The 114,064-nt window shown below is 40.2% G+C and overlaps 2 protein-coding genes across 4 annotated transcripts; one reads left to right on the top strand and one right to left on the bottom strand.

Moving 5' to 3' along the window:
• Positions 1-17,391: 17,391 nt before the first annotated feature.
• On the top strand, positions 17,392-89,748 carry UBE2O (ubiquitin conjugating enzyme E2 O). Its single transcript, XM_072645797.1, has 18 exons — positions 17,392-17,748; positions 76,169-76,228; positions 76,475-76,585; positions 77,045-77,142; positions 78,011-78,074; positions 78,390-78,533; positions 79,417-79,526; positions 79,684-79,834; positions 80,094-80,572; positions 81,033-81,187; positions 81,494-81,606; positions 81,731-81,862; positions 83,395-83,484; positions 84,748-85,450; positions 85,850-85,986; positions 86,691-86,894; positions 86,984-87,041; positions 87,472-89,748. The coding sequence occupies exons 1-18, from the start codon at positions 17,413-17,415 to the stop codon at positions 88,143-88,145; spliced, it is 3,819 nt and encodes a 1,272-aa protein (XP_072501898.1). The 5' UTR covers positions 17,392-17,412; the 3' UTR covers positions 88,146-89,748.
• Positions 89,749-90,791: 1,043 nt separating this feature from the next.
• On the bottom strand, positions 90,792-100,540 carry SPHK1 (sphingosine kinase 1). Of its 3 annotated transcripts, none has more exons than XM_072645800.1 (5): positions 100,083-100,540; positions 92,971-93,120; positions 92,732-92,826; positions 92,491-92,606; positions 90,792-92,160 (listed from the first exon to the last, which is right to left on the bottom strand). In XM_072645800.1, exons 2-5 carry the CDS (start codon positions 93,011-93,013, stop codon positions 91,359-91,361), a joined length of 1,056 nt encoding a protein of 351 aa, XP_072501901.1. In that variant the 5' UTR covers positions 93,014-93,120; positions 100,083-100,540; the 3' UTR covers positions 90,792-91,358. The 3 variants fall into 3 exon arrangements, with proteins under 3 accessions (XP_072501901.1, XP_072501900.1, XP_072501899.1); XM_072645799.1 differs by lacking the exon at positions 100,083-100,540 and adding an exon at positions 95,148-98,571; XM_072645798.1 differs by lacking the exon at positions 100,083-100,540 and adding an exon at positions 93,541-95,141.
• Between the last annotated feature and the right edge of the window lie 13,524 nt (positions 100,541-114,064).

Below are 114,064 nucleotides of genomic sequence, written 5' to 3'. Positions count from 1 at the left end.
GAATCTTCAATAGCTAAAGAAAAACAGGAAGAAAAGAAAATGTATGATACATGGTCTCTGTATGCAAGGATGTAGGAAAGCCAATGGCTCCAAAGCATTCAGGGCTTTTGGAAAAGGCTTGCTTGCTTACTTTGGGTATCAACATCCTTTATTTTTCATAATTTTTCTCTCCATTTTCCTAGGACAGAGATGGGAAACCTGCTTCCTTGAGGCCACATGTGATCTATGACTCTAGGTCCTCAAGGGCGGCCTATTGACTGAATCCAAACTTCACAGAACAATTCTCCTTAATAAAAGCGTTTGTTCTATAAAACTTGGACTCAGTCAAAAGACAGCATGCAAGGGCCTAGAAGGCTACATTTGGCCTTGAGGCCAAAGGTTCCCCACCCTTGGCCTAGGACCTATGAATTAGATGTACAAGAGTTAGACTGTATTTAATCCCAATCCCAGAAAAGATATTGTGCACAAAAATGACTAGCCAGCCAGACCTTTGGATTTCACCAAATATAGAAATATAAAACACTTAATAGCTCATTAGATGTCCCACCCTTCACCTCCAAAAGGTAAAGAAATTTTGGTATAATACTGAACCAATACTTCCCACTTAGCTTCCACCTGAGCTGTCTGAACAACTCATAGCAAGGTCTGGATCCCCTCTCCTCTTATGGAATGACTTTAGTCCTTTAGCTGTGTGGCAGTACTCTTGGCAATCCTTTTTTTCCTTCAAAAATCAAGTTCATATGGAAATCTCCTTCTAGACTATTTCCCAACTCCCAACTCAGGAACTCTCAAATCTCTTGGGGGCTCTAGAACTCAGGATTACTTATGAAGGAACTCTAAGGCTAGCAATATCAGTTCTCAGTATTGCTGCTTTATGACCTATGCTCAGAAAAAGAGACAGAAAGACAGAAGGCAGGCAGGAATAGAGGTCCAGAAACTCCTTTCTGGGTAAATACATACATATCACCCACCATGTGCACCTCCTGCAAGTCTCTATTGGGAGGGGGGGTAAGGAAAATTCCCCTCATCACTGCTTTATTGCACTTTTGTCTGGAAGTCCAAGGAAGAGAAAGGGAGAAAAAGATAAGGGAAAAGGAATGAGTCATTTCATAGCTGACTCTTGTGGCATACCGATAAAGAGGAGGGTTCCTCTGACATGAAGGAGCGACCATGAGCTACCAGGCAACCAGTAATTACAGTGGTTAGCCCCAGTCCACCTCTGTAGAAAGTGCCCTTCAGATGTAAGGTCTATACCATGTAATCTCATCAAGATGATTGGAGGAAACTTCAAATTGATCAGGCTCTCCTAATTGATCCTCATTATAAAGAAATCATTGGTAACTATAGAGTAGTCCACTTGAGAGATGAGGCCAGATGACTATAAGAAGTTAATGAGAGGAAAGAAAAACAAGTATAGACAGCTTTTTCTAAGAGTTTGGCTTTGAAAAGGAAAAGAAATATGGGATGACAGCTTGAGGGAGTGGTAGGGTAAAGTGAAGCGTTTTTTTAAGGATAGTGTATACTTGGGTATATGTCTGTAGGCATCATGGAGAGATGGAGGAATTGAGAGAACCCACTCAGCTTGGAAGCCCCAAAACTGATGCAGAGAGAACACTACCCAAAAGCCTACCCCTAGACCATGTGACACTGTGGTCATGTAACTGTCAGCCTCCACAGAGTTAGTTCTAAGGAAAGAAACAAACGAAATTAGGTTGTGTCTATGTCTTTCTCTCAAGCTGGCTACATCCATGCATTGCTTGGGAGTTACAGTTCAGAACTGGCTCAATTTGGAGGTTGGGGTGCCTATATACCTTTTCAGCAGGGGTTGATATCACCCCACTATCATTTTGCCTCCTGACAGAGGAACAAACCAAAAAACCCCAAAAAAACTGATGTGGTCTCTTGCCATAATCACCTGTGGTTCTCTCTTCCAATGCCATTTCTCCTTATGATTAATCCCACCTAAATCTATTATATAGAGTATCTGGGTGATACAGTGGATACCGTTCTGAACCTAGAGTCAGGAAGACTCATCTTCCTGAGCTCAAATCTGGCCTCAGAGGCTTACTGTGTGGTCCTGGGCAAGTCACTTAACTCTGAAAAAACAAACAAACAAAACTCTGGGCCCAGGTGATTTTACAAATGAATTCCATCAAACTTTCAAAGAACATTAATTTCTTTTTTTAATTGAATTATTTTATTTGTTTTCAGTATTTGACAATCACTTCCATATATCTTAGATTTTTTTTCACTCCCTCTTATTCCCCGACTCCCTCCCTGAGACGGCATATAATCTTAGATAGGTTCTACACATACATTCTTATTAAATGCATGTTGCACAGAAGAATAAAATGAATGGGGGAAATCATAAAACAAAACAAAACATGACATTACAAAAGAAAATGGTCTGTTTCTGTCTGTGATCCAATTTCATAATTCTTTCTCTGAATGTGGAAGGTGTTTTGCCTCAAGAGTCCATGGGAAATTTTTTAAGTCCATGCATTTCAATGAAGTACTAAGTCTATTAGAAAAATTCCTTGCACACTGTGGTTGTTGCTGTGTACAAAGTTCTCCTGGTTCTGCTCCTTTCACTCACTATCAGTTCATATAAGTCTTTCCAGGCTTCTCTGATGTCTTCCTATTCATTGTTTCTCATAGCACAATAGTATTCCATTACATTCATAAACCACAACTTGTTCAGCCATTCCCCAATTAATGGGCATCCTCTTGATTTCCAGTTTTTGGCCACCACAAAGAGAACTGCTAGAAATATTTTTGTACATATGGGTCCCTTTCCCATTTTTATGATCTCTTGGGGATACAGTCCTAGAAGCGATATTGCTCAGTGAAAGAGTATACACATTTTTGTAGCCCTTTGGCCATAGTTCCAAATTACTCTCCAGAATGGTTGGATCAGCTCACAGCTCCACCAACAATGAATTAGTGTTCCAACTCTCTGACATCTTCTCCAACATTTATCATCTTCCTGTTTTGTCATGTTAGCCAATCTGATAGGTGTGATGTGGTACCTCAGAGTTGTTTTGATTTACATCTCTCTAATCACTAGTGATTTAGAGCATTTTTTCACATAATTATAGATAGCTTTAATTTCTACCTCTGAAAACTACCTGTTCATCTCCTTTGACCATTTATCAGTTGGAGAATGGCTCATATTCTTGTATATTTGACTCAGTTCTCTATATATTTTAGAAATATATAGGCCTTTATCACAGATCCTAGTTGCAAAAATTCTTTCCCAGTTTTCTGCTTCCTTCCTAATCTTGATTGCATTAGATTTGTCTGTGCAAAAACTTTTCAATTTAATGTAATCAAAATTATCCATTTTGCCTTCATAATGTTCTCTTATCTCTTGTTTGGTCAAAAATTTCTCCACTCTTCATAAATCTGACAAGTACACTATTCCTTGTTCCCCTAATTTGTTTATAGTATCAATCTTTATACCTAGATCATGTATCCATTTGGACTTTATTCTTGTGTATGGTGTCAGGAATTGGTCTATGCCCAGTTTCTGCCACACCGTTATCCAGTTTTCCCAGCAATTTCTGTCAGACAGTGAGTTCTTATCCCAGAAACTGGGGTCCTTGGGTTTACCAAACCCTAGATTGCTATATTCATTCACTATTGTGTCTTGAGTACCTAACCTACTCCACTGGTCTACCCCTCTATTGCTTAGCCAGTACTAAGTGATTTTGATGATTGCTGCTTTATGATACAATTTGAGATCTTGTAGGGCTAGGCCACCTTCCCTAGCATTTCTTTTCATTAGTTCCCTTGATATTCTGGACCTTTTGTTCTTCCAGATAAATTCTGGTATTATTTTTTCTAGCTCTAGAAAATAATTATCTGGTAGTTTGATTAGTATTGCACTGAATAAGTAAATTAATTTAGGTAGAATTGTCATTTTTATTATATATATATATATATATATATATATATATATATATATATATATATATATATGTATTATATTGACTCAGCCTACCCACAAGCAATTGATGTTTTTCCACTTACTTAGATCTGACTTTATTTGTGCGAACAGTGTTTTAAAATTGTGTTAATATAGTCCCTGGGTTTGTTTTGGCAGGTAGTCTCCCAGATATTTTACAGTGTCTACCATAGCTTTAAATGGAATTTCTCTTTCTATTTCTTGCTGTTGGGCTTTGTTAATAATATATAGAAATGCAGATGATTTATGTTGGTTTATTTTGTAACCTGCAACTTTGCTGAAGTTGCTTATTATTTCAAGAAGTTTTTTACTTGATTCTCTGGGATTCTCTAAGAATATCATCCTATCATCTGCAAAGAATGATAACTTAGTTTCTTCTTCGCTTATTCTAATTCCTTCAATTTCTTTCCTTCTCTTATTGCTATAGCTAACATTTTTAGTACCATACTGAATAAAAGTGGTGATAGTGGACATCCTTGTTTCACACCTGTAAATGCATCTAGCTTATCACCATTGTATATAATGCTTGCTGATGGTTTTAGGTAGATACTGCTTATTATTTTATGGAAAGTTCCATACAAGATCAATTTCTATTAAAGACAACAAAAATAGAGGAATAAATGAACCTGTCCTTAATATGGCAAAAAAGGTATCTAAAACAATGAGCTAGCCTTACATGTAATGGAGGCAAATTAGAGGTCTTTCCAGTAAAACAGGGATGTCCAGTAAGGATGCTATTATTTGACATAGTTCTAGCTATACTAATAAAGCAAGAAAAAGAAATTGGTGGAACAGCATAAGCAAAGAGGAAGCAAGATTACTGCTTTTTGTAGATAATATGAAGTTCTATAAAGAGAACCTAAGAACATCAACTAAAAATTAATTGAAACAATAAGCAATTGTCTAGCAATCAGCAATGTAGTAGGATATGAAATAAGCCCACACAAATTATCATTGAGTATTTTATCAACAAATCCCAGCAGGGAGCAAGGAAGATAAAAATTCTATTCAAAATAATTATAGAATGTATAAAATATTTAGGAGTTCACCTACCAAAACACACACAGGAACTATATGAATACAATTACAAAATACTTTTTATAGAAATAAAGACATTCAAATAACTGGGTTGCTCATGGTTGGGATATGGCAATATCATAAAAATGACAATACTAGCTAAATGTATTTATTTATTCATCAGTACCATATCAATCTACCAAAAGATTAAAGGGCTAGAAAAAATAATTAAATTCAGCTGAAGGAATTAAAACTTCATGAGCCTCATGGGAAATAATGAAGGAGAAAAAAGGGAAGAAAGGGTACCTGGCAGTATCAGATCTGAAACTATACTATGAAACGGTTCATCAAAACTAAATGGTACTGACTGAAAAGTTAATAAATGGAACAAACCAGGTATGAAACATACAGAAGCAAATGAACATAATAATATAGTATGCAATACACACAGAGACTCAAATTGGTGCTTCGCCCCTCCCATCTCTCCCACAATAAATTCCAAATGGATACAGCCATTCTGGACAGCAACTTGGCACTATGCTACCCCCACTCCACCAAATTACTAAATCGTACGTACGCTTTTGATCTAGCAATACCACTACTGGACCTATGCCCCTAAAAAGATCAAAGAGGAAAAAGACCCATATGTACAAAAACAATGACAAGAATTTTGTAGCAAAGAACTTGAAACTAAGGGGGTGCCCATCGTTTGGGGAAAGGCTGAAGACATTATGGCATATTAATATAATAGAATATTATTGCAGTGTAAGAAATTTTAAAAGAGACAGTTTCAGAGAAACCTGAAAAGAGCTGCAAGAACTGATGCTGAGTGAAAAGACACAAAAGAAAAACAATTTATACATCAACATCTCAAAGAAAAATAACTTTGAAAGACTTAAGAACTCTGACTAAGAACAATGACTAATTGTGATTCCAGAGACAGTTAAGGAAGAAACATATTGCTGCCTCCTAACAAAGAGGTGATGGACTCAAGGTGCAGAAAGACACATAATATTTTTGGACATGGCAAATGGGAGGATTTGTTTTGCTTCACCATGTTTATTACAACGATTATGTTTTGTTTTGTTTTGTTTTGTTTTGTTTTGTTTTAGGGGGGGAAATGGGCAGGAGAAAGGTGCTAGCAATAGGGCTGCTAAAAAAAAAAGGAAGAAAAGAGAATTATTGAAGCATTTTTTAAAATGCACAGAAGAGAATACAAGGAATTTCAGAAGGAAACAAAGACAAGCAGGACTACTTTAAATATAATGTGCTAAATTTATTTTTTTTTAAATCGAACTATACAAAATACAGATTTGTGGTTTGATATATATTCTCCATTCCACTTTATATACTTAAATGTTCTCTTTATGTTTGTTAAATTCAGAATTTAAAAAAAGAAAAAAATTTTAAAGTTCACTAGACTTTATCAACCCCTCCAATTATAATTGATATCTCTCTTACCTTTCACAACCAAAGTCCTAAAAAGCTGTCTATACTTGATTCTACCTCCTCTCTCATTCAAGTTTTTGTAATCTGGCTTTCAACCTCATTCAATTGATATGTAATCTATAAAATCACTAATGAAGTCTTAAATGTCAGATTTTATGGTCTTTTCTCAATTCTCATCCTTCTTGACTTCTCCACAGCTTGATACTGTGTTCATCACCCTCTCCTCCTGTACTCTCTTCTCTCTGGGCTTTTCTGATGCTAATGTCTTTTATTTTTTCCTTTTATTTTTTAAAATTGTTTTTGGTAATTTTTTTAATTTTAAACTTAAATACAAAATGAGAAAAGAAAAAAAATTTCCATGTACACAGCAAACCATGAGAGGATTCAATATAAAACAATAAATTTCCATTTCAAGAAAACCTATATAATAAATACTATACATTGTTTTCAAAGCCGCCCAGCTTTTCTTTGCCTCCTTGTAGGTTTTCTTTCGTTCTCTATTGTGCACTTTTTGCTCTATTTTTTTCCTTTCCCTCCTCCCTCTTTATCCTAAAGAAGGCTACAATTAAGCTTGGAGATAGATAGACAGATAGATATACACACATACATAAATTAAATATACACATATACACTCCTACAGATATATGTAAGACCATACTACGCTTATTTCTTCTCATCATCTGCTTCTCTGAAGGTGAAGAGCATCTTCCTTCATACGTCCAAGTCTTTCCATATTTTTCTAAATCAACCAGCTCATCACTTCCTAGATCGCAGCAATATTACAACCCAATCACACCCTGTGTGAGAGGTTGTCTATGAAAGTCCCCCCCCCTCCCCAATTATCTGCATTCTTCTAGTTTTGGGCTACATAGGTTTTATTTATACAAAAAAATTGTAATTGAAAATAATTGAAATTATCCTTTTTTATATTTCAACAATTCTCTCATCTTACAATATAGTTTATGGTCTGATATGGCTGAATCTCCTTTCTTCACATCTTTTTTCCCCTGGTTTCTTTGACATTCTTGACCTTTTGTTTTTCCAAATGGACTCATTTTTTTCTAACTCAGTTAAATAATTTTTTAGTTATGTAATTGAGATGACATTGAATAAATAGGTAAAATTGTCATTTTAAAAATTGTATTGTCTTTTTCTACCCATGAACAATAAATATTACCTCAATTATTTAGATCTGAGTTTATTTGAATAAAAAGTGTTTAATGTTAATGATCATATAGTTCCTATGTCTGTACGGGAAGACCTATGCTCAGGTATTTATATATTTACATACATCTGTAGGAGTATCTGGTATCATAATTGGTCTAAAATAAGAGTGGATAATATTGCTGACATATGATATAGTTTCTCTATTTTTCACTTTCACTTTTGATTAAATCTGTTTTAACTTTAACTTTGTCTGAGATCATTACTGTCCTTGCTTTTTTATATGCTAAATTCTACTCCTGACATTTATTTTATCTTTGTATCTCATTTTTATAATGTTTCCTGAAAAAAACATATTGTTGAATCCAAACTTTTAATCTGCTATCCATTTCAGTTTTATGGGTAATTTTGTCCCATTCACATTCTACGTTACGTATTTTCTTTGTTTATTTTCCTCCTTCCTATTGTTCCTCACTATCCTTCTCACCCTATTTACCCTATCCCTCCTCACTCGGTTTTTCTTCTACCTGCTACCTTGCCCTCCTATTCCTTAACCTGCTTACTCCTCTAAGCATCCCTCCCTTGTCCTCTCCCCCCACCCTATCCCCTTTCCTCTAATTTCTTTCTGAATTTAGAAGACGTTTATACCCTTGTAGATATATATGTTGTTCCCTCTTTAAACCACTCCCAATGAAAGTAAGGTTCCAGTATTGCCTACCATCCCCCCACTAGCTTCTTTTGTATCAATTTTTCCTTTTATCCCTCATTTGTATGAGATAATTACTCCTTTTTATCTCTCCCTAGAGTTTTATTTTTTTAGTATCGCCTCATCATACTCAGCTTACTCAGACCAAGCCTTTCTTTCAAACTACCCAAATAATGATGACAATCATAAGAGTACTGCTAATACTTTCACATATATGAAGTAAACTGTTTGATCTTATTGATCCCCTGTAACTTAGTCATTGTTTATATTTCTCCTGTCTGCTATAACTTAAATTTTTCCTTAAATTCTGGGGGTTTTGTCACAAAAACCTGAAAGTTTTGAGTTTGTTATATGTCCTTTTTTTTACATTCAGGATTATACTTAACTTTGCTGGGTAAGTTATCCTTGGTGGTAACCCCCAGCTATTTGCTCTATGGAATACAGTATTCCAAGACCTTCAGTCCTTCAATATGGTAGCTGATAGGTCTTTTGTAATCCTTATTATAGCTTCATGACATTTAAATGTTTTTTTTCTTGTTGCTTCTAATATTTCTCCTTAACCTGGGAGTTTTGAAATTTGGATATGATATTCCCATAAGTGTTCCTCCTGAGATTTCTTTCAAGTGGTGATTGGTGGATTTTTTCTATTTCTATTTTGCCTTCTTGTTCTAGAACTTCAGGGCAATTTTCCACAATAATTTCTTGTAATGTGGTATCAAGATACTTTTTTTTAATCATAATTTTCAGATAGTCTGAGTATTCTTACATCATTTCTCCTTGATCTGTTCTCCAGATTGGTTGTTTTTCTAACAAGATGTTTCACTTTCTCTTCCATTTTTTCATCCTTTTGGTTTTGTTTTATGATTTCTTGGCGTCTTAGAATATCATTAGCTTTCCTTTTCCCAATTCTAACTTTTAAGGAATTATTTTTCTTCCTTAAATTTCTGATTCTCTATTTACAGCTGGTTGACTTTCTTTTCATAATTTTCTTGGATTGCTTTTTTTTTCTTCTAATTTTTACTCAATCTCTCTTATTTGATTTTTAAAGTCCTTTTTAAGTTCTTTCAAGAACTCTTTTTGTGCTTGGGACCATTTGACATTTCTCATTGAAAAAGAAGTGGCTTTTTTAGTTCCATTATCTTCCTCTGAATATGAGCCCAGATCTTCTCCTACTAATTTTTATTTTTTGTTTTATTTTGTTTTTTAGCAGCTGTTAGTGTAATTAAGTTCTGGTCCTGAGGTATGGGAAATGATGCCTCAAGCCTCAGGTCCTTTTTACTGTTATTTTCTGACATCTATTTTGGGGCCCAACCTTGGGCTCTTCTTTCTCCACTCCTAACCCACAGTCATGGCCCCTAGACCCTCTGTCCTACAAATGGTCTTGCTCTCTGTGGTCCCTCTGGTGGCTGCAGACCACAGCTGATTTTTCTGCTGTGGAACTGAAACCAGAGACTCTGTTCTCCTGCAAATGCCCACAGTCAACAGGGTCCCTGCCCCTTGCTACTGCATTCACCAGCTGCATGTGAGCTTCTTCTCCCTGCAGCCACAGACTAGGAGGAGTTTGGTCAGCACAGCTGTGCTTAGCATCCCTCAACTGTGGAAAGTCCCTCAATCTTTTCCTATTCAGCCTTCAGACCTCCACACTGTCTGTGAGATGCAAGTTTCTAAGGTTGAAGTGTTGGCCTGGAGGTGTTTGCACTTTACTCAGGCAGAACCTCCACCCCTGGAGGTTGGGATTTTCCTGGGGTCTTCTCAAATTATCTTAAGAAGACAACTGCTTTAGCCCATGTTTATTTCTGCTGCTCTGAGGTGATATTCTGTCTTTTTTGTGGAGGAAATTTGGAGAGCTGAAAGTTTTCTGACCTACTCTACCATCTTCCCAGAATCCTCTCCCTGTGCTAACTTCTGATTCTTCTACCTGTCTGATCACTCTTTCTCAGTCTCCATTGTTGGCTCATCATCTATATCATTTCCTTTAACTGTGGGCACTCCTCAAGATTCTGTTCTTCTCCTTTCTCTATACTTTTTCTTTTGATGACCTCATCAGTTCCCAAAGGTTTAATTATCATCTCTGTGCAGAAAATTCTGAGATCTATATATTTTCCATGCTGTCTCCTAATACTCAGTCCTATATCACCAACGATTTTTTAGAAATTTCAAACTGGATGTTCCAGAGATATCTCAAACCCAAATAAAACTCATTATCTTCCCCCTCCCTCAAACATGCCGCTCTTTCTATGCTTTCCTATCACTATCAAAGGCACTACCTTTCTTCCAATATCCTATGATTTCTGCCTCTCCACCCAACATATCCAATCAATTGTCAAACCTTAAGTCCGCCTTCACAGCATCTCTTACATCAGATCCCTTTCCCTTTTTTTGACATTACCTTAGTTCAGACTCTTATCATCTCTTGTCTATATTACTTTGATGGCCTCCTAATTAGTCTTCCTTCCTCATGTCTCTCCCTACTCCAATTCATCCTCTATTTATCTTGCCAAAGCGATTTTTCCTTAATTATACCTCTGACCATATTATTCTCCTACTCAATAAAATCCAGTGGTTTCCTATTGCCTATGGGATAAAATAGAAACTCCTCTGTTCAGCTTATCAATTCTTTTACAACCTGGACTTAACCTATCCTTCCAATTTCATTATGTATTACTCTCATTCCCATTCTTTATAATCCAGGAAAACTGTTGCAAAGTTTGACCTGACTGCCATGCTTCCTTTCCAAATGGAAGCAGAATGGATTATCTTTTGGCTTCTCTCTCTTAGAATCCTCAAGAAACTGTCCCAGGAAGTCAAGTTCAAAGATGTCACCAAACTATTTGAGTCTTGCATCTCCATAGCAGCATTTGCACACAGTATTACATCTCTCTTTGGGGCCAGAAATGTTGAAGTGTTTTGCAAAAATTAATGGAGTATACTTGAAATCTACAATTATACAGAATAAGCATTAAAGGAAACATAAACACTTTAAAACAACAAGGGTAATTGTCTTAGCATCCCAGGTAATCATCCCATAGTACAAATCAAAACAAAAGCACATTAACATCATGGGCAAAAGACACAGACCGAAACAAAGTGTTATTTGACAGTGACCAAATGTCTAAATATGAACATCCTAAAACACATGCATATCCAGAGTAGCCAAGCAAATAATTAGAGAGCAAAAAAAAGCAAACATAAAGCTACCTTGCAATAATGTCAATAAGCCTATAAACAGAGATATAATCATTAGCTTATATGCACATAAATAATGAACAAAACTATGAAATCAACAAGCACACTTGCTATACTACAAGCATAGAGCACATAAACAAATAAACGTGATAGTCTAACACTAGTGGTGGCATAAGTTGTTTGGTTAAAGAGGAAAACTAACTACTGTACTACCTTTTCCTTACCTGGCCCACCTTCTTGTGGATGGAGTCATTCTTTCCAACTCCTTTCTGGCTTCCCATAGACATGACATTTTCATTAGTCATCACCCTCAACTCCACCATTCTGGAAAAGGAGAACCCAACTCTTTAGGTCTGGCCTGGAGAGGCAAAAGTAAAAGGTTTTTGCCCAAGGCCACTGCCTTAAAGGAGGGATTTCTTCTGACTTCTACTTACCAAACCTTCTTCTACCATACTGTTGTCTCCTTGGTACCCAGAGAAATCTTTTATGGTCTGGATTCATTTTGATCTCTGATATTTGGGTAGTATAATTATATATTATCAATAACAAAAAAGCTCTTTGGTTCATTCTAAAACCTCAGCTGGTAGAAATCCCAGAGACTAGAAAGAAAATTTCCTCTGTGTCTGTAAGGTCCCATAGCCTTCCTGTCAACCACTTTTGAACAAATGAATACATTGGATTAACCGAAGCTTTATCTTTATTTTGACTTTTAGAGACTAGATAGACGGAAATGCAATAGACTTTTAAAGAAACAGAGACAAATTTTGGAATAGATACATCCAGGGTAGGGAGAGAAGAAAAGAGGCCATTCCTGGCAAGCAAAATGAGCTAGTCTTTCTGCTGTAGCTTCCTGTTGGCCCAAATCCTTTCAGCTGCAGTTGTTTTCTCAGCACCTTACCCCCAAGTCACAGCAACAGTAGTAAGAGTAACTACATTGGGGTATACCTAGTTTGGTGCTTTCCCATTCTCTTCCACTGTTAGCCTATGGTTGCCCTGCAGTTGAAGTTACTAGGTATGGAGGCTATGGCATCATGGTTAAAGCCACTTGAGGCTATGGGCAGGGGCTGGTGACAAGCCCTCTGCCTCCACAACAATCACAGCACAATGGGCTCTTCCTGTTGCAGTAGCCTGGCTTCCCAGGGCTCATGATCAGGCCTCAGCTCATTTGCACTGTTTCTGACATCATAGCCTCATGAAAGACATCTTTGGCACTTCCCCTGTTCCTTGGGGAAAGCAGAGACTGAGATTTCAGTCATAGTTTCAGCTCAAGGTTCTCCAAGACTCAAGGAGAAAAGCACTGGTGAACCTCTGGTGACAACAGCAAAATAATAAAACAGAACCCTAACAAATTTGCTGTAATTGGCATGCATTAATAAGAACCAAAGTATATTTTATATGGGCAGTCTCTAATATTGTCACCTACTCTATATCTTGTTCACTTGTATTATCATGTTAGTCTGGTTATACAATGAATGGGTCTAACAGCAGAGGTGGGGAACCTGTGGCCTTGAGGCCACATGTGGCCTTCTAGGTCCTTGGATGTATCCTTTTGACTGAGTTCAAGTTTTACAGAACAATCCTTTTATTAAGGACTACATCTGAGGACCTAGCAGGTTCCCCACCCCTGGAGCTCTTATGTGACCTGCTGACATCTTTGCCCCGATACTTTAGTTGGTTGATGTTATGGGCTATTCAATAGTACTGAACCTATAGAATCTGAACTTGAGCTGTCAATACTTCTATACTGAGTAGGTTTTCTTTATACCCTAAGAATCTCTATGATTGAAATACTAGGCAAAAAATGAACTGCCACTGTCTGAACTGGGGTTCCTCTCAGTTCAAGACAAGATTTTTGGGAAATAGTACAGTATGCCACCTTTACTAGAAATTCCACTTTCAGAGCTGGTAAATGGTTCAGATTAGTCTTTACATAATTGGTAGGCAGTCTCTTTTGCAAAGTCAGCTGAGGTCCATCAATTCTCTCCACCTGCTTATCAGAAAATCTCACTAACTTTTTTATGGTAAAAAAATGTTGGTGGTGGATTGTCTTTATGAGGCTCTCCCTACTCCCTGGGGCTTTTCTGTAAAATAGGCAAGTTGCCCAGTTTCTCAATAACTTTATATGGGTTAGCTTTCCATCAGTCTGGTAACTTGTGTGCCTCTTATCCACCAAAGTTTACTTTTAAAAATATATTTTTTAAAAGTTTAAAGTAAAATTGACACCTTTTGTTTTTACATCACCCATATTTCCCACTGTATTCCCTCCCCATTCCCTCTAAAAGGACCATCCCCTGTAACTAAGAAAAAGGTTCAGCAAAACTAAACAACACATCAAACAAGTGTATGCAGTATCCCACAACTATGATCTCCATTGCAAAAAAAAAAAAAGTAGGAAGCAAACATTTCAAATTTTATAAAAGAATTTTGCCTCCTAGTTTGAGGACTTGAAAATTTATGCATCATTTTGGTCAGCTCTTCTGAAGTGAAGTCATGGCTAATTGGTAGACTTATTTCAGCTCCTTTTTTTAGCTAAGAGATGTATTTGCATTATCTCTATCCTCAGAAAACCTAAAGGACAAGTCAATAGATTAGCACAGCTCTTGACCACACATAAGCAATACAGGATAAAACCTGGGACATCACTCCTAAGGTAGTTATATCTGCACTAGAAATGTCACATGCTACCATCACTGAAATTTCTTGTTTTAGTCTTAAAAGTTTTTAATATGTTAAAAAGCACAAAGTGGTAGGGTTGAGGCCACGGGTCTCCTTGTGGATTGTGATATATAGCTCTAGACTTCCTGATATTTGACAATGCTACATTTCCTTGAAAGCTTGTTTTGGTCATAATGGATCCTGGCAGAAAATCGCATCAGTCAGTCAACAAACATTTATTAAGTGCTTACTACATACCAGGTACCATACTTACTAATCACTGGAGATACAATGGTAAAAACATTGCTCCTACCTTCAATGGCTTAGCATCTGTGAATACTTTCTGGTTCCTGGTTGGGTACACTTGTGTATACTTGGCAAAATGATTAGTCATCATTAAGATATGATTCATCTTTAATCTTCACTATTACCTATGCTTGGGGTCTTAGTTGGACAGGTGGGGTAATAATAGCACCTACTACACAGGATTATGAAGATCAAATGAGATTATATATAAAGTGCATTGCAAACCTTAAAGCAGTATATTTTGGTTATTATTTTTATTATTGGTTTACATGTTGCCTTAAAATTAGTCTCTGCCTGTTTTGGCAGGTTGTTTATCTGACATATGTGTATATGTTAATTTCCTCTTTAGAATATGTTTCTTCAAAGCAGGGAATGTTTCAATTTTATCTTTCTACCCACAATACCTAGCTAAGTGTCTGGCACACAGTAAGCACTTAATAAATGTTTGTTGATTAAATGACTGATTCTACTCTAAGATCCCTTCTAGCTCTAAGTTTATGATTTTATAATAATAATAGTTACCATTTCTATAGTGCTTTAAGGTTTGCAAAGCGTTGTATAGTCAAAGCTAGGATTTTTCCAGTAGTAATGTGTGGCTCTGAGAGTTGGACTGTAAGAAAAGCTGAGCACCGAAAAATCAATGCTTTCAAATTATGGTGCTAGAGAAGGCTTCTGAGAGTCTCTTGGACAACAAAGAGATCAAATTAGCCAATACTTAAAGAAATTAATTCAGAGTACTCAATGGAAGGACAAATACTGAAGATGAAGCTTAAATACTTTGATCATATAACGTGAAGACCGGACTTTTTGGAAAAGACCCTGATGTCAGGAGAGAATGAAGGCAAAAGGAGAAGGGAATGGCAGAGGATAACATAGATGGACAGTGTCATGGAAGTAATGAACATGAGCTAAGATAGACTTTGGAAGACAGCAGAGTTTAGAAGGCCCTGGAGTGCGATCCATGGGGTCACATAGAGTTGGACACGACTGAACAATAACGATTACATACATTATCTCATTTGATTCTCACAACAAACCCTGTGCTATTCCTGTTCTCATTTTACAGACGAGGAAATGGAAGCTGAGAGAAATGAAAGGATTTGCCTTATGGTCACATGGTTAGTATCTGAGGTAGTAATTTAAATTCAGGGGTTCTAGACTCCATGTCCAGCACTCTAATAATAACAGCTAGCAATTCTATGCTACATTTGGATTTGCTAATACATACATACACACCCCTCATCTGAGATTTGAACCTCATCACAAACTGTGTGAACTAAGTGCTTTTTTTGACTCTATTTGAACCTCAAAACAAATCCTGTGAATGTCATTACTCCTGTTTTTACATATGAGGAAACTGAGGTGGAGAGAGGTTAAGAGACTTGCCCCAAGGTTACCCAGCTAGCTGGATTTATACTAGGTCTTCTTGACTCCAACTCCAAAACTTTAATAATAATAGTAATAGATAGCAATTTATAGCACTTTAGGATTTGTAAATATATATGATACATATATACATACCTACATGCATACATATACACACACACATATATACACACAGAGACACATATATACATACACACATATACACATATACACACACACACATATATACACACACACATATACATATACACACATATACATACATACATACATATACACACATATACATACACACATACATATACACACATACACACATACACACACACACATACACGCACACATATACATGCACACATATACATGCACACATATACATGCACACATACACATATATACACACATATACATACACACATACACATACACACATACATATACACACATACACACATATATACACACATATACATACACACATACACACATATACACACATATACATACACACATACACACATATATACACACATATACATACACACATATATACACACATATACATACACACACATACATACACATATATACACACATATATACACACATATACATACACACATACACACATATATACACACATATACATACACACATATATACACACATATACATACACACATACACATATATACACACATATATACACACATATACATACACACATACACATACACACATATACACACATATACATACACACATACACATATATACACACATATACATACACACATATATACACACATATATACACATATACATACACACATATATACACACATATACATACACACATACATACACACACATATATACACACATACACACATATATACACACACATACATATACACACATACACACATACATACACACACATATATACCTCCTCATTTGAACCTCACAACAAGCCCCGCCAGGTAAGCGCTGGGACAGTCACTCCCATGTTACACATGAGCAGGCTGAGGCCGAGGCGGTTACCCGACCTGTCCCAGGCCCACCCAGGCGGGCAGCACCTGAGGCCGGCTCCGTACTGGGACCTTCCCGACTCCCACCAGCACACCAGTAAGACCGCGGGCATTCCCAGAGCGCACAAAGGTTCGCCAAGCGCCTCGCCCACGTAAACTGCGCTCTCGGGAACACCTGCTCTCCTTCCGGACCTCACCTTTGCCCCACCCCTTCTTCTATCCGGCCCCCAAGTCCATTTCTTCCTTTCCCGAGTCTGAGCCCCGCCTCTTCCCTCGTGGATTCTTTCCCTTCTTCCGCGTCCATCCTCTCGGCTACCCCTAGCGAGAGCCGGCCTCGGCTCCTAGCAACCGCATCCTCCGTTCCCTGACAACGGCGGGCGGCGCGTCTTACGTCATCACGCCTCAGCCCCGCCCCGTAGCCTTACTCCCGCCCTCTAGCTCCGCCCCCTCCCCCGCGGTACTCCCCCCCCTGCTCCGCACCCCCTCCCCCCCAGTTTCCCTTAGTCCGGGCTGCCTGCGCCGCCTGAGACTCTTGCTGAGCAGTCATGGCGGATCCCGCAGCCCCCGCGCCCGTCGCTCCGGCCCCGGCGGGTGGGCCGCCGGTGTGCGGCCCCGGGCCGGTGGCCGCCGGCTCGCAGCGCCTTCTCTTCTCTCACGACCTGGTGTCGGGCCGTTACCGCGGCTCGGTGCGCTTCGGGCTGGTGCGCCTCATCCACGGCGAGGACTCGGACTCGGAGGGCGAGGAGGGCCGCGGCAGCTCCGGGGGCTCCGAGTCCGGCGGCCCGGGCAACGAGGAGAGCCGCGCCAGCCCCCTGCGCCGCGGCTACGTGCGCGTCCAGTGGTACCCGGAGGGCGTCAAGCAGCACGTGAAGGAGACCAAGGTGAGTGAGGGCCCCCAGCGGGCGGCGGGGGGAGAGGGCGGGAGGACGGAGGTAGCGGGGAGCCGGGGCCCCGGGGCCCGCGTGGTGGCCGAGCCTGCGAGGGAGCCCGGGGGCGGAGGCGGGAAGGGGGCCCCAGGGTGGGGACCGGCCGGGGCAGGTGCACTGGGCCCCGCGGCTCGACCCGGTGCTAAGTCATTGCAGCAGGGCTGAGGGCGAGCCCCGGGTGCGGAGCGCGGGGCAGGGCCCTCGGACTCCCGGACTCTCTGGGAGGTGGTTCTCCGGGCCTCCTCGCGCCTGCTCGGGCCCAGGGACTGAGGCGCCCGTCGGCACTTTGCAAGCTAGGGGCGGGGGTGGAGGGAGACATGGAGCCTGTTCCCGGAGTGCTGAACGCCGACCCCCCGGGGAGCGACACGGGCTGCATTGTGCGCGGCCCAGAAGCCATCCAGAAAGGAGAGGCCCTGCCTTGTCAGTGTAGGCGTCAGGGAGGCTTGGCTGGGAAGTTCCGTGGGGAAAATACGTATATTATATGTGAAATATGTGTGTATTTTTCTTTATTGCGAAGGAATTTGCTTTGCTCTTATTTTATCCCGAGTACCTTTACATAGTTGCTAATGGGGAACTTTGTGAAGGCAAGTCAGATGCTTTGCAGTCCTGAGTAATGGTATGTGTAGTACAGTATTCATGATAACCAAGGCTTGGGGGAGAAACGTTGAGAGCCGAAGAGGGGGTGGTGGTGCTCTTTATAGGAACTGAGGGAATGATGACATTTCAGCATTTGGAAGTGCCTTTGAAAAGGCTGAAATGGGAGCTATCTAGGGGGGAAAAGTTGCTTGTGCATGTTCAGATAGGCGGTGAAAATAAGTGATTACTCAAAAAAGTCAATCTTAAGCATATTTGGACTTCTTGGAAAAAACGCTTTAGGAACCAACCTACTGACTGCTGCAAATCCACTAATTTGGAGTGGGACTTAAAGGGATTTTCTTGCTCCCAGGTTGTAACGGAACATCACTCTTCCATATGGCTGTCTGCATTGGAGCTGGGGGAAATGGATTGATAAATGCTTTGGAAACAAAGGGTTTGGCAGCCTGTAAACTAGGACCAAACATATTTTGTTAGTTTGTGGCTGTTTCCCAAAACGTGGATTGATATCGGTGACACACAAGCACACCCTTGTTTACCGTCTGTGTCCTCTACCCTTCCCTGCCTCTTTCCCTCCCCCCACACCCCCACGATTTTCTTTGCTTGGATAAGGCCTGAAATGTTTCAGCCATCTGGGTCATTGCTATTGGAAGATCTGGTTTTTAGGGAGTGGGCACATGAGAAGTTAGTCCTTTGCTAGATTGGATGCCTCACATGGGGAGACAAAGGAGACTGAGAAATGGAACGTCTTGGCTCATTATGAAGGGGGGGTCTTTGGATGAAGATGTCACTCAGGGAGAGAGGCCCCATCACAGGAAGAGACTGTAATCCATTTTCTAGTGGCAGAAGTGATTGCAGATTCCAGCTGGGTCTTCTACATAAATGCTCACATACACATTTAACCTCTCTCTATTCCCCACCACCCCCAAATGAAACTTGAGTAGTAGCAGTTTCATTCTTAAAATTCATTTGATAATTTGGTTGGAAAATGCTGCTTTTTGCAGTAGGATGTTATGTTAATAAGCACTCATCGTTATTATTTATGTCCTCAGGAAGTGGATGTTTATTGTTCATTGCATATGTCTCAAGTGCGTGGGGATTCTGGTGCCTTTTTATGGGCTTTTGAAAAATGTATTTTTTTCCCCTACCTTCCCTTTTTGTATGTTATAACTTAAATTTTGACTCCTTGCAGCTAGGCTTCTTAATCTTGAGACAATAGAGGAGCTAGTTCCTGATTTCCAGGCTCAAACTCTCTCCTTGGCCTTTTCAGTTCCTGGCTATTGCCATGTTTAAAAGTTGTTTCTGTCTTGGCTTCAGGAGTTACCTTTGTTTACAATTTTGGTTTTATCTGCCTTTTCTGTTTCCCTCCACTCCAGTCCAGTGACTTATACTTTGAATTATCTACTAGTTTTGAAGTCATCATAAAAAAATTACCATATGGTTCCTGCATGGACAAATTCTGAATATAATTCTGAATTAGTTAAAATGTGGTTAGGCTAACTGATTAACCGTGTTAAAACAGCGCTTTTTTAATTTGCTATCATATTCTCGTTTTTGTGTTCCTATCCTTCCAATCAAGGCATATCAAAAGAATGCTTAGAATGTTGTGAATTGTAGCATGATGGACTCATGGAAATAGTTTTGATGAATTTTAGATTTTTGAACATGACAAACAGGGGGCCCATTAAAGATTAATTTTTATATTTAATCAACTTTAACTTATTAAAAATAAATATATCCAAACAGCAACTAAAAATTCTTTGTTACTTGTGCCTGGCATATATTACATACTGAATAAATATTTGTATTTCTGTCTATTCTGATCTTCATGATTGTACCAAATATGTTTTATGCAGATATAAGTAGTATATATGCAATATTTCAAGTAATGTGTTTTTTCTGTATATTTCTTCATATTGATCTTTTTTATATTTACTCATAATTCTTACATTTGCCATTTTTTTTTTCTGGCAACGTAATGGCCCTTTGCATTAATGCACCGCAGTTTGCTTACCCATTTCCCAACCCCATTGTGCATTTGGGTTTTTTCCAGTTGTTTTTTTATTATTATTATATATAGCACAACTGTAAGGGGAGTGGGAATGTAGAGATCAGAGGAATTTAAAATGGCTACTAAATCATGAATAGTATCAGTGGCTCCTTTTAAAATAATCGGGCTTAATGTTTGGTTTCCTAAGTGCTTTAAAGTTACTAATGAATAAATTCACAAAAAGGAGACTTGACTGGCAAATGCCTCCTTTGGCTGAAAACCAATGTGGAAAATTTACCAGCAGTCAGAAGCTTTCTTTTGAAATTACTGAGCCTTTGGCCCAGTCCTAAAGCCAGCCAGACCTAAGTTTCCTTGGGCCTTAAGAAGTAGGTTATTTGTTGTTTTGACCCCATATGCTCCATTTATTCCTTCCTTTTTCAGTCTCCTCACAGTCCTCCTGACTATGGTAGTCAGTACAGAATTTATTTATTCTTAAATTTTTGTAACTGGCCACATAATCTCTGTGAGGTACAACTTGTATTTTCAATTTAAGTCTTTCATTAAAGGCCTACTATAAGACATTATGCTTTCCTACATGGCCATCTCCTTACAATGTGGGGAAAACAGTGATTTCCTTTCAGAGGCCTCCTGAGCTTATGCCTTGTCCACCAAAAGGTATATGAAGTGTCACTTTTTAGTATTTTAAAATTCAATTTTACATTATTTATTCTGATCTAAGAATATCTAAATAGAGATTTTACAGATCACTCCCATCTGTACCTATGCCTATGTTTCTCATCAAACACAAGCATTCTCTTTTGGTTTAGATTCAAGAGCCTGTCTGTATGATTTGTCAACAAATCAAACACGTCTTAGAAGTAACTCTCAGAATCATACTGTTCTATGGGGCATCAGTACCTGTGTGTAGTGTTGAAACAACTCTGGTGACAAATTCCACAGGGATTGGCATCTGGGTTTATTTTAGGCTCCTAGCTGGACCAGTGTTTGCATAGCCATTTAAATGCAGCATCATAATAGCACATGAAATTTTGTTTCCTTTGCCCAGGTGCCTGGTCCATTAGCGACTCTTCTGAGTGACGTAATAGGAAGGAGTTATGTAAGGTTAACCAAGATGCAGGACTAAGTGCATCTAATTGCTTTATGTTCAGATATGATCAGAAGTTTTTTTTTTATAGTCTGTCTGTTCTGCAGTTGTATTCCCTTTCTTTTGGCTTCTCCTTTCTGCTTCTGGGATAGTGCTTGTGATGTGACTCTCCTTGGCTTGTGTCTGTCTCAAGAACAACTAACTTTTCACTAGATTAAAGGCTGCTAGTGAGTCTGACTAGGAGTCAAGACTCTTGACTCCTCTTCTTGGCTGTTACTCAATTTCCTCATCTGTAAAATGGAGATAATAATAGTACCCACCTCACAGGGTTGTTTGAGGATCAAATAAGATAATATATGTAAATTAGTTTGCAAACCTTAAAGCATGATAGAAATGTCAACTCTTGTTGATACTGACTCTGGGTAACCTTGGGAAAGGCATCAATCCTACTTCATTTCTCCCCACAGCAGAGTAAGGGAAGCACGCTGTTTCTTCTTAATCAAAAAACTATTTAAATCAATATAGTTTAGATATCTGGAAGGCTACCAAGTTAGTGGATGGGCTAGCAGCTTTGATATTAGTAACAGGTTTTTTCCATGCTAGATCATATCTTACCCCACCTCATTCCAGAAGAATTTTAATGCAGCATTATTTTAGATACATAGAATGTTTGTTGTTTACTGTGTGCTAGGCATTATGTCAGAAGTTTGGGAATACAAAAGTAAGAAACCAAGATAGTCCTCTAAGAACTTACATTCTTCTATAGCACATGGAAGGAGCGGGAAAGATGAGGAAGTAGAGGGATGGTCTTGATGGGGTATGGTGAATAGAAGGCCCAGAAATGTGCAAGAGGCCCAGAATAAGATAAAAACTTACTTACCAGAATCAGAAACCCCAGGAATAGAATCCAAGGTTCTGTTGCAATTTTATGTCAGTGTGCCATCTCTGGAAACAAATTGTGTAGAGGAGTCTGTTTCAGTGGAATACAGAAATAATTAGCTGATCCAAGTGAGTTTTTCATCCCTTGTTTCTATATTAAGATCTTTCATTAAGAATTCATGAACTTCAGCCTTCCATTGTGTTTAAGGAGTTCACTGATATGAATTTAACATGAACACACACACACACATACACACACACAGCAGGAAATGAGAATATGAAGTATTATCTTAGTATTTTAAGATTAGTTTATGTGAATGCATTGCTTATTCTGGTCTGAGACTAAATACCCAAGTAGACTCTACAAATCCTTCTCATCTATATTTGAGGACCGATGAAAGAACAGTAATAACAACTGTAGCACTTTAAGGTTTGCAAAGCACTTTGTCATCTGTGGTATCTCTATTTGATCCTCATATTATCCATTTGAAATTTAGGTGCGGCGATTATCTCTATTTTACAGATGAGAAAACTGAGGCTGAGAGAAGGTAAATGACTTGATCAAGAGCACCCAGCTAATTCAAATACTGTCTAAAGTAGGGTTTGAACTCAGGTCTTCTCTCCAAGTCCAGTACTCTTATCTGTCATCCAGCTGCCTCCCGAAGACTAATAGAATAGCCAAGGAGATCAGGGAGCAGTCAGTGTTTCTGTTTTGTTCTGCCCCTGTTTATAACTTCAGCATTTAGCACAGTGCCTAACACCAAGGTACTTAATAAATGCTAGTTTTTATCTATATTTATTGGTTCTTGAACTGAAATAGCATTGAGATGGAATAGGAACAATAGGAAGTAGCCACAAGGCGGGTGGAATGAAGGCGATCTGGGAGAATTAGAAGTGGGCTCTAGGAGGAGCGTAACAGGAAGTCTGCCAGGGTAGAAAAATGTGTCTGTATTAATTTGTTCCTTAGCTATTTTCAAACTAGTTGTAAAGATACATTCTTATAAGTATAAAAAATTATAAATATGAAAATTTCAGAGAAACATAGAAAAACTTGCATGCATTGTTGTAGAAGAAAGAGTATTACCAAGAGAATAGTATATACGATGACTGCAGTAAGTAGAATGAAAACACTACGAAGGAATGAAAACAGGCAGCCAAACTCAGGTTAATTGCATTGATCAGTTTTAGGCCTGTAAAATACTTCTCTCTTCTCAGTAGCATTGGGGAACTAGAACAGGTATATGGTGGTGAATATGGTTTGCCTAACTTCTTTTTGTTGTTATTTCAAAAGGTAATTCAGTGGTGAGAGAGGTATATTGGAAAGAAAGGAAGGAAATGCATTTATTAAGTGCTTAGTATATATGTCAGCCACTCTGCTAGGTACTTTACAAATATTATCTCATTTGATCCTCACAACTGTTATGGGAGGCAGGTGTTGTTATGATCCTTACTCTACAGTTGAGGGAACTGTGGCAGACAGACTTTTCCAGAGTCACATAGCTAATAATCGTTGGAGGTGGGATTTGAATTTAGGTCTTCTTGACTCTAGGCCTAGTACTTTATCAACAGTATCATCCATGTGCTTAGAGGGAATGTAGTGGTAGTGTGTTTTGTTTTAAAGAATAAAAAAGGATACTAATTTGATATGATTCTGGGGAGAAAGAAGGCAGTGAAGACTTTTACTGAGGTCAGCCAGAATCAGCAAAAATGACAATAGCTGATATTTTGTCATACTGTAAAAGATTTGCAAAGTGCTTTTATCTCATCAGAGAACTTAAAACATTGATTGATTAAACTAGCTTTGGGGGGTCTAGTTCATTCTTTCATTCTATATTATAGATCCTTTCCTAGACCCTTTCCCTTTTCCAATTTAACCAGAAAGCAAAGTGTCTGCTAAATGCCTGGAAATATGAAGACAAAAAATAAAATAGCTTTTGTCCTCAAGGAACTTACAGAACTTACGTCCTACCTAAGGGGATGTACAACGTAGACAGGAAAAGATAAGATAATTTTAGAAGGGACAAGTTACTTGCAGAGAGGGAGGGCAAATGCCAATGTGATCTTAGACTACATTAATTGTAATGACCAAAACATTTACTTAGTCTAGTGATGCCTCATAGGGCATATCAATGAACACCACTAATTTAGCTTAGTGGTTTGGAGTTTAAATTTTTTTGTTTCCTTAAGTGATGTAACTTTACTTTCAGCTTATACAAACCTACTTTTGCCTGCTTCTATCGTTTTCTTGCTTAAAAATATTGAATCATGAAATACATTAAGAAAGCATTCATTGGAGAGATCAGAATACCACTTAATTTCTGATTTCCATTCTTTTCAGTTTTTATTTGTATTATGTCTTTTTGTGTGTTAAAAATGAAAAATTTTTGTCTTGCATCATTAAAAGTCTTTTTACCTTATCGTTAATTATTTTCTTTTTTTTCTCTTTCATTAAAAAAATGTCTCAACAGTTCTTTGCAGTCATGAAACATTTTGTTATGACTATTTTGGTGTCTATGAGGCTTTTCATTTTTTACCTTCTTAAGTGCTATACTGAGCAAGGAGATCAAAGAGTATGGGCATTTTAGTCACTTTTGGGGTGGGGGGGAGAGGCATAGTTACAAATTGCTTTCTGACGTGGTTGAACAGATTCACATTTCCACCAACAATATATCAGTGTGCCTGTCTTTGCACAGCCCTTCCAGCGATGACTATTTTTACTTTTTGTTATTTTTGCCAGTCAGGCAGAGGGAGTATAAAGTTAAAATTCTAAGTTGTTTTGATTTGCATTTTTCTTAAATTCTTATTTGGAGTAATCTTTTATATGGTTGTTAATAGTTTGAAATCATTTTCCAGTTAAGGTGGCAAAATGAATGCTTGTAGAGAAACCTCGATTTCCCACATAAATCCCAGTAAATATCTGAAAAAGGTCCCAGAAAGACCAGTGATGAAGAAAACCAGAAAAAAGCCCACACTAATAAACTCTGCCATCTAGTTCAGAAGTACACAAAAAGAGGCTTCTAGGCAGGGAGAGGAGCTGCACCAAGGAAGCTAGCGCAGGCTCAGGTAAAGGAGAAAGCCAGCTGAAAAGAAGCTCTGACAGGTAGCTCCTGCAAGCAAACTCAGACCTGACCAGTGTGAACTTTAGTAATTGGGCTCTTGTAACCAAATCCTGTTCCTAGCTTGTCAGACCAGAATTGGAAGACAGAACTAGCACCTAGAGGTTACTGCGTAGGGGACAAAGTTCAGCCAGGTAATCCTCAGAGCAGTGGGGGCCACAGCAGGAGATAAAGCTAACACAGTACCTGAATCCCAGCACAATATAGGGAAGAGTGGGGAATTTTGTGCAGAATGATTAAGAACAGTATGTTCTCCACCATCCATGGGGCCTTTCAGGACTGTAGCAGGAGAAAGAATCAACTACCAAGTGGAGATCATATAAGGAAGAGTCAGAGACTACCACAACCCACAGTGACCACCAGGAGACTGAAATAGAAGCCAGGGATTAAAGCAGAGGGTGGGACCTAATTTAAACTGCTCCATCCAGCAGCAGCAGCATTTATACTGAAGAGGAGACCAACCCAAATAAGGCCTAGGCAATCTATCTAAGAGTGCCAGAGGGGACTGATCTGAGCAAAAATCCCATTCCAAGAACTGAAACTAAAAAAAAACATAAGAAAACACCAAAAATTGTGAAGAAATACTGTAGTCTAAAAGAAGGGGAAGACATAAATCCAGAGGAAGATAGCTCCATGGCAAATTGGAAGCAGAACTTCAGAGAAAAAAATATTTGTTTGGCCACAGGACTATAAGTGGTTGAAAGAAATGAAGCAAGAAATAAAAAAACACAAAGTTCTGGAGGAATAACTTAGAACAGAAGGAGGGAAATTGTACAGAAGTAGTGGTGGACTCCCTCAGAGAGTGGAATAAGCAGAACTTAGTGACTGTGAGACAATAAAATACATTAGAAGAAAGTGAAAAGATAGAAAAAAATAGAAGAAAATGTAAGCAATTTACTACCAAAAACAACTAATCTGGAAAACAAGTAGAGATAATTTAAGGATCTTTAGATTACTTGAAAACAACCCCCCCCCCCAAAAAACACTCTTGCATGCCATATTTCAAGAAGTTATAAAGTGAAATTTATCAGCTGTATTTTAAGCAGAAATAAAGTGAATATAAAAATAATTCACTGATCGCTTCCTTAAAAGAAACCCCAAATTGTAAACACACAGGAATATCTTAGTCAAATCCAAAGCTTCCAAGTCAAAGAAAAAAATATGCAAGCATCTAGAGAAGAAAGAGTTCAAGGGCAAGGTAGAAAATATAGGATCCTTACCCACACGTTAACAGCAGCTGTAACAAAGGAGAGAAAATTTTGGAATACAATATTCCGAAAGACTTAAAGATAGAGGTTTGCAAATAAAACCTTACCATGCAAAACTGAGTATAATTTTATAGGAATGGAATAGAGGACTTTAAAAAATTCATAATGGAAAGACCAGGCCTCAGTGGAAATTTTGAATTGTTAACACATAGAAAGCTAGAAAAGAAAATTCATTTAAGCAGATAGAAAGGTCTAAACCTATGATAAAGTGCTTACCTTCTGACAGAGGGAGCAAGATGTGTTCCTTCAGAAGCCTTATCTCTTGTATGTCAAGAGACACAGAACCTGGTTGTGGATTTGTTGTGTTTTAAGGAATGGGGAGGGAAAAGGAAAATGCTAGGAAAGAAATTAGGGACGAAAAGGGAAGAATTTACCTATTTCACTTACATATGGTGTTTGTATGGGAAAGGGTATACAAACATAGAGGAGTGGGGAAAAGAAGTAAGTGTTCTTTACTTCAGTTATCTGAACCAAAAAAAGAGGGTGGCACAAGTAGCAAATACAGAAAGAAGTGCTATGAGAAGACATCTCCTCTTGATCCTTTGTGAAGTAAGGGACGCTTACAGTCTGGGATGCTCAAACTTCTTGGCATTTAATAAAATTTTTATTCTTCCATTCTTTGTACTTTATTATTAGGAATGGCTCTCTGGTGATGGATGGAATGAAGAATATAGAAACATAGGTGATATAAAAACAAAGGATATCAATACAAATATAACTGGATTTTAAAAAGGAAAAAATGAAAAGCACCATGAAAAAGCACATGTAGAAATTTTGAAAATCAAAGGAGATAAAATTTTAAAAAGGAAAACCATTAAAATCGCATGTAAAGCTAGGAATTTCCCAGCTCCCTCAAAAAATCATTAATAGACAAAAATGTCTGATAATCTGATTTCCAAAAATGAAAGGAAAATCAAATTGCCAATATTAAGGAAGATAAAGGAGAATTCACAAGTTAAGAAGAAATAAAAGGATATTATTAGAAAGTATTTTGCCTAATTATATACCAGCAAAATTGATAACTGGAAGTATATGACTATTTATCCAAATGTAAAATAGCCAGATTGCCAGAAACAGAAATAGAACATTTAAATTACTGAGTTTTGGAAAAAAGAAATTGAAGAAGCTATGAAGAAACTCCTATAAGTCAAAATGCCCAGGACCAGATGGATTTACCAATAAATTCTATTGGACATTCAAAGAAAATTCAGTTTCAGTATTAAATAAATTGCTTGCAAACGTTGGGAAAGAAAGGGTCCTACCATATTTCAATGATACAAATTGGTCATGATACCTAAGCCAACGGGAGACAAACAGGGAGGGGGAGGGGGGGAACCCATAGACCAATATCTTTAATGACTTTTGATACAAACTACCGAATGACATTAACAAAGAAGCTAAAACTATTTCAAGGAAGATTATACTGTGATCATATTAGATTTATAATAGGAATACAGATTTGGTTAAATATTAGGAAAATTATAAACTGATAGACTCATAATAAAAGAAGACAATAAGAGTTACTTATAACAATAGACACAGAAAAGGCCTTTGACAAAATGCAGCACCCTTTTACGTGAAAACAATTTGAAAATATATAGGAATAAATAGACTATCTCTTAATGTGGTAAATAGTGTAGGTAAAAGCAAGAGGTAGCATTATATATAATGGAAATACTAGAGGCATTTCCAGGGAGATTGAGAGTAAAGAAATGATGGCTATTGTCACCATTATTATTTGATATAGTTCTAGGAATACTAGTAGTAGTAATTAGAATACTACACTTCAAACTATATTGCAAAGTAATAATCAGCAAAAACTATTTGATAATGTTTAAAAAGTTCATCTATGAAACACATTTACTATACAAGACCTAGAAGTAAGTTAGCATAGTAGGAGAATGTTAAATAAAACCAAAGGTTTCTACTACTGAGGTGGATACTTTTCAGTAAAAACTGTTGAGAAAATTAGTAGGTTTAGACCAACATTTTATACCATAAGCTCCAATTTGAGACATGACTTAGACATAAAAGATTCTATCGTAAATAAGAGGAGCAAGAAATATGAAAACTTTTCAGAACAGTGAGTAAGGGAAGAGTTCTTGAATAATCACCTATATTTTGTTTCTTAATGTTATCATAGTTATCCCAAGTATCTTTCCCTCTCTCAGAGATCCAATCAATTTGACAAATAGTCCTTTTTAGAGAGGAAAAAATAGATCAATCAACTGAACAATGCATTGAAAAAGTCCATAAACATATGCAAGGTATAATACCTGTGACTCTCCCACTCCAAGTAGGGTTTGGTTGCAGGTATATTTTCATAACTTTTTATTTGAGTCCTGCTGGATATTTATAATTTTGTTGCATTTACTTTTGGTTTTTTGGTGCGTGGTTCTCTCTGATTACATGGTTGTAGTTGCTGTGTATATTGTTTTCTTGGCTCTGCTTACTTTACTCTGCATCACTTCATATAGATCTTTCTGTGCTTCTCTATGTTCATTACACACATCATTTCTTACTCCATAGTAATATCCCATTATGTTCATGTACCACAGTTTATTTATCCATTCCCCAATTGATGGGTGTCTACTTTGTTTACAATTCTTATCTATCACAAAAGGTGCTGCTATAAATATTTTGGAGCATATGGGCACTTTTTTCTTATCAATGACAGCTGGCTGAAAGGACTTTTTAAATCATTATATAATTCAGTGTAGCTTTCTAAATGTTTGTATCATTTCACAGTGTCACCAACAATTTATTAGTGTGCCTTATCTTTCTGCATCCTCTCCAACATTGACTGTTGCCATTTTTGGTCATTTTTGCCAATTTTCAGGGTGTGATGTAAAACCTCAGTGTTGTTTTGATTTGTATTTCTCTTAATAATTATTTTGGAGCGTTCTTTCATGTGGCTATGAATACTTTGCAATTGTTTTTTTGAGAACTGTTTATTCATATCCCTTGGCCACTTATCTGTTTGGCCCCCACAAGCTGTTTCAAATCGTCTCTTCTACCTTCAGATCATCCACAAATTCCCCTTCTGCATCTCTCTGCTAAGTACCTTGCTGTTGCCTCTTAACTGACTGAGAAAATTTAGGCCAAAGCACTCTTCTCCCTTTCTTTTCCTCTCAAAATGCCTACCTGTCATACTATTTTTTCTCTGTGACAATGAAATGATTTTTCTTTTTGTCATGGACCCTTTACATGGACTCTTAATCTCATACCTTGTCTTCTTCTTCAACAGATTGCAGTATCAGTCACCTCTGGAATCTTCAATCCCTACCTTTCTATCAGATCATTTTTTTTCTTTCTTCAAACATGCCTAAGTCTCCTCAGAGTTAACCTTCATTAGACCCTACCATCTCAAAAAGTTATCTCCTCCTTTTGTCATTGGAACTCCTTGAGAAACAGTCTATACAGACAGTTCTTACTTTACGTAATGCTATGCAAATTTGACTATGTAAAGGATTCTGAAAGAAATATTCCAAAAAAAAAAATACTGTTACCTTTACTGTACAGTACTATATGCCCTCTCTCCACTCCTGCCCCTCAACTTGGTGCTTCATAGCCTCCTACTCTCCCCCCCCCCCCAAAAAGGCAATCCTCCAAGTGAAAGCAGAACAAAGGTTAGGCCATCCCAACTGCTGCAGATTTGGGGCTTAGCTGGAGACCTCTAGCTCTTAGACCAGGGGTGGGGAACCTGCCACCTTTGCATGTAGCCCTTTAGGTCCTCAAGTATGACCCTTTGACTGAATCCAAACTTCAGTGAACAAATCCACTACACTTGAGAACCTAGAGGACCACATGAGCTCTTGAGGCTGCACCTTTGCCCTCTTCTATCTACTCACCCACATCTGTCTACTATTAGTCTGTTCCCACCTTGCTGCCCTCTTCCTGCCTCTCTCCCTCTCTTTCCCACATCTTCATTACATAAAAATCACTTTACACAGAGGTCTGCAGAACTGTCTTCAAGTCTTCATGAACTATACTTCCTGCCCCTGCTTCCTGGAATTTCTAAAAATAAGAAAGGTAGGCTACTAACAACCATAGGGGAAAAGTGTTCCACATCGCTAATAAAGAGAATTGCAAATTAAAATAAGTCTGAGGCTCTATCACATAACTCTCAGATTACAAAAACACAAAATGAAAATGACCATGGTTAGTGTAGCTGTGGTAGGACAAACATGCTAAAAGCGCTGTTAGTGGAACTATGAATTGGCTATTCTGAAAAGTAGTATGGAACTGAACCTACAAATCCATTACGTTATGTGTATCTTTGATCCAGTGGTACCACTGCTAGGTATATAATCTAGAAAGCGCTCAGGAAGAGGGAAAGGACATATATACGTATACACATACATACATACATACACACATGTGTATGTATAGATACACATATATACGTATATGCTCATATACGTATGTATGTGTATATATATAAAAATTACAAATAGTACTTTTTTAAATTGGGGAATGACTGAACAAATTATATAATTCACGATAAAAAATGATAAAAGTGATGGATTCAGAGAACCTGAGAGGACATGTATGTACTGATGCAGAGTGAGATAAGATGAATCAGAACTTTTTTTTTTTACAATGACTAGAGCATTGCAATGGCACACTAGTCTGTAAAGACTTGAGATCTCTTATGGACGTAATGACTAGTCATGATTCCAAAAGACTGGTATATGCTTCCCGCCTCTTGGCAAAGAGGTAGTATACTCGAGGTGTACAGAATGAGATACGTATTTTTAGGCACAGCCAATGTATGTATTTGTTTTGTGTGACTGTATTTATTTATTAAAAAGAAGGTCTTTTATTGGAAGGTGGCAGAAGTTTGGAGGAGTAGTACTAATAAAAACAAAGAGACTGAGGTAGGGAAATCATGAAAATAAACAGAAAAGAGCTGAGGAGATTCAGAAGGAAACAGACAATCAGGGCAATATTGGAGATACTTTGTTAAATTTGAAATGTGCCTTCCAAAAAAGTAGAGTGGAAATATGGCTTTATATAAAGTCTTTTTTTGTTCTTTGTATAGGGAAATAATCATTGATTGGTATTTGTCGAGTTCATGTTTTTAAGAAGGAAAAATTTTTAAATACTTCACAATTCCTCCTTTGAGAACTGTTTCTTCGTATCTTTGATACTTCTAGTTGTTATATCAATTCTCTATTTATCAGAGATATTTATTGCAATTTTTTTCACACTTAGTGGTTTTTCTGCGTATCCCAGCTACGTTTATTTTGTTCTTTAAATAATCTGTTTTGTCTTTTGTTATCTCCTCTATCACATTTTGTTAAGAATTCAACCCTTACATGAAAGCTACCTGTTTACTCAATCTTGTTTCCTCTAGTTTTTTTCCTGGTGGAACCTCCAATGTTTATGTCATATGGTCATTTTTCTCTTTATTTTTTATGTTGAAATAGCCTCTTGATGAGTCTTCCTACCTCTAATCTCTCACCTCTCCATTCCATCTTCTATGTAGCTGCCAAAGTCCTATAGTATAGATCTCTGCATGTAATTCCCCTATTCAAAAAAGTCCCAGTGATGACTTTCACTTGTTCTAGGATAAAACACAGATTTCTATGTTTGGCATTTAAAGCACTTCACAATTTGGCATCTGCTTATCTTTCTGGGCCTTCATTATGCCCCCTTTATGTACCCTATTTGTAAGCCAAGCTCACCTGCTTCTGTTCTTCACATAGGATAATACTTTTCTCATCTCTATGCCTTTGCACAGGCTATCTTTCCCTGGCCTGGGATGTACTTTCTCCTCTTTCTGTTTCTTAAGGCTTAAAGTTTTCCTGAAGCTTCTTACAAAGCTTCAGCTCAAGTGCCATTTTCTTTATGAACCCTTTCTTGATTCTCCAACTTCTAGTGGGCTATCTTTCAAATTATTTGGTATTTACTTTGTGTATATTCTACGTAAATGTTCACATGTATAATCAATTATCAAAATACCTGCCTTCTCAAGGAGGGGGTAGGGGCATGAAGGAAGGAGAGAATTTGGAATTAAGGATTTTTAAAAATGTTTTTAAAAATTTACATATAATTGGAAAATATTTGATGAAATAAATTTTTTTTAAAAAATCATATTCTAACAACTGGATTATAATTGTGCTTTTATCTTGATTAGTTTGTCATAGACACTGAACTACAAGAGAAAACAAAACCAGATCCTTTAATAAATTAATGAAACTTCTTTTTAAAAACTGCTAACTTCAAGGTTAAGCATCTGTCTAAAAGATTTTCTATTATGAATGTAGTTTCTCTGCATCCTGTCATACATTTTTTACCTTTATAGAGTGTGTACCTCATTTTTAATAACAATATTATTCCTGTAGTGTGGTATATGTTTGCATTTCCCTGAAGAATTGAAATTGAGAGTCACCCCACAGAGGTCCATGGAGAGACGCTCGTTGTTGGGAACAAGCAGTTTACAGTATGTTATGTAAAAGAAAGTAAGAAGGTTAAATGGATTAAAAGTATCGGTTAAATGTTTGAGTAAAAAAACAGACTAGTCATTTGATAAAAGTGAGGTATTACTGATTAACATCTTCATTGCATTATCTTCATTGCATATTGTGTTAGTCTTTTCAATGATAAGAAATTGAGGAGTGGCTCCCCCCCCCCCAAAAAAATAACCAAACAAAACAGTGGGATATATCAGACCTTTTGTGGTGAATTTATGGGAGGAAGGGGACAAGAGTTGAACATGTTAACATGTAAGTAGCAGTCTGCCATCAGTGAATCCTACATTAAAGGCACATAATCTTTTTAGAAGGAGCATGTGTTCTGTCTTAACTGGATGCGGCAAGGATAGAGAAGGTCTGGGTGATATTCTTCAAGTAATAATTTCTAGTATGGCTTCAGTACCAATGTAGCTGTAATTGGTTGATTGGACAGATGTAACAGAAGAAGCAGGTTGCCACAGACTCTGAAACGAACCTCCCTTTGTAGGAGAGAGTCTCCCTTTGTGAGGCTTGGCTTTTTGTGCCAGGAAGGCTTAAGATGACAGTATGCCAAGAAGAGCTGGAGTTGCTGGGACTATGGTGAAAGATCCAAAGATGGACAAGTACTAAGGTCATGCTCACTTGATAGTTGCACCTAAGAGAATCAGCGAAATTTATGCAGTATCTCCAAGCCCTGTGTTTCCTCCTTGCTGTGAATAACTGAGTTATTTCTTCCTCCAGCATGGGAGCATCAGGGGAATGTGCAGGAAGATTAGACTCGACCTTGGAAAGATAGAACATTTTCATCTTTGAGCATGGTGATGCCAGCTGAAATTTAAAATTATGTTTTTTATACTACTTTTGTCTGGTTTAAGCTGTAGTAATACTTTAATTTCAACATTGTGTCTGTTACAAAATGATGTTTAAGTGATCTGTTAACTATTGGATTTAAGAGATGAAAGACTCTTAATGGTGGGGCCAGAACAGACCAATCTCCTATCATGAATTTGTGTCCTAAGTAGAGATTTTAGTGGGGAATACCAGGAGGACAGAGCATAGGGAACTGGCTCCAAGATCCTGTCATTATCCTAAGTAACATTTAAGCTGTTCACATATCTTTTTAAGCTCATATACTTGTATTTGTTAAGAGTGGAAAGGAACCTTAGAGATTTTGACATTTCAGTCTAATTTTGGTATACCCACTTGTTTCAGAATTCATTAAACCTTCTGAGCTCTTCATCCCTCCCTTATCACCACTCTCATCCCTAGAAGAAAAAACTGGGCTACCAGCTACTTCCAGATGAATAGTTAATGTCTAACAAGTTAAAAATTAATAATCTTGGTAAATGTTATTCCTTCCTGGAACTATCATTGACCATTGGTGGTCATGTCCTCTGTAAGGTTAATTTGGACGCTTCATGCATATTTGCAACTCTGAACCATTAGCATCAGTTTTTATTGATCAGAATTACAGTATCTGAACCTCTTCTGTTTTTCTGATGTTTCAATCATTCTTCCAGATGCATTACAGACAAAGGAAGAACAAAATGCTTACTGGAATTTTTTGCAATTTTGCATTTCATTGCAAAATTGAATCACAATAATGGATGACATAGTATGACCTAATATTTGCTGCAAGGTTATTTGTTCTACCTTTTTACGACACTTTGCATTTGATGTTTTGTCTTCCTCTAACACAGGTAGACTAAATTAAGCATCAGCTCAGGTATTCAGATTACTTAGAATCCCAATTAAACATTGATATAAAATGTTCTTCAGAGATATTACAAAAAGCAAATACTACAATATTTACATATTTCAAAAAGTTAATAAAGGATTTAGAAATCTTGAATTTCATCTTGGAGATATTTTTCAGAACCTTTTTTTTTTTTTTTTTGCCTTGTATCTTGTGGTTTTAATAGAATATAAATTCTTTCACTTGGGGGTCTGTATCTCCAGCATCTAGCAGAGTGCCTGGTGCATAGAAGGTGTGTAAATGCTTGTGATTGATTTGTGTATTTTGACTTGGTAACATTGGGTATCTCATAGATAAATCAAAGAGATAGGGCATTTACCACAACACTTTGATGAAAATGACCATATGGCTATTGTCTATTAACTCTGCATGGAGCAATTTGAAGTATAAAGTATCAGAATAAGATACTTACACAATAATTCCTTTTATTAGTCAAAAGAATATATATATAGACCTAACACGGAAGTAGTTGCCTACAAGGAAGGGAATAATTCCAAAATATCTGTTACTAGTACTTTCTTCATTTGCATTCCACAAGTGAGAGCCTAGTCTTTTCAGGCAGTTCTGAGACTGCTTCCTTCCTCCTCATTTAATTTTGTTCCCTGTGGAAGAACAGACTAGCAGAGCGACTTTGATCGGCTTGCCCAGATCTTCTTTGCCCATTCTTAATATACAGAGAACACATGTATGTATATATGTGTGTCTAGATACACATAAACAGTGATGCTTTGGTGTTGCTGCTGGAAATTCTATAACTATTTCCATAATTCTATATTTTCAGTGTCAAAAAGCATGTCTATTTGCTTTTTTATTTAAAATTTTAATTTTATTGATATCTTTTGTTTTTATGTCACCTTCATTTCTGAAAATTTCCTTTCCTCTCTCCTACCCAGTGAGCCATCTTTGAAACAACAACAAAAAAAAAGAGATAAAAGCATCAACTCTAATTATTTGAGGACTTTTTGATGTTTTTTGAGGTCAGTAACATTTTTTTTATTTGGGAAGAAGAGATCATTTCTTTTACCTTCCTTTCCACGGCTAATTTTGTTTTTGCTTTGGACATACCAACAAATGCAAAAAAGTAATCTCTTCTCAGTGACTTCCTCATTACTAGTTCATATCTTAACCTCTCCCAGGATGGCTTCTACTCCTATCATTCTACTGAACTTAAACTCTCTGAACTATCACCAATTATCTTCTAGTCATCAAATTGAAAGACCTTTTCTTTGTTTTTTTAACCTCACAATTTTTGTTTTATTTACATTGCTTTTCAATAAACTCTCTACACATTTTACCTTCCTAAAATAAGTATACAGTACATTTCTTTTCAAAAAAGTAACTTATTTTCTCCCAAATTACATGTAAAAATCATTTGTTGCTTTTTTAAAAATTTGGATCTCAGAACTTTTTTTTAAAGCATGTTTTCTTTGTCTCTGTATTTATCTTTGTGATTTCTCTGTAGCATTTGACACTGTTGACCAATTTTCAAGGCTTCCCTCAGCTAGGAGGTACAGTGGATAGAGTACTGGGCCTGGAGTCAAGAAGACTCATCTTCTTGAGTTCAAATCCAGCTTCAGAAACTTACTGGCTGTGTGACCCTGGACAGTCACTTAACCCTGTTCACCTCAATTTCCTTATCTGTGGAATGCACTGGAGAAGGAAATGGCAAACCACTCCAGGATCTTTGCCAAGAAAACCCCAAATGGGATCATGAAGAGTTGGTCACGACTGAAACAAATGACTGAACAACAGCCACACTGTGATGTTTCTTTTCCTGCTAATCTGACCATTTCTTCTTTGTTTATTTTGTTGGCTCTTTTCTTTCTCCTGCCCTCTAAATATGGACATTTCCCAAAGTTTTTCTCTGACCTTCTTCTCCCTTGAAAATCTCACCTTATCTCTCATGATTTCAGTTCTCTCCTTGTATGAATCATTCCCAAATCTGTCTTCTGTCTGTTGTCTTCACCTCTCTCACTCCAGTTTAGACCAACATTCCCAGTCACATGCTAGATATCTTTGCCTGAATATCCCTTTAGCACCTCAGACTGGCAATAAATGAACCCAACTCATTATCTCCATATGCCTCTAAACTTTTGTTGTTATTTCCTTTTTTCTGTTATCAGTTCTTCCAAGTCAACCAGACTCAAAACCTTGGAGTTGTCTCCTTTTGCTAACACTATTCCAGTTAGTCATCGAGTTTCCTGTGTGGGTATTTTTCCTTTGCAACATCTCTCATATCCATCCAAACCTGGATATGGACATTGCTTCGTCCTCAGGAGCTTTGCATAATTATGTAAATGCTGCAGTGGTGTCATTGGGGTTCTAAAGCTCATTATATGTCTCTGTCTCATGGAGATCTGGTTATGCCAAGTCAAATCAACCAGCATTTATTAAGATCTGGGCCAGGCACTGTGCTAAATTTTAAGAATACGAATATAAGCCAAATGACAATCTCTGATTAAAGGGATCTGGAAAAGTCTAGGGTGGGGGACTGGAAGATTGGAGCACAGAAAGGAATCAAGTCAACCTGTTTGACCTGGGTTACTTTCCTTAAAATAGAAGTTACAGAAGGAAGTTGCTGGTCACACAATTTCAATGTACAACAAAAGGCAATTGAAGCAGAGCTCTGAGCATGATCAGTTTATCAGGGAGACTGGTGGTCCCTAAGCAGCTGGACCCAAGACCTTCCTCTTGGTCAAAATGGCCTCTGCTCATGGGCTTAAAGGTTTTATAGGTCTTGGGAATTCCTGGGGAGGTACCTTCAGGAGAGGGTTAACTCCTTTGATTGACTAATCTCCAGAAGTGGGGGAACTCTGATGATTGGCTAAGGACTATATCATCAACTGCCATCAGCCACAACTACTTCATTACCAGACTTTCCACAGGACGTCTTGGACCTTTTGCAGGTCATTTGGCCATCTCAGCAAGGGTTTGGTCAGCAACATTCTAGGGTTCAAGAGCACTGTGACAGGGACCCTTTGGAAGTTGTGGTCAAGCAAAGGTCACTTAGGAGTAGATGGAGGTAATGCTTATAGAGTAAATTCCTATCATCAGTTAATAAAAGTACTTATAACAAGTTTAACTTATGCATTGTGAAACAATTTTATAAATCAGTACAAATAATATAATCAGTACATTGATTGATTTTGACTCTTACAACATTGACTGGCTTAACTAAATCAAATTTAATTCTATCCTACTTAACTCACTGATCAATCACTGATATTTATTAAATCAATGAACTGAATACTGATTAAATTAAGTAGGTGGATCAAAATTTTATCTTCACAAAGTGATGAATCAGGAGGGACTGTAGGGTGAGGGTGATCTTTCAGGATGAGAGCACTGTTGGATCTTCATAGAGAGAAGATTTCTTTCCTATCTTCAGTTGGAGATAGGGGAATCTTCACATCTGCCTCTTGAGGTGGATCTCTGAAGCAACTGCCTATGCTATTATAGCAATCCTGAAGAGTGCAGCATCTCCCCCATTTATCCTTTGGTCCCTATGACACGGAACCAATAAGTGAATTAATTTGTCATCCCGAAGTTAAGTCCTTCAGCACTGATAGACATTGGCACTGAAAGGGTTCTGGGAGCTCAGCTTAATTACATGATGCTCCATGGAATGCCTGTTCCTTCCCTTCCTCAAGTCCATCTCTGCATGTTCCATGGGTTGTGCTCTAACAAAACAGATTAGTAGAGACTCCTCCTGATTATAATTTTTTTTCCCGATTACCATTTTTACAAGTGGAAGAAAATACACCAACTGGATCACAAAGCCCAGTTCAATTAATCTAGTAGATTAGCAGACACACAAATCATAGCCTGTCAGCACCCTGATCGAGAGACAGGTAAGTGAGGTTGACTCAAGAATTGGAAATCTCTTTGAGGAACATCAGGAGTTAATATACTTCAGAAAATTTCCATCGCAGCCTAAAACAGTGATTTAAGTTTAACATGATACCTAGGCAACGGAAACTAGTGTGTGGGAAATGTCAGGAAAGAATTTTGGTTGCAATCTTCTTTGATCACCTGTGATCCCTGAACATCTTGGCAGGAGTTCTGCCACAAGCCAGAATTTCTAATGTTTAGATACAATCTTTGCATTTAACCTTGATTTCTTCTCTTTTTGGCAGGGGGGGAGCTTGGGCTAGGGAGGAAGGGGTGGGTTCTTAAGTTGTTTTTTTATGGTGGGTTTAGTTTAGGCAAAAATAAAGTAGGAAATGAGAGATTTGTGGAAGACTTAGTTCTCCCTAACAGTTGCTAGATACTAATCATCTCAGACTTCTTAAGTTCAGGATTTTCCCTTCTTAATGTGAACAGAGTATTGAGTTTCATTTTATCTTTAGATTTAAAAATACTACATATCACACTGTTGCCATATAGAAATCAGTTTCAGGAAGTCACTGGGGCACTGTGATTCTTGGCTGTGATATTGGAGACTTAAATCAACTGAAATTTTCCTGAATGCTCTGACTTCTTTCCTGTCTAATAGGTTTGTCATTTGGTGGTGTCCAGAAAGGGTGAAACTTTAACATCTGCTTGAATTGTGATGAGATCCACATATGCACTGGTGATTTGTTCAGTCTCTGATCAATCAACCCATAAAACTTGCTGAGGGCACTCTTTTAGAGTTAAGATTTTGGTTAGATTTTGATAGGACAGGAGGATGGAGCAGCTTTCTCTGTCTCTGTTTTTGTCAGCTATCCCAGAATGGTGTGAAATGGCTATTTCTTTCCTTTTTTCAAATATGAACCAGTGAAAGTTTGAAAAGAGTTAACCTAACATCTTATAGTGCATGCAGTTTCTTTAGGAATTAAATATATGTTTTCTATGAAGCTTATGGACCCCTTCTGAGAATGTGACTAAAAGTATCAAATAAAATAAAATACATAGAATTGCTAAGGAAATGAATATATTGAAATATTTACCAAGATATTTTAAAAATAAGTTATAACACCAGGGCAGCACCCCCAGCAGCAGCTATGGATATGCATGCGTATTTCCTGGGTAAATTTGCAAAATATAAACTCTCTTCCTCAAAGAGAAATCAAGACTTTATTCAGACACCAGAAAGCTAAATCCGTTATAATAACCAAGAAATCTAAACACATTTTCAATGCAGGGAGCATGGCCATCCCCAAGCCTTCCCTCCATCTGCCTTCCCCACAAACAGGCTCCCTTAGGCAAAATCACTCCCTCTCTTACTCACGTGCTCAGCTCTGCCTTGCTCTCAGCTCTGCCCTTCCTGCTTTATCCATTTGGCAAACTCCTCCCACCATCAGCTCGTTTGACTCAAGCTGTGGGCTGGGTCAAAGCTCAAAGCAGGTCACATGGGCCTGTTAAGGGGCAGAGAAGATCTTCAGATTCCCTTACCATTACACAAATTCACAGTATAAGTTCATGGACTCTAGGCCAAGAACCCCAGCTCTAGGATAATTCCTTTGTTTTGCTTTTAAACCTCTTTATAACCTGTCTCCACCTATTTTTCCAGTTTCATTTTACACTTAGTCTTAGTACTGTACTCTGTGGTCCTGCCAAACTAGCCTTCTCTCTTTTTCTAATATATGGCATTCCATTTCCCATCTCTGTGTCTTTGCATGGTCTATCCCCATGCCTAGAATACACTTCCACCTTTCCACTACCCTGTAGAATCCTCTTCCTTCAAGATGCAGTTCAAGCACCACTTTGAAACTTTTCCTGATTACTTCCAATTGCTAGTGCCTGCTTTCCCTCTCTTGTATTTAGTTGGTATTTATATGATAATATACTGAATATACTTAGATATATACATGCTGTTTCACCAAATAGAATGTAAGCTCCTTCAGAGTAGGGATTGTTTTACTCTTTGTATTTGTTTATCTAGCACCTAACATGGTATCTGGCACATATTGGATATATAATAAATACTCATTGATGAATTGATTGAAACAGACACTTCCCCACAAGTAGCCAGATGACTCACCTAACTACATTCCCCTCCAAAATATTAATTGAACTTTTCTAATAGTGATTGAAACTCTTTGTATTTGTCACTTTCCACATTTGTAGTTTGCTACTTTTTTATAGAAAGGGGGCATATGTGCTTTTTATACTTTATACTTTTATACTTTCATTTGTTGTCAACATAGTCTGATTTATTACTTTTGAGTTTTATTATCTTTCAGCGTTGTCTTTATATACACTGTTATAATCATTGTGTGTACTGTCTTTTTGGCTCTGTTTTTTTTAGTTTGCTTCACTTTGTACAAGTCTTCCACTGGTTCTCTGAATGCTTCATATTCATGATTCTTTGCAGTTAAATAATATTCCATTGCGTTAATATACCACAGTTTGTTCAGCTCTTCCATAGTCGTCATGTAGATATTTTGTTTCTAGCTTTTTGTTATTACAAATAATGCTGGTATTTTTTTTTTTAACTTTTGGGTCCTTTTTTGTTATCATTGACTTCCTTGAGATATAAAACTAAATAAGTAGGATCTCTGGGTCAGAAAGATATGAAATATTATTTTCTTGCATAATTTCAAATTGTTTTCCGGAACAGTTGAACAGTTTTATTGCCTTTTCCCATAGCCTCTCCAACACTGAATTTTCCCATCTTTTCCAATTTGATAGGTGTGAGATCATTGTCTTTAATTTGCATATTTCTCTGATGATTAGTGATTTTGGACAGTTTTTCAGTTGGTTCTTGGTGGTTTGCATTTGTTCTGGTACTTAGCAACTAAGTTCAACAGAATCACAGTATCTACTTTGGAAAGAATATTGAGCAATCATTGTACCTGAAAGACAATTCGCTTTATAATGTGCAATATATACTTGATCTTAAAACAGAAGGTAAAAGTAAATCTGTCGACTCTCCCAAACATACTGAACATAGTATCTTAAAATTCAGAAAGATACTACTAATCCTCCCAAACCACTTTGATCCTAAAAACATGACTTTTTCAAAGACTCCTAACTTTACTTGTAAATAACCACATTTTTACTGGAAAAGGCTTAAATGTTTACATGCAAAATGGCAAAAAGCTGGATTTTCTAAGATTGCTGATGACAAAAGAATAATAAAAATGTAACCAGAGCTGAGCTCAAAATCCCAAAGCTTTGGAAATCTTAAGAAAACGGCTATCCATTTCCTTCTAAAATCAATTTCCACAAGTAAGAAGTTACTGTAACAGGGTAGAGTAGAAATTTTGAGTAGATAGCAACAGTTCTCAGAAGACATGCCAATCAATAAATGATTATTAAATGCTTTCTGTATGCTAGGCAAAAAAACAGTTCCTTCCCTCAAGAGGGTTACACTCCAGTGGAGGAAATAGCGCGCGCGCACACACACACACACACACACACACACACACAGAATAAGTAGAAGTTAGCTTTACACAGGAAGTCACTAGCAGGCAGAGAGGATCAGGAGAGGAATTGTGGAAGAGGTGGTGTTTGAGTAGGGTCTTAAAATAAGCCAGGGATTCTAAGAGGCAGAGATTAGGAGACAAAACATTTCAGGTTTGGGGGACAGATATTGCAAAAATAGGAAGAAAGGAGATGGATAGGGTATCACGTAGGGAGAAAATAATATTAGGTTAGTATAGTGAGCTGTAGATTTCATGAAGGAGAATAATGAGTTAAGAAACTGGAGAGGTAAGAAGAGACTGGATTGTGAAGTTTTAAATGACTAGAAAAATTTGTATTTGATGATGAACAGGAAGACTTCAGAGAGGCCTGGAAGAACTTATATGAACTGATGCTGAGTGAAAGGAGCAGAACCAGGAGAACTTTGTACATAGCAACAACCACAGTGTGCAAGGAATTTTTCTGGTAGACTTAACCCTTCACAGCAATGCATGGACCTAAAAAATTCCCAATGGATTCTTGAGGCAAAATGGCTTCCACATCCAGAAAAAGAACTATGAAATTGGATCACAAAATGAAGCAGACCATTTTCTCTTATGTTATGTTTTGTTTGTTTTCATGGTTTCTCCCATTCATTTTCATTCTGTGCAGCATGACTAAGGTGAAAATATATTTAATATGAATGTATGTGTAGAACCTATATAAGATTGCACACTGTCTGGGGGGGGCAATCTAAGATATATGGAAGTGACTGTAGAAAACTGAAAACAAATAAATTAATTTTTAAAAAATAAATATTTATATTTGATCCTCTAGGTAATAAGGAAGCACTGGAATTTATTGATTAGGGGATAACATGGTCAGACCTGCATTTATAAGATTAGTTCTGGTGGTCTTGAGACTACTATGACAGTTTCCCCTTAAGGAGTGCTATGGTGTGTAGACTCTAAACATTTTTAGAAGATTAGGCCTGATGGTTTCAATGCCATCATAACAGTCTTCCTTTAAGGGGGCTATAAGCTTACAGAACATATTCATGGAAAAATACTGACTATGTTTTGAAGGTTAGTACAGCTGTGTCCCCCAAATAATATTTTCTACCACCAGTTTTTTTTTTCCTCTCTTTGATAACTAATCCCCAAAATATTATTTTGTCCTACCTTCTCATAACCCAATTCTGCCAACTTCAGGGAGAACCTTCAGAACTTCATAGTATAGGAACCTCATTCTCAGAAGAGCACTTTGGCATACACCCTCCCCTATAGTGGTAGCACCCCATTTCTTCTGAATGGACCTCTGCTTCTGTGCTCCTCTATGTGAGTTATACTTTTATATTAGCATATATGTCTGAGTTATATGTTGGGTTCTCTTTTCTTCTCTCCCCATCCCCCTCTTCCCCATTGCTTCCAATAAAGCTTTGCATTGAACTGATTCCTTTTGTTTTGCATGTTATTCTCAGCATCCAAACTCATTAAGGTATTGTTTTCCTCAACATCTCTTGCTGGCCCACAGGCTTTTCTTTACACATGAACTGGGTACCCAGACAAGGATGTAACCTGTTGACAACCACACCTATATTGGGAGAGTGTGACACTGTGAACTCAATTCTAGAAAGCAAAGGACAATAGAGGAATCTTACATCCTCCCAGGAGAGACTTCTTTAGACCAGAGAAATGTCACAAAACACCTGCCCTTTAGGAATATACTTTGGCAACTGTGGAGGATATGTTAGAATAGGGAGAAACATGAATCAGCGACTACAGTCGTTATTACAATAGATCAGTCAAGGGGTGATAATGGTCTTAACTAGGATAATGGTTGTGAGAATGGAACCAGGGATGTTGTAGAGAAAGAAATTGTGTGTTCGTTTTAAGTTGCTGAAGAAGACCACGCCATCAGAGAAATAATGACATGACTTGCACTTGACTTTGTTTTGAGTGAGGGAGGGCTATGCAGGTCACCAGCCTCACTTCTCCTCCAGAGCCATCTGAATCCAGTGACCAGATATTCATCAGGATGACTGGAGATGACCCAGGATGAGGCAAATGGGGTTAAGTGACTTGCCCAAGGTCACATAGCTAGTGAGTGTCAAGTGTCTGAGGTGAGATTTGAACTCAGGTCCTCTTGACTCCTGCACTGGTGCTCTATCCACTGCACCACCTGGCTGCCCCAGAGAGAAAGAAATTACAAGATTAGGCAACTGATTACATATTTGAGGTGAGTGAGAAAGAAGAGTAGAAGGATGATACGAAGTTTGTAAACCCAAGTGACTGGAAGGATGATGTTTTCCTCAATAGTAATAGGGAAGGTTGGAAGGAATAGGAGAGACAATGAGTGCTGTTTTATGCTTGATGGGACATCCAATAGGCATTTAGTGATACAGTATGGAGGCTCATAAACATTTGCAAATAATCTCCTTAGACGTGACAATTGAACTCATGGGTTCAAGTGAAGATCACCGAGAGAGTATAAAAAGAAAAGAGAAAAAAGGCTAGGACAGAGCCTTAGAAGAAACCCACAGTTGGTGGGTGTGACATGCATGAGAATATAGCAAAATAACTAAAGGGAACAGTCAAAAAATCCATGGAGGAGAGAGTATCCAGGAGAAAGTGGTTAATAAAGTGTCAAAGGCTACAGAAAGGCAAGAAGGATAGGGATTGAGAAAAACCCTTTAGATCCGGTTGACTGGGAAAACACATGAGCATTCATTGTCCATTATCCAGAACCTGGGCAATCATGCTGTCATGAAATTGACATATGATGCTGATGAACTTCTCCATGCAACCAAATTTTGATATAATTTTTTGTAATCCCTCATGACTGAAAGTATCAAAGGCCTTGGTCAGACCTACAAATGTTGTGTACAGACCTCAGTTCTGCTCCTGGCATTTCTCCTGGAGTTGTCAGGCAGCAAACACCATGTTGACTGTTCCTCAGCCCTTTTTGAAGCCACACTGCTTTCAGGTAGATGGCCATGTTCCAGGTGAATGATCTGCATTAATGGCATGCTTGCCTGATTTCTGGATAAGGGACAAATGCTCTCATGCTTTACCAGTCACCAATGGAGTAAAACAAGGCTGTGTGCTTGCTTCATGCTTTTTAGCATGATGTTTTCAGCCATGTGGTCAAACTCCTTCAATGAGGACGAACTCAGCATCAAGGTTAGCTACCACACTAAGGGTAAATTCTTCCACTTGAAAAGGCTACAAGCTAAAACCAAAGTAGAAGGAGTGTTGGTGCATGACTTTCTGTCTACAGATTATTGGGCACTCATTGCAGCCTCTGAAGGTGAAATGCAACAAAGTATGGATCAGTTCTCTGCTGCTTGTGCTAATTTTCACCCAACAGTTAACATCAAGAAAACAAGGTGCTTCATCAGCCACCACTGCACCATTCATACATGGTAACCATCAGTTATAGCAAATGGAGAAATTTTCAATGCTATGGATAAGTTCACTTACCTTGGTAGTATGTTTTCCAAGGATGTTTCACATTGATAATGAGGTTGACTCATGCCTTGCCAGAGCTGACCTCCATGTTGTATGCCTACGAAACCTGGACATTCTACCAGCACCATGCCAGGAAACTGAATCGCTCACGTTTGAATTGTCTTAGGAAAATTTTGACAGTCACCTGGCAGGATAAGATACCAGGCACTGAGGTTCTTTCTTGAACTAAACTGCCAAGTATCAAACTCTATTGCAGAGAGTGCAACTACTGTGGGCTGGCCATGTTGTCTGAATGCAAAATGTATGCTTGCCAAAAAGACTATTTTTATGGAGAACTCACAAAGAGCAAGTGCTCACATGGTGATCAGAAGAAACAAAACAAGGAAACCCTCAAGGTCTCTCGTAAGAACTTTAGGATTGATTTTGTGACGCAGGAAACACTGGCATAGGAGCGTTCATCATGGTGAGCTCTCATGAGAGAAGGTGCTGTACTCTATGAGCAAAGTAGAATTGAAGCAGCTCAAAAGAAAGGTGAGATGCACAAATTTAGAGAATGCACCCCAAATGTTCACATAAAGTATGTGCCCAACCTGTGGTAGCACATTCCAAGCTTGTATTGATCTGATCAACCACAGTCAGGCACACAGTAATTTGACTGTTGCATAGTGATGTCATTTTGGTCCTCTTCAAGAATGAAGGACAACAACCAACCAACCATATCTGGTTATTAGAACGTCATTGGTCCCTTGGAAGATGGTAGTTTTAGTTGAATGAAGAGGTCAAAAGTACGTTTGCAGATGGTTTAGAGGAGAGTAAGAGGAGAGGAAGTTGAAGCATTGAGTGTATACAACTGGTGGGCATAGTAAGATCTAGTGAGTGATTTTTTTTGTTTTTAAGAAATGGAAGACCTGAGTATGTTTATAAGGCAGTAGGAAAGGAATCGTTAAATAGAGATAGAAGAGTAGAGAGAATGATGCGGGAGCAATCTTCTGGAAAAGATGAAAGAATGGGATTAAGGATGTGTATAGAGGAGTTGGTCTTGGCAAGAAGAAGCCCCATTAGATCATCAGAGCCTAGAGTGAAGGAGATTGTAGTGGGGCATATCAAAGAGACATGACATGAAGAAGAGATGAGAAGAATGAACTATCAGTGAATGGCTTCAATTTGGGGGTGGGTACATTATGTGTTTAGGTTTTCAACTGAGAAGGTATTATGGGAAAGTTTAGAGAAGAGGTTTGGAATAGCTGTGTGGTGGTGGAATAGCAAATCTAGGAGAAGGATGAGGGCCCACTTCAGATAACATAAATTTGTTGTGACCTTGTTCGTGTAGTTTGTTTATTTCCTCCTGTCCCTTCAGCAATATGCATATGGAGGCAGAGGAGACAGAAGTTAAGAGTTGTTCTGGATTGGGTTTCGGCAGGATGTGGTGGGGCAGATAGTAGTATCAGGGGATTCAAGAGTAGAGGACAGTGTAGAATTGAATCTGTTCATCAAAGGGTCAGGATTGGAGGGGAAGGAGAGTGTAACGGTGATGTTTAGAGGCAGAGGACTTGAGTTCATATCCCATATCTGATGTTTGCTACCTATGGCACCTTCAGAGGTCACTCCCTGGAACAAAGTTTCCTCATCTGTAAAATGAAGGGGTTTTTACTACATCAGTGGTTCTCAAACTTTTTCACCTCAGAACACCTTTATACTCTTAAAAATTATTGAGGACTTTCCTAAAGAGTTCTTGTTAATGAGGGTTATCTATCTATATTTATCTTATTAGAAATTAAAGTTTCTTAGTATTATTATGAAAATAGTTTTGGTATTGTGAATTTGTTGAACTGATCTAACTATTGTGAAGAGCAATTTGGAATTATGCCCAAAAGGCTTTTATAAAATAGTACGTACCCTTTGACCCAGCAATACCATTACTGGATCTGCATTCCAAAGAAAAAGGGAAAGAACTTATGTGCACAAAAATATTTATTTATAGCAGCTCTTTTTGTGGTGCCAAAGAATTGGAAGTTGGGGAGGCCTACCCATCAATTAGGGAATGATTGAACAAATTGTGATGGAATACTGTTGTGCTGAAAGAAAGGATGAACAGGATGGTTTCAGAAAAACGTGGGAAGACATATGAACTGATACAAAACAAAGTGAGCAGAACCAGGAAAATATTGGTCCTTGTGGATCTCCTGAAAGGGTCTTGGGAACTCCCAATCATCCCCAAACCATACTTTGAGAGCTACTGTACTAGATGATCACTGATGTCCGTTCCAGGACATGATTCTGTGATCGTGTATGTAACCCTGTATATAGGATGCACTTGATAAAAGCTTGTTGATTTTAATTAATTTCTGATGGTGTAAAAAGTGTTGATTATCTATCCCTAACTAAAAGATGACAGTGATTCTCCTCCACCCAATTTCAAAGCTGACACAACCAAGTTTAACTAATTAATTGACTGATTTAATTTTGAATGATTGATTGGTAACAATCCACAGATTGCCTTTACCTCTTCAGCATACCCTTATAAGAACCAGTAATTCCAAAGTGGAAAGAGAACCAATGAAGTATGGGGGTGAGGTGTGCCTCTGAAGAAATAGAGGAAAATCGCTAATAATGATGAGTAATTTCTCTTCCCCTTTCTACTATTCTAAGTCTCAGAAAAACAGTACTGGAAGAGACCTTGGGTCATCAACTGTTTTCTCACCCTACATACACCGTCAGAAATTAGTTGAATTTTAACATACCAAACTAAAAACAACCTACAAGAAATATTCAGAAAATATAAATAGCAGCACATGTGCCCCTCAGCAGATTGCAACACTATTTGGGGATGAGAGACTTGTGAAGTTAAACACAAAAAGCCTAGGAAGCTTCCATGAACATGTTCTACCATTTGTTGTACATGCAAAGCAATCCTACATAAGATATTTTTATATTTGCAGTCTATGAAATGACGTTGGAAATATTGTTTCAATATCAGAATATGTTTATGTCAAATAAGCCTTTATAGAGTGCCTGTGTGCAAAGTATTCCATGATGTATTTGTGTGTGTGTGTGTGTGTGTGTGTGTGTGTGTGTGTGTGTGTGTGTGTGTAATATGTAGACACTGTTGTTAAAATGCTGGAATGTTATATTTCCAAATCCCACTGGTCAGGTTAAGACCAATCTTAGCAACTTCCATACTCTACTTCCACTATCTAAATGCAAGCTGTCTCAACCTCCTTGTATAAAAATGATCCTAATACCCTAGGTTTTAAATATATGCCTTTGCTTTTGAAAGTTCTACTTTAAAGCCCTTCTCTATAGGGTCCTTAAAATCTTTGAGTTATTTAAATAGAAAAGGGGAGTTAAAAATTTAATGAAATAATGGATCTGTGCTATTTAATATTTTAACTATGACTTGACTGAGGACATAGTTGGTATACTCATTAAATTTGTAGATGTAAAGCTGGAAGGGATAGCCAACACACTTGATGTCAAGACTCTGATTCCAAAAGGATCTTGACAAGCTAGAGCATTGGGCTGAATCTAATGTGAAATTCACTGAGGGTAAATATAAGGTCTAATACTTAGGTTTAAAAAAAATTAGCTTAACTACTGCAGGATAGGGAAGAGAATATGGTGAAACAACAATTTGACAAAGTTCTGGGGATAATAGTGCACTGGAAGAAGCTTGGTATGAGTCAGTAATGTGATATAGTAGTAAAAACAAAATTAGAATTTAGACCATGAAGAGGGGCATAGCTGAGATAGGATCATGGGATATAAAATGGATAATTTTAATTATATTAAGTTAAAAGGGGGTTGCACAAACAAAAACAATGCAAAGCCAATTCAGACAGGATTAGAAGGAAAACATGAGATTGGGAAAAAATTTTACAGCAAGTTTCTCTGATAAAGGCCTCATTTCTCACATATATAGATAATTGAGTCAAATTTATAATACAAGCCATTTCCCAATTGATAAATGGTCAAAAGATAGGAATAGGCAGTTTTCAGAAAAACTAATCAAAGCTGTCTATAGTCATATGAAAAAAATGCTCTGAATCAGTATTGATGCGGGAAATGTAAATTAAAACAATTCTAAGATAGCATCTCATATCTATCAGATTGGCTAATATGACAGAAAAGGAAAATGATAAAGGTTGGAGGGGATGGGAAAAATTGGGACACTAATGAACGTACTGTTGGTGGAGTTCTGAACTGATCTAACTATTCAGAAGAGCAATTTGGAACTATGGCCAAAAGGCTATAAAATAGTGCATGTCCTTTGACCCAGCAATATGAGGTCTGTATTACAAAGAGATCATAGAAAAAGGGAGAGGACCTGTATGTACAAAAATATTTATTTATAGCAGTTCTTTTTGTAGTATCAAAGAATTGGAAATTGGGAGGCTACTCATCAGTTGGGGAATGATTGATGGAATACTCTTGTGCTAAAAGAAAGGATGAACAGGATGGTTTCAGAAAAACCTAGGAAGACATATGAACGGACGCAAAGCAAAGTGAGCAGAACCAGGAAAACGTTGCACACAGTAACAGCAATATTATAATGATCAACTTTGAATGACTTAGGTTCAGTACAATGAGCCAAGACAAATCCAAATGACCCATGATGTGAAATGCTATCCACCTCCAGAGAAAGAACTGATGAAATCTGAATGCATGTTGAAGTGTAATTTTTTTTCACTTTATTTTTCTTTCTTTTCTTTTCTTTTTCACTATAGCTAATATGGAAATATCTTTTGCATCATGTCACATGTATAATTGATATCACATTTCTTGCCCTCACAGTGGAAGGAGTAAGGGTAGGAGGAAAATGAGAAAATTCAGAACTCAAATTAAAAAAAAAAATCATTGTTAAAAATAGATAATGTCTGGGTTGAGTCTTTTTTAAAAATAAAATTATGTAGATGCACACATAATTTATCAACTAAGATTTCAAAGCAGTATTCAAGAAGAGAGAAACAAAAGCAGGTAAAAGAAAATGAACAAAATGTGGTATGGTACTGTGCAAATAATGTTAGGATTACTAAGTCAGGGAGCTCCAGTTAGCAAGGACAAATAAAGGAAAAAATGTTTAAAAATTTAATCAGCCTTATTTTAGTAAAAAAGAAAGGTCAAAGAAGAGATATGGCTGCTGCTCAGGGTGAATGGGATGGTAACTGAAGAAAGAGAGAAGGCAGAATTTCTCAATTTCTTTCTGGTTTATCTGCCATATAGAGTGATCTCTACACTGGAAAGGACAATGTAAAGGTGTAGCCAATAGGAAGTCTACAACCAATACATGTAAGGCTATAATAAGAGTATACCTGGCTGTCTTCCTGCCCTTCTTGAGTTGCCTTGCCCAGGTGAAGGTCATATTGGGATGCTGAATGAACTGGAAAATGAGATTATTTTAATGCTAATGATATTTGAAAGATCATAATGGCAGGAGATGGATCGCAGGAATGGAGAACATATATCCCGACCTTCAAAAGGGGAGGTAGAAGAGAAAGAAAGTGGAACTTGAAAATTATATGCCAATAATGTTGACTGTGACTCATGGAAAAATTTTAGAATATATTCATGGTGATGATTTTGAAAAAAAAAATACATTTTGGGGGCATTTAGGGAGTGCAGTGGATATAGCACTGGTCCTGGAGGCAGGAGAACCTGAGTTCAAATCCAGCCTCAAACACCTATGAACTTTGTGACAATGGGTGAGTCACTTAACCCCAGTTGCCAGGGGAGGGAGAGGAAAATACATTTTTCATGATGCCTTTTTTAAAAAAGAGAGAGGCATAGCTTCCAAGAATAAGGAGGAGATTTGTACTGTGCCCTGGTCAGACATCTGGACTATTATTATGTTCAGTATAGGACACCACAGCTTAAGAAGAACATTCATAAACTGGGTAGAGTATCAGGAACTGGCAACAAAGACTTTAAAGAACTTTGAGTCCTTGTGTGGACCCACATGGCTCCAAAGGAAAAAGTGAGACTGGTTACTGTGCACAGCCCTCCCCCATGTAAATCCAGTTCATTTACATGTCATGGTGTAACCTTCCTGATGTCATGGTCCTCTGCAGGAACAAAGGACAAACAGTGGCAGCAGTTGAAGGAAGTAGAGATATTTAACTTGGAGAAGAGAAGGGCACAGTGGGTAGGGGTGGTAGAGGTGGAGTTTGTGGATAATAACTTGAGAGCTATATGTGAAGGATTGTCACTTAGAAGAAGGATAAACTGGTTCTCTTTTGCCCTAGAGGGCAGAAACCAAGAACAATGAATGGGTAGAAGTTGTAAAATACATTTTTTTAAAATAAATAAACTCTCCAGGCTTCATGCCTAGAACAACTTCCTAATAATTGAAGCTGTCCAAAAGTGGAAATAGGCTGCTTTGAGAATTGAGTTCCCCCTTATTGAAAATTTCAAGCGGTGGTTGGACAGATACTTGCTCGGTATATTATGATAGAGAGTTCTTTTTTTTGCAAGGCAGTCAGGGTTAAGTGACTTGCCCAGGGTCACACAGTTAGTAACTGTCAAATGTCTGAAGTCTGATTTGAACTCAGGTCCTCCTGACTGAAGGGCGCATGCTCTATTTACCTGCCTGGCCCAGTGGAGATTTATTTCAGGTATAGGTTAAACTACAGGCCTGCTAAAGTCCCTTCAAACTCTAAAATTCTATAATTCTGAGTAAATTCAAAACCCTGCCAAAGGAAGCATACCAATAGTAAATTATACAAAAGAAAATCTATCAATATCTACCAGAGTGGTTCTTGAACTTACTGAATTTGCTTGTTTTATACTCATTGAATCACCCATGGGGACTCATCTTATTTAATTTTGTTTAATGTTTTATTTTTTCGCCAATTATATATAAAAAAATGTTATTCTTTTTTTCAAATTTTGAGTTCCAAATTCTTTTCCTTTCCCTCCCACCTCGTTGAGAAGGCAACCAATCTGACATAGTGTTATACATGTGTGATCTACTTACTTATATTCAAGTAAAGGGGAGGGAAGAACCCTCTTGGAAGGTACACAGTCTATCAAGAATTAAAGGTAAGCAAATATTCCATCACTGAAAACATAATAATTCAAACTAAAATTGTTGCCTTTCATACTTTCTACCCCAACTTTCTACCCCAAATTTCACAAATTTAACAAAAGGCACCACTAGACAGTATCTCCTGTTTTAATTTAAATCCACATATATTAAGATGTTGTTTAGTAGTCCTCTCATAAAATCCTCATCAGCTTAAATACAGAAACAAAATCAAAATTGAGCCATTTTTTGGTCAGCTCATTCATAGGACCTATTTTCTGTCCCTTTAAACATTTTTATAGCATTTCTCTGAATCCTTCCCAGTTTCCTTACGTTCTTTTTAAAGTCTGTTGAACAGAAGGAGAAGTTAATCTCTTGACTTCAATTCAGCAAATGCTTATGAAGTGCTACACCATGCTGGGTGATGGAGATACAGAAGCAAATATGTTTGAGTATTTACGTTCAAGGAACTTAACATTCCACAGGAGGAGAATACTGAAGGCTCACCATATTAATCCTGGATTTAGTATGGATTTAGCACAATTGTTATGTGAGCTATATCTTCTTTTTAAAAAATTATTGATATCTTTTGCTATTATAACAAAAAATAAAAGGGGAAAACAGTTCAACACAGCCAATATTGGTTCCCCTAATCTGTGCAAATACAAGAGAGGTACCTTCTCATATCTCATCTTTGGGCCTATACTTGATCATTATAATTTCTCCATATTCAGTTTCTGTTTTTGGTGCATCTTTCTATTTACATAGTTCTTAGTAAATTACTCTTCAGCTTTTACATATTACTCTTTTTTACACATCTCAGGATCAAATTGACTTTTTTCCCTTAAAAACTGTTATTACTGGTTCATAGTCCATTTGTGGTCGACTACAAAACCCAGATATTTTTATTATGTTTATGCATAACCAGTCTCTCTTCATTTTCTGTATTTGAGGTGGTATGTTTCTGTTCCTAGTTGTGTATTTAAAGGCACAGAATCATCAGTCAATCAGTAAGCATTTAGTAAGCTCTCACTGCTGTAGGTGCTGTACCGGGCACTGGAAATACAAATTGAAGAAAGAAATGCTTTTTCCTCCTAAGGAGCTTACAGTTTATTGTAAATGAAGAAGCAAATACAAGTATATACAGAATATATATTAGAAAAAATACAAATAAGTACAAAAGTTAAATATAGCAGTTTGAGGCAGAAATGAGGAAGAGTGTATATGAAAAATGGCTATTGCAAAGAGATGAGAGAGATTGAGTGCTGTGTGTGAGGAATAGAGAGATGGTCAACTTGGCTGGATTTTGGCATGCAAGATGTGCAGTGAGACAGAAAAGATACTTTGGGGCAGGTTGTGAAGGGCTTTAAAAGCTAAACAGAAGAATTTCTGTGTAATACAAGAGTTAATAGAAAGTTACTGGAATTTCTTTAATAACGGAGTGACTGGGTCAGATTATTTAAGGAAAATCTGTTTGGCAGCTGTGTAGAGGCTAAACCAGAGGAGGAGCCCAACACCTGCCTCAGGGCTTTTCTGACTAGGAGGCTGCAACAACCTTCACCGCTGCTGCCACTCCTCCTCAGTCATAATTATGAAACTATAGGGCTCAGAGAGAGAGGTCTTAGAGCTCATTTAACACAAACCCCTCTCTTTAGGGTGATACCAACTCATATCATGATTTTAAGGTTTACAAAGTACTTTCCTCTTAATCCCATGAAGTTCTTTTTCCTTTAATTAAGTTTTAGTTTTCAACATTCACTTCCATAAGCTTTTGAGTTTTAAATTTTCTCCTCCCTTCCCTCCAAGACAGCAACATTTTTAAATTAGTCATGTTGTAAAGAATTATTATAATGAATGGGAGAAACCATGAGAAAGAAAAAACAAAAAAAAAGAGAGAGTAGATAATAGACTTCCATCTACATTCAGACTCCATAGTTCTTTTTCTGGGTATGGATAGCATTTTCCATCATGAGTCTTTTGGAGTTGGCTTAGATCCTTGCAGTGCTGAGAAGAGCTGAGTCTGTCAACATTAGTTATCGAACAGTGAGGCTGTTACTGTATACAGTGTTCTCTTGTTTCTGTTCATTTCTTTCCTCATCAGTTCATATGTCTTTCCAGATTTTTCTAAAGTCCACCTGCTCATAATTTCTTACAGCACAGTAGTATTCCATTAGATTCATATACCACAACTTGTTCAACCATTTTTCAATTTATGGGCATCCCCCAATTTCCAATTCTTGGCCATCACAAAAAGAGCTGCTATAACAAATGGAGAAACTGTGATGCAGAACGAGCAAAACAAAAAACAAAATAGTCTGCTTCACTCTGCATTCAGACTCCATAGCGTTTCTCTGGATGTGGATGACATTTTCCATCATAAGTCCTTTGAAATTGTTTTAGGTCCTTGCATTGCTGAGAAGGGCTTAGTCTATAAAAATCAGTCTTCACACACTGGCTGTTATTGTGTACAGTGTTCTCCTGGTTCTGTTCCCTTCTGCTCAGCATCAGTTCATATAACTGTCTTAACCATGTTTTTCTGAAGTCCACCTGTTTGTCATTTCTTATAGCACAATAGTATTCCATTCCATTCATATACCACAATTTGTTCAGCCATTCCCCAATTGATGGGCATCCCCTCAATGTCCAGTTCTTGGTCACTACAAAAAGAGCTGCTATAAATATTCTTGTATATGTGGGTCCTTTTCCCATTTTTATAATCTCTTTGGGATACATGCATTGCTACAGCTATCTCAGTATTGGGAGTAAAGGAAAGTGTGAGAGAGAAGAGGTATTAGATGCCTACCAAACCAAAAGTCTACAGAGCCTTTGTGCTGACCTCCTTGTTTATCAGTGAAACCTGGACAGTATACCAGCCCCATGCCAGGAAACTGAATCACTTCTATTTGAATTATCTTAGTTTTCATAGATTCTGAGGATCACCTGGCAAGATAAGGAATCAGACACTGAGGTCCTTTCTCAAGTTGAACTTCCAAGCTTTCAGATTCCATTGCAGAGAGCACAAATCTGATGACTATGTTATTCAGATCCCAAACATGTGCCTGCCTAAAAGACTATTTTATAAGAAGAACTCACACAAGGCAAATGCTCACCCAGAGGTCAGAAGAAATGATACAAGGGCATTCTCAAGAACATGGGAGACACTGGCATAGGACTACCTAGCTTGATGTACCTGTAATAAGGTATTAAAGAGCTGACTAAAGCAGAATTGCAGTAGCTCAAGAGAAATATGAGATGCGAAAATTTAGAGGCATCTCCACTCCAAATGTTCCTATGGACCATTTGTGCCCAACCTGGGGTAGAGCCTCTGTGCTGGTATTGATTTAATCAGTCACAGTCGGACACACTGTACTTTGACCCCAACATAGGGATATCTTTTTGGTCCTCTTTGAGAATGAAGGACAACAACATGCTCTGTCTTAAGTAGAGTCCTTAGCCTAACCTTGGCCCTTAGCCCAGTGCCTGGCATATAGTAGGAACTTAATCCTTCCTTCCTCCCTTCCTTCCTGGACATTCCTTGACTACTCCTTAAAAAGGCCTATTCACTAAATGACTGTTACCTCCCTCTAAGTGAGAACCTGAAAAGGCCTTAGCCTAAAAAAGTCAAGATCTCCCATTGCATCCTGGGCCATCTCCAGTCATTCTGATAAATATCTGGTCATAGGTGCATATGAGTGTATATGTCTGTATGAATATGATTGTAGATGATCTAAGTATATATGTGTGTGTAAGTAAATGCATGTATGTACAGGTATATGTGTGTATGTGTATATCTTTGTGTGTATATGTCTATATGTACTCACACACGTGTGTATGTGTGTGTATATCCAAGATAAATTGTAGCCTGGGGGGCGGGGTGCATAGCAGAGAACAAAAGAACTTACAAGGAAGCAAAAAAAGATGGACAGCTCTTAATATAATGCGTAGTATTATATAGGCTTTCTGGAAATTTGGAAATTTATTGCTGTATATTTTGAATCATCTCTCGTGTTCTCTTGTGCACATGGCAATGCTTTTTTTCCTTCTTTAGTATTATTTTAGTTTTGGTATTTGTTTCTTTTTCTTTTCTTATTTGTATTTAAGTTAAAAAACTTTTTTAAATTACAAGAAAAAAAAAGATGAGGAAACTAAGAGTCCGAGAGGTTAAGTGACCCAGGACTTAACACAGCAAGTGTTACAGATAGGTCTAGAAGCGAGGTTTCCTGATTGACAGACCAATCCAGTGCATAACTCCTTTGTCTCTAATGACTCTTTCTGCTGTTTGATAGGCTAACAAAATATTGGTTTATGGGTGGTGGTAGTGGTGGTTGTTGTTTTAATCATGTCTGACTTTTCATATCCCTGATAGGATTTTCTTGACAAAGATACTAGAGTGGTTTGCCATTTCCTTTGACAGCTCGTTGTACGGATAAGGAAATTGAGGCAAACAGGGTTAAGGGACTTTCCCAGGATCACACAGCTAATAAGGGTCTGAGACCAGATTTGCTTTAAGAAAGAGCAGTCTTCCTGATTCCAGGCCTGGCACTCTATCCACTGTGTCACCATGTTGCCCAGCTTATGGGTTATGCCCTCCAATAAATATTCTTTCAGGTTGATGTAACATTTTTGTCTTCTTTCTGTCATACTTCATCTTAGTAGATAACATGGTTTAGTAGAAAAAACACTGAATTGGTAGGCAGTGTACTTGAATCTCTTTGAGAAACTGCCCTCTCTCGCCATGCCTTCAAATAATTTTAATTAACTTTTTAGGTCTGGATTTAGTTAAAGGAGAACATGATGGCCACTTTAGTGACATGACCTGCTCCAGAGTCCTTTTTGTTTAATTTCTTTGTGAGGTCCTGTAGTGATCCTACCAGATTATGGTGACAAGAACCCTACAGGGAGGTTGTTTTCTATTTGTTTAACTTGCCTAAGGAAGAAACTTTGGAGTACATAAAGTAGCTCTACTAAACCAATCTGTGCTTCTATAGCACTCAGCAACAACTCATGACATTATTCTGTTCTTTCAAATGCCTCTATATAAATTAAGAGCTTCTTCTATATCTAAACAGTCTTTCCCTTTATAAGCTATAGGTGTCAGTTTTGGACAAATTGACCAGTTGGACAAATTGAACTTGGAGGTTTTGGGAGAGAGAAAAAAACATTTTTTTCCCTTCCCTCTTCTTCTCCCTCTTGAAATATGGGGAAATTTATTAAGTGCTGACTGTATTCCAGGCGCTGTGCTAGAGGTCCTTGAGACAGACAAAAATTAAATAGCTCCTACATTTGACAAACTTAACATCCTATCAAGGGAAACAAGATATATGTGTGTGAGTGTGTGTGTGTGTGTGTGTGTGTGTGTGTGTGTACACAACCATAAAATATTTACAAAATAGAGTACTTCACTAGCAGTTGGAGGAATCCAAAAATGTCTCATATAAGAGGTAGAATTTGAGTTGAGCTTTAAAAGAAGCTAGAGAAATCTGAGAGACAATGAGGACATGCATTCCAACATGTACCAGTAAAGGTACAGGGATGGAAGATACACTGTTGTGTGTGAGGAATAACAAATAGGCTAGCTTGGTTTGAACTGAATGTAGTGAGGGGGAATAATATGTAAAAATAAACCTGGAAAGATAAGCTGGAGCCACATTGTGTAGGACTTTAAAATGCTAAGCAAGAAGAGTTTATATTTTATCAGAGAGCTGAGAGGAAACCTTTGGAGGTTTTTGAGCCTGCGAGTAATTTGGTCAGAAACTTAAGAGGCAGGAAGCCAAAATTCAGGAGAGGTGATAAAGACCTGAAGTAAGGTAATGGATGTGAGAACAGAGAGAAGGGAACACATGTGAGAAATGTTGAGAAAGTAGAATCTATAAGACTTAGCAAAGGATTAAATATGGGAGATGAGGGAGAGTGGAAAAGCAGCAGTGGTCGAGAAGTTATACGCCTAGGCAACTGGAAGGCTGTTAGTGCCCTCAACAAAAATTTAGGGAAATTAGAAAAGGGACAGGTCTGGGGGAAAATTCTGTCCATATTAATTAACTGATGAGTCCTGGCCAGATTGTTCCCTGCCTGACCTGTTAAAATGATCTTATGTCGTACCTGTACTCCTTAGTTGAAGACAGGACTTTGAAATTAAAATATTGTCTTGTGTTTGAGATACCTTAGGATGAAGAAGAGATGGTTATTTGATCTTGTACTACAGATAATTGAATCCCCAGTGTTATCCTCCATATATAAACACCCTCTTCTCCTCCTTTTCCACTCCCTCCCTCCCAGATCTGATACAGATCTAGTCAAATATATAGACCCATGGCAGAGATAAAGGACTTTGCTTCCTTTATATAGTTTCAGGTCATAAAACCAAGAGACATGTCTTAAATCTATCCCCTTAAATCTCCCCTTGGAATACCAATCTCAAAGCCATATTTAGCTGCTGGTTAAATGTAGCAGGGTAATTTGACTTATTTAAAGTCTTAAAAAACTTAAAATTGGTGTATTGTGTTGTTATTTTTTGGCTTTAATGGTACCCCTTCCCTTCCATTCAGGAACTCTCTAGTTTACTAATAGAATTAGAGTAAAAAAAAAAGTCTTTTCCCTTCTTTCCTCATCAGTGAAACCTGGGGTTTCCTTTATTTCTGTTGTGTTTCTGGGTCATACACCTAAGAAGGAATTTCATAGGTTTCTCTAGCTAGATTCAGGAATGCAAGAGATAATACAGCATTGCAGCTGGGCTCCTATTGGCATGTCAGGATCCTGGTAGTAAAAGTAAGGAGTGAATTTTAGATAGTTAAAGGTCTGTTTTTTAAATATGAAAGTGACCTAATACCTAAGAATCAGTACAGTTTATATCATCTTCAAGTCTACTAGGATCTAAGCATGAAGTCCTTAATATGCTTTAATATTCCTTGTTACTATGTATTTATACATGTTGCTGATTATCCAATTTTTCATGTGACCACCCTGAAAATTGTGATACTTAATAGTACCAACATAGTGATTTAGACAGTTTTTTTCCATTTTATTACAATTTCCTTTAAACCATCTGTCCCTACAAAATAAAAGCTATGACTCCCCCTTGGCAACACAACATATTTAACTCAATAGACATTTGTGAAGTACCAGCTCTGTGCAAGGAATTTTATCAGGCACTGGGAAAATAGAGATAAAAAGGAGACAAGTTCTTGTTTTAGAGGAGCTTAAATGGAGTGAAAGTTGGGAGGAGGACAACATGTACACAGATAAATAAATTCAAAGTAATTGACAAAGGAGCAAGCACTCACAGTTGGAGCAATTAGAAAAATGCTTCAAATTATAGGCCTCGAGCATCATTCTTTTGAAAACAGCTAAAGATGCTAAGAGGCATTGGTGAATAGGGCACTACAGCCCAGGCAGGATGGAAGTCATGGAGTCTTGGGATGGAGGGCTGAGCTAAGAATCAAATAGTTCAGTTTGGTTAGAATGGAGTTTGTGAAAAGAAGAATAAGAAATTTATCTGGAAAGGGAGGTTTGAGCCAGTCAATGGAAGACTTTAAATGGAGCAGAGGAGCTTGTATTTTGTTCTAGAGGCAATAGGCCTTAAAGATTAGGTGAAATGTAGCGTACCAGGAGGGCCCAGGTGGTACAAAGCAACCTACGTCATACCGCTCCAATAGGTTGCAGTTTCAAACTTGCTACCCTTCACCAGCCATAGTTCCAGTCTCCTTGTACCTAAGTATTTTCCTGTAATTCTGAGGGGGGCAGTGCTCATGTAACTTGGCACATTCATATAAACAACATAAATATGGGATTTAGTTTGAGATCATGCTTGACAGCGAAATGAACACACATGTGGTCTCATAGACAACCAAATGAACAACTCATAGGGTCCAGAACAAGAGAGGTCATAGTGCTATTTCGCTCTGTGCTAGTTAAGCCAATTGGGTTATTATGATCATTTCTAAGTACTACCATACTTAGAGAGACATTGACTTCCATTGAATAATTCCACCTCCACCCCTCCAAAAAAAAATCCCTCAGTTTGTCAGTGAGATAGTGAGAGGGCTCAAAAAATCATGTTCCATTAAAAGAGAAAAAAGATTTTAGAGAGGAACTGTTGCCTATTTCAGATATTTGAAGGGATATCCTCTGAAAGAGGGATCAGATTCCTGATATGTAATCCTAAAGAGAACTGGGATCAAAGGTGGAAGTTAGAAAGAGAAAGATTTTGGTTTAATATAAGAAAGTATTTTTCCAATAATTAGAGCTATTAAGTAATAGAATAGACTTTGTGAGCACTCAAGAACAGACTCACAGGATCATAGCATAGATTTAGTGCTGGAAGTGATCTTAGGGATGACCTTTTGAGGGATATTGTAGCTTATTCTTGCATAAAGTAGAATATTTAACTAAATAATATCTAAGGTCCCTTTCAACTCATTCCATGAAGGCATTCTCAGCCTTTCTTTTCCTTCTTGAGAGAAAATGTGCTTCACTGTCAGCAACACAAGAGACAAGTTCAAATTATTGAGCATTTAAGTAAATTGAAACTGGTAGGAAAACATGCAGATAAAGATTTGTAATAACTATTGCTTCTCCTGGCCTTGGAAAACAGAGTATGACTGTGGGCTCTGTGTTGGTTTCTAAAAAGGGGTGGGGTTTTTGTTTTGTTTGCTGTAGTTATCTTCTCCCACCCAGATCTGTAAAGTGAATCTGTTGGGAAGGAACTAGAGTCAGAGAGTAACCGAGACTCAAGAACTCTCTATCATATGTTCTTCAGACCTGAGTCCAGGAGAGTTCTCATACTTCTTTGGACGACAAAAGAGAAATAGTTGGAGCCAACAAAGAGGAATAGGAAAGCTTTTCCCTGTAACAGATATGGTTTAGTAAGACCTAATTATTTATTTGATCTGTGGCCAGAATAGTGGCTATACTCTCCACAGTAAGCTGACAGCACAGTGTTATTCTGAGTAATTATTTTGTGACAGCGATCTATCCAGTGCTAAAGCATTGTTATGTTTGGTGATATTTCTTATGCAGTGGCAGAATAAAGAGCATGTTAAAAGCATGGCTTCCTTGGAGAAGAGCATATCTTCCCTGGTCCCCTCTCCTAAAAATAGATTCTCAAGAACCTTTGTCCTTTTGAGTGGTGAGTTCTAATTTACTCTTGCTGTTCCATTAGAAACTCCAACCATGCAAATTAACATGGACTCAGGGTCCTCAAATAAATTTAGACAATGCCCTTAAGTGTCTATTACCAATCTTTTTATTTTATATCACTGAAATAGTCTTAATAAGCCTGTATTATCTTCATCCTAGCACATTCAGGCATTTAAGAGAGGGTGTGGCTTTGAGGTCTTGGCTTTGCTGATTTTCTTTAATCTCTGTATCAGACTCTCTTAGACTGAAGCAAAGAGTACTTGAATTGACAGCCCGTCAACACAGCTATAATCAGTTAGGATCATAATTGAATAATGGAAGATTCTGATGCTTTCTTCTGTTTCTCCAGGCCCTCAGCTTACTGACTAATCCTTGGTTTACCAGATCTCTATTAATTTTTTGCCTCACTGTGAAAAAGTCTTTTCACAATAAAAGAGGATAAAAATCCATTTCAGTTTCTCAGAAGTTTGTAGATTTACTAAAACTCCTGTGACATTAGTTCTTGAATAGGTTATTAATTAATCAGCTAACTAGCTCATATGTTCCTTAATCATTTCTGTGGTATATTGCTGGCCTACTGAATAACACAGGGTGAGCAGCCCAGGATGAAGCAAAGGTCCTGAAGGAGGGATTTTGGTAGGAAGAAGCCACCTTTAAGTCCTGGATTCACCAGGTGAGAATCACTGAACAAAAACTAGCCTGAATACCTGTGTTTTAAGCACCTTCTAATTGCCTTTCTGTAAAAATGTGCATTTTTTAAAAAAGAACAATGTTAGCCAAATTCCTTTTCAGAGTAATCTGACCTTTTTTTTAATGAGGAAGTAGGGTATGTTTTGCAGAGAACATAGTTATTGATTGGTTTTTAAATTCTCAAACCCTTTGAAGTACAAACCCAGGAGTGGTTCATATTCTCTCTCTGTAGAGAGATTGATTAGATTTGAGGTACTTTAGGAATGAGTTGTTTGGGGCTTAGTGAGTAAAAAATCATAACACTGTGAATGATTTTGGAGTTAGGGTGGATATGGTGGAAAGAGGGAAGAAATGGAAGATGTTATGTCTGGAAACTGAAAATGACCTGATATTTGGTTCAGTCAAAGGGCCACATTTGAGGACTTAGAGGGCCACATGTAGCCTCAAGGTCAAAGGTTCTCCACCCTGACTAGGCCATCAAGCATTTAGTAATACTTAATATTTATCAGGCACTGTGCCCAGAAAGATAGAAAGGCAAAAAAGTAGCCCCTGCCTTCAGGGAGCATATATTATAATAGGGGAGACAATCATGCAGATAACTATAGAAGATAGATACCGAGTAGGTGAAGGTAATCTGTAAAAGGAGAAGGCATTAGTCAATAAACATTTGTTAGACTTAGTAAACATTTATTGGCGCAGCTGGATGGTACAATGGTTACAGTGCCAGGCCCCAGGAGTCAGGAAGACTTATCTTTCTGAGTTCAAATCTGGCCTCATAAAATTACTGGCTGTGTGAACCTGGAAAAGTCACTTAATCCTATTTGCCTCAGTTTCCTTATTGGTAAAATAACCACTCCAATATCTTTGCCAAGAAAACCCCAAATAAGGTCATGAAGAGTTAGACATGAATGAAAAATGACTGAACAACAACCCCCATTTATTAAATACGTTTTATGTGGCAGACTCTATGCTAGTCCTTGGGGATAGAAAGGCAAAAGACTGTCCCTCCCCTCCTAGAGCTCGCCATCTAATGAAGGAAGACAATACCTAAAAAGAAGCTAAAAGCAGGAAAAAGGTGCCTGACTCTAGGGCATGTTGAAGTTCTGCCTGCCTAGTGGAGCCTTGGGTCCCCCCCCTTCCTTAACTGGAGGGTGTGGAAGGAGCTTTCTGCCATCCACTGACCACTCAAAGCAGAGTACTTAGTGAGTATGAGTTTTAGAGTTGAATTCCTCTTGCTGGATAATGAGTTTCTGGAGACAGTGATGAAATACAAGAGAGCAATCTGGTGGGAAATGTACTGAAAGCATTAGTATTGTGGGAACTGTGAAGGACCTCCTAGAATTGGTTGGATTTGAGCTGAGTTTTGAAGGAAGCCAAGGAGACTAAGAGGTGGTGGTAAAAAGGCATCGAACTCTGGCCACAGGGGAGAGAGCTAAGCAGAGCCATGTGGTTTTTAGGCAGTTATCTGTATTTGAAAATACAATGTTGGCAGCATGTCCTCCAAGTTACCCTGGATTTATAGAGAAAATAATTCTGGTTCTTAAGACCTAGATTATTGTTGTTTAATAGTTACTGACTTGAGTCAGATCTGGGCCTCTGGCATCTGGGTGTTGTGTTCTAGAAGCTAATACTGACCTGGCACTTTGTTTACATGTTCAGCACATCTGTCTAGACATGGCTTAAATATAGGGTTAGTTCAGGGTTAATGCTGTAATGGTAGTTTGGAGGATTTGGTGTTCACCTGTTTTTGTTGTTTTTTTTAAGAGGGAAGGAAGTTCAAGTTACCAGTTTTAATCAGTTAACCATTTATTAAGCACCTATTGCTTCTGCTTTCTACCTATGCCCTCAGAGTTTTTTTGGGAAAACACTTTGTAATCACTACACATATTCAAGCCAAATTCTCAGATTGGCCATGTCTGAAATTGTACATCTTATGCTGCAACTTGGGTCCATAACGTCAGAATGTGGGGTAGTATACTTCATTATCATTCCTCTGGAATTGCAGTTGGTCATTGTATTGATCAATTACTAAGTCTTTCAGTGTTTTTTTGGTCATTTTTTTAAAAAACAAAACAAGTATTTAATAGGAATGTATGTGTAGAACTATATAAAATTGTATGCCATCTAGGGGAGGGAGGGGAAAAAAAATGGTAGTGATTGTAGAACACTGAAAATAAATAAACTCAATAATAAAAAACGTTGTTGTTGTATAAATTCCATTTCAGCTTACTTTGTAGCAGTTCACCAAATCTTCCCACATTTCTCTGTAATCATCCCTTTTGTAACTTCTTACAGTACAATAATATTCTCATGTGTTCAGCCATTCCCCAAATGATATGTATTACTTTAGCTTTTAATTCTCTGCTGTAATGAAAAGAACTACAGTAAATATTTTTGTATATTTTGACCCCTCACTAATTAAGAATGACATTTTCTAAATAAAGATGGTACTATACAATCACAGAATCCCAAAGTTGGAAAGGACATTGATGACCATGTTGTCCAGTCCTTAACCAGAAAGGTACCACCAGTACAACATATTTTATAAGTAGTTTATCCAGCCTTTGCTTGAATACCTCCAGTGAAACAGAAACCACTACCCTCCATGTAGCTTGTTCTATTTTTAAATCAGTCTAATTGTTAGGAAGTTTTTCTTTACATTAAGCCTAAATTTGGCACTTTGCAACCTGAACCTAGTGCTTCTAGTTCTGCCTTTTGGAGCTTGATAGAACAAATCTGTTCCCTCTTGCATATGACAGTCCTGAAGATAATGAAGACAGTAATCATCTTCTGTTTGTTCCCTCCCCACCCCCAGTCCCCCTCTTTTATCCAGGGTAAACAGCCCTAGTTCCTTCAACTTATCCTCTTATGACATGAACTGAAAGCCCTTCAACATCCTGATTGTCCTTTGGATCCTCTCCAGCTTATCAATGTATAAAATGAAAATGTTGGACTAGGTGGCCTGTGAGGGTCCTTGTGTCAAGAACTGAACACACTGCTCCAAATGTAATCTGTCTGACTAATGAAGATTACAGTAGGACTATAAGTGAGAATGATCTTTCTTCATACCATATTTACCAGCAAGTAAAAGCATCATACAATAAACTTTTGTGGTTCTGAGCATCAGGGTGCTTTGTCCAGTGTAATTTAAGATAACTTGACCTCTTTGTACTTGACTCCATGTCAAGAGAAAGTAATGGGCCTGAACCCTTGGACGTGCTGACCGGTGGTCTGAGCTCTTGGAAATTTGTGTGATTTCTTTTTCCTCCTGACGCTATTTGCTGTGTAATGGTTGTAGAGTCTGTTAAACAATCCATCACAGAGATGACTAACTGACCCAACAAATAGAGGGGAGGTCAGGCTCCTAGGGAGAACAGGAGCAGGAACTTCATTTAGAAATCTGAGGCTATACTGACCAAAGAGGGACATTTTTTGCAAATGAAGTACAAATACTGCTTCAAACTTACTTTGTTTTTGGCTATTGCATTAGATGTGTTTTGCCTTCCCCAAGTACTTCTTATGTTCTTATATTCATTTAAAAATATATGTATATATATGTCACTCTTAACATATATGCACACACAAACACATACATGTAATATTAATAGACAATACATAGCACTTTAAGGTTTGCAAAGTGCCTTACAAATATTTTGTCCTTACAACATCTTTGGTAGATGCTATTAATTATTCCCATTTTACAGATGAGGAAACTGAGGTACAGGTTAAGGGATTAGAGGCAGTTAGGAGATACAGTGCTTGGAGTAAAAAAACAGCATGTATTTAGATCCAGCCTCAGACCCTTACTAGCTGTGTGACTCTGAGCAAGTCAATTAACCTCTGTTTGCCTCAATTTTCTCAACTATAAAGCAGGGTGGGGAATAACAGTTCCTCCCTTTCAGGGTTGTTGGGAAATTTAGGTGAGATCATATTTGTAAAGCACTTATTAGCACAGTACTTGGCACATAGTAAGCACTATATAAATACTTATTCCTTTCCTTTCCCCTGACTTAGCCAGGGTCATAACACTAGTAAATGTCTGGCCAGATTTAGAATTCGAGTCTTTCTGACTTTAGATCCAGTATTCTATAAATGGATAGTATTGCTCTATGTATATATGTACATATGAGACCACAATCCTAGTTGTGTCCCAGGTAAGACCCAGGAACCCATTTTAGATACTAGTTTCATCAGCCTTAAAATAGTAACTACAGTTATTTTGATAAACTGGAAGGTGATTCAGTTTCAGGTAGAACTTGTTTTTTCTCTGCTCACAGTTTTTCATAGGAGAGTGGAATTATTGGTTTGTTTAAGCCTTCCTCAGTCTGTCAGACTGCATTGTAAAGTATCTTTCTGGTACACCATTTCTAACCAGGATTGCTTCTCCCCAGAAGTGAAGTCCACTTGGTAACAGGAGTACTTGTAATGGGGAACATGACTATAATAGAATGAAGAATGATACTGTACTTCTCGAAAAACTAGAGTTTTCTGTGAAACAACTCAAGAATGAAAGAGATTTAATGTGCCTAAATGTATAAGGAAACTGAATTATTAAAATTGAGTGTAAGAGAGTCCTTGAGTAGCCTTTGATGAACTTTGTTTAACTTTATATTCCTCCCCAGCTATCTCCTCAGTACTGGTAAGAGTAGCTATAATTTCTAGCTAGAATTTTTATTTTATTTATTTTGCTGCGCTGTGGGCATATATGGGAGAAGCATAGAGCTCCTCATGTAGGTAGGACAGTTATAGTTACAGTCAGGGCTGTAGAATAGACTTGGGATAAAATCATCACTGATAGTATGACTGCCACCTTTGATGAGATCAGAGAAAAGAATGGGTAGAAGATTCAAAGAATCACAAATAGCTATTCACTTGCAGAAGTGGAAGACAGAATGTAGTATTTTGGTCCTGAGAGATAGGCTAAAACTGGGTTTGACAGGAGCAGAACAGAAAGTAAGATGTGAGTCACTATTTTCTAGTCAGTCAAACTTCTGGAAAGAGGGAGAACGGCCCCAAAATGTTCACTTTAGAAGTGTTCATGCTCATTTTACAAACTGCAGCTTAGTGCCTGGGAATTGCACACTGCTTTCTCACTCTTTTGGAAAGTCAGGTTTACTAACCTGGGACAGAGGTAAGTGACAGCGAAACTGAAGAGACTCTGTTACTTGTGTTTGAGGGAACACAGATTACACACCAGATCCTACAAAACCTTCAGAGATTGAGGATTACAGCCTGAAATCCCAAAGAGCTCTGCTGCCCTTGTAACCTGGGTACCATTCCGTTTATTGGGGCAACTTGGCTTTCCTTTCTATGTCCCCTACAGGGGCCATTCCTCGAGACCATTCCAGCAGAGACACAGTAGCTGAGGTTTACGTAGGCAGTGTTGCAATTGTGCTGTATTGTCCTAGCACTGATCACAAGCTTTTTTGGTCTGCAGTTTGTGCAGAGATAATTCCAGTATGGGCCAGGTAAAGAGGCTATGGGCTCACAGTGGGGTGAGATTGACCTTGGGTTAACCTCATCGCTGGTGTTTGGCTTGGTTCTTTGTATTGCCGGGTTAGAAAGGCCATGTGAAGGCCTTCAGGTTGCTGCCAGTTCTCTCTCCTGGAATCAGCCCTACCTTCCCACATGCAAGTGATCACATCTCCTTACTCAGTTTATTCTCTGTTTCCCATATATATATGTTTTGTCTTGCCAATACATGTAAGTTCCTTGAAAGCAGGGGCCAATTAATACTTCCTAGTAGTAACATCCCAGATTGAGAGCATAAGAAGCAAATAAATGCTCATTGACCTATCCTAGATAACAGGTTTCAGCAATATTCTTTTGAAATATCTGTAGAATAGAATTTACAGAATTTTCTGGATAGCAGCATTAGTACTTCCTTAGATTCAGCCATTACCATGGACTTTTCCAGTGACCTCATCTCACCCCCATTCCCTAGTCAGGGCCTCCTGCACAGTTTTGCTTTGCTGTTAGTTAGAACCTTATTCACTCTCAGATAAACTGATGGCTATTATGCACTGGACCAAGCCACATACTGTGTCACCTGTTCTGAGTAGTAGCTCCCTCTGTAGGTACGATTTAGAGCCCTGGACAAATCACATGTCCAAATTTGGTTTTAACCATAGAGCTTGAATAGAGAGTTTTTAAATGTGGTTGTTCCTAACAGTTAGCCATGTATCATCATCCTTTACTACATGGAGCTTGTGAAACAGAATTAAGAACCTGAACAGTTCTGTTCAATAGATATTTACATTGCTGTCCTAGGCACGGGGAGAGATGATGATATGAATAGTGGCTTTTATGGTGTTTTACATACATTATCTCATTTGGGCCGCACAACACTAAGGTAGTTTCTGCTGGTATTATTCTCGTCGATGAGGAAACTATGGCTCAAAGAGGTTAAGTGACTTATCCAAGTTCACAGAGCTAGTAAGCATGAGAGGTAGAGTTCAAACTCAGGGCCCCTTATTGGCTCTAATCCAAGTCCAATGCTCTACCATCTGTTATAAAACTTAAAAGTTAGTTCTTCCCATTGTAGAGCTTTTAAACTGTTAGGGAACAAGACTTGTCTGTATGTAAATATTCTGATGTAAAACAAAGCTCTTTATTGGAAAAAGAACTCTAATCATCATCTTTATGGCCTTAGCACAGTTCCTTGGACTCAATAGTTACTTTTTTTTTTAACTTTGTTATTATTTTGTATTATATTTATTTAAATACATTGTAGAAAATACAGTGTGTTTTCTGAGGAACGAGCAGCTTAACTAATAAAGAGACACACATCACCAGTAGACTTCACTTGTTGATGAAACTTTTTTGGTTGTGGCAAACTGAAAGAGAGGGAAAACATGGAAATGCTGCAGTCCTGTGTGTCCCTTTTGCCCCTGCAGTGATGTAGTAGTAGACAGGCAGGAGAACAGGGCAGAAGATGTTAAGAATCACATGAAGTCAGCAAATTCAGTTTGACTGTTTGTTGGTCAAAAGAACAAGGTGAAGTCCTTATCCATTGACTGATGAGAGTAGACATGTTGCTGGAGGAGCTGAATTATAGCTATCTTGACATTCTTGTTAACAATATCAGAAGGAAGTTGTAGCTAAGAGGCATGATATATTATAGGTCCTTCTTGGAGAGGCAAAGAGAGGAGCTGGCAACGTGAGTTTTAACATACACCAAAAAGCTACGAGAAATATTATTTCATGAAGTGTGGTCATCACATTGCAATACTAATGATAAATATTTACAAAAAGACTACTAAGAAAATAATGGCAGTTTATATACCAGCATCAATTGCTGAGAGAAGAGTAGGGAAAAATTCTGTGAAGAACTTAAGACCCTCCAAATCAAATCAGTATAGTCTGATGGTAAGAAAAGGTAAGGATGGGAAGAAATACATGGGAAAATAGGGCTAAGGAGAGAGGAATCAGAGAGGCCAAAGACTTGTAGATTATGCAGAAGCCCCATGTCTTTAAATCATGAATACTTCCCCCCAAAAAAGAAGAATGAGTAGGTGCTAAACACTTTGGAGCACTAAGCAACATCACAAAGAATGAAACTGACTACATTTTGACAGGAAAAACAAATTATGGACATAGGAGTTATCACTGAGTCAGTCCTGTATGCATAGTCAGACCATCAGCTTGTCAGCTAAGATCAGAATTTATAATAAACAAGAAAAAATAAGGGTGAGAAGACATACCATGCAATTGAGATTTAGTCCTGAATTTAAACAAGCTATTGAAAATTAAAAATGGGAATTGGACAATAGAAATTATATCAACATTGACTAATTTTTTCTATCAGAGTTAAAACTGTATAAATTATTCCAACAAGGATACTAAAGTAACCCAGAAAGAACTTTAGTAAGATTTGACTTGTGAGAGATGCCTGCCAAAGGCAACACTGATTAGAATATAAATACATCTGTAAATTATTACAAGGAAGGGTGGTTTATGATAATGAGCAATATTTTCTTATAAAGCTGAGAAAATCAGTGGAGAAAAACCAATCTAAAGAAATCTTGGCAAGCATAATAAAGCTACCTAAGCAGTAACCTTCCTGTTTTAGGAGAACCTAGAAGTAGAAAAACATCCATTATCTTGGACTACCAGTAGCTCTGAGCAGCCCCTCAAAGCTTATTGGTCCCTGAAGGACTCTCAAGAAATGTCGAGTGCTACTCAGACACTTGTTGATTATTGCTGTGCTTGAGATTTGAGACCCCTGTGTTGCTCAGGTTTGTAGGATTTTAGAATAGAAAGGGGGGCCTTAGAGATCACCAGTCCAACCCTTCCATGTTACAAATGAAAAAAATTTGATGTTTGCCTCCAGTGTTGTTCTGTATGCAGCACACATTTTGCTTTTTATTGTTTTTCCTTGGCAGTTACTCTGTATTCAATTTGATGCCATTTGTCCTGAGTTTTGTCAGAATACTGGTATAAATAGCAGATAATCAGTTTGTCTTTACTTCTCAGGCTCCTAAAGAGAACTTAGTTGCTTACATAGTGCCCTCTAGTGCTAATGAACCAGTCTTATTAGAAATTGTTTCTGTAATTCCAATGTTCTATTTCTTTCAGATTGAAGGCATGAGGGGTGAGGGGGAATTCTTCATTATTCAGATATAATAACTTCTCTGAAACAGGAAGGCTAAGAATTACTTTTTTCATATCAAGGGTTAAAGTCCCTCTCACTTCTCCCACCCATCTGTCTGAAAAAAGAAGTTTTTTTCCAAGAAGGTCATGGAAACAAGCGGGAGATTTGGTGACAACTCCATGAAATCAGAAGACATATCTTTTATTATTGCTTGTAAAACAACACATAAATCATGGACATTTATGAACACATACTTTCAAACAACAAGCATTTATTGAGCACCTATAATGTATCAAGTATTCAAAACAACTTATTTTATTTCCCAGGAAAACTCTTTGCAGAGTTATAAAAAGTACATCCCTTATTATCATTGAGGACACCACCATCATCCCGGGTACTCAGGTTCAAAACCTTGATGTTGTCCTCTACTTTTCACCTCATATATCCAGCCACTTGCCAAATCTTGTCATTTCTTTCTCTATAAATGTCTCTCTCATCCTCCCCTTTTCTTGACACATCCTCATTCAAGCCTAAACTACTACAAAAGCTCTTAATTGGTATCTCTGCCTCAGATTTCATCTCCAAGCTAGCCCATCCTCCTCGCAGCTACCAGTGCTATAGTATAGCATACCTTTTCTTAAAGTGTGAGTCTGACTGTGTTATCCCCTTAGACTCCATTGGTTTCCTGTCACCTCCAGGATCAAATGTGAACTATTCTGTTAGCTTTTAAAGCTCTTCACAACCTGGTTCCTTCCTATCTTTACAATCTCCTATATTTCTCCCCTCTCTCTTCTTTATGATTCAGCCAGACTGACATTCTTGTTGTGTGACACTTCGTGACATTTCTACCTCTTAGAGTTCCTGGCTTCCTTCGAGACTCAGCTCAGATGCCCCCTTCTGCAGGAGGCCTTTCTCAGTACCTTATATACCTCTATGTGTACATGTTGTTCTCTGCCTCTCTCCCCCAACCTCAGCTTATTAGAATGTGAACTCTTTGAGGACAGTATATTCTTTGTACCTCCAGACTTACTATATTACACAGTGCCAGGCATATAATAAGCACTTAATAAATGTTTATTGATTGATGGGTGGGACACAGAGATGAGTGAAACAACTCCTGCCTCAAGGAGCTTACACTGTAGCCAAAGAAGAGAATGTGTTACATATGTAAATATATACAGAACAGATTTAAAATAATGGGGGAGGAGGGTGGAGCAACAGCAACTAGGGGCATCAGGGATAAACTTTATGTAGAAGATGGTACCTGACCTCACCCTCAAAAGAGATTTTAAGAGGTGGAAGTGAGGAAGCAGTAAATTCCAATTATAAGGAATAGCCAGTGCAATGTCATGGAGAAGGGAGAGGAAGCATCATGAGTAAGAAACAATGAAGAGGTCAGATTAGCTGTACTGTTGTTATACATGAAGGGAAGTAGGTTAAAATAAGTCTGGAAAGGTCATATTGAGACCACATTGTAAAGTACTTTAAGAATCAAACAGAGGAAATTATATTTGATCTTAGAATAAAGAGCCACTAGAGTTTATTTGATAGGATAGGACACTGACCTAGAATTAGAGTTCCATTTCTGACCCTAATTCTGTTTCTGTCACTGTCAGACTCGAACACTTTAGGAAAACCACTAAATTATTTACCTAATTTTGTTTTTCTGATTTTCTTTTACTCTTGTTTATATATGTAAATATAGGTACTTGCTAATGTAAGTTGAAATTAAATTTATTTTAATAAAGAAGGTAATGTAGCTCTACAAAATATCTCAAAAGTCTTAGTGCAGTTTTAAGACTTCTGGGACACTCTGTATATAATTCACTCAGCCCCATCATCAGAAATCTGTGGTGAGATTGTTCTCTTCTGAGAGATGACCATATGTTTCCGTGGCTAAAGAGAATTTGCTTGATCTGTCTTTTTCTTTAGTCCTTAGGAAAAAGGATTCCCAACCCAATACATTGGGATCCATTGGTTACTGCTATCATACTAATCCCCACTACAACCACCCTTTACCACACCTTCCCCCTTTATAAGTGTTTTGTCAACACCCATCTTTCATTTCATGTTTCTCTCTGCACCCTCCCCGCCAAAAAAAGATTTTGAAGCTTCAGCAGTACAAAAAAATAATTCCTCTTCACAAAAAGGTTGGGGAATCACTGTCTTAGAGGCTCAAAGTCTGATGAGCAGTCAAACTTTCTATTAAGAACTCCAGCCTATACCACAATATGAAGGCAAAGTTTTTAATAAGTTCTATCTCCTGCAACCTGATAAACTAATTCTCCCTATGTTAGTAGCTTATTTTTCAAGAACCAGCCGTCTTGTTGATACTCTACCAGTTTTTCACCTCTTAGATGTTCTTTGTATCTCTATTTTAATCCATTGCTTATGTAACTGTTTGCCTCAAGTTTCTCACTCAGTACATTGGAAATAGTATCCTTTTAAGGATGCAGTGATAAAGTAAATGCTTTGAGTAAGCCTGTGCAATGGTTTAGTGTACCTTCTGCAATATTGCTCATTCTCTTTTCATGGCAGCTCTTGAAAAATAGAGATGAGGATGAAGAGATTCAATTGGAGAGGAAAGGAACTTTGAGAGCTAGGTTCTAATTTCAGGAATCCCTAAGCAAGTCAGGCAACCCCTGGTCATTTCAGTACAGTACTGGGACATCCTTTTCCTACCACAGAGCTCAATTCCTGGTTTGGTTTTTCTAGCACTACAACTTCATAGAAACTTAAGAAAGTGACAGTTGTGACTTTTTAATGTTGGGAAATGATATCACTGGTGCAGAATGGGAGAAACAATAAATTTACTATCTCAAACTTGGACCCAGCCCTTCTTCTATTCATATTCTTCATTTCTCATCTATAAATAGAGTCAAAAATAATTAGATTTTCTATTTAGACCCTTCCTCATTACAGAAGAGGATGAAACAAATAATGACACCAGGTGGACAATTAATATAAATTAATTTTACTTATTAATTAAATTTACTTATTAATATAAATTAATAAATACTTTGAGATTAGCTTCAAAGAGCCCTATGCCCTCACATATAGTTATAACAAAGAGTATTACTAGATTGTCCTCTTTATTCCTATCACGAGAAAGGGACAAGCCCAGGACCTGGCACAAGAGTCTAGGATGGGAGCGAGAACAGGGCCAAGTGAGAGGAACTGAGCAGCCCAAGAAGAAAGGATAAGTCAAAATATAGACATAACAGACTCAAACAGTAGGTACTAGTCTCACTGATCCCAGAGGATATGCATATAGTATAAGAACCCGGAGGAAAAGATTTGAGCTTAGGGGAGGGATGGTGACATGGGTTGTTGGGCACTAAATAATACCTATTCTTAACAGTTTTCCACCTTAGATTGTGTGTCCCTATTCACAGCATCCAGAAAAGAGACAGTCTTGTTGCTTGTAGTGTCACTAATACCATATTGCGTATTCATATAGATCAACTTCTGATCCCAGCCTGTACATTTGTGTTGTGTGGTGGTTGTTGTTGGAGGTAGGAGGACAAAATCCATGGACTGTTGTATATTTCTACATGTTCCTCCTGGGAAAGACTAAAGATATTTCATTTTGGAAGAACAGCCCAGAGGGATGGGTTACATGTGATAAATCTGTTTTTGTCACATCCTAAATCTCTTCTTCTTGGCACCCATCTTAACTATGGGAAGGTTAATATAACTCTAAGTGTTTTACACTTGGTTGCCTTTCTGGAAAGCTGGGAAAGTAGGTTTGTCAGCTGTCAGGGGTAGTAACTCTCTCTCCCACTTGGGAGTTTGTATGCCACCTGTACTTTCAAAGCAGCTGTATCTTATTTAGAATAGGTACCTCTGTTCTTAGAAAAAACCCATTGAACTCTTTGTGCCATGTAGTATATAAAGTGCTTTCCCTCTCCTGTGTAAGGATGAAGCCCTACTATGAAAAGAATCTATCCTAATCTTGCTCCCAAGGCCAGCACCTTTGTGAAGCACATTGATGTTTTTCTGTCTTATGCAACAGGATAATTCAGTGTTTCGGGGATACAGAATTGAGAAGATTCATGTTTGGTTGCTTCCTAAGGTTGTAAGCAGTGAGGCTAGGTGGGTGAGACATCGCTTCCACCTCAGGGTTGTGGTGACTTGTCACTCCATAGTTTGAATCCTAATAACCAAGCATTAATGATCATCTGTTGTTTCCTGTTGGGAAGAGGAATTGTGGCTCTCCAGAAAATACAGCTATCACCCTAGTAATGGAGATTGTCTACCTGGGAGCAACTTCAGGGTTTAAGAAATAGGGTAGATTAGATTGGTTCCCAAATTGACCAGATAGAAAGCTGTCTCCCACCAGGTATTGTAGGGATGAAGAATTAACGCTTGTCAGAGAGACAGAGGGACAAGCAGGCACCCGTGTGAGAAAGACACTGGTTGTCATTGCTGCTGTTGACTATGGTGAATGTTTATTGATCACTGTGTCAGATGCTTTTTTTGTAGTTGGCCATCCTCCAAGGGCATGTTTCCTTGAGAGTTACTCAGCAGACCCCTTTCATACTTTTGCCCCTTAGATAAGCAGTAGGGGTTGCAGCTGGTTGGGAGGGATAACCCAGATTAGAATGCATGGTATCCAATGATTAGAATTGTTTCAGAATACCAAGGTGATCTTGTAACCTAATTGCAGGCTCCATATACATTTAAAGCTCAGTTTTTTAGGGACCATGAAGCACATCTAGGCCTCTTATATCTCTTCCTTCCTCAAGATGCCCACCTTTTAGCCCTTTTGTTATTCAGTAATACTTTTGCTAGTTTGTTTGTTTTTTTTATGAAAGAAAGAAACTCAAATAAATTTGCTCCTGTTGGCTAAAATGAAATATTAGATGATCTGTAGATTTTTCTTATTCATGACATTTAATTTGATCAAAAATATAGACAATAGTGACTTTCAGAGGTTGTTTTCACATATGTACTTTTCTGTTTCTTCTGCAGTTGAAATTAGAGGATCGTTCTGTGGTGCCCCGTGATGTAGTCCGACACATGAGCTCAAGTGTAAGTGCTACATTGTATAGCCTTGTGCGTTTTCCCTAAATATCAGTCTTTACTAATGAAGAGTCTTAAATATTTAGGACTGTGTAGAGAAATGATGTCAAGGTCTGACCTCAACAGTACCTGTATCTGAGTCCCCTGCCATAGAATTTCCCCAGTGTAGGGCTCCATTGGCTTTAAGGTTTGGGGTCCTAGTAGTATCTGTCATTGTTGCCTATAACTCTGAAACTTGTGTATCCTTGTTTTTAGGATAGTCAGTGTGGGACTGTGATTGATGTGAACATAGACTGTGCAGTGAAACTTGTTGGTACCAACTGTATCCTCTACCCTGTCAACAGCAAGGACCTGCAGCATATCTGGGTAAACCAGGCCTCAGGGCTCTTCCCCCCGACAACTGCTATCCTATCTTCTTCTCTCCTGGGTCCAGCTGCCCCCTCTAGAGTGAGGACGTTGCTTCCTTCCCATTCTTTCTCCAAATGTAGCTGACTAAAGGGTCAAAATACGTAACATGTCCTTCTCCCTTTTGAGCTTGTTTGTCTCTCCCTCAGAGTGAACAGTTCTCAGATACAGTGTCATAATACTTCCTCTAGTACCTCATTTTGAGGTCTAATTAAGGGCTCTCGGAGAAAATTTCTGTTCTATTAGTGTCTGCTCCATATCAGGGTCAGTGACAACCTTCTTTCCACATAACAAACTAATGAGGTCCACTCCTTGCCACAATAGGATGATGAACACTGTTTTATCACTAAGATCTTCAAACTAGTTTGCACACACATTCTATGTCATCTCTTACAACTACTTTCTCTGATTGATCAACAGCCGTTCATGTATGGGGACTATATTGCCTATGACTGCTGGCTAGGGAAGGTCTATGACTTGAAGAACCAGATAATCCTGAAGTTGTCCAATGGAGCCAGGTACCTCACCTACCTGTAGGTAGATCCTTCCCTTCCACTCAGAGGAGCCCAACAACCCTGGGAAGGAGAAGAGTTAAGGGGTTTTTTAGGGAAATTCTGATGAAAAGGTTCCTGTGGTAGGACAGTGACAGATATTTCATGTATTTGGGGCAGCTCTATTGAGTAGGAGAGACAACATGGCATAATGAATAGGGAACTGACCTCAGAGGCAGGAACATCTGGGCTAAATTCAGGCTTTGTGACCCTGGACCCTGGACAAGTCACTTAACCTCTGTCTGCTCTTGCTAGCCCTTTAAATCTTTAAGTGGAAGAGAAGGTGCCAGTATGCATTGGTAGAAGGATTTTCCTTTTCTAGGAGTTCCTTGTATCAAAGAAATCACATGTCCAGTTGCTAACCCTATCCCTTTGGATCCTTGAACCCAACCCAATGCTGGTCTCTTCTGCCAGGTTCCTATTGTGTTGTTTGATTTTTATTCTTTGTTTCTTCCTGCTTCTTTGTAAGAATGACCTGGAGCAGCCTGGTTTCAAGATTATGTTTAAGATGAGAATACTTTCAAAAGCTTTAAAATTGGTTAACTCTCGCATTTCAGGTTAGCTTTCTGTTTAGTTTAGCAAAGGTTCTTTCCCTAGCTGAGAAAGTTGGGTGGTTAGGGAAGAAAATGATTTGGTATGTTGAAAGCATTGATAATAACTCTTTACCAGTATCTATTTTGCTTAGTAACCTAAATTAGTCCTGATAAGCAAAGTAGCTGTTTTCCTGGGTCCTGCTCCACCTCAGGGACTCCACACAGTGTGTCACCTAGCAAAGAATACCTAAGTCCCCTTTCTCAAGTCTTGTGTTCAGACTTTGAATCTGTTTTGTTTCCAGATGTTCCATGAGCACAGAAGATGGTGCCAAGCTCTATGATGTTTGCCCCCACGTCAGTGACTCGGTAACTTTCCCTTTCCAGGAGAAGCTTCTTAGGGTTCAGAAACTCTTCCTTCTGTCCTCAGAGTTTGGGGCCTACAGAGGAAAGGGTACTGCTAAGCAGACAACTCACCAATGTCCCCTTCCAATTGCAAGGGCATGGCTTCCTGATGCATGAGGACTTGTCTTGGGGAATAGTGAGGTGAACATGTGAGATGGTACCTGTGTGAGTGTGTGTGTGTGTGTGTGTGTGTGTGTGTGTGTGTATCTAGTTCATGGGTGGACTGCTATCAGGAATACTCCTTGCTGAAAATGCACTTTTTTCTCATTACTTCTGCAGGGCCTCTTCTTTGATGATTCTTATGGCTTCTACCCAGGCCAGGTGCTTATTGGCCCCTCCAAGGTCTTCTCCAGTGTACAGTGGCTGTCAGGTGTCAAGCCTGTGCTTAGCACCAAAAGCAAATTCCGTGTGGTAGTAGAGGAGGTAGGATCAATCAGGGATTACTTTGCAGTCTTGAAAAGGGACTCTCTGGAGAAATAATGTTTTGATTTAATTTATCTCAGGGCTATCAAGTCCCAGAATTATTTTGATTTTTTTTTAGAAGTCTTATGGCAAAGAGGTTTACTATAGGAAGCTAGGTGTCTGATGACAGAATGGATTCTTGTCAGTTAGGGAATCTTTCTAAGTATGGCTTATAATAGTCTGATTAAGGTTAACAATATGTAATTTGTAAGGCAGAAAAATATATGATTTAATGTCCCTTCTATGCATTAAGATGAAGAATGATGCAGTAGAGACAACTCTCTTACATTGGACTGGAAGTTAGGCAACCAAAGTTCTAGTGTAGTGGAAAGATTGCTGAATTTGGAGTTAGAAGACCTGGGGGTTCAAATCCTAAGTCTGCCACTTATTAACAATAATGGCCTTGAACAAATTACTCAACTTCTCTGGGCATCAGTTTCTGTATCTGTAGAATGAGGGGGTTGGACCAGGTGGTCTGTAAGGTTCTGTCCATCTCTAAATAGATAATTCCAGTCTTAATTTTGCCACTAGCTTTGTGACTTTAGACAAATCACATCACCTCTGGAGGGCCTCAGTTTCTTCAGCTGTAAAATAGAGTTGGACTAAATTCCTTAATGGCCCTTCCTGCTTTAACATCCTATGACTGTTTCTTCTTTGGAGAACGGATATCACTTCAGAGTTAGAACTAGTCCAGAGCCTATTAGTATGAAGTTTCATATTCCAAGTTTGTATGCTAGTTCCCAAGTCCCAGCTGAGCTTTAGAGAGCAAAGCTTTCCACAAAGCTCTTTTTAATTGAAGTCACTAAGAATCTGTTCTAATACTGGTCCTTACCATCCACCCTAGGTACAGGTTGTAGAGTTGAAAGTCACGTGGATCACCAAAAGTTTCTGTCCAGGAGGCACGGACAGTGTCAGTCCCCCACCTTCAATCATCACACAGGAGAATCTGTCTAGGTAAGTCTTTAGTTTCCCTTTTTCTTCAGGCCCCAAAGTGTTGACCCCAGCAAATCTCCTCAAGACTTTCAACTCAGTCACAAGAGGAAAGCATAGAACAATGCCTCCCTCTCAGAATCTCAGCTCCCTTACTATCTTTCCTAATTCCCTTTCACAGAGTAAAACGTCTTGGGTGTTTTGACCATGCTCAGCGGCAACTTGGGGAGCGTTGTCTTTATGTCTTCCCAGCCAAGGTGGAGCCAGCCAAGATTACCTGTGAATGCCCTGAAAGAAACTGTGTCCTGGGTGAGGGCTTTGTGGCCAAAAAGGTACAGCCATCAAGTTGGGAATGGGTAGCTCATCCATTTTCAGCAGCAGTAGGGAGGTACAGAGCAAGTTTGGGTCTTAGCCCTTGGTGAGCAGCTGCCTCATTCTTTCCGTATTCATTTATTCTTTTGCAAATCTATATACTATTTGGGCTGGTTGTTCTTGGCCAAGCAGTCCTAGCTCTACTGGGTTATTCTGAACTGGATATTGGGCCTTTCTGACCTTAGTTCTTCTCTTTCCTCCATGTCTCAACCTCTCCAGGTAAAGCGATTGCTGAAGAAGCAAATTGTGAAGATCATGTCCTGCTCCCCAGATTCCCCTGGCCCTGGGGATCATCCTGATGGGGACCCTGATAAAGGGGAAACCAGAGCCAAGAGTGAAGCAAGAGATCCATCCAGTCTTGATGAGTCTCCCAATGGCTCTATCAACCCAGCTGAAATTCAGGATGAAGGTCTAGAGGGATCTGATGACACTATGGAACAACAGCCGCCATTTCTGCTCAAGGAAGAAGGAGCCACAGACTACAGGCTGCAGTCAATGGAACAGGATGCAGACGATGAGGCAGCTGATGATACAGATGACACGAGCTCAGTGACTTCTTCAGCTAGCTCTACTGCCTCCTCCCAGAGTGGCAGTGGCCCTGGTCGGAAAAAGAGCATCCCCTTGTCTATCAAAAACTTGAAGCGGAAGCACAAGAAAAAGAAGACTAAGGTATCTCGAGAATTCAAGCCAGGAGACAGGTAAGTAAAGATGTTGAGACAGGGGTCTAGTTTAATTAACCTGATTCAGTCTGCAAGACAACTGAGCCCACTATCTCATTTATTGCTCACATACTCACTTTAGGAGCAGGGGACCCTCAGCTACTCACCAGCTCAGAAAGAGCCCCCCTCGAGTATCTTGTAGTCAGTTGGTGGGTGAGGTACTGCATAAGCTGCCCTAGAAGAGGGAAATGATCAGTTCCAGGGTTGGCCTATAGGACCCAGCAGCCTTTGTTATGCCCATTTGTGTCCACAGTCTTCTTGGAGAATAGAAAAGGACTTAGATAATACAGATAGGGTCTCTAATGTCAAGGCATTAATCCTCTGGTTCTTCCAAGAGAATCTGAAATTAGAGCATTCCATATTTTCTAGTCTGTGGGAGAGTCTTCTGGGGGAGAATGAGTCTCAACATCTGAACTCACTGGTGCCTCTATTCTGGTAGGGTGGCAGTGGAGGTGGTGACCACAATGACCTCAGCAGATGTGATGTGGCAGGATGGCACCGTGGAAACCAACATCCGTTCAAATGAACTCTTCCCTGTGCACCACTTGGACAACAATGAATTCTGCCCAGGGGACTTCGTCGTAGATAAGAGAGGTAGGGGCAGCCTAAATGTGCACTCCCCTGTTGGGAGGGGCTAGGAATCTCAAAAGAAAAAGAGAGGTCATTTTGGAGGATTCTGTTAAAGTTAAAACGGGATCAGGGTAGTGATTGAAGGAATTATGATTACTCAGAAGAATAGATAGTCACACATTGCAGGGTTTGGGACAAGGAGAAGAAAAGGTCTGGATCAGGCAGGAGGTAGACATTGGATCTCATGCCAGAATTCAGGATGAGAGTTGGGGTGAGCATTTATGGCCTAGAATTTCTTAGCCAATCACCTTCTTTCTTATGAATTCATAGCCCAGAGTTGTCCAGATCCAGCTGTTTATGGGGTAGTACAGTCTGGGGACCACATTGGCCGAACTTGCATGGTGAAGTGGTTCAAACTTCGGCCAAGTGGGGATGATGTGGAGGTGAGTGTATAACTTTCTTTCTCTTGTAGAATGAACTCTGCTTAGAGGGAATAGTATAGGAAAGAGTGAGGGGTCCTTGATCTAGAGGATAACCTGGCTACAGCAGTCTGCTTTGTGATTGCAGCTAATTGGAGAAGAAGAGGACGTGAGCGTTTATGACATTGCTGACCACCCAGATTTTCGTTTCCGGACTACAGACATAGTCATCCGAATAGGCAATGCTGAGGAAGGTGCTGCTGGCCCCAAGGAAGATGAGGTACAGTTGACCACCTGTCTACTTTCTCACTCAGTTCAATTAATGCAGCCTGGGGCAAGGAGAGCTGCCTCTGTGGGGCATGACAGAGGGTCCCCATTTGTTACACACAGCAAACTGAAGCTTCTTCCTACCCATACATTCCCAGTCTGGTTACAGAAATTAAACAACTGCAGGCACCGGTTTTGCCGCCAGATGGCCCCAGTACACAGGATGTGATCATATCAAAATATAATTCAGTTCCATACACCTCATAGATGCTGAGTCAGTTTGTTGACCAAAGGATCAGCTAAAACTCCCAGTCTGCAAAAGAAGAAGTCTGAGACTTAAGGGAATGACTCACCTTTCACCTCTCTGGTAGCATTTCAGTAAATATCCCAGCACCCCTATATACAAAGTGGTATGGGGGTAGAGAGGTCATATGGTCTGCTAGGTGAAGAGCTGGCACTAGTGACTGCCTCTGCCACATCTTTGACCCTGCCCTGGTTACTTGTTGCTCTAGGGCACTAAGACTAGAAGTTGAAGAGAGAAGGTGCTAACCTATGTTGACAGAGGGAGTTTCCATAAGGGAATTCCCAGTATGAAATGATAGGGTCATTTTCCATCTTCATGTCCAAAACACTCTCTGCCTGCGCAGCATGAGAATACAAAATTGTACAAGTTTTAATCCTTACTTTTGAACTTGAATGAGTCTAGTAAAGGAAGTAACCCACAAATACTGATGACCTCAACCAGCAATAGACTAAATGCTATAGAAGTTGAGAGAGAGAGAACAAGAACTTTGGTCTGAGCTGATCAGGAAAAACAACTAAGAGGCAACCTTGGTGGTCCCAGGATAAGCAGTCATTCCAGTGCAGTAAGTCTGAGAAACTGCAGGTCGTCCAGACTGACAGGTGCATGAGGCTGGGCAGAGCCAGAGGGAAGGATCAGGATTATAGCTGCCTCTTGTTCGTGGCACATGCTATAAGGTTTGTGAGGCCCAGTTGATTTCCCAGCAGACAAGATGAGCACTCCAGGTTCACCCTTGGTCATATGGCTGATGAGCTCCAGAGACAGGATTTCCAATGCTCTTTCAGTTGCACAGTACTACCTTCAATTCCAGATTAAGCAATCTGCATTTATTCAGTAGGTAAGGAGAATCGGATTTTGAATAAGCAAATCTTATGAGCTTAGTACTACCTTAAGATTTCTACTCCTGCTTCTGAGCTGTTTACCTCCTATCTTCCCATACTTTTGGCCTATACCCTCATCTCAGGCAGTAATCACTTAGGTGACACTCCCTGTCTTCAAGATACAGTCATCCTCCTTAAATGGAGGTTCTGGGAGGATCTCTTCTCTGCACCCTCCAATCAGGGGTCCCAGAAGGTATTGATGTAGTGTGAATTCCAGTGCTGATACTCCCTAAACTATTCAAAATTTGGATCCTGAGTCCTTCAACAAGATAGCTTACTAGTTCATCCAATGTTCCTGTTGTGTCCTAAGAAGATAATCTGTTGACCCAGGCTGTTTTTTTGTTTTGTTTTTTTGCCCTGCAGCCATCAGTAGGCCAGGTGGCTCGTGTAGATGTCAGCAGCAAGGTGGAAGTAGTATGGGCTGACAATTCAAAAACGATCATCTTACCCCAGGTGAGAGACTTGAATAGACCTGAATTGATTAGATGCCTGTAGTCTGATTAGAAGGTTTTGTGTTCTGCTCTCTGCTTCCCTATACTAGAAAATAAGAAAGAAAAACTCTTAGCCTTCTCTTTTTCATAACTCTTTCCCCTTCTACCCCAGAAGTAGACTTAATGGGATAGGTTTTTCTTTTCAGTTTCTTGAAGGGTCTTGGATAGGTAATGAAGGAGGAAGGCCTGATTGGGAAAAGAAAACAGAGGAAAGAAGAAGAAAAGAGGTGTAACACGCCTCTGGCTTTGCCCCAAGTTACTCCACATTCCAGCCCTATCTAATTTAGTACTCTCTCTTAATAGTTTCCCTAAATCTTTAGACTCACAGACGTTTTCACAAACTTTACAAATTTGCTTGGCTCCTTTTTGCATTTACCCAGTGTTTCCCTTTTACCAGTTTTAAGAAAATATGAACTTTTAGATTACAGATAAACTGATACTCTCTGACAAAAACAGGCTCCTGTGAAAACTGAACTGAATAGCAATAGCAAGGAAAGGTGTTTTGGGTGTTAAATTGCAGGTTCAAGACACAAGTACTTTCCAAATCCCCATTCCTTGCTAGTCTAAGTAAAGTGACTACTTGACTCCATTCTCTGCCATTTTATGCCATAACTTTAATGGACCAGCTGTCCTAGGCTAGAGGAGGTTTTGGATCTTAACCATCCGATCTGAGGCTGTCTGGGGAGAGAGAACAGTATGTGACATAGTCTTCTCTGTTCTCACCTCCCCCTCCTGTCACTTGTTCCAGGCTCCCTGGTGTGTCTCCACAAAGGGGACACTGCTGCAGTGTCAGCTGACCCAAGCTTCATTTGCCTTGGTTTTCCCCTTGGGCCCCTTAGCCCAGTTGGGCAGCTGCTTAGCAAGGCAGAGAAGGGAAGCCCAGGCCAGGGTGGAGCAGGAGCACTGGTTAGGTATCCAGACAGTACTCTCTGCTCAACTCCTTTTGGCGGAAAATGAAAGAATCAGGGAATGGGTTAGAGAAGGCCAGTTTGTAACAAACTAAATTTAAGAAGCTGGGCTAATATTCCTGAGTTTAGCACCATCAAGAAACGAGGTACCAAATACGTGTCATGTAACAGTAGAGTATGAGCACAAGCCGTCGTAGCCCTTAAAGTAAATAGCCCACCTTGAGCCCCTTCAGAATGCTTTTCCATTGGTGGGGATGTGACATCCACAGCCAGACACTGAAAATCTGAGCTGCCGTTGTTTCCTCTCCTCTGCCCAGCACTTGTATAACATCGAGTCAGAGATTGAGGAGTCAGACTACGATTCTGTAGATGGCAGCACCAGCGGGGCCTCCTCAGATGAGTGGGAGGATGAAAGTGACAGCTGGGAAACAGACAATGGGCTGATGGAAGATGAGCACCCCAAGGGAGATGAGCCCATCGTGCCTCCTACCGAGCTTCCAGTCACCACTGAAGAGGACAAGGGAGTGGTGATCAGTGAAGAGGCTGTGGCTGCAGCGGCTGCCATCCAGGGAGCCGTTGCCATGGCTGCGCCTGTGGCAGGGCTGATGGAGAAAGCTAGCAAGGAAGGGCCCCCAAAGAGTTTCCGGGAACTAAAGGAGGCCATCAAGATCCTGGAAAGTCTCAAGAACATGACAGTTGAACAGCTCCTGACTGGTTCACCCACTTCACCCACTGTGGAGCCTGAGAAGCCTACCCGGGAGAAGAAATTTCTAGATGATATCAAGAAGCTGCAGGAAAATTTGAAAAAGACGCTAGACAATGTGGCCATTGCTGAGGAAGAAAAAATGGAGGCTATGCCAGAGGCAGAGCGCAAGGAGGAAAAGGCTGAGGCTCAGTCTCCTGTTCGGTCCGAGTGGCCCAGTGAGACTCCAGTGCTCTGTCAGCAGTGTGGTGGCAAGCCAGGGGTCACTTTCACTAGCGCCAAGGGCGAGGTCTTCTCTGTACTGGAATTCGCACCCTGTAAGTTGGCCCCTCACTCTGGTCTTGCCTGTTTGTTTCCCTTTTTGGTTCCCAGTGGGTTCCTTCTGAGTTGACATATCCCCTGTTGGAACAGGGGCACTCCATTTCCATACCCTGTGCCATTCTTCTGACTTGCTGTTTCTCCAAAGCCCTGTTCCAGGTGAAGAGACTTTAAACATAGTCAAATAGTCCTGATTGGAGAGAAAAAAGAATGAGTCAGATAAAAGGTGTATTATTCATCTGTCAGGGGAAAAATGCCAAGCCATGAAGTGAGGGACACTACTTCCCAGTGACCTGGGCTTCCCCTGGCTGCCAGTCTTTCCCCTACTCATTATGTTCTAGACACATCTCCCCACACTTCTCTTTAGTGCTGAAATAACTGGTCTTTCCCACCTCCAGTTAATCATTCATTTAAGAAGATTGAGTTCCAGCCACCAGAAGCCAAAAAGTTCTTCAGTACAGTAAGGAAAGAGATGGCACTGCTCGCTACCTCCCTTCCAGATGGCATCATGGTCAAAACCTTTGAGGACCGAATGGCAAGTAGAGGGAGCCTATTTCCCACCAGAGTAGAGCTGTACATCTTAGGCTGTCACTTGCTAGGTCCTGATCCTCTCAGCTTCCTGTGGGAATAACATATTCTTTCTTAGATATAGGGAGCTTGAGACCAAGGTCTTATTGCCAGTCTTTTACACAATTCCAATATCTCCACAGAGAATGCAAGAAAAGTTCCCATGATTCTAATCAGCTGTTGCTTAAGGCTTTAGTATTTACTATCCTAGTCACAAAAATGGATATAGTAATTGATGATCCCAGAATGTTATTTCCCAAATGTTTGCTAAGATGTATTCCTTATTACAGAAGCCAGTTTTATTTGTTTCTTTAAGGTCCCAATTGGATTTTTTAAAAAGTATTCACCCTTTCAGTAGTAGTCTAGCTTCCAATAGAGGGCAACCTGAAAAAACTTCCCTTTAAACATTTTCAAATCTTGAAACTGACTTCTTCCTTTCACCTTATTGTGAGAGAAAAGGGTAGTGTAGAAGCATAGCTTTTTTTTTCTTCTGGATGTCCCAGATTTTTAAGAATTCATGAAAAAGATTTGGGTAGTGAACTAGTACTAAGAAGATGCTAAGTGACTGTGGGCATCAGACTTTTAAGGTCAGAATTCTGGTGGCTCAGGCTACTATAGTTCTTTCATCTCTGTGGAAAAGTGCAGTAATCATTGACCTTATCCCTCTTCCAGGACCTCTTCTCAGCCCTGATTAAGGGCCCTACTCGAACCCCATATGAAGATGGCCTCTTCTTGTTTGACATTCAGCTTCCCAACATTTATCCTGCTGTGCCACCCCACTTTTGCTACCTCTCCCAGTGCAGTGGGCGGCTGAACCCCAACCTATATGACAATGGGAAGGTGTGTGTCAGTCTGCTGGGCACATGGATTGGAAAGGTGAGTTGCTAGGATAAAAAATGGGGAAGAGAGAGCAAACCAAGAATGTCTCTGGGTTGCTATTCACTACTCTTCCATATGCATTTCAGGGAACAGAAAGGTGGACCAGCAAATCCAGCCTTCTACAGGTGCTCATCTCTATCCAAGGTAAATAAGTGACACATGGGAGATAAAGAAAAGTGGGTTCATGGCAGAGGGATTTGGACAATAGGCCTCTTTGGAAGGTTACAGTTTTCTCTTTCAGTCGTTATAACACCATCTTCCCTGAATTCTTAATTGAGCAAGATTAAAAATAGATTTGGAGGATTTCATTCATAATTTCAAACTTTTCTAAATTGAGCTTCCAAGGATCAAACTGCTCAAGATGGGGAAGCATTGACCTGGCAGGGCAGGAAGGACAGTGTAGTAGATGATTGGTCAGCAGTGAGCTAGAACTGTCATTTCTACTCCTTGAAAAAAAGGCTAATCCATAGGACAATGGGTACATAATCAAATGTCCTTTAAAGTAGCCTGGCACTGGTTTCTCCTTTGGATCCCTGGCCTGTTTCCTTACACTTTCACTTTCTTAATCCTATAGGCCTGATCCTGGTGAATGAACCTTACTACAATGAAGCAGGATTTGATAGTGACCGGGGCTTGCAGGAGGGGTACGAGAATAGCCGCTGCTATAATGAGATGGCGCTGATCCGAGTGGTACAATCCATGACACAGCTGCTACGGCGTCCACCTGAAGTCTTTGAGCAGGAGATCCGGCAACACTTCAGTACAGGAGGCTGGCGGTTGGTGAATCGCATTGAATCCTGGCTAGAGACCCATGCCCTTCTTGAGCGGGCCCAGGAGCTGCCCAATGGGGCCCCAGGGGATGGCAGCTCACCTGAGCCACCCACAACTACTGAGCTGTCTGACTCCGGCCGAGAAGAGCCAGAGGAAGCAGGAGTGGCTCCTGGTGATGTCTCCCAGGGTTCAGACTCTGAGAGTGGTGCCCAGGGACCAGCACCCTCAGTTAGCAAGGACTTAACAGAGCAGACCCCTGAGGCCACCCCAGACTCATCTGTGCCACCCAGCGTCAAACCAAAGAAGCGGAGGAAGAGCTACCGAAGCTTCCTACCTGAGAAGAGTGGCTACCCAGACATCGGCTTCCCCTTATTTCCACTCTCTAAGGGTTTTATCAAGAGTATCAGAGGGGTCCTGGCACAGTTCCGAGCAGTCCTGGTGGAGGCAGGTATCCCTGAGGGCACAGAAGACAAGTAGCAACCCCCAGACTGAAAAGACAGTGGACACAGTGGGGAGAGGTTGGCCTGCTGCCTACTCACTCTCTCTCTCCTGGAGTCTCCCTTCTCCTTTTTTTCCATCCCCAAAGAGAGGGCCCCCTACTGCCCTCATCCCCCCCAAGGTGAGTGATGCTGAAGTGAAAGGAGTTTCTAGATGCACTCCCATCCCTGGTCTGAAGCTGTTTTAGAGCAAGAGGTTCTTTTGCAACAAAGCCAGTCTGAACTTCCTAGGTTATTTTCTAGTTTTTTCTCCTTTTCCCCTGGTTACTTCCTAACAAAAACAGAAAAGCCCAGTCTTCCCCCTTCCCTTGCCACAAAAAGTTCCCAGAAAATAACACTGGGGCTGTCCTTAGGCCTGCACATCCTCTTCATCAGTGGCAAGACCTGGTCTCTGGAGCAGTGGATGTGCCTTGCATTCATTGTATCAGGGAAAGCCACACTCCAGTGGCCCCTTGCCCTCTAGATTGGCCCCCTTGCTGCCCTCTCCACAATCTGCCCTCTCAACTGTCTGTGCCCCAAGCAGAGCAGTTGTTCCTTAGGGGCTTCGCTTCAGTCACACCACCCTCTTAGAACCTGTCCTGTTAGCTCGTTACCTGTGAGGTGACAGTGGCACAGTAAAGAGGATGGTTTGGCACTCTGGAATGAGGGTGAGGATAATGGATTTGATGGGGAGCAAAAGCTACAGGTGCCTTGCTGATTCAAGACCCAACATATGGGAGAATAAGCAGCTTTGGTTTCCTTAAGCTCAAAAATTTCTTGAACTGAGAATATAAATGCTCCCTCCTCTCACCATCACCCAGGAGTGACAGTGCAGCAGGAAGGAGGGAGTAAAGTGCTAGGGACTCAGCCCCGTCATCACAGTAGCCACTTGACAACATGGAGAGGTGACATGAAGCTCATACCAGGGAGAGGCTCCCTTCCTCAGCAGCCAGCCCATTCTGGTGTGAGCTCGAGGCACCCAGCTAGCTCGAATGCAGAGACTGCAGGCCAAGTGAGCTGTAGCCAGCTGGGAACTCACACCTCTCCCAAGACACGCACAGAGGTTTACACATTTTCTAAGCTTTTGATAATGTGAAGCTCCAGGTTATGAGGTTGCTATTGAGCACATTGCAGCTATGTAATTTTTTTGGTGTATGTATTGTAATATTTAAGGTTTAAAAAAAAGCTAAAATCTCATAAAGGCAAAAACCTTAAACTTAAGAAAAAGACAAAAAAAAAGCCAAAGCATGATGCATCTTGTTAGCCTTAAGCTGACTCCACAAGTGTGCTGTACTATAACCAGCTAGCAGCAGCAGCAGCAGTGGGGGAGAGTGGTCAGAGGCAGGACTGTGGGTGGCATTTGAAGACTCGATTCTATTCTGTACAGTATTTAAGAACAAAACAGGATTGACTGGTGGGGCCATGCTTCAAAGTGCGTTCATTGTTCATGTGGAGATGTGAATGCTCTATTGCATATAATATCTGTATAAAGTGCTGTGTGATTAAACTTTTTTTACCTGCAATTTTTTTTTTTTGGTTTGGCTCATTAGAATGTAAAAATAAACGAAAAAGGTTAACGCCATTAAACCTGCCTCTGCCACTCATCTGGACTTTGCTGCCTTTTTTCCCTCTGAGATAATTTTTGAAACACACACACAAATGATCATACTTCCCATTCCTTCATCCATTGAGAAGCAAACAATTGTGAGGTATATGCTCTTAATGTCCTCGCCAAGGGTCCACCAGGCAGCATCCTCTGAGGTCAGTCAGATCACTTTTCAAATATAGTAGGTGTTGCTGTCACAGATTCCTACCTTTCTGGCCTTTCTCAGATATGGCTCCTTTCTAACATTTGGTGAAGAATGTCCTAATGTTTGACTTCAGTTCTTTGGACTGCAAAAGTCAAAAACCTCTCTTCCTTGGTCATTTCAGCCAGTTGAGCTCTTCCATAATTTTTAACCTTAGTAAGAAGTTTAATACTTTTTTTATGAGGCTGAAGTTGCTGGCATAACACAGGGCTCTAGACAGGTATTTCTCTTTTTTACTTCAGGAAAAGATCCCATGTAGGGAGGGGGGAGGAGGCGTTGGGGGTCTGTTGACACAATGCTGCTGTTCCTGCAAGCTTATATATCCTTCAGTGGGTCCTATCTAGTTTGTCCAGTAGGAAAGGTGGGAGGTGGGGAAGGATGATTTCAAGAGCTGATTACAGAGGTAGGTTTTGTTTGTAAGAATGGAAACAACTACCTGACTTGGGAGGAAGGAGGAAGGAGTGCTATTGATCAAGTTTGCCCTTTTTCCTCCTTTCCCCCAATTTTCCCTACAGCTATAGCTAAGAAAGATACAGTTCCCACCTTTTCACCCAAGCTTTTGGACCAAATAGAATGCAACACTTTAAGGGCAGCAGAGACTCTTATTTATATCTCCACTGTCTGGCACATAGTAGGGACTTGTAAAAAATACTTACAAGGCTTCAACCAAATTCTTTGAGGATTACCTGACTGATAGAGCTGGAACCCCCAAAAGCTTGGGCCTTCTCTGATTATCAGTAAAACTGCTATTTACCTAGCATCTTCTAGAGCAATAGTGTTGAACTCGTACAGAAACAAGGACCACTGAACGGTACATCAGGATCCCTTTGGACAGCACGTTGACTTTGAAAAGCACATTCATTTTTTATTTTGTTAAATAGTTCCCAATTACATTTTGTGGTTTGGGCTGTACTCCAGAGTTTTGCCGGCCAAAGCTTGACACCTGTGTTCTAGAGCACTGAATTTAAAGTTCATGTTTCCAGTTTTATCACTGACCTTGGGCAAATAGCAAACTCAAGGGTTTTTTTGTCCTCATTTACAAACAAAATAGCTCAAGTGAACCTGGCTTTTAAGCACTTTGTCATTGTAAAGCACCATGTAAAGTGATCATTTCTCCTAGGGCCAAGGTCCCACTTTTTCCTTATCCCCCAGAGATGGGACTAAGCAGCCTGGAAAAGTCACTTTATTTAGATTGCTCATTTGGTATGCTACCTCTGGCCAATAGAGGTCAAATAACTCAGGTCTTGATGTGGGGAAATCTTGGACATCTGACTACCTAATTTTGGGGTCCTGGAACTACCTAATTCATGGAGGAATTCCCTTTTTGCTTAGGGGTAAGGCATTCCCCGTTTGCGGAGCAGACTAAGACTGAACACAGCAAGTCCAGTGGAGTCCACGAGCCCTATTTAAGAAGTGAATTCTGATGAAGCAGAGTCTTCTGAACAGGGTAGAGGACTTGGCTCAGGACCAGGCTTTAGTTCTGGGCAGCCACCAACCAGCTGGAAGCTTCCAGGGTGCACCTGGCCTTGGACAGCTTCAGTGGCCAGCTGCTCCCCGTCCACTGTAATCACACCCCTGGTATCGCGAGGTTCTAGACGGAAGGCTACCACAGGCACATACACCAAATTAGGGCAGTTCAGGTCCATGTGTGTACCCTTTTCCATGGCCATGAAAAGACGAAGTAGTGTAGACCGGGGCACACCAGCTCGAATGTAGAAGAGATGTATAACCCCTCCAGTTCCTCTAGCCATTGGTGCAGCATACATCTCACTACCCAAGTGGGAATGCAGGAGAGCTAGCACCAACACGAATTCGTGTTCAGGCACCACCGTCCAGTTTTCTGGCACTGGCTGCTCCAGAGGCACCAGGAGTGAATCCACAGGGCCTGGTTGGTCATAGCCCACGGGAGGTCCAGCTGAGATTTTAGAAGGTGCTCCAACTGGGAGATAGGATAATGTGCCATGATACGTGCGCAGGGCAGCCAGGCGGAGGAATGTGCCCAGGGTAAATCGAATCTTTCCTAGGCACCTGTACTTTTCACTCTCCACATCCACGTCTGCAACAAAGCCCCAGCCCAGGCTGAGCACGGAGAAGAGGCGGCTGCCTGAGGCTGTGTGTAGGGAAAGCAAGTTCATGGGAGAAAGCTCCCCATGGCACAGCAGCAGTGTACAGTTGGTCAATAGGTCTTCGTTAGTCACCTGTTCGTTGCTGGGAAGTGAAGGGAGAACATGAGAAAAGGCTGGTATCCCGATTCCCTGACCCCACTGGTCCCTTCCCAGGAGTTGGCTAGTGGGGAGTATAATTGTCTGCAGCCAGCCTCGTGAGAGAGAAAGGAAGCCTTTGACTCACTGGCCCTGGAGAGGAACTGGAGCAGATAGAGAGAGCTGAAGCTGAGAGCCCCTGAGACTTGAATTCTCTCCTGAGGATGTAAACCCTGGGAGGAAGGGAGGGGCTGAGGGTGCTTAAAGGTCTGCAAGCCAACAACTGGAGAAGAGAGGTGTAGGAAGGGGAAATGGAGGTAGAATCCTGGCCCCTCACCCTGCATAATGGTTTACTGAAGCAGCCAAAGCATTGCCGGAGCCAGCTGGAAGGCTACAGAGAGGCTTCTGAATCGCTGTTTCCCAATCAGGTCGTTCCATGAGGCCGTTCACCACCTGAAAGGGCAAAGTCGGTACCTGCCGAGCCTTCCCCCAGCAGAGCCTTAACACTAGCCACCTCCTAACAGCATCTATCTGCGCCTATCCCTCTTCACATCACCTCCAGCCACTGCGTCACTCACCTCATGCATCAGCCCATCTCCAGACATCACTACCAGGGCATCCCAGGAGGAGAGATCCTCATCTCGAACCAGCTCCCTCGCGTGGTTCCGCCGCTCTGCAGGGAGATGAGGAGCAAGCAGTTCAGGTTCTTCTGCATTCCGACGTGAGACCCCGCAGTCGTCACCACTCGCCCTAGGTTGCTGACCCAAAGTGGAAGGTGTTGGCAGAGCATCTGCCCCCCGGGGAACTTAGCGCTTACCAGTCAGACGCAACTTGAAGGAGACGCCAGCTTCCTGCAACATGGGTTGCACTCTGTTCTGAAAAAGGTGCAGGGCCTTGCCAGTTCCTCCCCGGGGGTTCAGCAGCACCAGCACCCTGCAGGGTCTCGGGAGAAGTCTCTTTGGGTGCCCTGGAGAGAAGGGAGATACAGGACTGAGGCAAAAGCTTCTTCACCAAGGCACCTGCAAACTGGAGCAGTCCATCACCTGGGTGTTTCAGGGAGAAACACTGAGCTGGTGTTCCCGGATTCAGCTGCGGCCTGGGGGGAACCCTTTTGAAGATGTAGGGACTCCAGCTTTATGAATAAAGGAGGACCACTTCTGACCGGGAGGGAATGAAGCAGAGAGAGAGCTCTGCTCTACACGCCTCCGTTTTTGTTCCCTCAGTTTCCACTTTCTTGGAAAGGTAATCCAAGGAAGGAAAGGTGGCACTCGGCTACTCAGTCCGACCTTTCCAAGCGTGGGTATTCTGGACCTCTTCCACCATCACCATCACCACCCCCCACTACCACTACTACTGCTACCATGTTCTTTTTTTGGCCCTCACGCACTTGCATCCGTGGCCTCTGCCCGAAACTCCTTTAAGCTCCGGAGAGCCAATGACAGAGACGCTACAGAAACGCTGGTCTCTCCGGCTGCCTCCGCCCCGGGATCCTTATCAACCTCTCCCAGGCACGGGTCTCGAGGCTGACATGGAGACTCTCCTGTCCCGCCCCAAGTCAAGGGGTGAGGGGAAGCATGTTCCATCCCCAAGGGCTTGCAGTGGGAAGCAGAGGAACACAAGCTCACACTGCTCCCTTCTCAGCTGTGGCAGGACCTACGGTCGGCTGAGTTCTCTGTCTATCCAGAATGATAAAGGCAGAGAAGGAGGATCAATCAGCAGAGCCTCGGGAAAGCTAGTTCACCAGGATGGGGCGGGAGTGAGCACCTCCCCGGTCCCCCTGTAGCCCTCTGCTGTAAGGCACAAAGCTCTCAGGAAGACAGGACTCGAGGTGGGGAGATTCTGCAATCCCAAAAGTGCGGGGCACTCCGCCAGAGACGCCACGTCCAGGTCCCCAGCACCTCTTTCCCGGCTTCTCTGAATCTCCAGAGGTATCTGGATCTCTGACCAGGACTAAGAGAGAGGATGGGACCTGCAGAGAATCAAGAATTCCTCCCTATGGTCCCCTGTCTCCAGAACAATGTCAGGGTCAGCCTCCCAGCCCTATCTGACCCGCTTCTTCTCACATCGGGTCAGGGGGCGGAGAGAAGGGGTCCCTGGGACCAGGTCTTTCAATCACGCAAAAGTCCCGGAACTTCGGCGGACATGGCGCAGTCACAAGATCCAAGACGGGAGATTCCCACACCGGCCAAAGTGCCCGCTGCTTTCCACCTCCTCCCGGCTTGGGAAAGGTCTCGAGAGTGAGCTCGACTTCAGACTTAGTTCCCCCGACCCCGGGCCTCTGGAGCTTGGCGGTGGGGGTTGGGCCAACAGATGGTTTCTCGTGCTGACCCTCTGGAGGGGTCAGGGTGGATGGAAGCAGACCCTCCTGTTCAACCCTGACTCCTTCCGCCTATCACCCTGTCTCCAGCTCCAACTCCAACTCTGCAGGAAAGGAGACGGACCAAGTCCGTGCCCCAGTTCTCCCGGAGACTGGGGAAAGGCGGATCCGAGAGGGAGGAAAGGTGGGGCCGCTCGGGCGGCCCTCCCCGGTCAGGCCGGTTTGCCGCAGGAGGGGCCAAGGCTGTTTGCTTTGATGGCCTGAGCCTCACTCCCTAGGATCCAACTTCACGTCTGAATAAACAGGAGCCCTTTCAAGCAGCCTCATTTCACCCGCGCTCCTCCCTCCTGCCCCAACTTTTCCCCGCAAGTTCAGCCACCCGGCACGGCTTAGTCAGCCCCGAGAAGGGCGTTCCAAGTATTCTCCCCCACCCCCTGGTGGCCGGCCACGCCTCCGCATTCCCGAGCTCCCGGCTCACCCCCCGGAGGGCGAAAATCCGGAATAGACTACCGAAAGGAGAGCATCTGCCCTGGGGCCATCAGACCCGGCCGGTACCGAGCCCATCCCCAGGAAGCAACCCAAGTGACCTTCCCCCAGAGTCACCACGCAAAGCTTCCAGGCCGGCCCCGCAGCGCTCTTAACTAGTCCTGCCTCTGGGTTCCGGGCCCCCATCTCACCATCCAGACTCGAGGGCATCCTCCAAGTAGGAGAGCTCCCGAATCTTCCCGGCAAAACAGCTGGGTCCCCCTCAGGTTCTCTCCTGAAGCTCGTCCGAGACTCGGGACACCCCCACGCGGCGGAGCCAGGGACGCACTCCCCGGGGTCCGAACCGATCGCCTGCTCCCCCGGCGCGGCCGCTTCGGGTAGCAGAACCGAGGGAAGGCAGCGGCTAGGCGGGCAGTGTTCCAGCAGCGGGAGGAGTGACAGCGAATGCGGCCGGCTGGAGGCGCGGCGTGGCGGGCGAGCTGCCCAGCCTGGGGGCAGCAGCGAGGCGAGCGAAGCCCGAGCCCGAGGCGCACATGTGCCGCTAAGACGGGCAGCTGCTTTCGCCTGGCCCCAGGGCCCGGGCAGAGGCGCTGCAAAGCGCAAACTCCCGCTGAACAACTTCGGACCGGCGCTCAAAAGTCCGGCTCCAGCCTCCTAACGTGACTTGTGGGGTAGGGCAGCGGGAAGCCGGAGCAGGACACAGTACTGGGCGGAGAGGAGGGAGGGCCGGGGGTGGAGCCCGGGCTGCGTCGGGGTGGATCTGGAGGCTCTCCAAGCTCGGAGCGCAAAGAGCCGCTCCGTGCAGGGCTCCAGAGTCGGCTGCATCACAAAGCCTGCCTGCTTCAGAAAAGTAACCCCCAGTGGCTTTGGCGGATGCCCACCCGCGGCAGACGCACCTGGGCGACACTTTTCAGCACACCGCTGCTTGCCCCGCCCCCGACGGCTTCCGCGTAGAAAGAACTATTTTTAACCTAGGCTGCTACCCATCGAGTTCCGGAGGCGAAACCGGGCTGTCCCGGAGGCAGGGCGGAGCAAGCACCTGTGGGGAACCTCCTGGGGAGGCTGTGAGCTCCAGGCATCCAGCAGAGCTAGACCTCCCAGGAAGCCACCTGGGCCGTGGAGTGGTAAGGGTTAGTTTGTATCAAAGGAAGTAATTGCAACCCAATCTCTAGAAATTTACCTACCCTGTTTCCTGAGGCCCTCTGAATGAATGTGGGGAATTGAGTGACTGTACTCCAGCAGAAAGAAAAGAGCTTAGAGGCTGGGGAAATGGGGAAGACGAGAAAGAAGGAGGGGGGGCACTGGAGGTGATTGATGGATAAGACCTGGACCCATAAATAAGGCTTTCAATTTCAAATTGCTACTAGATATAATATCTGTGAAGGCAAGAGCTGGGTAATATCCAAATTTTTATCCCCTAGGGCCTCCCTAGTACAATGCTCTGCCTGAGAATGATAATACTTGTTGAATTTAATTGAGATTTGCACGTTTGCCACCAGCATTTACGTACTGAGAATCTCGGCTCACAGAGCTACAAAAAACAAACAGAAATTTTAAAAAAGGTACTGTCCTCAACTTGTTTGCCGTCCAAAATAAAGATATAACACAGACCAATTTAGAAAGCTACACGCACAAAGGCACATGGACTGAATTAGTTTCAGCCTTAGGCACTGTTTTGTCTATTTAGGCAAAGTTGTTAGGGATAGATTGGAACCTGCTCATAAGTCAATCTTTAGTGAATGGATTAGGATGAATGGATTAGGTGAAGCAAAAGTTACCAAGGTCTGTGAGACTACTACTAATCGAAGAAGATGGAGAAAAGAAGGAAAAGGACCTAGATGTTAATCAATTATCATTGATTAAGTGCTTGTAATAGGGCAGGCACTGTGCTAAATACTGGGGATGAAAAGAAAGACAAAAAAAAAGTCCCTATTCTTATGGAGATGCTTTTAGTAGAGGAGGAAACTTTACTTCAGTCATCTCATTTCCCAAAAAACTGCACTCCTTTGACTTCTCCACCATGTCCCCAGTAAACTAACCACTGGGAAATCTCATCCTCACAGAAGATCCAATCAGCCTTGAAACTCACAGTCTTTCAGTACCCTCTTTTGCCCTTGTGAGTGAAGGGTGGAGCCAGGGAATTCCTCAACATACATTTAAGGAGGGATGAAAAGAGAGCAGTCTCCCCAGACAGTGCCTCATTTCCCACTCAGACGCACTCCTTTTGGATTTCTTTGTCTGCTCTGGATGCATTCTTTAGGAATGAGTGTCTCATCCCTCTCCACGGCCCCCATGTTCTGTTTTGTGTAACATCTTCCCCCATTAGATGGTAAGCTACCTTGAAGACAATGAGCATCTTTTTCACATTTGTAGCCCCAGAGCTTAGGACAATGCCTGACACCTAATAGGTGCTTAATAACTATTTATTGACTGAATTGCAAAGGAATCTAGAAGATAGAAATAAGGAGAGTGTGTGTGTGTGTGCGCGCGCGCCACGTATAGGGGATAGCTTGAAGGCAGGAGAGAGATGGAGAATCACTGTCACTGCATCACAGAATACAGGAGACAGGAATAAGGTGTTAGAAGACTGGAAGGGTGGACAGGGGTCAAGTTATGAAGGACTTTAAAAGCCAAACAGAGGATTTTATATTTGATCCTGGAGGTAACTGGGAACTATTGGAATTAGAGTGATTGACTTGGTCAGAATTGTGCTTTAGGAATATATGTCCAGAAATATTTTTTTCACAGTAGCCCCAACCTGGAAACTAAGGGAGTACCGGGTCTGTTGAGAAACAGCTAAACAAATTATGATATACAAATATAAGGCGATATTATTGCATCATAAGAAATGGAAATAGGGAAAGTTTCAAAGAAAACTCTAAGAACTAATGCAGGATGAAGTGGACGTAACCAGAACACTTTAGACAAAGACAACCATATAAAGAAAACTTTGAAAAGCTTCAGAAACTCTGGCTTCAGTGACAAACCAGGATTCCAGAGGAAGAGAGATGAAGCATGACTACCCATTTCCTGCCAGTGAGGTGGTGGACCAAGTCAACAAGAATTTGTTGAGATCCTAGGAGGGCACTGTGCCAGATGCAATGCTCAGTGCTCGGGATACAAAGAAAAGCAGAAAACAATCCCTGCTCCCAAGGAACTCACAGTCTAATGTGGGGAAAAAACACTGTACAAACAAAATATATACTGGACAGAAGGACGGCACTGTGAAACATACATTTTTGGACATGACCAATGTGGGATCTGTTTTGTTTCACTACGCATATTTCTTATGAGGTCTGGTTTTTTTATTGTTCAACTGGGAAAGGAAAGAGAAAATAAATTCTTGTTAATTATATATATGGATGGATGGAGAGAAAGGAAGAAGAAAGGAAAGCTAGACTCAGAAAATAAGTAAATAAATGCACACACACACACACACACACATCCTACAAAAAGAAGAATAAAGCCAAAGGCCTATCTATATTAGACCTTAGGAGGAAAAGTGAGACTGAAACATAGGAGTTGAATGGGAAATATGTTGATTTGGAGCTACTGCCTTCTGCATTTTTGAATAATTTTCTGTGAGGATGAAATAAAAAAATATATTGTTTTTTTAAAAGTCCGTTTATAAAAAGCCTTTTTGAATCAGAGGCCTGGTGAGAAGAGATAGGACCACCACTGCAGCAGCCCATCCAATGTCAGCTGTCCCCCTGTTCTCCATCCCACCACACTAGAGACACTTCATTACTGCCTCTTAGTGAGGTTGGCTCAGGGAATTCGGAACTCGCCAAGGCCCCAAAACAAAGAACAACGTTGAGAAGGCCGTGTGGGGGATGAACCCAGAGGAAAACATCGAGGTCATTTCTCTTATCTCTTAAATGCTTCACTATATATCTTGCTATCAGGGACTTCTACCCTTGTCCTGCCAGGTGGCAGAAGTCTTGCCTCATTTCCTGATGCTAGAGAAACGTTGTGGGCAGGGGCCATCAGCAGCCTCCCTGCGCCCCCTCCCCACACTCGTTCAGTACTCAGCTTTCCCCAGGGGCAAGCACTGGTCCGAAAGTCAAGGGCCAGGGCAGCTATGAAACGCTGGGGCCACTCAGAGATCAGGAGGAGGGCAATAAAAGGAAATGGGAGAACAAGAGTCCTTCCCACCAGTGGGGACCAGTGACTGCCTCTTCCCGTGATGGGGGCCCCTGTCCACGCTGCGTGGCTGCCCAGAATCAGCTGGTTCTGGGGCGGTGACTCAGCGACGTGCGGTGTGGACTGGCCGGGAAACTCTGGGAAACAATCCAAAAGGGGGGAGCCTGGGCCCCCCTCCTCCCCCTCCGTAAGGGGCGAAACTGCCGCCCGGGGGGTACTGCTCCGGGAGCAGCTCCTCCTTGGGCGGCGCGGGCTTTTATCCTCCCAGGGCACTTAGGTAGGCGCTCCGTGGGTACGGGAAACTAATCCCACCCTCCAGCAGCTCGCTCCCACCCCCACCCTCATCTTTGCCCACCTCCCCCAGACGCACGCCGAAAATGATGGGGTGCTGCCCCGAGACTTGAGAGAAAGAGGCCGCTTGGCTCAGGGTTCGATTAGCCTACTGCCTGGGGAGCTGCAGTGCCCTGGTCACGGGAATGATGACTCAGCGCGGGGGAGGGCGAGGACGGTGAATGGGGTAGGGCTGGGGTGGTCCAGGGGGACAGGCCCTGCGCAGAGGACCCAGTCGCATTCTTGGTCCCCTGCCCTGGCACCGGCGCGGCACCTGCTTGGGTCTCCCACGGGAGGTGATATCAGGGCGTTGTCTCGGAGGATTCCACAGGGCTGCTGGCAGCCAACTCGGTCTGTCTTAGGGCCTCAGATTTTCCATGACAAGAGAGGTCCGGGACAATGCAATGAGTGTGTGCGGGGGGCGAGGGGGAGACCAAGAGGGACGCCAGCCTCAGCCCCTGGCTGCTCTGTGGTTACTCCCTCCCCTTGCCCTGTGAGGTTTCTCCTAACCTCTGCCTTCACAATGGGTCTGCTGAGATCTGGCACTTGAAGATGCCCGTTGGAGGAGGGACAGGATGATGTCTATGGGAAAGATTTAATAACGCCCCCACCCTCAGCATCTTTTCTTTGAGGAACTAAAAAAAAAAGTGCACCTTAACGAAGCCTCCTCCGATCTTGAAAAACGTTGTTTCTCCTAAGGTTTGATGTAGCAACCTGTGAGGCACAGAGAAAGAAGTCATTAACTTGGAGTCAGAAGTAACAAAGCCGAAGTTCAGAGAAGGGGTCCACCTCTCGCTTTCAGAGACTTAAAAGCTGGAACTACTTGTGTATGCGTGGATGGAGAAACTGATAAAAATAAAAAGTGGATCAGGATTTTCTTTAAGGGCCAATGAAGCTGGTTTCCTGCTACAGAGTTGTTTCTCCATCTTGGAGAAAATAAAGTTACTTTATGGGGGACTGTGCCCGGCTTTGTACACTAGTTCCCCATCCTAAATCAGAAAAAGATCCTGTGAGAATAAGGTGAAGGGCAGAGCCCTCTAGCTATGACTGCAACGGAGTACAATGGCTATGCTGTTCTCCACGGTCTCCAGTCCCTGCCCCCTTTACCTCCCCAGCCCTGGCAAGGCTGGCCCCTCATTCCTTCATTCCTGCCACTCCCCCCATGCCCCTCCCCCACAGTCCAACCGGCTTCTTAGTTATTCTCCCTGTTGCTTTCTCCTCATTCTCCTGAAATATTAAAAAAAACCTAATTTTCAATTTTATTGGTATCTTATGTTTTTACATCACTTTTATTTCCTAGTGTGCTCCCCCCTCCCCCATGAGAGCCATCCTTTTAAACAAAGATTTTTCTGAAATGATTTTTAATGGTTTGCACAATCCCCTTCATAGAAGGGCTGGAAAGGATCAAGGACAAGCCTTGCCTTCACATGTTGTAGCGGAAGAGATTAACCCAGTGATTCTCCCTAGCTTCCAAAACCAGTCACTGACCATTTTGAGAACAGATCTCAGAAGCCCTAACTCCCAGACTAGAACTGTACCTACCAGAACTCTTTGCTAGACTAACAATCTGAACACTTCCCATCCCAAGCTGCCTTCTTTTATCTTCTCCTGTAGCTCTCCCTGTGTGATATTTTAACTGACTCCTTATTAGCTTTTCAGAAGGACACATCTGATCTGAATCCTGCTGGAAAAGAAAAATCAAGTTAAATCCCTCACCAGGACTCAATTGTGCATCCCAGAGCCTTTTCCCAGAATAATAAAACCATGCATTTATATCTAGTGCCAGGTGGGGAAGTCTGACTTGATCCTCAATAGAAAACCTGGTTCTCAGGTATTACCTGTCCCACAAGGGAAAAGAAACTGGTCTTTCTCTCCTCACCCACCTTGTCTTTATCACATGCCCTCCACCTGTGAGTATCTACTTCCAGAAAGCACATCTGACCCTTCTTCTTTCCAAGGGAAAAAAGAAGGGATTAACCCAATGTCAAGGTGGCATTCTTTTATGAGGAAAGGATTTCTGTGGTGTCTCTTCCTTTCCAGAATCTATCTTCTTTGGTGGATTTCGTTCTTCCAAATAGCAACCAGAAGAGGTTTAATGGCCTCAGGTTCCTTATCTCCCCTTTTGGATATGGTTCTGTTACTCTCAGGGTACTGGCATTGAGGCATCACTAGGTAGAAGCTATTTTTCTGTGACCTACACAATTTCACATTATCTCCTAGATTCCATTTGCTTCCACTTACATGTTAAGTGTTGGGCCAGATGTTAAGATGAGTATTCTACTTTATGCAGTGTCCCGATACCCTGGACATAAAGGCGGGCAAAAACCCCCAGATTTAATGCAGGATTCTTCTTGTTAACAAGCATTTACACTTACTATGTGCCAGACACTCCACTAAGTGCTAAGGATATGAGGAAAGGCAAAAAACAAACAAAAAAGCTAGTTGCTGGTCTCAAGGAGGTCACAGCCCAATGGCATAGACAACATGCAGCAATTAAGTACAAACAAGATCAACACAGGTTAAAGTAGAAAGAAACTCATAGAAAAGACACTAAGATGAAGGACTGGCCAAGACTTCTTTCAGAAGGTGAAACTTCGCTGAGGCCTGAGAAAGACTTTAATAAAAGGCCAAGGTCATCTGCTGCATTCCAGGCCATGGTCAACAGTCATCTTAACTTTTGTCTGGGCACTGGACTTCAATGACTCTGGAGGAGATGATGAGGCTGATGACTTTGAAAAGTTCTGCCTCACTTAAATCCAATTCACGTGCAAATCAAGATGTCACCCTCATGATGTCATTGATGCTGGGGGCGGGGGTCAGGAGGCAAAAGTGAAAAGAAAAAGAATTCCAGGCTGTCCAGGGGACAGCCAGGGAAAATGCCCAGGATGGGGAGATGGAATGTCTTGTTTGCGAACAGCCAGGGGGCCAGTGGATTGAAGAGCTACTTGGCAGAGAGCTTAAGGAAGCTGGACAGATGGGAAGAGGCTAGGGCTTTAAGAAACAAGAGGAACATTTTATATTTGATCCTGGAGGTAATAGGGAACTATTAGAGTTTGTTGACTAGGGGGTTGACCTGGTCAGATGTGTGATTTTTTGTTTGCAAAGGGAAAGAGTTGTCTCTTGTGTGTGAGTTTCTTTCCCTTGTGAGAGTCCTGCTATTCTGTCTTCAGTATTTGACCCCAGCAGTGCGGGATGCCTGCTCCCTGTCCTTCCTCTGCCCCTGTGCCAATTGCCCCACCACAGCCCCTTAGAGCAGTCCCAAGGATTCTATACCACTGCATGCTCCAACTAAGGCCTTCAGAGTTCTTCCTTGGAATGCCAGACAGAACATTCCGCTACTTCTTCCAAGTTCTGATTAGATCAGAGTGTGTGTGTGTGTGTGTGTGTGTGTGTGTGTGTATGTGTGAGTGTGTGTGCGCGCGCGTGCAAAAGTAACCTGTCAAGTAGGACCTTAAGGAGCAGGTCTGAAAAGACTATGAAGAATGAGGGCTGAGAAACTGAAGAGCCTGTTTTCCCTTCATAACTAGAGAGAGAGAGACAGAGAGATGGAGAAGATGGAGAAGTCTTGTTATGAAACTATTTTAACCCTTGTTTTCTGAAGAGAATTCCTACAGAGGCTTTGTTATCCTGAGTAAACTAAATGGTGCGGAAACATTTTCAGAAATGAAGTTATCCTCTGTTACAGTTATGGCTGAAGGCGATTCTAGCTCTTATCTTTTTTCACAGCTTAAATATTATAAATAATTATGTATTTACTACTATTAATTTAGTTATTAATAAACTATGTATTGAGTAACTTCCATATTTTTTCAATCATAGGATTTTGATATATATGTACATGTGTGTGTGTATGTATGTGTGTGAATATATACATAACATATATGTAATATATATATACAGAGAGAGAGAGAGAAGAGAAATCATAATGGGAAGAGTGGTTTCTCTAGTTTTATTAAATACTGCTTGATGAACTGGAATGGGGGCTCTGAGTTTATTGGATTGAGATGGAAGTTGAAATGTGGCTAATTGATGTGAAGGGAATTATCCAAACATGCCCCTGGATTACCCTAGAGTTTCAGTTGATGAGATTAAGTGTGGGAACAAGTCAAGGAGCAGGCTGAGGGATAGAATGGTTAGACTTTGATAACCTTCTGACATGTATTTGAACCGAAAAGCCGTACTGGGGAGAAAAGCCACAGCTGCTTAGTCTAAGAGCACTTTGCTACCCAGCTCCCTCATGCATTTCAAAAGAAGCCTAACCTTTGAGGGGACTGGGAGAGTCATGATGTACATGCCTAGAAGTCTAAAATGAAAGTTAAAACTGAGCATATGTGGGTGACAGAAAGATACCACCATAGCAACCCAGAAGGACCGTTACTTTCTAATTTCTCTCATTTAACTCCCTGCTAGTTAGACATGTAAGATTCCTTGAAATACATAACAGAGATAACATACAAACCAATATGTACGAAGTAGAAAGTAATTAACAGAGCAAAGGCAACAGAATGAAGAAGGGTTGGGAAAAGCTTCCTATAAAAGATGGCATTTTATTTGGGATTTAAAGGAAGCCAGGGAAGTCAGGAGTTGGAGTTGAGGAGGGAGCACATTCCAGGCATGGAGGACAGTCACAGAAAATGCTGGGAGCCGAGGACGTGGAGAGACTTGTTCCATAACCACTTCACTATTCATATAAAGTGAGCCATGAGGCAGGGATATGTCAGCTTGCCAAAGGTACTCAACCACTGCTGTAAAGGAAATTCAGTGCAAAATCCAAGTCAAAGAGGAATTTCCTGTGGATGATGAGGTCCTACAGATGTTCCTGTGTGTGGAGGACTTTGTGCTAATTGTATCAGTAATAAGAACAATTCAGCATTGAAACAATGGAACATCTAAATGAAATCCATAATAACTCAAAAGATTCAACTATACACGTCATAAGATCCAAATGAATAAAGGTTGCTACCTATTGTCCATGTGGCTAGAAGGGCAAACGACAGAATGTGTGCACTAGTATGTACATTGAGGGGAGACAGTGCAAATAAAAAAATAAGCTGGGGCCAGTATGAACAGGAAATTGAGGGCAGGCCCCAGGAAAACTCTGCAGGGCTTTTAATGACCCAAGTTTCTCCCTGAAACAGAGACTCATCTTTTTGACACCAGTATTCTGTTTATGAGACATAGAATCATAATTTCATTGACCAATTAAAGTGGAGAATCACACAAAAGGCAAAGGAAAGGTATGTGGTGAATGGGACAAGCTTCCACACTTCCAAACAAAGAAGAAGGATTATGCCTGAAAAATGAAGTAAAGGATGACCTCAGATGAGTGTAGGTCTGTAAAAAAAACAACAAAGAAAGAGATGAGTGGGTCATACCCTTGGTATTCCTGAAATGTTGCAAGATGATAAGGAAGGCCCCCAGCATACAGAGTATGCTTTGGGATAAATATAGGAGAGGACATGGATGAAACCAATCAGTCAATTGATAAGCATTTATTAAGCACCTTTTATGTTTCAGGCACTGTACTAAAGTCTGAGGATACAAAAAGACAGTTTCTGCCCTCAAGGAACTTAACAATCTACCCTGGGAGACCGAATACAAATATACACAAATTATGTACAGAATAAATAGGAGATAATTAACAGAGTTTTGGGAGACGTGGGATTTTAGTTGAGATTTAAAGAAAGTCAGGGATGATAGTAGGTAGAGTTGAAGAGAGAAAACATTCCGGTCATGGAGCACAGCCAGAGAAAATGCTGGGAGTTGAGAGATGGAATGTTGTTCGTTGAACAGCCAGAGGCCAGTATCTCTGGATAGAAGAGTACATGGTAGAGAGTAAGGTATAAGAAAACTGGAAAGGTTAGGAGGGAGCTAAGTTATGAAGGGTTTGAGTGCCAAACAAAACATTTTGTATTTAATTTTGGAGGCAACGAAGAACTGCTGGAATTTACTGAGTTTTTTATTAACCAAAATTACAATCAAAGCATTTAGCATGTAGCAGCCATGATACTAGGTACTGCGGATACCAATACAAAGAATGAAATTGTCTCTACTTAAAAAGAGCTTACATTACAGGATATGAAGGGATAAGTGTGTCGAGACCTGTATCATTAACGTGAATACTCACGTTGATGAGATTAATTCCACACATACACACACCCATTGTATTTATAAATTTATTGAAGGTGGAACTTACCAGTTTTGCATAAATACCAATGTATATATCCCAATGTACTGGGAGTACATTGCACTTAGTAGGTATATTACATAAGCATTTTATTGACTTAAAGTGACATAGTGACTTTCCCTAGATGTGAAAAATTATGACAGCCATAGATCATAGGATTTAGAACTGAAAGGAACCTGAGAATTCATCTAGTTAAACCCCTTGTTTTATACATGAAAAAAATACAGTTCATAGAGTTCCAGCTATTTATCCAAGATTATACAGTTAACTAGCATGCCCAGCATTCCTTTCTCCATACTGGAGAAGGCACCAGAAACAGTGACCTAGTGGGTAGCGTGCTGGACTTAGAGACAGGAAAAGCTGTGTTCCTATCTGTAGTGACAGCAATAGCTCTCCCATGAAGGATAGGCTAGTCTTTCCTTAAAAGTTATTGAACCATCCTTGAAATTTAATTGGTCCAGGGAAGTAAGGCCAAAACCACTGACAGAGGTTCCTGATGTTCTCAGTACAAAACCAGCTTTATGGGGACTTCCTCCTTTAGACTTTAACCAGTAGACCAGTGTGACCAACACAGGACCAGGTAAGCTTTGCCCATGTTAAATCAACAGCGCATCCTTGCTAATATCCTTTCCCTGCTATGGCAAAGTAAAACGCTATGGTCAACTGTTGGGGGGTGTATGAGTGTTTCATTCATTCCAGTTCTAACCCTGAAACAGCCTACTGACCTGAGTCAGACCTGACCTTCAACATCTCACCTCTCACACTTATGAGCTGAGGTATCTAATAGGCAAGTCATCTATCTTTTCTGAGTCTCAATTTTCTCAGTTGCAAAATGGGGCTGATAATATTGTAGCATCTATTTCATAGTATATTGTGAAGTTTAAGTGAGATGCTATAGACAAAGCACTTTTACTAGCTGTAAAGTGTTATATGCATCACTTATGGGCTCTTCACCTTTCCTCCATTTTCCTTGGCTGCCATACCCTCTCTCCTCCCCGCATCTGAGTTCTTCCTGTCCTTCAAGTCCCATCTCCCTCATGAAGGCCTTTCTGACAAGCCAACCTACAGGGCTGCCATCTTCCTTCATTCAACTACTAGTCAGTTAAGGGGATGCCTACCCCAAGCATGTGGAGACGTCTCAGCAGAATGGAAAAATGAGAACAATGGTTCCAATGACCATGAAGGTGGTTGAATCAAGTCTTGTGAAGTGCTTAGAGCTTATATGTGTGTTTGTCTTTCATTGCCAAGAAGACCATGCCATCAGAGAAATGATGACATGACTTGCACTTGACTTTGTTTTGAGTGAGGGAGGGCTGTGCAGGTCACCAGCCTCACTTCTCCTCCAGAGCCATCTGAATTCAGTGATCAGATATTCATCAGGATGACTGGAGATGACCCAGGAAGAGGCAACAGCTAGTCAGTGTCAAGTATCTGAGGGGAGATTTGAACTCAGGTCCTCCTGACTCCTGCACTGGTGCTCTATCCACTGCACCACCTAGCTACCCCACTTAGAGCTTAGTCAGACATCAAAGCTCCTAACTGCATCCCAGGTCCTAGACTTTTGCCTTGCCGCTGAACTTGGATGACTATGGAAGAGAGAGAGAGGCTGATTTGTGCAACTCTGCCTTAACTTAAAGTCAAGACAGCATTCTTTGTGATGTTGTTGATCTTAAAAAACAAAGGCTCTTCTTTAAAAACAACGACAAAATACTACGTAAATTGTTATTTCTGCTACTTTTAGTTTTCTGAGTTCTTAAACAAAAAAGCAAAGGCCTGGAACTAGATTGATGTTACACGTAGGCAGAATTGTTAAGTGCTTGTAGCGTACAATGTGAAGAAATTGTACTTGATACTAGAAAGACATCCTTCCCAATATGCATTATATACTCCATATAATATATTATGTGAAGTATATAAAGAAATAATATCCACATAACACATGTTATTTATCTATACATGCTATAATATACAATAAAATACCTTCTATTCCATTTGAGGGGATGAGGAACATTTTAAAATAATAGAATATTTACAGAATCCTCAGATTTATAGCTGGAAAGGATCTTCAAGATCATTTAGTCTAGTCCCTTGATTTATATTTTAATTTTCCATAAGAACTCTGGGAGGCCTCTTCCAGCCCTAGGTAACTCTGGGCCTTTCTTCCTCCAGATCATGTAGGCCTAGGACAATCCCTCCATGCTAAAGCCTTCAAATGCCTTTGAAAATATAAGCACTGGCAGGATGGTTCATTTTGATACACTATAGCTTCCAATCCTACACCAAAGTCCTCCTTTGAGGCCTCATCATGGCCTAAAGTTAACCCTGGATTCTTGAGGAATATGCCTGAAGATGTGGTTTGCCCCTTATTTTCAAAGAGGACCGATGACATCATGGGGTGATGTCTTGACTTGCTCATGAATCATATTGAAGTGAGATAAAGTTGGACAAAGTAGTTAGCCTCATTTTCTTCCAGAATCATCAGTCCAGTGACAAAATAAAAGTCAGGACAACTGGCGACAGCCCAGGACACAGTGGATGACCTTGACGTCTGCTCAAAGTGTTCCAGCTCCTGCTTCAGCCACCAATGGAACAAATTGTTCTCATCCACTCATTCTGCCTGGGGAAGTCTTCCCATGCTTGGGGTAGACATCCCCCCAACTCACCAATGTAAATGTTATCAGTTACCCTCAACCTGTTTTAGTCCATTTGCCCAGACTGTTTACTAGCATGTGGCTACCATTCATGCTATAGCTTCAAGCCACAGATGAGAGCTGGGTAAAAGTGGACACCAAAGGTCGATGAGCAGCCCTGAAAAAAGTCTCAGCAAACCCTCACATTAGAGGTGCTAATCCTCCCTGAACACCCTGTATACCCCATGCCTGAAGATAGTAAGGTCTAGAAGCTAGTACCAAGAACTAGAAGCTTATCTATAAGTATATAGTTTATATAAACTTAAATAAGTTATAAGCTTATCTCCCAAAGGCCAGTCTAGCTGCCTTTAAAAAGACTCATCTCCAAATGGTTGTGCCAAAAGGTGGTACATTTTTGGAAATGATCATTAATGAAATAAGGAAGGATTTCAATCTATGTTGATGGGAAGGCAGCCCTATACTGATAAAGTCATAGATAAAGCATAAACATTTTTTAAGCACCTATTATGTGCCAGATACTGTGTTAAACACTGGTGATACAATTAATTTTTTAAAAAGTCCTTGGCCCCAAGGAGCTTACAATCTAAAGAGGGGAGACAACATATAAAAGGAAACAGGAAAGGGAGGGGGGTATAGGGGGTGCCTGGTGGGAGAATCTTATTCTGTGCAGTTGAAACAAGGAAGAGCATCTGATCTCTTCTGTGTATTTTTTGGTAGTTTTTTTAAGAATCAGTATCATTATTCCCTCACTTCACCCCGGAAGAAACCCTCCCCACTTCAAAAATTAAAATAAAAATTTTCCCTTCTAACTAATAAGCACAGTCAAACAAAACAAATCTGCACATTGACCACGTCTGAAAAGATGCCTCATTCTGCGGTTCTATTCTGTGTATGACTTGTGCCAGGCTATAGGAAGCATGAATCATCGCCAGTCTTCAGGAGACGTGACTGGTCATAGCATTAATCACTGTTCTTAAGTCTTTCACAGTTGTTTTCCTTTACAGTGTTGGAGTTACTGTTCTTGTTTCAGACAGATCATCACAATTCTTTCTGAATCTTCCTTTTAATAATTTCTTACATCTCAATAATATATCATTGCATTCATATACTATAACTTGTTCAGCCGCTTCTTATTTGATGGAAAGCCATCTGTTGTTTTTTGTTTTATTTTATTTTGGTTTTGGCTACTATAATTTTTTTTTTGCATATGAGTCCTCTTCTCCTTCCTTTGATCACTTAGGTTAGATGCCTATTAATTCCATCGCTTGGTCATAAGGTATGTATAGTTCAATGACTTCTCGAGTATGATGTTGTTATTGAGTTTTCAGTAGCGTCCAACTCTCTGTGACCCCGTTTGAAATTTTCTTGGCAAAGATACTGGAGTAGTTTGCCATCTCCTTTTCCAGCTCATTTTATGGATGAGGAACAGAGTTAAGTGACTTGCCAAAAGTCACACAGCTAGTGTCTGAAGCTGGATTTGAACTGGAGTTCAAATCCAGTTCTAGGACTAGCACTCTATCCACTGGATCACTTAGAATATAGGTCCAAATTACTTTCCACAATGGTTACAGCAATTCATAGCTCTATCAATAGTACCTTACTTAGTGTACTTCTCACACTGCCCTTACAACAATTATCATTTTTATTTTTTGTCTCTTTGTCAGTCTGATAGGTGTAAGGTAGAACCTCAGGTTGTTTTAATTTTAATTTCTCTTGTTTTTTGGTGATTTAGAACAAGGCTTCTTAAACTTTTCCCACTCATAACTGCTTTTTGCCCATGAAATTTTTATGTGACCCTAGATGTATAGATATATAAAATTGGTATACAAATCAAACATTTCCTGATGATAAATCATAAGGAAATTTATTTTAAAACAATTCTTTGGTATATATATATAATTTTGCCATTTATTAAAGATGAAAATGAGTTGGATACACTTGTTTATTTTTACATGAAGAATTAAATCTTGGTGGAATATTTGATACTGCGGGACATAGAGCATCTTCAACATTTTTTTCAGAGTTGATCGGTATTTTGATTTTATAATCGTCAATGCTGAGAATTCCACTTCCCATAAATACATAGTACAAAATGGCAGAGGTATGTTTAGGGTCATTTCCCAAGCCAAAATTCATTTAATGATTTTGTGCGTATGGCAAAAACGCTGAAATTCATAACATACAATTGTCTCAACTCTGAGCCAAGATGTTTCTGGCAGCATTCGTTGGCATTGCGTGGTGTTAGGGCATACTCAATGCAAAGTGTACATGTTATATATTCAGAACCAAGACCGCAGTGAAGTTGTGAGACACAACATGGGGAAGTGCTGCCAGAAACACCTCAGATTCAGTTCATTACGAGTTTGATTTTGAATTAATTTTTGGTTGTTGTGTGTTAAGAAAGCTTCTACTGTTACCAAAGATTTCACAAGCCCTGCATTCAGTTACTCAACCCCATATGGGGTCACAACCTACAGTTTAACAAGTGCTGATTTATAACATTTTTTCACCTGGCTTCCTCTTTGGAAAACTGCCTGTTCATATCCTTTGGTCATTTATCTATCTTTATTTTTATTTATTTGTTTGTTTATGTTGAGACAATCTCTCTATCTCACTCAGACTAGAAGGGCAGCAGTCCATCAAAGGCGTGGCATGGAAAGATGAAGAAAAGAAGCATTTGTTAAGTTTCTACTATGTGCCAGTCACTTTAAAAATACTGTCCCATATGGTCCTTACAAAATATCGGGGAGTTGGATCCTGTTGTTATCTCTATTTTGAAAGGGAGGAAACTAAATCAGGGATAAAGTGACCGGAGCTGGATTTGACTAAGGTCTTTCTGACTCCAAGTCCGGTTCTTTATCCACAGGGCCACCTAGCTATAGCTCTTTGGGGTTTTTTGGTTTGGGTTTTAGTTTTTGGAGGCAGTTGGAGTTAAGTGACTTGCCCGGAGTCACACAGCTAGTAAGTGCCTGAGCCTGGCATTGAACTCAGGTCCTCCTGACTGACTCCAGGGCTGGTGTGCTATCCACTGTGTCACCTAGCTGCTATAGCTATTTGGAAGTTTTTGTAGTGTATGGTACAAGAAACCTAATTTTTGCCAGATTGGTTTCCAGCTCTCCCAGTAGTTTCTATTGAATATCGACTGAGTCCTTACCAGAATCCTTGGATGTACTGAACACTATGTTAGTGTATTCACTTGCTTCTGAGTCTTCTGTACTTATTAATCTGTTCCACTAATTAACTCTTCTATTTTTTAACCTGTACAGAATAGATGTGGTGAATACTGCTTTGTAGTATAGGTTGAGATATGGTACTGCTAGATGACTCAATGGACAGCATGCTGGGTCTGGAATTAGGAAGACCTCAGTTCAAATCCAGTCTCAGATATTTAATAGCTAAGTGATCCTGGACAAGTCACTTAATCTCTGTTTGCCTTAATCTACTGGAGAAGGAAATGGCAAACCACTCCAGTATCTTTGCCAAGAAAACCTCAAGAAAAGTATGGTACATGGAGTCATGAAGAGTCGGACACAACTGAACAACAACAACACAGGTGGCTATCCTTTCCCTTTTTTGTTTGTTTGATCATTGTTACCTTTGTGTTTCTTGTTTTCCACATTAATTTTATTATTTTTTCTAGTTCTATAAAATGATGTTTTGGTAATTTGGTATGAAATTAACTGAGGTAATATGATTAAAAAATATATATTGACATAGCCCAACCAATGAGCACTTAATATCTCTCCAATTATTTGTTTGTCTTTAATATTATTTGAACTCCCATTAGCATTTCTTTATCAGAGATAATGCTTGCTCTTAGTATTAAAATAGATACCACTGGAAACAATTTTTACAGCCAGTATTTCTGATAAAGGTCTCATTTCCAAAATATATAGAGAACTGAGCCTTATCTATAAGAATATAAGCCATTTCAAAGGATATGAACAGGCAGCTTTCAGACAAAGTACTCTAAATCACTACTGATTAGAGAAATGCAAATTAAAACAACTCTGAGGTACCACCTCATATCTATCAGATTGACTAGCATGACAAAACAGGAAAATAAGAAATGTTGGAGAAGATGTGGGAAAATTTAAACACTAGTGTGGAGTTGTGAACTGATCCAATTGTACTGGAGAGCAATTTGGAGTTATGACCAAAGGGCTATAAAACTGTGCATACCCTTCGACTCAGTAATATCACTCCTAGGTCTGTATCCCAAAGAGATCATAAAAATAGGAACAGGACCTACATGTACAAAAATATTTATAGCAGTTCTTTGTGGTGGTCAAGAATTGGACATTGAGGGGATGCCCATGAATTGGAAAATGGCTGAACGAGTAGTGGCATACGAATGTAATGGAATACTGTTGTTTCATAAGAAATGATGAGCAGGCAGACATCAGAAAAACCTGAAAAAACTTATACGGAATTGATACTGAGTGAAATGAGCAGAATCGGTAAAATGTTGTACATAGCAACATAACATTATTCGATGATCAACTTTTATAGACTTAGACCTCTTCTCAGCAATGCAAGGATCTAAGGCAATTCCAAAAGACTCATGATGGAAAATGCTATCCACACCCAGAGAAAGAACTATGGAGTCTGAATGTAGATGGAAGCATACTGTTTTCTCTCTCTTTTTTGTTTCTTTTTTCTCATGATTTTTCCCTTTGGTTCAAGTTCTTCTTTACAACATGACTAATGTGGAAATATGTTTAATATGATTGTAAATGTATGGTCTACATCAGATTGCATGCTGTCATGGGGAGGAGGGAGAGAAGGAAGAGAGAGAAAATTTAGAACTCAAAATTTTATAGTAGTGAATGTTGAAAATGAAAAATGAATAAAGTTTTAAAAAGCAAAAAAAAAAATATATACAATTTACCATGCTAAGGAAATACCCATTTACATCTATATTTCTTCATGTTTTTTAATCTAAAGGGTTGTGTTTTGTTTCAAATTTATTATTTTTAACGTTCTTTTCTTTTTAAATTTTGGGTTCCAAATTCTCTCCCTCTCTCCCACTTCCCTCCCTGCTTACTGAGAAGATAAGCAATATATCAGTTATACATATGAAATAATTCAAAACATTTCCATATTAGCCATATTGCCAATAAAAGGAACAAAAGAAAGAAAAAAGGAAGGAAGAAAGAGAGAGAGTGATAAAGAGAGAATTACACTTCAATTTGTTCTTAGAGTTCATCATTTCTCTCTCTGGAGGTACATAGCATTTTTTCATCATGAATTCTTTGAATTGTCTTGGATCATTGTATTGATCAGAGTAACTAGATCTTTCACAGTTGGTTATCATTACAACATTGCTGTTAACTGTTCACAACGATCTCCTGGTTCTCACTTCACTTTGCATCAGTTCATATAGGTCTTGCCAGGTTTTTCTAAAACCACCCCTCATTATTTCTTATAACACAATAGTATTCTGTCAAAACCATATGCCACTTGTTCAGCCATTTGCCAACTGATGAGCTTCCCCTCTATTTCCAATTTGCCACCTCAAAAAGAGGTGCTATAAATATTTTTAACACACAGGTCCTTTAGTTTTTTCTCTGATCTCTTTGGGGTACAAACCTAGTAGCAATATCATTGGGTCAAAGAGTATACATAGTTTTATAGTCCTTCAGATATAGTTCCAAATTGTTCTCCAGAATGATTAGACTAGTTCACAACTCTACCAATATCTTTTTTCACTCATTCTCTCCAACATTTGTCATTTCTGATAGATGTGAAGTGGTACCTCAGAGATGTTTTAATTTGTGTTTCTCTAATCAGCAGT

This window comes from Notamacropus eugenii, chromosome 2 (genome assembly GCF_028372415.1).
Source record: "Notamacropus eugenii isolate mMacEug1 chromosome 2, mMacEug1.pri_v2, whole genome shotgun sequence".
NCBI classification, from domain to species: Eukaryota; Metazoa; Chordata; class Mammalia; order Diprotodontia; family Macropodidae; genus Notamacropus; species Notamacropus eugenii.
Note: the sequence above shows the minus strand (reverse complement) of the source record. Positions and strands in the feature narration are given on the sequence as shown.

Bases quoted from the DNA above. Each gene is read 5' to 3' on its own strand.
- UBE2O (XM_072645797.1), top strand. From the start codon at position 17,413: ATGGCGGATCCCGCAGCCCCCGCGCCCGTCGCTCCGGCCCCGGCGGGT. The intron at 78,534-79,416 runs GTAGGATCAATC...CATCCACCCTAG, and splicing joins TCCGTGTGGTAGTAGAGGAG to GTACAGGTTGTAGAGTTGAA. The intron at 85,987-86,690 runs GCAAGTAGAGGG...TCCCTCTTCCAG, and splicing joins AAACCTTTGAGGACCGAATG to GACCTCTTCTCAGCCCTGAT.
- SPHK1 (XM_072645798.1), bottom strand. From the start codon at position 93,736: ATGGAACATGCTTCCCCTCACCCCTTGACTTGGGGCGGGACAGGAGAG. The intron at 92,827-92,970 runs GTAAGCGCTAAG...ATCTCCCTGCAG, and splicing joins CTTCAAGTTGCGTCTGACTG to AGCGGCGGAACCACGCGAGG. The intron at 92,161-92,490 runs GTGAGGGGCCAG...TTCACTTCCCAG, and splicing joins TCAGTAAACCATTATGCAGG to CAACGAACAGGTGACTAACG.